This window comes from Panthera onca, chromosome A1 (assembly GCF_046562875.1).
Source record: "Panthera onca isolate mPanOnc1 chromosome A1, mPanOnc1 haplotype 2, whole genome shotgun sequence".
Classification (NCBI taxonomy): Eukaryota; Metazoa; Chordata; class Mammalia; order Carnivora; family Felidae; genus Panthera; species Panthera onca.
This window is the reverse complement of record NC_138339.1, coordinates 115,901,811-116,045,989: the sequence shown is the minus strand read 5'-3', so window position 1 is coordinate 116,045,989 and position 144,179 is coordinate 115,901,811. Positions and strand designations below refer to the sequence as shown.

Genomic DNA, 144,179 nt, shown 5'->3' with positions numbered 1-144,179 from the left:
ATTCACACAGGCCTCTTAGTATACAGACAGCTATTTTCCTTCTCATTTTCCTTTTAGATATAATTTACATACACTGAAATTCGCAAGTCATAAATGTACAGTCTGTTGCATGTTTATATATGCATAGACCTATAGAATCACCTTTCATATTAAAGTATAGAAATTGCCTTAAAGGTTTCTTTGTGCCTCTTTATGGTCGATGCCTCCCCCACCCCTGGCCACAGAAGTTACCATTATTTGAACTTCTATCCCCACAGATTTGCTTTATTTGTCTGGAACTGTATATAAAAGGAATTGTATGCCGTGTGTCTTTTTTTTTTTTTTTTAAACAGGTAATTCACTCTAGTTTTCTTGTATAAAAACATTACATGGTGGTCATTTAGTCTTTTGTATGTGGCTTCTTTCACTCCGCAGAGTGTCTTCGAGATTCATCCAGTTGCTGTCTCGTGTTTTAATGTCAATAGGGCTTCAGTCTCTTAATCTAGACAATGAAAGAGGTTGGGCTAGATGAACTCTAAGAGCTTCTTGAGTTCTGACAGTAAGACACTCTTTCCTTTTCACTATTAGGCAAGAATTAAAATGCAGGAATTCTGACCTGAATCAGTTGCTATGATACCATAACAATATTGGGAATGACAGCTTTAAATGTGTAATCCAATGAGAACTTTGATGTTGCATGTCTGGGCTGGGAACATTTTATGCACCTGTGTTATGTAAGGACAGAAACCATGTTCTATCTCAGGATGCCCTCACTGACTCCTGAGCCCTCCCCTATTCAGCATTTTTCTTGTGTGACTTACTAAGTTGAATTGCCCATATTACAAGAGAGAGAGCGCACAAGTGTGGGAGAGAGGCAGAGGGAGAGAGAGGGAGAATCTTAAGCAGACTCCACACTCAGCACGGAGCCCCACTCAGGGCTCGATCCCACAACCATAGTATCATGACCTGAGTGAAATCAAGAGGCAGACGCTCAAACTGAGAGTCAGATGCTCAACCGACTAAGCCACCCAGGCACCCCGCCCATGTTAGAATTTTAAAAGTTTTTGACAAACAGGATTAGAATAGAACTCTAGTGAAAAGCTCCCTCCTAATTTTATTTAGAAATCTATATGTGTAGTGTTTAAGAGTTTAAGAGTAGCCCACAGTGTTAGGAAAACTCATACTCAAATCTCGGTGCTTCACTTCTACCTGTGTGACCTTGGATGAGTCTTAAACTCTGAGTCTGTGTTTCCTCACCTGGAAATGGAGATAATGATAGCTCCCTCATAGGGTTGTTGTGAAGAACCAAATGAGATAACGCATGTAAAGTGTTCATTGTGCCTGGAATATGGGTAATCCTTCCTCAAGGATGACTATTAACTCTGACAGACTGCAAAGTCTCCTGCATTTACAATGTTTCAGGTTTTTTGTGCCAGTTCTATTTGTTCACATTTGCTGGGACAAGGGTGGGTGTAAGCAGTGGGTAGTGATCAGCCACAGAATTTCTTACCAATCCTATGAAGAGGAAAACTGTCAATAAAGAATGGTGTGGAACAGCTAAACAAGAAGAACAAGCAATGGTCTAGGGAGTGAGAAAAGGGTTCTAACAACTTGGCTAATCATAAAACACTTCATACTCTTGACTGAGGTACTAAATATCACTGGGATAGCAAAATAGTTTAATAGTTTAGAGTATGTGATTTTTCATTCAAACCCCATTCTGCTACGTATTCTCCATTTCCTCAAACTCTCCCAAAGGAAACTTCTTTTTCATATGTGAAAGCTAGATAATATAGAAGTTGAAAAAAATGAGGCCAGAGTCAGGTGAATTAGGTTTGAGTCCTGACATTGTCATTAATAATGTCTGTAAATGTCAGACCAGTTAATTAATTTCTCTTCTCCTTGGCTTCCTGATCTGTAAAATGTTAGTTGTCATGAAGATTGGTTAATTTGAGAACATGTTCAACAGTGCCTGGTAGAGAATAATCAGTCAACAAATGTTAGCTGTTATTCATGAAATAGGCATGATGATATCACCTCTTCAGGTTGTTGAGGGCATTTAAATGAGGTATAGTAGGTTAGATGACTGACAGAGATATAGTTGATACTTCAAGTCCTATTGCTATAGAAAAATTATAATGTATAAAAAGAGGTCTGGGAATGTGATAGGATGAGAAGATTTAAGAAAATTAAATATCATCGGCACCAAATTAATGGATTTACTATTTTTTTAATGAGAGCATAAGAAAAAATGATTGGAAGAAGTTATATTTGTAGTATATGAGATTTATACAAAGGAATGCTCTTATTTTTGCTCTGAAATAGGGGAAACCAAGTGAAAATTCTCAAGTCACATAAATAATAATAATAATGATAATAATAATATGATAATGATGGGGTTTTGGGGTGAATGGTGGGGTTCAGAGCTGATGTCCAAGAAATAATTCTTGAAGATGTATTTGGTGCAAAAAGGTGATTTTATTAAAGCACAGGACAGGACCCGGGGGCACAAAGAGCTGCCCTGGGGTTGTAAAGAGTGACTGGTTATATACTATGGGGCCAGGGGAAGTAAAGTCAAGAGGAATTTTCATAAAGGGATTTTCCACATGCTAAAGACTCACAAATTACTGAAGGCCTAGCTATTTGTCAAGCTAAGGTTGTTTTCCCCTCTAGCAAAGCATTAACAATAAGACAGTAGGGGGCTCCTAGAGAAATGTTTTAGTCTGCCTGCCTCACGTATTTGTCAATGGGCTGCAGGTTATAAAGAAATTCAATTTTATCTGCCATTTCCTTCTGCCTTTCTTTCCCATATCACTGTGGAGGGGAGGGTGATGTTGGGGCTCCAGGAAGCTGAGTCTATAGGTTTCTGGAGATTAGGCTATTGATAAGATTCCTTTTTCTTATAATTTACTAAGATATTTGTAAACTGATGGAGACTTTATCAGCTTACCCATTTGTTTTCAGTCCTTTCCTTTGTCCTTGGGCAGCCAGGAGTGCCTGAGGAACGTCACACATATCCCACCTGGGTAGGGGGGCAGGTAATTCTAGGTTGTGCTTGGCCCTCAGTGTGCCTTATGGTCCCGCATCAATAATACCAATAACAATAATCATGAAATACAGCTTCATGGAGTAAAATCTGAGAAAGAGTCTTTCTTTATGGAGCCTATATTCTAGTGGTAAAGGCACATAGTAAAGAAGTAAACAGATTAATAACAAAAGGATGCCAGTGAGTGATTATTTTACAGTGAAAATAAAATAAACTGGGTCATAAAAACAACCAGGATTGGGAATGCAGTAGCTGGAAGGTCTGCTTTAGATTTGGTTACAAAGAAAGGTCTGTCTGAAAAAAAAAAAAAAAATTAAGTTGAGGCCTGTCTGGGAGTCAACTCCTCAAAAACTAGGGGAGGAGCTTTCCAGACAGAAGGTTAAGCTCATATAAGATTCTAACATAGGAAGGAGCTTGCATGGTGGAGAAACAGGAAAAAGGCTAATGGTGAAAGAATATGATAAGTGAGAAAAAACAATAGTGCAAACTGACATTGGAAAGATTCATTAGCATCTTGTAGGCCAGAGCTGAAAGTCTGGATGTAATTCCAATGTGAAGTTAGATGGAAAACAATCAGAAGTTCTAAGTAGTTAGTCTAATTCATGTGATTTGTATTTTTAAAACATATCTCAAACTACTGTGTGGAAAATTGATCAGCATGGGGGTCAAAATGGAAGCAAGGAAGCTGATGAGGAGGCTAGAGCAGCGGTCCATAGGAGAGATGGTTTGGGTCAGTAGGTAACAGCGTAGAGGCAGATATGTTGTAGAGGAAGAATTGACTGGACTTACTGGAAGATTAGGTAGAAAGGAGTCAGATAAGAATCCTAGGTTTTTGACTTGAGAAATACATTTACTGAGATAGGCTCAGGATAGGTGGGACAGGTGATAAAGAGTACAGCTAGGGTGCAAGAGTTGATAGACTCAAGTCTAGATAGCTGCACTGTGAATAATCCGTGATTTATTTATTTTTTAATGTTTATTTATTTTTGAGAGAGAGACAGAGACAGAGCATGAGTTGGGGGGGGGGGGGCAGACAGAGGGAGACACAGAATCCAAAACAGGCTCCAGGCTCTGAGCTGTCACCATAGAGCCCTTTGCGGGGCTTGAACTTGTGAACCACAAGATCATGACCTGAGCCAAAGTTGGAGTCTTAACCGGCTGAACCACCCAGGTGCTCCACTATGGTTTCTTTTACCATTTTCTTTTTGGTGTATGTTTAAGTTGTTATTTTGTTTTATATAGAGCTATACAATTATTAAACATCTATGTTTAGGTTAGTGCATTTGATCTGTTATTTCATTGGCACTAAGTTAAATTATGGACTAAGATATGCATTTAAAATAGTTATGGACTATCTATATTGCTCTTCAGAAAGGCTGTACCAGTTTCCACAAACTCTTCCAGCATTACCAGTGTCTTTCTTTTCAAGCCTTGTAAATCCAAATTGCATTCTATCTCAAGTCATTAAATACTCAGGACCCTCCCAGCTAATGCTAAATATTTGGAGAGGGAGCTGGGGAGAGGGTTAGAGAGAACAAAGAATCAAATAATAATAATAGCAAATACTTACTGAGAGCTTATGATTGCCAGGAACCATTCTAAGCACTTTATGCATGTGTTAACTTATTTAATTTTAGTTATTGAATTAAGAGATAGCTACTATTTTCCAGCTACTATTATCCAGCTATTATTATCCATAATGTACATATGAATAAACGGAAGCAAGGAGAGATAAAGAAACTTGTCCAACCTTACACAGTTAGTGGCAGGTGCAAATCCAGGCAATTTATTTCCAGAATCCATACATTAATCATTAAATTCCGTTGGCAATCTGTAAGACACTGGATTGGTGAATGTTTTATTTATATAAAGACAACAACATGAGATAGAATATGGGGTACAGATGTCACTCTGTCTAGTAGAAAAACACATGTGAGCTGAATAAGTCAATAATGATTTAGTTAAAACTTGGTTAAAGTATTGAAAGAAAATTTTTTTCTACTTCCTGCATCTCTGCTCAGTGGCCAGAAAATCATCATCCTCATTATTACCATCAATGCCAACTATTGAGGGCCTACTATGTGCCAGGTCCTGAGTTCTAAATAATATAGATATTAGCAGCAATCCTTATATTACCACCACCTTTCACAGATGGAGCAGGTTAAGTGAAATCTGTAAGATCCTATAGGTATGACGTTTTTCTGTCAATCTGTTTTTCTGTCTGTGACTAGCTTTAAAATCCTATTCTTTCTATAGTGACAAATGGAGGGACAAGAAGAGGTATTCAAAAGCTAGATTGTTAAGGTCAAAGGACTCATATAGATTCCCTTATATTCCAATAGGTAAGCCACAGACAAATTACATGGTCTTTGAAAAGCAGAAATGAAAATGAACATCTTGATTCTGAGGCTGAGAGGAGTCACTGGAAGATTTTTTGTGAATGAAATCACAAGGTAAGATTTAAAAATCAAGTCTATTTTTTACAGCAGTTTTAGGATCACAGCAAAATTAAGGGAAAGGTAAAGAGATTTTCCATATACCCCTGCCAGCCTCCACATGCATAGCCTACCCCACCCAGGTGGAGTATTTGTTACAGTTGATGAGCATAAAAAATATCATTAACTAAAGTCCATAGTTCACATTATGGTTCACTCTTTACACTGTGCATCCTATGAGTTTTTAGAAATGTGTAATGATATGTATCCATCATTATGGTATCACACAAAGTATTTTCACTGCCCTAAAAATCTTCTGTGCTATAATTATTCATCCCTAACCCCTGGCAACCACTGATCTTTTTGACTGTACCCATACTTTTACCTTTTCCAGAATTTCATACAGTTGGAACCTGACAGTACCTAGCCTTTTCAGACTGCCTTCTTTCATTTAGTAATATGCATTTAAAGTTCCTCCATATCTATTCATAGCTTAATAGCTAATTTCTTTTTAGATTGAATAATATTCCATTTTCTGGATACACCAGTTTATTTATCCATTTACCTACTGAAGGACATCTTGGTAGCTTACAAATTTTGGTAATTATGAATAAATATCCATGTACATGTTTTTGTGTGAACATAAGTTTTCAATCCTTTTAAGTAAATACTAAGGAGCTATGTTGCTGCATTGTATGGTAAAAGTTTTTGCAAAAAACTGCTAAACTGTCTTCCAAAGTGGCTGTGCCATTTCACACTCCCACCAGAAATGAATGAGAGTTTCCATTGCTTATATCCTCACCAGTATTTGGTGTTGTCAGTGTTCTGGATTTTGGCCATTCTAATCACTATGTTGTGGTATCTTTGTTGTTTTAATTTACATTTTACCAATGAAGTATTACATGGAGCATCTTTTCATATGCTTGTTTGTTATCTATCTATATTTTTTGGTGGGGTGTCTGTTAAGGTCTTGGGCCCAATCTATTTAAAAATCAGATTGTTTCTTATTGTTGAATTTTAAGAGTTCTTCGTATATTTTGGGTAACAGTTCTTTATCAGACATCTTTTGCAACTATCTCTCCTAGTCTGTGGCTTGTCTTCTCACTCGCTTGTTTTTGCAGAACAGAAGTTTTTAATTTAATGAACTCCAGCTTATCAATTCTTTCTTTCATGGATTATGCCATTGGTGCTGTATCTAAAGAGTGATCTCCATACCCAAAGTCATTGTGGTTTTCTCCTGTGTTATCTTCTAGGAGTTTTATATGAAGTTTTATGTCATTTTACATGTAGATCTGTGATCCACTATGAGGTAATCTTTGTGAAGAATGTAAAAGCTGAATTAAGATTTTTTTTTTTGCTTGTGGATATTCAGTTGTTCCAGCATCATTGTCTTGATTACTGTAGCTTTACAGTAAACTTTAAGTCAGGCAGCATTACTTCCAGCTTGCTTATTTTTTGTTTGTTTTTTGTTTTTGTTTTTGTTTTGTTTTGTTTTACTTTGTTTTGCTCCTTCAACATTGTATTGGCTATTTGGAGTCTTCTGCCTCTTCATATAAACTTTTGAATCAGTTTGTTAATACCCACAAATAACTTACAAGGATTTTGATTGGGATTGCATTGAATCTATACATCAGGTTGAGAAGAACTAACATCTTGATAGTATTGAGTCTTCCTATTCATGAACGTGAAATATTTCTTAATTTATTTAGTTCTTTGATTTCATTCACCATAGTTTTGTAGCCTTCCTCATATAGGTTTTGTACATATTTTTTTATATGTAGAACCAAATATTTCATTTCTCTGGGTGCTAATGTAAATGGTGTTGTGGTTTTCATTTTAAATTCCACTTGTTCATTGCTGGAATATAGAAAAGTGATTGGCTTTTGCATTTTAACCTTGTATCTTGCAACCCTGCCATAGTCACTTATTGGTTCCGGGATTTGTTTTGTGTATTTGTTTGGATTTTCTAGAGAAACAGGCATATCATCTGTGAACAAAGACAATTTTATGTTTTTCTTCCTATATATGCCTTAATATTTTGTGGAATGAATAATAGTTACCATTTATTGACTACCTACTAAAGCCTAGAAATTTTCAAATATTAGCTAATTAATCCTCCTGATAACTATAGAATTGTTTAATCTCAGCCAAGACCCAGAAATTCCAATAATTTGCTGTTGTTTTCATTGCTGATAATGGTGGATTCATAACCAAGAACCTGATCCAATTTTAAAGCACATGTTCTTCACTTGTCTTGCTTCCCTGCTTGTAAAATGTTACAGGAATGTAGATCAGTAGTAGGATGTAGATCACTGTGCAAGATTTGAGGCTGGTGGAGGCATCAAACATAATAATTAAGGTGAAAAGACTTTACAATGTCTGGGACCAACATTAATGACAGAACTCTTTTGTGTGAACCAGAGAACACATTATTGTAAACACATTTAAGGTGCTTAAATTTTTAAACCCGAGAGAACAACAACAACAAAAGTTTCCCTTATCATCAAGTATTCACTCTCTTTAGATACTCTATCAGGTATTGGAGTTATGAACATGGATAAGGCTCTGTTAATTATGTGTCTTCTCTGTTAACTACACACCTATGAAAACAAAAAGCACATCATAATTTAATCTTAAAATAATGCGTCAAATGGGTGATGAAGACAATATGTGTATGATAGAAGAGGTTAGTGGAGGGAAGGGTCACAAGTGGACAGGAAGTCCACTCCACTTCAGTTTTAAGGTAGTGGCCAGGTTCTCTGTTGGCGTTCTACACCCATAATAACATAGCATCATAAACATTGGAATAAAAATGAAGAATAAACTAATCCTACTCCTTCATTTCACACAAGTGGAAACTGAGGCTCAGAGAGGGCAATTTTCCTAAATCTAGCTTTTTTGATGATGAAATTAGTACTTAATTCTAAATGTATCTGGCTTTCAGATCAGCACTTCTTTTCTTTTCTACAAGCAGGCTTTTTTTTTTTCTTTTTTCAGTACGCTTCATGCCCAGTGCAGAGCCCAATGCAGAGCCCATTGCAGGGCTTAAACTCATTACCCTGGGATCAAGACCTGAGCTGAGGTCAAGAGTGAGATGCTTAACTGACTAAGCCACACAGGCACCCCTCTACAGGCAGTTCCTAAGTTGAAAGACCACTGAAAGAATGAGCTCTCTCAAGTTTATGTCACTGTTTATATCCTGGCAATTTGATTTGAGTTGAGTTGTCTGCCTTAAATTCTTTTTAGAACAAGGCGGGGTGGAAATAAATTAGCAAGTGAGCAGAAATAGACATGAGTAGTCTGGGATAAAATGACACTCTAAATCTAAGGAAATCCTATATGATGAATCATCCTTCATATATTTCACATTATAATTTGACCTTGGAGAGTACAGTGTGATTTAGTTCTTAAAAAGAGGGTGGGTGGGATCTGGAATGAAAATAACAAGAGAACAATCATCTTATTGAATATCTTTTACTTGCCATTTATTGAGCTAGATTTCATTTAATATGAATCCTAACATTGTTCTATGAGATCAATATCATTATTGACATAGGAACTCCCTATTAGTGAAGCACAGAAGTTCATACACCTGGTAAGTGGAGGAGGCAGGCAGGCATGTGTTCTTTCCTCTGCAATGGTTTACTTTATACAGTCTCCAGATTGAGTGGCATGCTAGGTTTCTATATCTGAAAATGGAAATGATATTACCTTTCTCATTTAACTTCCACACTGGAGCAAAGGTATGAAGATACGGGCTAAAGACATAGAAGTATTTTGAAAAATATCGCACTATCATTTTCCTTAGAGGTGTGGGATAACAGCCTGTTGGTAATTTACATTTGGAAGGCATCACAATAGCATAGTCTTTGTGGCCACACATTTCTAGGTTTGAAGGCAGTCTGTGCCACTGTCTAGTTTTGTAATTTGGGGTAAGATTCTGAACCTCAGAATTATACATGGAAATAATAATTTTAAAATGGAGATAATAATGCCTCATAGGTTTTGAGGAAACATTAAATCAGATGACAGGTGGAAAAAATTATAGTCATTAGTTCTCTAAGTTCCAGGGAGAAAAGGTTTTACCCAAACTACTTATTTCTAGTAACAGGAATGTATTATAAGGATAACATGTCATAGTAAGAAAAAAGGATCCCAGAGGGAAAATGTGGCATATACATACAATGGAATATTATTTCATCAAAAAGGAAATCCTGCCACATGTTACAACATAGATGAAACTTGAGGACAGTATGCTAAGTGAAACAAGACAGTCACAGAAGGGTACATACTGCATGATTCCCCTGACATGAGGTATCTGAGGTAGTCAAATTCACAGAAACAGAAACTAGAATGATCAAGGCCAGGGGCTAGGGGGTGAGGGGGAAACAAGGAGTTGTTCAGTTCAGTTGTTTTAGTCACACAAGATGAAATAGTCCTAGAGATTGGTACATTGTGCTTGTAGTTAAAAATACTGTACTGTATGCTTAAAAATGTTTTAAGAGGGTAAATCTTATGTTATATAGTTTCTATCAGAAAGAAAGAAAGAAAGAAAGAGAAAGAAAGAAAGAAAGAAAGAAAGAAAGAAAGAAAGAAAGAAAGAAAAGAAGGATCACAGTTCAAATAAGTGATCCAGTAGGAAAGACTGAGAATGTGCTTCAGGTACCTAAGACTTGTTCAAAGACAAGGTACTGGATTTTTTTTTTTTTTAAGATTTTGATATTTCATTACAGTCAGTTCATAGTCATAAGGGGAAAATTCAAGTGTGTTGGACTGCTGTGCCCATGCTTTGGTGTTTAGTAATCTTACAATTTTGAATTCCATATTTTGTAGAGAGCTGTGCCAATATATTTGTAATGCTTAGAACACCTGCCTTCATCACTACGAGCAATGGATTTTCTTGCCATCCCTTTCACTGGTTCTTCTGACTCTACTATCCGGCCCTCACCTACTTTTCTGTATCTTATTTCTTTTTCCATTTATCAGTATGTTGATTCTTTCCATATTACACTACTCAAATTCCAGCAGGGGGGGCATTATTTAGCTAAAATAATATCCATCACCCCTATTACACAGAAGTCCTCGTGCAAAGTATCCTCAGCCTATGTATTGACTGCCCTCGGACAACATGTCACCCTTTGTCTGATTAGTAGTCATGCCTCCCCACGCTGAAAGAAGGGCCCTGAGTTCTCTTTCCTCAAAGAAATTGGGTGGGACAATTTTTCATAGAGGTCAGGCATCATGGAAGACAAAATTACTATTAATGTCATTATTTGAAATTAGAAGTTATTTGGTCTATTCTCAATATGGCATAAATGAGTAATCTCTGTTTTAACAGTACGATGCAGTTTGCCCCAGGCCAGATGAGTTGTAATTAGTAGCCAAGTTATAGTTTGTGTCTCTAGATTTCTACCTCTAATGTTTCTCCTGTACCAGGTACTACCATTGTGATAATCAGCATTAGTAAAGAAAACTAGCATGTGGCAACTTTTTCTTAGCAGTACCAATCTGTTACTGCATTTGTCATGGTAAATGTTATCACCACTGAATGTTTGGATAGATAGCAACAGGTATCAATAGATGCAGACATATAAATATACAGGTACATTTAAAAACCACAAGCTTGCAGTATTCTTTTTAAATAACTTTGATAATTTTTCATTTTACTTTTTTTCAGAATATTATTCATAAAGCTTGGCTCATTTCCAGTAAAATTGCTTATTCAATTCCATTTTTAAATGTCTTTTTTGTTAATTTTGGCCGAGTTTTAAGTACTTTTCCTTATTGACCATATGTAAGTGATAACCATTTCCACTGATTACATTATCTGACTTACAAAGATGTATCAGATTACTGTTAAATTTGCATGTCAAAATTTTTGCATACTCAGCAAATATTTAAGGCAGAATAGTTAATTAAGATGTTTATTTTAATAGAACATTAACCCAGTACAAAGACTTTCAATAAAGAAAATATTTGCTATCTTAAAATATCGGTAGAAAAAGCCATGAGAAATAAAACAGAATGAGACTCAAGATTTAGGTATTGTGCCCTTTACATTTTGGTCTCATTATCCTATTCTAATTGTATCTACCACTATTTTAATTTACCTTTTATTACAGTCTAGTTAAACTCCACAATATCCCTTTTCCTCAAAATATACTTCTCCTGAACCTCACCTGAGTGTCTTTATGTTTCAGATCACTCTTTTCTCAAGGCTTTTATCAAATTTCATGTCTCTTATAAATCTTTTCTTAATGTTTCAGCTGATTGTAAACTTTCCCATTACAAACTCCCATGGCACTTCATCTTTTGGTGGTTATCACTGTTTATTTCAAAGTAGAGCTATGTTGGGGATTAGCCTTAACTACCCTATTAAATTAGAAGATCCTTGAAGGCAAGGTTTATACCTGATTCATCTTTAGTAACTTCCACAGACTTTGAAATTGATGATCAGTAATGACTCAGCAAATCAATGAATGAATAATTTTAGTTTATGTACTGCTGAAGTGAGCACAAAGAAGGCATCATCTTGATAGAGATAATGGAAAATGAGAAGTGGACTTTAAAAATGAAGAAAGAGGGTAGCAAATCAGTAATGTGTTCAGTGGTGAAAGATACACTTCTTCATACCATGAAGAATATTCAACTGATACAAGATTCAACATACTCAGAGCAATTGAGATGCAGGGGAAAATGTAGCATGGAGAAAAGGCCACACTTGGCATCACTAATTTTCAAACGGTTTATATCTTTTCCCTCTTTCATTTTGATCAACGAATATGTATATAATGTCTTTGCATGTACTCCCTGTACTAGATACTAGATACACACTGGTAATTTAATCTCTATGCACTTTTTTTTAGTTTATTTATTTATTTTGAGAGAGAGAAGGAGAGAGGGAAGAGCAGAGAGAGAGAGAGAGAGAGAGAAAGAGGGAGAGAGAGAATCACAAGCAGACTCCACACTGTCAGTGCAGAGCCCAATGCAGGGCTCGAACTCACAAACCATGAGATCATAACCTGAGCTGAAACCAAGGGTTGGCTGCTTAACTGACTGAGCCACACAGGCACCCCCTCTCTGTGCACTTTTTTTGATGATCACTGGGTGATGTGTGGAAGTACTGAATCACCATATTATACAACTGAAACTAATATTATGCTGTACGTTAACTAACTGGGATTTAAATAAAAACTTAAAAAAAGTAGAAAGTAATGAAGGTGGAAGCTGGGTGAGGCACACTGGTCCTCCCCTTTCTACATGAAAACAAAATACTTTTATTTGTTACATATGTTATGGTTACATTCACAATCTTATTTGAACAAATTTTATTGTTTAAGCATTAAATTCAATATAGCAAAGACAGAAACATTGTAAGCCCCAGAAAAAGAACAGAAGACACTTAGGAGAGTTCTAAAGGAACAGGAAGAGAGGAAGTTAGGAAAGCTGTCTTTGGAGTGGAAATTTGAGATAGGCCATTGTTACAACAGTGAAGAGAGTCAGCAATACAAATAAACCTTTAGAATGTGGCCAATTGTGAATACCTAGGTAGCTTGGTGAAGTTCCACCAAAGGTAAGAAGCCACTCAAAGAAGGTCCTTGGAAGTTAGATCTCAGAGGAGTTCAGCCATGGAGATGCTAATGACAAAATAATGATTGCAAAACAAGGAGGAAAAGGATAGAAAGAAGGCTAAAGTAAAATCTCCAGGGTTCTACATCTTCTCTTAAAAGTGTATCTCTGGCCAAGATGGATTCTGGATTTGTGTATACATTCTGCAGGCAGGTAATGATACAATTTTTAAAATCAGAGATGAGAAACTGGCCGATCTAATAAATCATTAAAAAATAAATACTTGGCTTTTCTAACAGTACCCTTATACCCTCTGTGGGTCACAGCAGAATCCCTTATTCCAGAAATAACTGTCTCATCACCAAGATAATTAATAAAACTTTGAAGCTAATTCTGGCTAGGAAGCATAAGGCAGGGTTTCTGAACATCTCTATTGGCATTTCGGACTGGGTAACTCTTTTCTGGGGGCCAGAAGTGCTTTCCTGTGTATTACAGCATGTTTAACAGCATCCTTGGCCACTATCCACCAGTGCCATAGAAGATCCCTAATTGTAACAACTAAAACTATCTCCAGATATTGCTAAATGTCCCCGGGGTTGTGTGGAGAAGGGGGACAAAATTGCCTACAGTTAAGATAGAGTAAAGCTAATAAAATGTAACCTAGAGTCCAAACCATTACATAAAATTCTATGTATAGATGAGTCTGAGTTTATTCCCCAAAATACAGGGTGTGAAAGAAGAGTCAATCCCCAAATCAGGCATGAGTAGGTGATTGAAAAAGTGTGGGAGAAAGCACATGGAGTTGGAAGTCAGGAGACGTGGAATGAGTTTCAGCTTTGCTGTTCTCAGCTGTTTGTCCTTGAATTTATGGCTTCCCCTCATCGGCCTTACAGATAAAATGAAGATATTTGAAAATACTAGAATATACCAAGACCCATTCCAGTTCAAAGACTATGATAAGTTTGTGACTATTCATAAATGTTCACCTAGTTCTTTGGCTATTGAATTCTCACAAAGACTAGACACTCAAGAGAGCTGAGTGTATTTTCTTGTTGAAAACAAGAAAACCTGACAGGTTTCCCCTCTTTCTTTTTTTTTTTTTTTTTCTTTTCTAACAGGGCTCCATGCTATATCTACCCTCACTGTTCAATTCTATGAGCAATGGAAGGAAAAAGTGTGCTCTGGCAAAGGCATCTATTTTGCAATATTCATTTTTTTTTCTTTCTGGCAGTTTTGCTTATGCAAGCACTTTTTGCTGGGCTCAGAAATGTAATTCAAGTGGGCAAGGAGTCAAGGGTGAACTTCCATGGGAATTGTTCTCTCCATTTGACTCTCTTCCCAGAAAACAAACGTCAGAGGATATTCTGCATTTCCGCCATAAGTAGGCTGCCATTTTCCATTGCATCACAACTTTGAGAGATTACTGTGACTCCCAAGAGTTGTTTTCAGAGCACACCAGTTAATTAGGTGACAGACAACTGGGTGGAGTGATACTTTATTATTCTAGATGTCTCCACACCCACCATGGATTTGGCCTGGTGCCACCACCAGCCACCCTCACAGCAGTGGCATCTTACTATTGCAGCCACACCCAGATGACGACAAATCATATTTTTTAAGAACTTTAATTAAAATTGCATATATTAATTAATCTAAGGGCAAAAAAAAAAAAAAGAGTCTCAGCTCTTTCTTTCCCACTCTCCTTTTTTTTTTTAAAGATTTTGAGATGTAACGAGCTAGCCTCGTAAGTGAATGTGGCTGATAAATATATGAGTTGAGGCACATAATACCAGTATGGACCAAGAACAGCAATGAGCTTAGGCTTAGCACCTTATAGCTCATGGAATACTTCTACTCTTACTGTTTAATTTTATCTTCACGACAAAACTGATTTGTAGATGGCAGTATTAGGTGTATGTTTTAAATGAGAAAATGGGCTAAGAGATGTAAATAAATAGGTTTAAAATTGCACAGATAACTTATGGGACCCATTTTTTTTTATTCCAAATCGTACACTTTTTTTCACAGCTGTTCCTTATGTGACTTAATGATAGGGTATTTTAGTCAAAAGGGTCATCATGTAATTTGCTATCTACTGAATGCTGTTCTAGGCGTTGTTGCCTTTGAAGACTGTATTTTTTAAAACTTTTTTTTAGTAGGCCTTGTTTTTTAGAGATGTTTTAGATTCACAGCAAAACTGTGTGAAAGGTACAGAGATTTCCCATATACGTCCTGTACCATACATGCATGGCTTCCCCCATTATCAACATCCTCACCAGAGAGGTACATTTATTACAATTGATGGACTCATCTTGACACATCATTATCACCCAAAGTCCCTAGTTTACTTTAGGGTTCATTCTTGGTGTTGTAGATTCTATGGGTTGGAACAAATGCATAATAATATATGTGTATCCTTATAGTATTGTACAGAGTAGTTTTACTATCTTAAAAATCCTGTCTGAAGGCAATGTTTTTATTACATTGGTTGATATACTTGATTAGTAAAATTTAATTAGTCTACCTTCATTTTGTTCCTTTTGTCAATTTTCTGATGTGCCTTGCCTCATGAGTAATTTAGAAATTTAATCCATGTTCACAGTCTCACTTCAGCTAAAAGTGAGGACTGGAATTAAAATGCAGACTCCCAAATTCCACATTAAGTACTATTTGGCTGTATTCATGAACCTGCTAATGAGTTAAAGGCCTAAGATGGACTCATAACGGTAGGAAAAGGCATTCCCCCACCCCCATCCCCAGAGAGCTGATAAAATATTTCCTCTCTTTTAAAAGAGGAAATATTTGAAAATGTAAGAGCTTAAAATGAGCTGTTTCATTTTCTGACCTATTTGAAAAAGTGTCACTTTTTCATGTTTCAAATGACCTATCAGTCCATCCAGCCACGTGTGGCTATTGTTCATTGTGGGTGACCCAATTCCTTGCCAAAGCCTCACCACCTGGAGTGCAATAAGCTGTCCAAAGGAAGGGGCAATGATGAGGAAATGACTCCTCTACCCTGGAGGCTTAGTTTGTACCCATAAAATTAGGCCCCGGGTTTTGGCACTTTCCATAAAATATTCAATACTTTCAAAGCCCAAGAATTGGATTTCCCCACCGTGATCTCTAATTCAATATTGTCAACAGGGTAACAAGAAGACCTTTCTAATAACATCTAACACTTGTATTCTCCATACACCAGGAATCATCTGAAGTCTTTACAGGAATTACCTCATGTAATCTTCATGGCATCACTGTTACAATTTTGAGTTTAGCAGTGAAGAAATTGAGACAGGGAGTTTCAGTCAATTGTCCCTGGCCACATATCACAAAAGCCAGTTTCTGAATCCAAGTAGCATTGGTACAAAGCCAAACACTTAACTTCGAAGTTTAAAGTACTTTTGGCTCTCAAGTAGTCTTCACTATGTAATTCACACTTACCAATATAATAGTGGCTTTGGCTTTTTCACAGAATCATCTCAATCTGCTTAACAATGCTGTCAAATGGATGATACTCTTATCATGGTTTGCAGGACGTCAAAATGCCAGCAAGTCACACATTTCCAAAAAATCACTGGTCTTCTATGGTGCACTTTGGAGAATTGATCTTCCCTACCCAGACATTGTCAGGCTCCACCTGTAGGAGATGGTTCAGGAAAATCCTAAAACATTTTACTTCATTTTGACTGGACTCTTGAGTCCAGTCCATTTCTTTCTTTTTTTTTTTTTAATTTTTTTTTTTTTTTTTGAGAGGCGGAGAGAGACAGAGCGCGTGTGGGGGAGGGGCAGAGAGAGAGGGAGACACAGAATCTGAAGCAGGCTCCAGGCTCCGCTGTCAGCGCAGAGCCTGCTGCGGGGCTGAACTCCCGGAACGCGAGATCATGAGCTGAGCCGAAGTCAACCGACTGAGCTACCCAGGCGCCCCAGCAGTCCATTTCTTTCTATTGATGTTTCTTCTCATTACAGGTTCTATTTCCTATTACTTTGTTAAGTTTTTATTGTAGACTAGTCATTGTCTTTACTCTGTTGGGTGATAAATATTTTTGTATTCCTCTGTTCTTGAGCTTTGTTCTGAGACACAGTTAAGTTACTTGGAAATAGTTTGATACTTTGAAGTCTTGATTTTAAGTTTTTTTGGATGGAACCAAAGCAGGCTTTGGGGTTAATTTTGCCCCACTGCTAGAGCAATACCGTTCTCAGATCACTAACTGAATGACAAGGTTTTTCCCTTTTACTGATGAAATACAAGGTATCTCCTCTCCTGTTTAAGTTCTGTATATTGTTCCCTGTAGGGTGATTTTCTTCCCCTCGACTTGAGTAGCCTTCTCAATTACATTTACTTCTTAGTTCTCAGTTGAAGACTATTATTTGCTGCAGCTCTCTGAAGACCTTTCTTTGAAGTTCTCTTCTCTTAGTCCATGCCGTGTGATTTTTTTCTTTTCTTTTCTTTCCTTTTTCTTGAGAGAGAGAAAGAGAGAAAGAGTGTGTGCACACACATAAGCAGGGGAGGGGCAGAAGGAGAAAGGGAGAATCTTAAGTTCCATTCTCAGTGCAGAGCACTAAGCAGGGCTGAATCCCATTACCCGGGAATCATGACCTGAGCTGAAATGAAGAGTCAGACTCCAATGACTGAGCCACCTAGGCACCCATGCCATGTGAATTTTAACTCCCTTGGTCTCCCCAACTCTCAGCTGTGTATCTGCATTTAGGGAAACTGCTAGGCTCTGCCTGGGTTTTCTCTCTCTGTGTAGCAGCCTGAAAATGGTCTATAGACAGTGAGCAATGTAGGTATTGCTTACTCTGTACTTGTTCCCTCTCCCAGAGATCACCGACCTGTACTATCTGATGTCTGATGTCAGAAAACTGTGTAGTTTTTCTGGGTTTTTTTTTTTTTTCAGGTAGGAAGAAATATCCTTTCCCTGTTACTACTCCATTGTAGCCAGAACATAAATCTTACTTATCATTTAAAAACAAACCAGTGAACTCCTTAGCATACATACTAATTTGTGTTTCTCTTTTCAGGATATAAAGCAGGTATTTTTCTTTTCCCACCTGTCTTCTCAAAGCCTTCTCATAATTTTCCTCCTAATGAAATTTTGAAAAGTATATCTTTAAGCATCTTTTACATTGTTAGGAGACCCAAAGGTCATTGGAAAAAGACAATAGAATCTTGATTCATTAAATTCCTGTCTGATTCCAACTTTAACCATTTACTGCCTTTGAGAAATTTCCTGTATCTCTCTAAATTTCTGTAAAATGGGGATACTAACAATATTATATGTCTAACCTACTCACCAGGTTAGTAATGAGGCCCAAATGAGAATATGTATTTTAAAACACCCTTTCGTACTCTTTCAACATTTTCTCCTCTTTTTCTTTTTCTTTTTTTAGTTTTCTTTTTCTCTTTAAGTAATCTATGTGCCCAACGTGGGGCTCAAATTCATGACCCCGAGATCAAGAGTTGCATGCTTTACCGACCCAGCCAGCCAGGCACCCCTCTCCTTCTTTTCTTTCCTAATATCACTGAATTAGTGTTTAGATCTATCAAATATGAGAGTGAAAAAAAAAAAAACCATATCAGAATAAAAGTCAAGAGACATGAATTCCTTTGCCAACTCTTTGGCTAATAGATTTGAGGAAAAATCATTCAATCGTGCTGATTTTCAGTTTTACCAACCATGAAATGGAAATAACAAATTATCTACTTACTTTAAAGGGTTAATATAGGATCAAATATATAAAATATAAACAGTGTACACATATTTATACTGTGTACAAATTGGTATTGTACTATACAGTATTCTATGAGTATTATTATTCTGGAATAAAATTTACATATAAGTACAGTATAATAATAAGGTGAATACCTTTATTAATGCTAGTAACTGCATAGAGTTCTTAAATAATTTCCTGTACACTTTAAAAGCACTTCTCCCGGGGGAACCTAGGTGGCTCAGTTAGTTAAGCATCTGACTTTGGCTCAGGTCATGATCTCATGGTTCGTGGGTTCGAGCCCCGCATTGGGCTCCATGCTGACAGCTCAGAGCCTGGAGCCTGCTTCTGCTTCTGTGTCTCCCTTTCTCTGCTCCTCCTCTGCTTTGGGTTCTGTGTCTCCCTCTCTCTCCCATTCCCCTGCTCATGCTGTCTCTTACTCTTTCAAAGATAAACATTAAAAAAAAATTAAAAACAAAACGAAACACATCTCCCAGAAGCATAAGTAGTATATTCTAAGAGTGAGAGAAAAAATAACTGCTATCTTATACTATAGACTAAAGCTAGTTATTGCATTTTCCAAGAGTGTTCTTGTGGTTGGCAAATAAATGTCCACCACTTACAGCTCCTCACTCAGAAATATTAAAATTACTTTTAAGGAAAAATATTTTCTTAACTAGATTAGTTTTTTAGTGAGGCTTTGAAACGCATTAATATCACCTGGGAGTTATCACTCAAAATAAACCAAAAACCCACTAGATTCAAAATCACTTTCACATTCAATTTTAATTTCAACTCCTGCCTAGCTGTTAGATAACTAACTAGTGATACAGTAAAAACTGAAAATATCAGATAAAAGAAATTACCAGAGCAAAACTTAGGCTCTCATAATTATTTAAGGAATGATGCATTCTGATTGTGTGAATTTTTCAGATAGGTGAGTTGGACTACCTATAATCCCAGATCATTTTTTTTAAATTGAGCCTGATTTCATCAGGGAATCCCCCTTCAGAGGCTAAATACCTGTGCTAATATACTGGCTTTACTCCATGGACATTTTTTTAAAAAACACTTTCACAGATTTGACTGAACAATGATTTGTATGATTGTTTTCCACCACTTCCACTAGACCATAACCTCTTAAAGATAGAGGTAATGACTTTTTATTCACAAATCTAACACTAGCCTCTCACACAGTGCCAGGCAAATGTAGGCATTTAGTCAATATTTGTTGCATTCATGTGGGAGTACTATGCAATCTGCTGGAATACCATAGCACCTCACTTTGGACTCACATTTTTAACTTTTTAAATCATTTGGTCCTATACCCTAGAACTCTCTGATTTCAAGCTTACTATTCATCCCTTTATTGCTTTTTTCTGTCTAATGAATAAAGATTGTCACATGACACAATCAATGTGTTACTTGATTGAATGAAATTTTTCAAGTCTTAAGACCTAGATACAACTCTCAGCTTAACCACCTACAAGCCAGGTGCTTGGTGTAAGTCACTGTGCGCATGCTTCACTGGTGTGTCCCTGCGTGTCCAAATCTCTTCTTATAAGGACAATGGTCAGTTTGGGTCAGGGCCCAACCCTAATGGCCTTATTTTAACTTAATCACCTCTTTAAAGGACCTATCTCCAAATGCAGTCACATTCTGAGGTATTGGGTGTTAAGGCTTCATATATGAATTTTGGAGGGACACAAGTGAGACTATAACAGTGAGTATCTGAGATAAGTTAATTACAGGTGTAGGTAACATGGTCTCTACAGTGCGATATTTAAGAGCATGGGCTTTGGAGTTTGCCTTTACTTGCAATGTAAAAACTACTTCTTATAGGCTGTACGACCTTGAGAAAGTTACAGAATTTTACCAAACCTCGATTTCTTTACCTGTAAAAAAAGAACAAAATAGTTTCCTTTTAGGTTTTCTGTTATACCTGTCAGTTAGTATACAGTAAACGCTAGCAAATTAGGGGCGCCTGGGTGGCTCAGTCGGTTAAGCGGTTGAGCGGCTGGCTTCGGCTCAGTTCATGATCTCGTGGTTGACGAGTTAACACCCCTCATCTGGCTCTGTGCTGACAGCTCAGAGCCTGGAGCCTGCCTCAGATTCTGTGTCTCCCTCTCTTTCCACCCCTCCCCCGCTCATGCTCTGTCTCTCTCTGCCTCAAAAATAAACATTAAAAAAATTTTTAATTAAAAAAAGCTAGCAAATTTTATATTTCTTTGCAAATAATTTTATACAGATATATAAATCAAAAACACAGATTATCTTTTCAGAATTTTACTTATAAATATAGCAATTTTGTTCTTGCTTACTGTATACATAGACACATAAATATTTCACATATAAAATACACAATATTCTTTCAACAAAATTCATTATACTAGCTAGTTCAAAGTAATTTACTGTGATTTTTTTCCCAAGGACCATAGCTGCACAGACTTCTGTTTTGTAGAGTCAGAATGACTCCTAGGAGACTCCAGAATGTACTGAATTTCCAGGTGATGGACAGTGTGGAGTCATGGAGCAGTGGTTCTAGTAGCATCAACCGTAGGGATATTGTATTTTAGAACAAATATAACCCAGTATGTAAAAGTTAATCCAGTTAAAAATTAGGTATTGAAACTTTCCTGTTTTCTTAATCCTAATCTAATAAAAGCAACAATATCTATAAATAGTAGGGTCTGTGATCAAACAGTGCCCATCCCATCTTGTTCTTAGATAAAATGAGATGCTTATCTCTATAGTTTCTAAGGCTTTGTGGACAAACAGAGGGGAATTTCCAGAGAGGGAGTGAAGTTAGCTGTTAATGGAACAGTGCAAGATAAGAAGGTGGGTGAAGGCTGTTTTCCAGTTAGCATCTTTCAAAAAAGAGAATACAGACAGACCTGTTAAATTAATGGGGAAAAATATGAGAATTATAGGAAAGGAAATTACGGATAAGAAAATAAGAAGTAAATTACTTCATCTTCTAAGATCTATTAGGGTATATACTTTACAGTCATGATCGCAACACATTTATTTTGCCCAAGCCGTTATGGGTGAATGGTTTTGTGTGTGTATGTGTGCAATTGTATGAGTGTGTGAGAGCAGGCATGAGAAGAACTAAATGATCAGTAGCACGCTCTCCCTAGTTTACAGCATTATAATGTCTAGATTCTCTTTGAACTCCCTAAAAGGCTCTGGGAGAGCTTTATCGGGTGTATAAGGTGAGCAAGAGGCAAGGCTGGGATTACTTTCCAAGCTAGTTCCTGATCTGGGGTTCATTCATGCTACCATCTGGGGCAGGTAAGAAAAGAATAACACGTACTTTGCTACCTCACGTGATTGCATAAACAAATCAAGACAGCTAATAACGGCAGATTGTTTTGAAAATGCAGTAAGTGATTTTATCTTAAGAGACTATAGTTATTTATTAAACTATGGTCATCATCAAGGATATCTCTACATAGAAAAAGAAGATTTGAACCACAGTCTGATAACTTCGGATTTAGGAAATAAATTTGGCCTTTAGCAACACTACTGGTCTACAAAATCTCGTTTGCTTTTATAGTTTTCTCATCTCTTTCCTGTGTGTCAATATCCTTGACGTGAATTCAGATTCTGGACCACTTGATACCTGTTTTGAACTGTAAAGTTTATACTTCTTGTACTCTAGCTTCGTTCCTTCTTCATGAGAAGAAAAAAGGTTCTACATGTTTCATGAATAATTGAAAGAGTGAAGAAAAAAAAAAAAGATGGAATTTGGAATTTAAGGAAAACTACGCACGCTCCCTGCCTGCCTTGCTGGCGCGTCCCTGCACCTGCGCAGAACCTGCTCCTTGAACGCTGGCGGGGGAGGGGAGGAGGGCGCGCTTCCGGAGGCAGAGGACGTGGGGGGCCTGCCGGCCTGCTCCTCCGCGTCAGTCCCCAGCACTCTGCAAGACTAGAAGGGACAGAGGAACCTGTCCAGGTTCCCTGCAGGGCAGGAAAAAAGGGGAAATGTCAACATGGAAAAAACTCTATGATGAAAAGAAAGGAAAGCTGGAAGCGAGGCTAAAGCCGGAAGATGAAGGGAAATCCGATGAGGAAGAGAAGCTGGAAGTGGAGGGGGAAGCCAGGGCATGAGGGAAGGTTCCAGAATGGGAGACAGCCAGATGATGAGGGACAACCAGAAGATGGGGGAAAGCAAGAAAAGCCGGGCAAGTCCGAGAATGAGGGAAGGCCGCAGTGTGAGAGCAAGCCAGAATCCCAGGCAAATCCTGAGAGCGAGCTGTGGGATGCGGAAAAACGCCTGGCTGAAGATGACATGCCCAGGAAAGCAAAAAGAAAAACGGACAGGGGAACAGACGATTCCCCCAAGGATTATCAGGAGGACTTACAGAAAGGGCACTCGAGGAGATGATGAGAGAACGTGGAGATATGTCAAGGGCTCAGGAAGAGCTAAGGAAAAAACAGAAAATGGGTGGTTTACATTGGATGCAAAGAGATGTACGGGATCCTTTCTCGCCAAGGGGACCATGGGTGTCAGGAAAGTCACGGGTGGAGGTAGGGGCCAAGTGGGCTTACATGATATCCCATATCTCTAATGCCTTTGGTCTTAAATTCTGATTTCTTTGATGAAAATATTGCCGACTCTGCTTTCCCTGGCAGGCATTTGCCATGCTATGTGCTTTAACCTTAAGCTGATACTTTGCTTTAGCATTAGCTAAACTTTGGCTTTAACCTTTAGCTGATACCTTGCTTTAGCTGGCACTCTTGTTGCCAGCAGCCTTTTGATCCAACTGCAGTGTTCTCTGTCAGTAGGACATTTTCACTCATGTGCATGGAAGAGGTTTTCATGGTACATTGTAAAATAACAATAAAGAAAAACAGTTTTCAGAACCACACTCACACACAAAAGTACTCTCATAACCCAAACCCCATTTTTCTAAAACTTCAATCCCATTCATTTGAATTTAAATGTTGTGGTTGTCAGAAACATGGAGTAACTAACAGAGTATGTGATGAATCACCTCTGGATTTAGAACATTCCTGAAATGAAATGGAGAAAAAGCCCTGATGTCAAGAGGCAACTGGTTTTCCTTCCAATATTGGGAGTGCTCATTGAATCTTCTTTTGGCTCCCTTTCCTCATAGAAGAGGCTATCCATTCCAAACTTCTTATTCATCATTTCAGACGTACTGGGTGTCATTGAGGAGCACTTTTCCAGTAAGAAGGAAACCAACTCCTCAACCTTTCCTCATAGCAGAGATTCTTTAGAGATGCAATGATTTTTTGGTTCTTTTGTTCTGCCTTCACACCACTTCCACTCCTGGGAATACTATCCATTTGGGCTAGGTTTGGGGTTCATCGGAGCATATTACACAGTCACCAATTCTACTTTAAGGCATTAAACTTCCTTATCACCAGTAATAGAGTGTATTGTTGGGTCCCATTTCATATGATCTGACAGAGCAGATAAAAAATAAAAAATCGGTACTGGTGTGTCAATATTTAGAAGACACTTGTACAGAAAAAGCTAAGGAATCAATGGTGACTGAAATCTTGCAATGACTTTGACAAGTTTTAAACAGCAAATAGTCTGATTTGTTTTAGATATTGTGGTTTAGAGCATAATAAAATGGGGATGCCTGGGTGGCTCGGTTGGTTGAAGGTCCAACTCTTGATTTCAGCTCAGGTCATGATCCCAGGGTTGTGGAATCGAGCCCCATGTCAGGTTGGCACACCAAGTGTGGAGCCTACTTAAGGTTCTCTCTCTCTTTCCTCTGTCCTTCCCCTGCTGGAACTTGCGCATGTGTGCACGCTTCCTCTGTCTAAAATAAAACTTAAAAAAAAGAAAGAGAGAATATAATAAAATGAAAAGGAGAACTTATATCTTGACTTTTTAATCTTAGTTCAGAACGTGTTGGGGGTGTGATTCCATGATGAGTAAACTTAAATCTGTTGTTGAGGTCCATGTCCAAGTGATATTGACTTTTCTTGGGATCTTTGACATTAACTAATACACCTACACCATTATAATAACATAAAAATGCAAAACCAACTATAATTAACTATAAGACTTATCACTATACTCAAAATTATTCTAAGCCTTACACATACACACACACACACACACACACACACACACAAGAATTTCCTCTAACTCTTACAACAATTGTATACTGCAATTTTATTACCCCTGTTTTGCATATTGGGAAACTGAGGCCAAGAGAATATAAGTGATTTGCCCAAGGCAACATAGCTAGTAACCGATGAGTCAAGATTTGGACCCACGTCTACCATACGTCAAAGCCAAGTTCATTTCCATTACGCTGTAAGGTTGCAAAGACAGGAATAGAAACAAATTTCCTGACTCTCTGTTCCATTCTCTTTCGATTACACCATGATGGATATCAATTTTCTAATCTATAACAGTAATGCAGTTTGAATTTGCTTTTCGTAGACATTCATTTTACGAAACTATTGGAAGAAACAAACCACAGACCTTGAAACCAATGATTATACTTTTATAGGAAATAAGTTATTTCATTAAAAAAAAAAAAAGAAAAGGAAATACTCTGGCTTTGATGGTATCCAGAATATTGACATCATTCTCAAATTGGCTAGCCTTAGATCAGTTTTCTGGAAGAACCTTTAAAAGGGTTTTGATCCCATAAAGTTTAAAACTTTCCCTCTATGAATGTAGAGACCCTTTGGAGTACTGGAATCAAACCGTTGGGCTCTGGCTTCAACCATTTTTACATAATTTTTCAGGTGCTTTCTTGAGCTACTGGAGTAGAGTAAGCAGGTAGACAAAAGGCATTACTTGTAAAATGGAAGAAGGAACTAAGGAGAAGATACTATCTCTAGAAAAATGTTACATTGATATATTCGTATTTTTAAATACTTTATTCTTTCTTTCCTCCTTGGGAGACTAAATAATGAGTCAACATAGGAGTAAACTAAATTTAGGAGAAAATTGGTTGAGACAAGTTTTTCAAACAGTCATTTGGGGAGTGATGGGTTGTGGAAACTTAAAGCTGGAGACTCTAATGTTTATGATTACGATGTTTGGTTAAACCAAAAAGTGAGACCTTAGAATGTAAAATGTCCTTCAGGTTGAGAATTTTTAAAAGTAGTTATGTGCAAGCTTTGATTTCACACAGTTTCTGCCTTTACTAATGCGTGATGGAAGCCATGAAAAAAGTTGAAAAAAGTGTTGAACTTGTGGTCTTCTTCAAGTACCACCCTTGAGTCTTCCTTCTAAACTGTGTGTTCTGGGGAAAGTCAGTGTTCCTTTTCTGAATTTCAGCTTGCCCATGTACTCAGTGTTAGAATCTTGCTGGGTTAGCTCTGTGGGTTGTTAAATTCTAACTTGTACATGAGTCCATGGCACTGAATTGAGACACTTCAAAACATCTGCGGATGGAAGCAACAGCTTCTCTCACTACAGGCAACTTTCTCCAGATGTGGGAATCTGTAAGTCTCTGACTAGTAGGGTAATCCATCTGTCTTTTTCCCTCCCCTCCCACTTATGAAGGGAGCCCAGTTAGAAACATGTTTGTCTGAAAAGTAATGTGTCTGGTCTTGGTGAAGAATTTAGTTCTTAGATACTAATAACCGTGGAGTATTAAACTTTAATGACATTCTTGGATTCAATCTATCGCTTTTTGGGGGAGGTATCATGAAAACATATTAGAACTGTAGAAATAAACATTATCGGTTCAAATCTGCTCCCTTGACAGGATGCTAAAGGATGGAAACTAAATTGATGTGGTGTATTAAGTCTAGCACGACCTTGAACAACTGGTTTTATAATATTGGTTGTTGTTGTGGGTGTCACCAGTATTTGCCAGTATATATAAAAAGTAGGCTGCATCTCCACGGGTTCAGTCTTAGAGCACCAGCTGGTGAGCAATGCACGGAGCAGACTTGTAACCAACTTACATCATCTTCAACATGAAGATAGCCACAGTGCCAATGCTTCTGACCCTGGCTGTTTGCCTTATACAAGGTGAGCAATTTGCATGTAATCTAAGCCTCTTGCCACACATGGTAAAGCCCTAGGCAGGGACTTGTCTCCCTCCCCCTACTCCTGAAATGTGTGTTTGTATGTATATATGTATAATCTTGAAATATCTTGCCGGACAGAGTTTTGAAGGATTACATATGTGGCATAATAAACATGTTGTTATCTTTAGAAATGGCAAGTAGTTTGACATAATCTGAATTTTTACCAATGAGAAATCCTTCTATTAATTCTTTATTAGTTCTGAAAAGCTAATAGATTCTTCTTCATCTTCCCATAACCAACTACATCAATTCATACTGATAGGAATTATGTATGTAGTAGATATTTAAAATGTAGATGTATATTTCATATATATATAGTACTATATATAAACAATTAAAAATAAAATTCAATCATCTATTCCTATTTTAAAGTAGCAGTGCCTTCTAGTATATTTTATTTTTGTATTACCAAATCCTAAATGAACTGAGAGCATCTCTCCTAAAGGGTAAGAGATTTTATAAGAAGTGAAAGGTAAGTTTTTGCACTTGCTATTTGAATTTGAAGGAAACATGAATTGCCTAGGCTCAATCTTCTCTGAAGCATTTGCATTTTTTAAAAGAAAATCACAGAGATGAAGAGTCTGGAGATTATTATACATAAATGATGTCACTTTCCTAAAATAAGTGTGTAGGTACAAAAGGGAGTCTGTTGGGGCGCCTGGGTGTCTCAGTTGGGTAAGCAACCTACTTTGGCTCAGGTCATGATCTTGCTGTCTGTGGATTCAAGCCTCGCACCGGCTCTGTGCTGACAGCTCAGAGCCTGGAGCCTGCTTCAGATTCTGTGTTTCCCTCTCTCTCTGCCCCTCCCCCGCTCGCCCTCTCTCTTTCAAAAAATAAACATTAAAAAAGGGGGGCTCTGGAGTCTGTTAATAAGAGAGTATAATAGCTTGGGATTTTAATCATTCTTAATTTTTGTCAAATCTCTAATTCTTGTAGCTGTAATAAGGAGGCAGAGTTGCCAGAATTGAGAAAATTTAATTTTATGTGTATATATGATATAAACTTTACGCTACACTATACTTTTAAATTATAATTGCTGTGATATACTTGGTATTTGTTACATTATAATTTTAAGAGAGGTCTCTCATACTTTTCTGTGAAAGGATCTTTTTGAAATCAGATATTTTGAGGGGGTAAGAAAGTATATGAGTATTATTTTCCAAAGTAATTTAGACTTTTATGAGTGACTGGACCTCTGTGAGTGTACGTGCTGATTTCTTGGTGCAGTGCCTTCATTTTATTTGCCATCGTAAGTTTTAATGTGTTCAAAAACAATTTGTGGTTTTATAACATATTGCCATTAAAATAAGCAAGACACTGCACTGAGTGAATTGTTTGTTTATTGAATAGTTTACATTCCCTTAACTTTGGTTTCTATATTTTTGTCCCAGATGCTGCCAGTGAGGGTGAAAATCAGGTTAGTCCTGCTTTTTCTGTTCATTGAATCCATTCCAAGATCTCTAAAGAAAAATGATCTGTGGCCAACACCTTCACGTTAATAATACAGACATATTATACTGATAGGTACTAATAGCTTTCGTTAAAAACAGAAACAAGTCTTTATGAAGGAAGACATGAATCATACAGACGCACACACACACACAGACACGCATATCAATGTACAAATGATGATGGATGTCTGTAAGAGGCAATCTACCATGCTAAAGGAGTGCTTCAAAATTCCATAAACAGGGGCACCTGGGTGGCTCAGTTGGTAAGCTTCTGACTGCTGGTTTCGGCTCAGGTCATGATCTCACAGTTTGTGAGTTCGAGCCCCAGGTTGAGGTCTGTGCTCACAGCACAGAGCCTGCTTGCGATGGTCTCTCTGCACGCCACCCCCTCCCCCCGCCCCACCCCCCATGTCTTCTCTCTGTCTCTCTCCAAATAAATAAACTTAAAAAAAAATTCCATAAACATACCAGTGAATTAGTATTGTTCAGTTTAACACCTGAAAAAGTAACAACATACATAGAAAGCTGAAGTGAGTGCTCTTGTGATTATTGTGTATAAAGGGGTTGTCTCTACCTAGTATATATTCGTATATGTATGTCAGTGTATGTATTTCATTCAATAAATATTTACTCAGCATCTACCATTTGTCAGACCCTGTTTGAGATGTTGGAGATATTGGAAAGTAAGGAAACAGACAGGAACCCGGTCCTTGTGGAACTTGCATCTTAGTGGAGAAAAACAGACAAGTGAATGAGTCAATTAATAAAATGTATAGCACATTAAATAATGATTAGTGTCACAAGAAAAATGAAGTAGGATGGAAGGTAGGAATTTCTGGGGATGGAGGTAGTATCAGTTCTTCTTAGGATAGTCAAGAAGTTTTCTCTAAAAAGACGGCATTAAAACAAAGATCTGAAGTCCAAAGCCTGACTCAGGGCTCTGTCTCACCAACCGTGACGTCATAACCTGAGCCAAAATCAAGAATGAGACACTTAACTGACTAAGCCACCCAGGCACCCCCTGTAGAAAATTTCACCGTAGTCTCTATTATTTCATCTAAGTTTGCTGTCTGAGGAGAGGCTCAGAAACCTCTATGGAATAAGTAGGGTAGTAGGGTAGAGTAGAAAAAACTTGGATTTGAAGGAGTCAGAGAGCATGCTCACTTGCATGTTTTATACTGGCAAAAAGAAGAGTATTGTATAAATATCACTGTGCATGAAGCCATAATTTGCTTTATCAGACTCTATGATAATGAGTGGTGATTTCTGATAGATATTTCTATTTTTTTTTAAATTTTTAAATGTTTTTATTTTTGAAGGAGAGAGAGAGAGAGAGACAGAGCATGAGCAGGGGAAGGGCAGAGAGAGAGGTAGACACAGAATCTGAAGCAGGCTCCAGGCTCTGAGCTGTCAGCACAGAGCTGGATGCGGGGCTCAAACCCACTAACTGCGAGATCATGACCTGAGCTGAAGTCGGACGCTTAACTGACTGAGCCATCCAGGCAATTTTGCAACTGGGACTTTGTACAAACTCTATTTCTTTTAAAAATAAATTTAGCCACCCTTTATGTTGGCATAGGCAAGAAGAACACAAAGAAATAATTATGTCTCTGGAAATATTTCTGATAGCAATCTTTGTATATTTTGTCAGAAATGAGAAGTATTGATTTAATGTTTCTTATGGTCCTGGAATTTTTATTTTCCAAATTCAGAGTAGCTTGAGTTCTTGACAGCTCCAGAAAAGCATGTTGAATGTTATAAACATGACCCGGAACAGCACAGAAAATGACTGTAGTCATCTGCAAGGATCTTTACCATACATTTAAATTTGTTATCACAGAAGGGTTATTATAGTCAAAAGCACCTTGTTAGTGCCCTAACACAGAATGGAGGTGATGCCAGCTCCTGGGGGATTGTATTATGATATTGGAGGAGAGACAGTAGAAGACAATGAGCTATGTCAGAGCCAGTAAAGGAAAGAGCTTGGCCCTGGAGGGCTTTAGTTTTTCTGAGACATGTGGAGAAGACATGAACAACAACAACAATAGCAAAACAAAACAAAATGAAAACAAGCCAAAGGTTTTTCCAGGGAAAAACCCACCTCCTGCTTTTAATTTTTATGGCCTTTATTCTGTTTGCCAAGAGAATCCATTGGATTATTTCACAACTCAGAAAAATAGCATTGAGTTTTATCTTAACTCACAAGGGATATGTTTCCATCACAAAAAATACCAGGCTCTTCTCTCTATGACAAAGTTGCATCTAGACTTTTTAGAATCAGTTATGTCTGGCAAGCTAAGCAGTAACTTTCCATGTTGGCATAAGATACTGTAGAATCAGGGGCTCCTGGGTGGCTTAGTTGGTTAAGCGTCAGACTCTTGGTTTCGGCTCAGGTCATGATCTCACAGTTTGTGAGGCTCACAGAGCCTGCTTGGGGTTCTGTCTCCCTCTCCCTCTGCCCCTCCCCTGCTCATGCACTCTCTCTCTCTCTCAAAATAAATAAATAAATAAACTTAAAAAAAAAAGATACTATAGAATCAGAGACTACACAGAGCTCAAGCGGCCTAGTCATCAGTCAGTTGCCAGAAATTATTACTGTGCTACTCAGATAACATCACTGGGTGGTGATAATCATTTTCTGAGGTATTTTAGTAGGTCACCATTAGCAAAATTTCCCAGGGCTTGTCACTGATATTATTTATTTATTCCTCTTCTCCATTAATTATTCTGCTAGTGCTACCAACTGCCTCCCATGTTAAAGAAGCTAGGTGAAGTACATCATTATCCATTAGTATCCATTAGATGGTAAGCACAATTCAGGCAAGGATGCTCCTGCCTCATGCTCTATCCATGCATCTAGCTATATACATGGCACTTAGCAAAGTATATTAATATTGTAATGACTTTTTGTTAACTTATTGAATGATTATTATAAAGATATAGGAGGCTGGACAGAATTCTATGATCAATTCTTTTGAAGAGGTTGTATTTGTCAGAGTTGGACACAAAAGCATCGTTTAATTTTTTTTTCTTATGTAAACATCTTGAGGCAGTATTTTTTTTTGGCAAAATCAAAACAAAATAAAAACCCCACAGAACTTACATTCTAAAGGCTTGCTCTAAATACCTAGTGGATTTTCTAAACTGATAGCAAGTATGACATATTAAATTAGTACTTTATGAGATAGTGCAAATGCACCATTGATTTTAAGTTCCTAGAAAATAGTGACATACAGAAAGCCTTCCATGAAATATATTGAATTTACCTTTTCAGTAGTCTTTTCATGTTCCTTTTGACAGCAATTATTATTGACCTACTGTGTGCTGGGTATCTTATATGCATCATATTCCAATAATAATAATAATAATAGCAACAATAATAATAAAGGAGGAAGAAGAGGGGAGAGGAATGTAATTATTGATTATTTACTATGTATCAAGCACCTTTGAATGTTTCACATACTTATAATATTTAATGTTCACAAGACATACGAAACATATGAAATTATATCCTGTTTTTACAGATAGGGTAAGTTAGCCATTGAGAACTTAATTTGAGAAGGCTATTGGGCTTGGGAATGACAGCCCTGGAATATGAGGTCAGGTCTTTCCATTTTACTCGTTGTTTTAGATGAATGCTTATTAAGTGGATTTTCAATCCCCAAGGGACAATCCAGTCATTATTTGAATTCGTGTTATTTGTGTCAATTGAGTGATTGGCTTCGATAGAAATCAGGTAGTGGTCATTAAATAATGCTCAAGGAAGTTCTTCTTAGAAGGTAAAGCCTTGGTTTTATGAGCTTCAGTAAACACAGTTCTTTAAATCTTTTCCTTAGGAAACATGCAATGAATATCGGGCATTGATGAAAAATGGAAAATTATTTTGTTCCCAAGATAAAAAACTTTTTCAAAGCCCGGATGGAATAGCATTCATCAGCAGGTGTGCCACATGCAAAATGATACTGTGAGTAAAAGTTCTTGTTCTTTTGAGTGTTTGAGTTACCAGCTATTCTCTGAAATAGTAAATGTATTCTTTTTATATCCCATCAAATGTACTTTTCTAAATCTAAATGGTTAAATAAAAATGCTTAGCAGAAGTTGGATAAGTACCTCCTACCTGGAAAGATTTTTTTTTAACTTTTATTTATTTATTTATTTATTTATTGAGAGAGAGAGAGAGAGAGAGAGAGAGAGAGAGAGAGAGAGACCACGCTAGGGAGCGGAAGAGGGGCAGAGAAAGAGGGAGAGAGAGTCCAAATCAGGCTCCATACTGTTAGCGCAGAGCCCTGCGTGGAGCTTGATCTCACTAACCTCGAGATCATGACCTGAGCTGAAATCAAGAGGTGGACCCTTAACTGACTCAGCCGCCCAGGTGCCTCCTGGAAAGATTTTTAAATCACTCAAATGGTATTCTAAAACATTCCAGAGGGTAGAGGGTTAATACCTTATGTAGCACTTAATAGTCTTTTAAGGATATAGTTCCAATTTGAGTTTCCTGACTCTGGGAAAAAAGAATTCTTAGATGTGTTAAGCCCTGACTCTGTGGTACCCTCAGGAGTGAGAAAAGCCACTCCCCCCCCCCCACCCTGGGAATGATGCCAGGCTCTCCTTATGGCAGCCAAACAGCAGAAGGCTTTAAGCAGGACACATCTTGCACTCTGACCCTGTGAGCTGCCAGTGTCTGTAGACACCTAGGATTACAGTAGGATGAAAAGGTCTAAAGAATTAATTTTATTTTCTACATCCCGGCAGCTCAGAAAGGCTGAGTGTCCTGAAAGTTTACCAACATCCATGTAATGCTTCTTAACTTGACTTCCTTCCCTTTGATGACACCCAAAGGTGGAAGAAGGCTTGTTATCAATAGAAAATCCTCAAATCAAAGTGTTCTATTTTGTTTTTGAATAGGGAGGTCATCTTTAATTTCTGACCACAATCAAAACTTCAACACTGATACTAAGCCAACACTAAGCTGATCCATTTAAGATAATTATGTTATAATTAGCTTTTTAAATGCTAATTAAATCTCAGGGGATTTAATTTGACATAGTCAATAATATTGGGATAATGAAGCCATGATCGCACATGCTGCTGCTAGTGAAGAAACTGGGGGAAGATGAAGGAAAAAGATCAAGATTTAGGTGGGGATGGGGGGAGACCTATGGCAAATTATTCTCTTGAACCCTGAATGTAAACTAGCCGTTGTATTAGTTACTACAAAGCTTCCTCCTTGTTACATAGGATTGTCTTGACAGGAGACTGAAACTATGAACCTAGTACATTTATTGAAAAATAATTTAAAACAAAAGTAGAATGCCTTGAGACATACAAGGCAGTTTATCTCTTTGAAGTCATTCACTCAATTATTATTTTTATCACTTACTTAAATTATGTCGGAATAAACTCGGTTTCTTAATCTGGAAAGGAAACTGTGCAAGGCATAAAAGCTATCCTCAAATTTCTGAATTTTCTCTGTGGGACCTTAGAGTGTAGAACCAAAAACAAACAGACAGATAGATTTTGGTTCAGTGTGAACATGGTCTTTCAAAGAGACTATTCCAACAATGGCAGAGATGGCTTTTAGAGTTGGTGACCACCTAGATGTTGAAAGCACTGAAAGGGGTGGGGGAGTAGTCATTATGCAGTTAAAGGTAAAGATTCTTGCCTTCTGTGGAACCATATCTGAGATATTTTTCAGTACTGAGGAGACATTTATGGTACCTTGGCTCATTTCTGCATGTACCTCACTTCTGATATACCTGATTGAGCTCAGGGTAAGAGTCAAAATTAAGTTTGACATGTATGCTATTATCCCCCAAATTGGGAAAACATATCTAAGCAAGCTATGCTCTTCCTTGCTCTCTTCCAGGGAAAAACAAGCAAAATCCCAGAAGAGGGCTAGGCATTTAACAAGAGCCACTCAGGCCGATGCCCCAGAAACGGTGAGATTATTTGAAGTCAACTTGTCATATTTACTTTCAAGATTATGTTTGACTATTTAAAACTATTTGTTTATTTCCTAATTACTAGGTCATACCTGTTGTGAAGCCAACTACTTAGGAAGGGAGGGAACATGGCTTAGTCCAGGGGTGGGCTAACTATCTGGTACAGCTTGTCCCTATGCCCAACCCATGACCTAACTCTCAGAAAACATTTTGGGCACTGACAGATGCTAAGAGGTGGAGTAAGTGAGTGTGATGTCTGCCTTCCATAGCCATTTCTCATTCCTCCTGTCCTGTCTCGGCTTCACCAAGAGCCTTCATGGAACTATTAGAACTAAGTTCAAATCTCAGAATTCTTATTTATTGTCTATGTCACTTGGACAATTTATGTGTCTCTGCGTCTCAGTTTTTTCATCTGTGAAATGGAATGTGGACCAAATGAGAAACTAGGTTTAAAAAGCCAAGTACAAGGTTTAACACGTATTAGCAGGCATCTAATTCCTTTTCTTTGTTTTTTCTTTCCTTCTTTTATTTCCTACTCATGTCCTTTCTAATACCTGTAGTTTCCCTAACTCAACTAGAGTTGCTTATTTGTATCTATTTCATAGATTGGAATACAGGCTAATATTTGTTTGAGAAAAGTGCTCTGTGGTAAAAAAAAAAAAATTTTTTTTTGATAAAAAATCAAATAAAATGAAACCATACAGCTGCCAGCCACCACACAATGATTTCACTTTTTATTTTTTATGTATACACAATTTTTGTATTTCTACAAAAAAATAAGAATTCTAGACCCAGATTAAGGGAAATTTCTAGGGTACACCGTGTCACAGTAAGTTATTGACAAAGCTGGGGTTACCACTAGGAATCCTGAGAACTCATATCACTATAGATCTCCTCTGTAGCTTCTTTTCCAACATCTTCTTTCTCCTCCACTCCTGTCCCTGACACATAATTAAAATAATCAGTCAGGGGAGGCACACCCAAATTGCTGTAACATCCCTGGGCTAACCGAGCTAAAATTTTCCCTGTCAATGTTACTCAGGTCTGTCTGAGAATCTTAGCCTCCACAGTAAATCTAGTCATCCAAATTCTTTGCTTGAACTCAACCAATCTCACTTCCAAAACAATAACACAGTCACCACTCAATTGGTCAATCCCTGAAAATCCTTTATCTGAGCAAAAGCGAGCTGCTTCTGTGCTCTGTAAAGTCTGTGGAGATCAGAAAGGTTTACTGGTAAATTCCAATTCTGCCCTTACTGGTCACATTTAGAGAGAGCCTCCTTCAGTAAGATCTATTCTCCTCCACCTTCTCTTCCCCATCTTTCTCCTTCATGAGAAACTAATCAGTGATGTTTTAAAATATAAAATACAAGGAAATACAAACCAAAAAATGAATTACACAAACATACCAATTTTAACAAAACTATTTCTAAATATTGCTAGTCAGATGTTTTCACATGTAGGCATATATTTGCTGAATTTTAATCAAGTAGGATTTTTAAGAAATAAAATTTTGGAATTTGAAGACATTATACCTTTCTGTTATCATTTTATGCCTGAGTTATAATTTTTACCTCTTAAGTTCTTATGGTTACTTTTTTCCCACCTAGGAAAGTACTTGTAAATTAAGGTAGTTCATATTTGTCTCTGGGCCTTTCAGATAATTTCTGTTTAGATTTTTACTTATTTGTGTTTGAATCGTTCATGTAATTACACTGTTTTTGTTCTTACTTTCTGTCTACTATAAGAGAGAAAAATCTATCCACTTTTTGTGCTTAGATTCCTCCCATCAAAAATCAACCCTGATACTCACTTTCAGAATAAGGTGCTCTTCCAGTTCAAGAATTTTCCTCCTGGCACCTTTTGGGATGAGCACTGGGTGTTGTATGGAAACCAATTTGACAGTAAATTTCATATATTAAAAAAAAAAAAAAAAAAAGAATTTTCCTCCTACAGAAATCCTTTCTCTCTTGCATCATCAATTTCTACTTCACTAGTATGTCATTTTTTCACTTTCCAACTCTAATATCCAGTCCATCTACAACTGTCATTGGTGTTGCCTCCAAAGTATATCCCAAGTATGACTCCTTTTTACCATTTTCATTTCTACCACCCTCATCTAATTCCTCATAATCTTTAATGTATTTGGTCTGTGTAGAGACTTTATTTTTTACTTGATTGATTCATTTATTTATGATTTAGGTTGCGAACTGTGTAGGATATTAAGTTCATATGTGTGTATGTATGTGTTCCTGAGTTATCTATTCTGTTTAGACGAGTTCATTGCTTTAATAACTAATAAGGCAGGTCCCCTTTCTTAATTAATCTTTTTCAAAGTTGACTTACCTATGTATAGACCTATATTTCCCCCCTACATTACAAATAAACAGTTTATTCAGTTTATGAAAAAATCTAACTTGAGTTTGGGAACCCAAAGTGATTAGGGATACGAAGAATTTATAAATTAATTTGAGTAAATTGACTTTTTAAAAATGTTTATTTTTAAGAGAGAGACAGAGTGTGAGTGGGGGATGGGCAGAGAGAGGGAGACACAGAATCTGAAACAGGCTCCAGGCTCTGAGCTGTCAGCACAGAGCCAGGTGTGGGGCTTGCACTCACAAACCACAAGATCATGACCTGAGCAGAAGCTGGACGCTTAACCGACTGAGCCACCCAGATGCCCCTAAAATTGACTTTTTATAGTAGTAACTTGACCAACTCAAGAGCACAGAATACCTTATCATTACTTCATAATAATTTCTGTGTACTTCATGAAATCTATATTCTCCACAGAGATTTTTATGATTTTTGCTAATACCTACAAAATTTGTAATTTTATTGCTATTTTGATTGGTATTTTATTTATGGTATTTCTTTCTGGTTATTGCTGGTATAGAAAAATTCTTTTGATTTCTACAGGTTAATCTTACACTGAATAGCTTTATGGCATCTTCTGTTAATTCTGATAGTTTATCTATTAATTTTATCATTTTTTCTTGGTAGTTCATCACATTATCTGCATAATAAGAGATAGTAGGTGTTTCATAACTTCCTTTTGCATTTCATCACTCCTTTATTTCTTTTTCTTTTCTTGTATCATTGGGCAGGATCTAGAATTCACAAGTTAAATAGTAGTGATGATAATGAACATCAGATTGCCCTCTCTTCATATATTAAAAGGAATATATCTAAAGTTTCTCCACTAAGTATGTTTACTGTAGGTGTTTTTTAAATAAACTATAGCAGGTTTAGAAAAATTTCTTTCTGTTCTTAATATTCTAAATCTGTTTTGATCACTGTCAAATGCCTTTTCTGCAACTATTGAAATAATTTTCTAACTTTCCTCTTTCAGTCTATTAATGTAATAAATTTCTTGATAAATTTGCTAATGTTAAACTATTCATGTTTTCTTAGGGTAAATCATACTAACCTTAATATATTTTTAATATTTTTGATACACTGTTGAATTATAGTTAGTATTTTATTTAGAAAATTTGAAACTATTTTCCTAAGTAAAATGAGTGTATACTTTTCTCTTTTTAATTATTCTTATCTGGTTTTGAAATCAACATCAAATTACCCTGAGAAGTGGCACTTAAGGCTATAGCTGAATAACAAGGTTAGCAAATCCTTTCCCCAAAAACCAACTATAAATCTAGACAAAATTGACCAAAACAACCTTATAGCATCTGGAAATTGACCAGTAGCCTATGTCAATCTGATAAGCATTTATGCTTGAAAAACTGCTGAACTTTGATTTAGAACAATGGGAGTCTGTGATGTTCTTCTTAAGGAAACTCCCATCTCACTCTTGTTGTTGGGTTGGTATAGAATGTCCACCAGTTGGGCAGACTATGAGGGTCAGTAACTGCACTGTCTTATTGAAGTAATTTAGAGCAGTGGGCAACAATTGTATCCAGAGGTGTTTCCAGTAAATGTCATGATCTTCACCCAGAGTAAAGACAATGGCCTGAAGTGGTAACATGGTTGAGGCAAGCATATTTCTGGCTGGGTCTTCATACATAGGCAGCAGAGTGTAAAGAAAGACCGAGCAATTCACAAAGTCTTCATTGGCCATAATATTGTGCACAAGCACTTAGAAAACACACATGAAAAAATCCCAGTGGAAAGCAAATGCCGAGGTAGATGTAAATGTATTCTGAATTTTGAATGTCCTCCTCAATATACACAGGCCTATCTGTAGGGGATGGAAGCCTTACTAGCTTGAGATGTTTGAGCACAAACTGTGTCTAATCATTGGCCATCTGCTAAGCTATAGAGATATGGAAAGAAAAACCTAAAGACCCAATCTTAAAAAAATAAAAACTATAAACATTGTTTTAGCAGATGTATCAACAACTGTACATTGTGGGACAGCAAGAAATCAGAGAGTTAGCCCAGCCGAAGATGCAAATAGGCAACACAACAGCAAAAATATTCTTTATAGTGAAATCATTATCCAAAATGTCTAGCCATCAACAAAAATTATGAAATATGAAAATAGTAAGTGGAATGTATGACCCCTACCCAGGGGGAAAAAAAGCCAATGGAAACTATCTGAATGCCTCTGGGGGTTAGATTTTGCAGAAAAAGGCTTGAAGCAGCTATTTTAAAAGTGTTTAAATAGTTCAAACACTACTGAAATAATTAAAGGAAAGTATAATAACAAAGAATAAATAAATGCACATTTTCAGTAAATAGAGATAGAGACGGAGATAGACAAAGATAAATATCTCAAATAGAAATTCTGGAGTTGATAGCATAACTCACACAAAAAACTCAGTAGAGAGGCTCAAAAGAAGCTCTGAGGCTGCATAAAAAAGAATGAGTAAACTTGTAGAAAGATAAATAAAATGGAAGTAGAAAAAATATTGGTTAAAAATGGACACAAAGAATCCCGGAGGTAGTAAGCATGTCAATACATGTGCAATAGAAATACCAAAAATAAAAAAGATCAAATAAACAGAACAATTATATGAAGGAATAATGGCCTAAAATGTATCAAGTTTGATTTTTAAAAACTTACTCTTCACATTCAGTAATTGCAACAAGTCCCAAATAGTATGAATACAAAGAGATCAACACCTAGGCCTATCATGATTAAAATGCTGAAATCAAGAGAAAAAATTTTAAGTGGAAAAAGAAAAATGACACATTGTATATAATGGTTTGAATTAATGACTGGCTTCTCATCTAGAATAATGAAGGCCAGAACACAATGGTATGACATGCTCAAAGTACTGAAAGAAAAAAAATGTTTATCCATATTCTATATTCACCAAAATTAACCAATAAAAATTAAGTCAAATAAAGACATTTCCAAATAAGTGAAATTGGAGAAAATTTATTGCCTTCAGACCTGTTTTACAAGTAATAATAGGGTAGTCTTTTAGATGAAAGGAAATCACTTCCAGATAGTAACTTGGATTTATAGAAAGAAGTGAAAAGAACCAGAAATGGTAAACACATGGGTTAAAATGAACTACTTTATAAATATATTCCCCTTATTTTTACCTAGTTTCTTTTAACAATATAATATTTTATAAAGCATTAACTATAATGCTGTTTTATTGGGTGTATAGATAAAATATTTAAGATAACCATAGTACAAAGGGGAATAAAGGAAATGGAGTTATATAGGGGCAAAATGTCTATATTTTACCAGAATTAAATATTAATCTGTAATAGATTGGGATAAACTGGGATGAATATGATAATCACTAGAATAAGCAGCAATAAAATGATATATATAATAAATATGTAAAATCAACAGAAGTATTAAAAAGACATACTAGAAATATTTAACCCAAAAGAAGGCAGTAGTGGAAGAACAGAGAAGTAAAAAGGGTAAGAGTATATTGAAAACAAGCAGAAACATAGCAAATATAAATACAACTATATCAATAATTATACTAAATGTAAATGATTTAAACATTCTGATCAAAAGTCAGAGATTGTTGTTTAGTTAAAAAAAAGCTACTATAAACTATCTCCAATAGATACTCCTTAGATCTACAGTCACAGGAGTCTGAAATGAAGAGTGATACCATGACAAGTATAACACTAGAGAGCAGGATTTGCTATACTACTATCTAACAAAATAGACATTAAGTCAAATATTATTGGAGACAAATAGGGACCTTTTATAATTTTTTTTAATGTTTTTATTTTTATTTTTGAGAGAGAGAGCGTGGGCAGGCAGAGAGAGAAAGGATGACAGAGGATCCAAAGTGGGTTCTGCAGGCTCTGTGCTGAAAACAGCGAGCCCGATGCAAGGCTCACATTCACGAACTGTGAGATCATGACCTGAGCTGAAGTCAGACACTCAACCAACTGAGCCACCTAGGTACCCCAGGACATTTTATAATTTTAAAAGTATTAATACATCAGGAGATATAACAATTATAACTGCTCTTACTCACAGAAGCTCGAAATGTGTGAAACTAAATATGCTATAATTAAAGAAAGAGACAATTCAACAATAATAGTCAGAAATTTTAATACTCTACTTTTAAAAGTTGAAAGAGCCAACTAGAGAAAATACCATCAAAGATATAGAATACTTGAACAACACTATGAACTAACTGAAATATAGGGAGTATTTCCCCAATGATTGCAGAAGGTACATTCTTTTTAAGAAACAATGGAACATTCTATTAAATATCTATCTCAATAAATCTATTATTTTTTTGAGAGAGAGTGAGAGAGAGTGTAAGTAGGGGAGTAGGAGGAGAGGGAGAGAGAGAGAATCTTAAGCAAGCTTCATGCTCAGTGCAGAGCCCAATGCAGGGCTGATCCCACAACCCTGGGATCATGACCTGAGCAGAGATCAAGAGTTGGGTGTTCTACCAACTGAGCCACCTAGGAGCCCGTATCTCAATAAATTTAAAAGAATTAAAATCATACAAAGTATGTTTTCTGAAAAATAGAATTGAATACAAAACCAGCAAGAGAAAGAAATTCCAGAAATTCCCAAATATTTGCATGTTAAGCAGCATACTCCTAAAAAATTCATGGATAAAAGAAACACTCCTGACAGATATTAGAACACAATTTGAATTGAATAAAATTTTTAAAAACATAGCAATTTGAAACTTGGGCATTTAGCTAAAGCATTCTATAGAGCTCTAAATGCATAAATCAGAGAAGAAAGTTCACAAGTTAATAATCTTAACTTTCGCATTAAGAAGCTTAGAAAAAGAAGAGCAAGCTAAATCTCAACCAAGCAGAAGGAAGGATATAATAAAGACTAGAGCAGAAATCTATAAAATACAAAACTTTATTAAAACAATAGGAAAATTTAATAAACCAAATATTGGTTCCTTGCGACAAATCTTTAAATAAATTGACCTAAAGAGAGAGAGAAAGAGAGAGAGAGAGAGAGAGAGAGAGAGAGAAGACAATACTTACCAAAATCAGGAATGCGATTTGGGATATCAATATATGCCCTGGAGAAATTATAAGGATTATAGTAGAGTATTATGAATAAATTTGTGCCACAAAAAAGTAGACAACTGACATGAAATGGAAAAAATCCTAGAAATAAATGAATTATTAAAAACTGACCCCAAAATTAGAACATCAAAATACATGTATAACAAGCAAAAAAATTGAATCCATGATTAAATCAAAGAAAAGTTCAGACTTTAGTGGTGATCCCCAGCAAATAATGAAAGAAGAAACAGTATCAATATTTTATAGACTCATTCAGGAAGTAGAAGAAGTAACACCAGCCAGTATTATTTTGATACAAAATCCAAAAGAAGTGGAGCATGTGGGTGGCTCAGTCGGTTAAGCATCCAACTTGAGCTCAGGTCATATCTCAGTTTGTAGGGTTCGAGCCCTGTATCAGATTCTGTGCTGACTGCTCAGATCCTGGATCCTGCTTCAGAGTCCGTGTCTTCCTCTCTCTCTGCCGCTCCTCCGGTCTATCAAAAATAAATAATAAACATTATTAAAAAGTTTTAAAAAAACAAATGAAGATAACACAACTACAGAAAAAATACTGGCAAATATTACTTATAAACGTACATGGAAAAATGTTTAACAAAACATTAGCAAACAGAATCCACAACATAAAAAAGATAAAACCATGACCAAGTAGGAATTACTCTAGGAATGCAAGATTGGTTTAACAACAGAAAATCTATTACACCACATTGATAAAGGCAAAACTACACGATTATTTTAATAGATGCAGAAAGGCATTTAACAAAATTCCACACTCGTTCAAGATAAACACACTCTTTCACACACACACACACACACACACACACACACAACTACCAATAGACAAAAACTTTCTCAGCTGATAAAGGACATCTATGATAAACCTATAACTAAAATCATACTTAATGATTAGAGGCCAAAGAGATTGAGAAGAAAGCAAAGATGGTTGTTCTTACCGCTCTTATTCAACACACCACTTCTATTCAACATTGAACTGGAGGGTATAGCCAATATAATAAAGCAAAATGTTTTAGTTAATTAAAGACATTCTGCTTGGGAAAAAAAAACAATTTTTTTCATTGTAGGGACATGATACTATATATAGAAAATCCAAAAAGAAAATAAACTAGAACTAATAAGTGAGTTTAGCAAGATTTCAGCATGCAAATAAATAATGCAAATTCAACTTTATTTCTGTATACTAATGATGAACAATCGAGAAATTATTATCAAGATGACAATTCTCCCAAAAGTAATCTATAAATTCAACATCTTCCCTACCAAAATCCTGTGGCAGTCTTTTTCTTTGGTAGAAATTGACATTCATGAACATTCATGATTCATGGAAAGAGGTCAAAATACAGTATCAATATTAACAGGAGTTGAGAACCCCCATGGACAACTTTCAAGGGTTTAAGACTTCAGCAGAGGAAGCAACTATAGATGGGATGGAAAGAGCAAGAGAACTAGAATTAAAAGTGGAGCTTGAGATCTGACTAAATTTCTACAATCTTGTGATTGAACTTGAACGGATGAGGAGTCACTTCTCATGGATGAGCAAAGAAAGTAATCTGAGCTGGAATCTACCCCTGGTGAAGACGCTGTGAGGATTGTTGAAATGACAACAAAGGACTTAGAATATTCCATAAATTTAGTTGATAAAGCAGTGGCAGGGTTTGAGAGGACTGCCTCCAATTTTGAAAGAAGTCCAAATGGCATTGCATGCCACAGAGAAATCATTCATGACAGGAAGAGCTCATCGATATGGCACACTTCCTCGTTGTCTTATTTTAAGAAATTGCAACAGCCACACCAGCTTTCAGCAACCACCACCTTGATTATCAGCAGCCATTGATACTGAGACAAGACTCTCAACTAGCAAAAAGATGAAGACTCACTGAAAATTGAGACGATGATTAGCATTTTTTAGCCAAAAAAACCTATCTTTTAATTAAGGTATGTACATGGTGTTTTTTAGACATAATGCTATTGCACTATTAAAACACTAGCATAGTGTAAGCATAACTTTTGCAGGTACTGGGAAACCAAAAAATTCATTTGACTTGCCTTATTGCAGTATTTGCTTTATGGTGGTGGTCTGGAACCAAACCTGCCATGTCTCCAAAGTATGCCTATACAAACATTTGGGCTTCAAATGAAATCCTTGAAACAACAGAAAAGCAACTATGGACTGGGAGAAAATTTCTGATTTTCATATATTCATATACTGGGTAAAAGACTTCTATCTGCAATATATAAGGACCGCTTACAGCTCAGACATAAGAAGACAATTCAATTAAAAACAGCTGTTACACTAAAAATATCTTAATGGCTAGTGCACACTTAAAAAGATGTTTTACATTGCTATTATGTAGGGAAATGCACACTAAAGCCACAATGAGGTGCCATTACACACCCACTACAATGGCTATAATCATAAAGACAAAAAAAAAAAAAAAAAAAAAAAAAAAACAACAAAAAAAAACAAAACCCAAAATGTTTTTAAGGTTGTGGAGAAACTGGAACACTTGCAGATTTCTGGTAAGAGTACTCGAGAGTGTAGCTACACTGGGGGCACCTGGGTGGCTCAGTGGGTTCAGCGTCTGCCTCTTGATTTCGACTCAGGTCATAATCTCAGGATCGTGGGATCGAGCCCCAAGTGGGGCTGCACGCTGAGTGTGGAGCCTATTTAAAATTCTCTCTCTCATATGCCATGCATGTGAATGTTCATAACAGCATTCTTTTTAATAATCCAAAACTAGAAATGATCTAAGTGTCTGAAAGTCCACTGATAATGGAACAAAATGAGCTACATTTATAGAATGAAATATTATTCTGAAATAAAAAGAAAGTACTACTGTTACTGTTATGATATGGATGAACCTCAAAAACATTAGGCAAAGTGAAAGCCAGAGTCAAACAATTGCATATTTATGATTCCATTTATAAGAAATATAGAGGAAAGGTAAATTTATAGTCAGAAAATTCTGTGGTTGCCTAAGGTTAGAGCTGGGAACTGGGATTAACTGTACATGGTCATAGTGGAAACCCCTTGGGGTGACAGACATATTCTAAAACTGAGTTATGGTGATGGTTGTAAAACTCCATAAATTAACCCAAAATCACTGAATTGTACACTTAAAATTCATGAATTTTATGTTAAGTAAAACCTCAGTAAAACTGTAATTGTTTCTCAGTTTACACGCTTTCTCAATTTTTGGAATAACAAATTATTGTTATTCAATATAAGTTTTCCTCTTAATTTAAAACTTTAGAAAAATGGATTTTAAGGCTATTAGGACTGTGGCATTTTGGGGAGGGATTATCTCAGGCCAGTATATCAGTTGGATTAATGCTTTTGGTCTGTTCAACTTTTCTTATTAAACAATGGAGAGTGTTTTACACTTTTTTTTAAGCCATATCTCCATTTTGGTTTTCAGATGTTTTAGCATATGGATACTCCTAATATGCTTTTATTGTACGTATATCTCAACATTTACACAGTTATTTTCAATGGTCATTGCTTGTATTTTTTATTTCCATCTTCTCTTTCTCATATCAATTGTACTAGAAATCTATCTTACCAGCTGTTTTTGTTTATCTTCTCTATTGTTTATGTTATCTGTGTCACTCATTCTTGTTTCTTTAATCTTGTTCTCCTGCACATCTTATAATGGATTGCACAATACCTAGTTTAAAATTTTTAACTTTTAAAATTCTGTGACCGGGGTACTTAAAGATATTAATGATTATCTAAAGATTGGTACTTCAAGTGTTTCCATTTGTCATTCTTTGCCAAACATTCTTTAATTTTCCTCCCTTGCAAAGTTATTCAGTAATACATTCTTTATATTATTGATTTGATTATTTGATTTTTGCCTATTTTATATTAACTTTGATTTTATTGAATTTTGGTCAGAGAACATAGATCATATGACATTGATCCTTTGGAATTTCCTAACACTTTTTTAGTGACCTAATAAGTATTCAACTTTTATAAATGTTTCTTATGTCTTGGAAAAAGTTTATTTTCTGTGTCATGGATGTAGTTTTCTATCAAAATCTGATGGCTTAAGCATCTTAACTTTTTACTCTTGATCTATCAATTTCTGAGAAGTGCATGCTGAAGTCTGTAACTCCAGCTACTGATTTATCTAATTCTTTTTTTTTAATTTTTTAAAATATTTATTTATTTTTAAGAGAGAGAGACTGATGGGGGGGGGGGCGGGCAGAGAGAGAGGGAGACACAGAAACCCAAGCAAGCTCCAGGTTCCAAGCTGTCAGCACAGAGGCCAATGTGGGGCTTGAACCTATGAACAGTGAGATCATGACCTGAGCTGAAGTCACTTGACTGAGCCACCCAGGCACCCCTATCTAATTCTTTTTTTTTTTTTTTTTTTTTTTTTTGTTAGTTTATTTTTGAGAGAGAGAGAAAGAGAGACAAAGAGAGACAGAGAGAGGGAGGAAGAAAATCCCAAGCAGGCTCCATGCTTTCAGCCCAGAGCCCGACGCAGGGCATGATCTCATGAACTGTGACATCATGACCTGAGCCAAAATCAAGGGTTGAATGTTCAACCGACTGAGCCACCCAGGCGCCCCCTGGTTATCTAATTCTATCACATTCTGATGGTTGTAGTTTGACATAGTTAAAGCCTGTTTAATTAACTGAATGAATACTCAGTGATTACTATGTCTTCATGTTCTGCTTTTTCTTTTACTTTATATAGAGTCCTTCTTTGTCACTTATGATGCATTTTGAACTGAATTCTATACTTTTAGTATTAATATTACTGCATCTGCTCTCTTCTTATTCATTTTTACCTTGTATCCTTTCTTATCCTGTTGTTTTAGTATCTGTGTGTTTTTTAATGTTAACTTTTCTCTTATCATCCATACCTGATTTGATCCTAATTTTTAAAATCCAATAACAAATTATATTTTAACTTGTGTGTTTAGCCCATTTACAGTTTGTTATTTCTGTTTTTCTAGGACTTGGTTCTCCTAATGTTTCATAGTTTCAGTTACCAGACTTTAATAAAAACATATTTTAAAAGTAGTCTCTTCTTTCCAGCTTTTGTGTGATGATGAGTTAAAGGTCACATACCTATTTTTGTTCTTATTATGACTACCCTTAACCAAATATCCATATTTATAATTATTTATCACTATTGCTAACATCTTTGTTTATTGTCAATATCTGTATTTTCTCCCCTAACATATGTTAGGCTAGTCTGGTTTGCTTAAAATTCCCTAAACCTCCCCCAATTTGTTATTGACCAGATGCTATTTTTGATTTTCTATGTCTATTTCTCTTTCTCTTGTTTTTTCAATTTTCATTAGTTCTAGAAATGTTCCCTATTTCTTCAAATATTATTGTCTATATATGTTTGCCTCCTTTGGGGGACTTCTAATTCTATTCACCATGTTCTTTAAATTTTTTATGTTAAATTTTGTTTTCCTTTATCATTGCCTTTTATAAGAGTTTCTTGATCTGATTGTCTGGTTCACAAATTCATTAGGTATGTGCACCTATCCTTCTTTTATTCTTTATATTGTTTTATTTATTGCCGTTTAAATATTTCCATATCTAAAACTTCCAGTTTTTTCCCATTATAACTTTTTTTCCTGTTTCACGTTGAAGATGTTTTATCTCTCTAAAGCATAGTTACACTTTTGATAAATTATTTTTTTATGCATTCCAATAATTCTGCTTCAACTGATACTGAATATTGCTCACATTACCATATTTCTTTTACCTTGTTTTGCTCCTCATGTATACAAATATTTTTACTCTTAAGATTCCATGATAGCTTTAGTTACTTTTTCTGCTACAGTGAGTGAGATGGTGTTTAAGGCCACACTTCAGGCTCTGCCTCTCCTGTTGAGTGTAAGGATAGGAAAAGGGATGAAGCCCAGATCAGAATGTTCTGGAACCAGTGTTGCTCCTCCAGTTTGTTCCCTACTCCACAGGTTAGAAATCCATCTGTCCGCTCTCAGAATCTGTTAGCAATAGGAAGAGGTGTTCTCTGTAGGTTGTGATCTACCAGCCCTTGGAGTTTGGAGGGGGAGGAGGAAGTGGAGTAGTAACTACCTGCACCTGTTCTCATCACCTCACAGCTGGGCTCTTGATCTGCCCTGTCATCACCCTGCCAACACCTGTGACCTAGTATGCTGCCTTTGCTTTTGCTGGTGAAGGGGAATCACAGTGATTGTTCCAAGTTAATAAAATCAATCCCTATCACCCATGCTTCTGTCGTTTCTCCAGAAATGACCTTAGAGAGAAAGCCAGCAGCTCTCCTGCTTTTTCCTTCTACTTCAGCCACACTTCTCGGTGCCTCTTAAACAGGACAGTCTGGTTCCTATCACAAATCCTTTGCAATTGTAGTTTCTCTATGCCTGAAATAGTCTTCCCTCAGATCTTCAGTGGCTGGCTACTTCTTATTAATCCCATCTCACCTCAAATATTACCTTTACAGAGAGACCATTCTCGACACTGTATTTAAAATTGCCACTATTGTGGGTATTGTTCAGTTTATTTTTCATAGCATTTATTATAATTTAAAATGATCATATTTATGGTCTTTGTCTTCTCATCAGAATGCAAGTGAACAAATGAACAACCAAACAAGTGAAATAACACATAGAGCCATTACTTACCGTTTTGCCTCTATTTTAACTTCTTCCTAAACATATGACATGAATAGTTGGGCATGTCCCATAGCTTTTCTTTACTATTCTACATTCTTTTTCCTTTTTTATTGTCTTTCCGAAGTCCTCAATGTGACCTTTGGTTCACAAATTCATTATATATTTGTATCCATTTACTTTTATTCTTTGTATTGTGTGACATACTAGGTCACAGATCTATACATTGTAAGTTTTCCACATTTTCATTTAAAATATTTTTGTTATGACAATAACATCAAAAATTTATGTTGCCCTCTGATAACTGAAAAAATACCTAGTGTTATTATTTGCTTTTAGATAGAAATTAAATGCAAGTTAACTTGAGGTCTTCTTTAGTTAACTCATGTCACAATAGTGTTGCCAAATAAGGTTTCTCAAGTGTTCACTTGATCCCCAGCATAAATCTGTAATATGGACAGGGTGTGAATTTCCATTTGTCAGGCAAGGAGGAAAGCGAGGTTCAAAGAGGTGAAGTGAGTGGGTGGCAGGTCTGAGATTCAAACGCTGGTCTCCAGGTATCACCTCAAGCAGTTGCTCTCTCCCTGCACAGCTGTGTCCCTAAGTACATGTCGTATCACTAGAGCTGAGATTTGGGCATTTGTTCCGTCATCCAAAAAAGGTTGTTTAGTCTTATTGGCCTGATTGTCTGTGGGGAAAATGTTTAAAATAACAACAAAACAACAACAGTCGATGGTTACGAAATGCCATGCACTATTCTAAGTGCTGGGCATGTATTCATACATTGAAACCTCTTTGTAATCCTAAGAAGTTAGTAATATTGTACACGTTTTGCAAGTAAGAACACTACAGCCCAGGGGGGTTAAGTAACTCCCAAATCACAAAGCCAGTATGTGGGAGAGTTAGAATTATGAACCCAGCAATCTGGCTTCTGATCACTATCCTCATCTGTAATAATAAAAACTTTGTTACAGCCTATAGTTACAGAGAGTTTTCATATCCATTATCTACTGGGCCTCATTACTACTCTGTAGAGAAGACAGGCAGGATTTGACAGACAAACAGGAAACTAAATTTCACAGAGGTGCCTGACTTGCCCTACTGAAATCACATAGAAATTCTTTCTCCTGAAATCTAATTGTATCTCTGTTCTTGGACCATGTTTTATTATCCATGACTTTTTTAGTGTACTATAGTCTCCTAAACCTGTTTTGTTCTCCAGTGTAGTTATATTGCTGTGGGTTTAAAATATTAACTCATTTATGTACCTAAGGAATATTTTGTCTCTTGTATTTTGATGTTCCTTGATAATGTCTCTTGCAGTTGAATTGCGATGATTTCAGAAAAGGAGAAAGAAATGGGGGTTTTATCTGTACTCTGGATTATGCAGCTGTTTGTGGCACTGATGGGAAAACATACAGCAACAAATGTATGCTGTGTGCTGAGAACGCGTGAGTATCGGCAGCAGACTTTCTCCCTAATGCATGCTCTCCGAATAATTACAGGACATATTTTTTTCTTATAGTCTTTAAAATGGCAGTTCATTTTGTGGGAGTTAGCCATCCATAAATTATGAGGACCACTCCTTTTACTATATTCTTTTTTAATTTTTTAATTTTTTTAATGTTTATTAATTTTTGAGAGACAGAGAGAGGCAGAGTATGAGTGGGGTGGGGACAGAGAGAGACACACACACAGAATCCAAAACAGGCTCTAGGCTCTGAACTGTCAGCACAGAGCCCGACGTGGGGCTCGAACCCACAAACTGTGAGATCATGACCTGAGCCATAGTTGGACACTTAACTGACTGAGCCACCCAGGTGTCCCTCCTTTTACTATATTCTTAGGGAAAAAAATATGTTGTGTCACAATTTATATTTTACAAAGCACTTTTGTGTGTAATTTATCAAATAGTTATCAGTGTCTCTGTGAAGTAGACATCTGATATATCTAGGTACATGCACAGATAAGTACACATGTATGTATATGCACATACATACCCATACATATACATACAGACACCTATCTATTTCTATGTGTCTAGGAGTGTATCTTTTCTCACAGAGAATTATTTAATCATCAAAGTATTTTTTTATTAAATACTCTGTAACTTATAATATTAGAGTAGATTAATTGGAACTTTTAATATTGAACTTCTTTCCATTTATTCGACCTTTGTCACATAGCTAAAGCATCTCACTGTCCAATATTTTGTCCCTCTTTGATTCTTTCTCCACCCTCAGTGCTAGTTTGGTTATCAATTGTCTTCAGTCAACAAGATGGCATACCTGCTTTTCAGGTTCTGGTTTGTGCCCTCGGTCTTGAATTGTCTACTCTTCAGTTTTTGCAAAAATGATAAGAACCAGTGCTTGAGGCTAGTAAAGGATATAATAAATATTCGGTCTTCAAGCTTCTGCAAGCTTTATCTTTCCTTGTAATTAGTATCTTTACCAAAACACAACTGAATTAAATCACTCTAGTCCCTCACATTACTCCATTTTCAGAGATGTACTCTGAAATTATGCCTTCAACTCTCACCAGTGGCCAACATAAATGAAAACACAAATAGACATTAGGGAGAACAGACAGGCTTTGTTAGATATGCATTTTGTAATACTATTATGAGCACACTGAACAGTTAATGACTACTGTGCTTTATGTGGGGATCCTGTGGTAGATTCTTTAACTCTCTGTTTTAGGTGTAAATTTCTCTCTCCTGATTTCTGGTATACTTCTTTTATAATACAGTGATAGCCATACTGCTCATTGTGTTTCTGTCTTAGCTCTGTCTGCTAGAAGACTCTGCAATAACATTAGGATTCAATTTTTTTCTTTCCCTCAGATGATATCTTTTGATATAACTTTTTTATTATCGCTTTTAATGACTTCATTTTTCTCCTTATATTGGTCTTTTATTGTTACACAAATGCTGTGGTTTTTATCTTTTTATAAAGTAGAAAGTGTTTTTTACATTTATGGTTCTGTTTTCAGATATGGTTTAAAGGTCTATTAGACCGAATAAAATTCTTAGGACTTTAGGTACTTTCCATGACAACTAAAATATTAGCATCAACCAAACAAAGAATAGTATAGTAGCAAGTTACATCCAATAAACTTGAATTTGTATATTTAAAAAAAACCATCAATGACAGCAGCATAGTTTTTTGGGGGCATATCTAGTTACAAGATGTAGTTTTTCCCTCTCTCCTGTTATGGATCCCCTCTAGACACAGGAAGGAAAATTCTGGAAATCATATTTTCAGGTCTGAATCTATTAGCCCTCCAACGTGATTCTATTTCTTTGACTCCAAGGTATAAACACAGGCTGTCATTATAAAGAGTAAGTCAGGAAAAGAATGCAGTGTGACATCTGTTTTTAAGGGTAAAAGAGAATCGTAATACAATGAAAATAAGTTATTTTTTGAATGGTAAGATGTTCTGTGATGCTAAACTTCTGTGTCTACTAACTTTCAATTCCAGCAAAACCAGGTCCCAAGTTGGCATAAAAAGTGAAGGGGAATGTGAGACCAGTAATCCAGAGCAGGTGAGGACAAGTGTCAAAATGGTGGAAACGCTTGGGAGGCTGACCAGAGAGAGAAAAGATGCTCTCCTCTTCCTTCTTGGGTGGGTGTGAGGAAGGAGGCAACCTCTGCTCATTTAAACACGGCTCATTTAGATGAAAAGCAATTGATAGTTCCTGAAACTATTATTTTGGTAGTGAGACCTTTCAGCTCTCTTTCTGCTTTCTATGAAAAAGAGAAATCAATCAATCAATCAATCAATCAATCAAAACAAAACTACATTTGTAGTTGAAAGGGCATTATGCATCAGGTACTTAACCTGAATTGAAACCCTAGCACTGTCACTTGCTGTCAGGAGATCTTGGGCAAATTACTTACCCACACTGTACCAGTGTTTCCATATCTAAAAGTGAGATTTGTATTAAATGGCTTTTCTCTAGGCTAAAATTCTATGCACTTGTGATGATAGGAGAAAGAAATAAGTATCTCAGACATGTCACGTTTGACTTTTTCTAGCTGAATGTTTTGCCTAAGTCAAGGTTTGGTGCCCTTTCTATGCTCGTAGAGCACCTACCAAGACATTTAGCACATCATGTATATTTTTTTAAGTTTATTTATTTATATTTAGAGAGAGAGAGAAAGCATGAGTAGGGGAGGGGCAGAGAGAGGGAGAGAGAATCCCAAGCAGGCTCTGCACTGGCAGCCCAGAGCCCAATCAGGTGCTCAAACTCATGAATTGGTGAGATATGACCTGAGCTGAAGTCAGACGCTTAACCAACTGAGCCATGCAGGTGCCCCACACATCATATTTTAAGTGTCTCTTTGTGTCCCCCAGTAGATCATGAGCAAGTTGAGTGCAAGGACCATGTTCTACCTTGGTTCTAGCACATACTAGGGTATCTGTGTTTAATAGTAAATGAATAGGTAAATGGGCACCATACTAAACCACATGTTTAATGCAGTACTTACTAAGCTACTTCTAGGCATCTGGCACTGCTCCAGGTGGCTACTGTGCATTGGGCAGAGAAGCACTGAGAATTATAAAAATTCTGAAAACAGTGTGGAAGGCATTACAATCAGTATGGTGAATGTCAAGTTCCTTTCCCTGTTCTTCAGGATGTATGTAGTGCTTTTCGGCCTTATGTGAAAGATGGAAGACTTGGATGCACAAGGGAAAATGATCCCGTCCTTGGACCTGATGGAAAAACACATGGCAATAAATGCGCGATGTGTGCTGAGCTTTTGTAAGTAGTGTCATCCCCAAGCAGGGCACGTAGGTAGACTTGGTGCGGATGCATTTGGTTGCTGTGTTGAGAACCACTCCACAGAGAGATACAGTCCTTTTCATGAAGCATATAATTCTTTGTCTTCATAAGGTGAAATAGTCCTTGCTCTCAGAGTGGCTTTTCTTTTTGATTAATGTCATCTGCTAGTGTTTCTTAAAAGAAGTGGATGAGATGATCACATTATTAAATTCAGTACTCTTAATTTGCTTAATTATAACGACAGGACAATGCACCATGTTTATAAGGCACAATATTTTAAAATTTAGAAAGCAGTTTCATATGGAATAATCTACGTCAGTCATTTGACATGCATTGTTTCATTTGAATATGTATAGAGACTCTTACTAAAAGTAAGTCTAATTTAAGATGATAATAATAACAATAATGTCATGTGGCTGAATTCATTATTAAAATAAAAGGTGGAACTTTATGAAAGGGAAGAATTGGGTTATCTTTTCCTGAGTGTCTGACATTGTTGTGAGTACTGAGGCTGAGATATGAAGACCATCCAGTGAGTCTTTTGAATATTCTGGCTATTAAACAAGGTATGGACTCTCTATATGTCAGCAAGCTTTAAAATGTTCCATTTACCTCATTAGATTTAAGAGATTAATAAACTTCACACCTGCCTTTGAAAATTACAGTGTGCTCTTATGGAATTCAGGGGCACATCCTATCAGGTTTGCAAAACAGTGATTATAACTGGTTTCCAGACAGGAAATAAGCCTAATTTCCACTTTCTTATCTAGGAGGCATGTGATTTTAGTGTTCCAGCCTGCCTCAGTTCTGTGACTTTCTGTTTCTTTTCATGCACTAGCTAAAAAAGAGAATTTGACCTCTCTAACTCTTGGTTTTCTCCTCTGTAGAACTAATAATGCCCATCTCCAGGGTGAGACTGCAAGTAGGTAATAGGTATGAGAGGACTTAGAAGCTCAGTTCAATGTAGCTTTTTTTTTTTTTAACAGAGGTGCTTTTACATGAAGGCAAACAAATACTTTACAAGGTATAGAAAAGGTTTACATAAGGGCGTGGATGGCAATACTTTAAATGCTTAGTTTGGTTTCACTGTAGTCACAGCATTGTATTAAAGCTCTTAGTTCTGCCTGTTAAAGGGGATTTTCCTAACAATCTTCTGTTTGTCAATCAAGGAGTCACACCCATCTACTTTTACAGAACAGAGCTTCTAATTGACTGTCAGTGAGTCAGTTTCACACCCTTCCTTATCTTTGGCAATTTTCTGGCTCAATCAAGACAGGGAAAAGCTTGTCTCATGTAAATGGATCGGTTTAACAAGTTATGGCCAAGGATGTGAAAGTACCTAGCACAGGGATGCTGAAAATATGATTGAGCCATAAACTGACCAACTGTTTTCTTTCATAACAGCTTAAAAGAAGCTCAAGAAAATGCCAAGAAAGAAGGTGAAACCAGAATTCAACGAAGTGCTGAAAAGGTAAATTACTCACCAACATAATTTGGTTCTTATGGCCAAAATATTAACAGACTTAGGTGTGACACTTTGAGGTAATTCAATAATGTCATTGTCCTTAATTTTTACAATAAATTGTTTCCCTTAATTTCAAACTTTACCACATTCACTATTCCTAGTATATTAATCATTAGATTCAATCTTAAAATAGCATTTCCACACCTAAAGTTCAAGCAATTTCCCTCCTTGCTTAAGAAAAAAAGAGAGAAAGAATGTAAGTCAGAAAATATGCAAATTTGGGGTGCCTGGGTGGCTCAGTCAGCTAAGTGTCCAACTTCAGCTCAGGTCACGATCTCGCGGTCCATGAGTTCGAGCCCCGCGTCGGGCTCTGGGCTGATGGCTCAGAGCCTGGAGCCTGCTTCCGATTCTGTGTCTCCCTCTCTCTCTGTCCCTCCCCCATTCATGCTCTGTCTCTCTCTGTCTCAAAAATAAATAAACGTTAAAAAAAACTTAAAAAAAAAAAAAGAAAGAAAAAAAAAAGAAAACATGCAAATTAAGTTCTACTTAATTTCCCCCAGACTTCTCTCTGGTTTAGTGTAGATTAATTTTGCTTTGAATAAATTTTTTTAATGCAACATAAATATAGACAGAATAACTTCTAAATAAGTCTAGAGTTTTTTATTTTTATTTTATTTATTTTTTATTTTTTATTTTTTTTCAATATATGAAGTTTATTGTCAAATTGGTTTCCATACAACACCCAGTTAGAGTTTTTTAAACAGTATATCACTGGTGTATTTTATATATGATCCCACTGATACAAATTGGAGTTATTTTTCCATTATGGTTATTACATTCAATGAGGCCTATGTTTATAAAAGTATTGCTTCTGTTTAAACAAAAAAAAAACCCACACAAATATTGAGATTGTAGGTTTTATTTTTATTTTATTTTTTTAAGTTTATTTATTTATTTTGAGAGAGAGTGTTAGCAGAGGAGGAACAGAGTGGAAAAGAGACAGAGAATCCCAAGCAGGCTCCATGCTGTCAGAACAGAGCCCAATGTGGGGCTCAGTCTCACAAACTGTGAGATCATGAACTAAGCTGAAATCGAGAGTCAGATACTTAACTGACCCATTCAAGCACTCGGAGACTGTGGTTTTTAAAGTACCCTTTAAGTTTTTTCAAATTATTGTATGATTTTATTGTTTAACCTAGTATACAAAAATTATTCCTTTCGTAATTGAATAAGCATTGTAGATCATACAACTTGGGTTTCCTAAATCACCACAGTTATTAAACCGTACTTTCAATGACAGTGACAGTAATTATGTTTCTAAATGACTTTTTGTTGAGAAGTCAGAACACCTAAATTTTAGCTATAGTTCTGTTATGCTCTGGCTCTGTGAAACTGACCAAGTCATCTCTTCTCTCTGAACCTCAATTTCTTTGTTCCAAATTAAAGAGGTTGGATAAATGTCAATTTTTACTTTCTTGTTGGAATGTGATTACACACTCTGTACCTTTTCATGCTAATACAAGTTTAGAAGCTGCTTTTAGACAATAGCCTTGAGCAATGGAAATTTGATCAAGGCTGAAGGACCCACATTAACCCCTGGCTGAATACAGACAGGCCCCTGGGGCAACCCACCTCAAAATATTCACAAGTCCTAACTAACAAATCAGCTACTTACAACCAGGCACTCTTACCAAAAAAGGAAAATTCCAAACATTCCCATACCTCCTCACTTTCCCTCTTTAAATACAGTCCCCACTGCCTCCTGGCAGGTAGCCTCTCCTTTGCTCTCCTGTCCCCCACCCTTGTGATGTATTCAATAAACTTTTATCTCTTTTGTTCTGCCTTGGGTGAATTCTTTCACCCCACATTTGGGGTTCCCCATCAGATCGGGAGAGGCATCACAAGATACTATTTTTGTGGATGATGGGCAAATGTTTTCCTACGATAGTCATAGGTCCAGTTTTTGGTGGACCTGGGCTAAGCTTCCACCTCATACTACTATTCAATGAAGCATATTTTCCACCCTAAATAGAGTGTTGAGAGTTTAAATGAAGAAAAGTGGAGCATTCAGAGTTGCCAGTAATTTGTTGAATACTCACTAAGATTTGAAAAGCACTTCTTTTGGTGGTTAAATTTCAGTCAAAAATGTTGGGTCATCTTGTAATATCGAGCATTTTATTACTTCAGAAACACAGATCTTTTCCATTGTCTTTTATCATGTCTTGGCTATTTTTCCCTCTTTTTCTCTGTAGCTGGGGTCATTGTTTTGGTGGGGTCACAGGACATGATTGTATTGAATGGGGATGCTTTATAGTGATGGCTCAATAACTGCCCCATAATTAACCTGTCAGTGGTTTGCTCACAAAAGTATTTCTTCAGAATCTCCTTAGATGAATCACAACTTATAAACTGAAATTATCATTGTTTCTCTTATGGGAACCATTGAACAGTAATTTTGTTACTATGCTGTGATTATCAGGTGATTGTCTTCTATGTCTTTATTCCTACATCATTATAACCAGGAAGTTTGGAGCACACCCACTGCTCCTCCAAAAACAAGTATCTTCTTATTAAGAGTCAATTAGAGTCCTTTTTTAAAGTGTCCTCATGAAATAGGAGTTCTTTTTTAAAAATTGAGAATGCTAGATCTAGAAAAAGTCCTAAAGAGCATCTATTCCAAAAGCCTCAATGTGTAGGTAGGTGAGATTGAGGTCTCTAAGGTGATGGGGCTTTGCTGTGATCTCCCAGGGAGTTAAAGGCAATCTAGCTGCTCAGGTCTTCAGACTCCAAACCACATTCTTTGTGCTCATGTTTTCTTGGCTGAAATGGGAAAATGAGGGTCACACAGTTGAAAAAGGCTTTGAAAAGCATTTTTTGTAGGTTATATAGTAATATACACCATCACAAAACATGTTTGTTGACATGAGAGATCCCTAAGTCTAGAGCAATTTAGGGGAGGTATAGATAGAAATATAGACATAGATATAAAGTTTAGCCTTCATCTAATAGTAGGATTTCCAAACAGAGAGAAAAACCTGAAACCACTGAACTAAAGTATTGGGAAATCTGAATACAAACCTTTCTTGGAACATTTGGGGAAGTCACAGCCTTTTAAGGTTTCTTAAATAAATATTAGTCTTGATGTTTTTCCTCTCTCTACAGTGGGAAGTGAATGAAAATTAGATTCATTTTCTGTGCTTTCTATCTACCGTATTAGAAATAGATATCAATAAAGGAAGCAGAGCCCATAAAAATGAACATCAGTAAAGGAGGCCCCAGATTCACAGAGAGAACAAATGAAAGAAAGTGTAATGTCATTGGATGCCACCTTATTTCCTTGCAAGCCATATTGGATTGTTCTTGATTCAGTCCATATTAAATAGTGTTTAAGCATCACATCTCACAGATTCTCTGTTCTGCTTGTTGACAAATTTTTGCTTTTGTCTTGGCAGCTGCGTTTTGTTATGTCTTTGTTGGGACTAGTTGAAAGAACTTTTTTTTTTATAATCCTTTTTTCATTGACTTGGAAGTTAACAAGAGCTATCTCGTTTTACGAAATAAATGCTCAGCCTTATTCTTTATAATGCTCTTTACCTTTTAATAAACCAAATAGTAGATACAGGTACCAAGTAATGTCATGACATAATTACTATTTCTATTTCTTACTAATCTTCATTAATATGTTACATGTTTACCAACATCTTCTACACCTGACATTCTGTGACTATAAATCCATGGTATACATTTTCTGTGTTCAAGAGTAGAAAAGTGCTAAGTGTAATTAGTTATCTTTTTGAAGGATTTTTGTAAGGAATTTGAAACCCAAGTGAAGAACGGAAGACTTTATTGTACACGGGAGAGTGACCCAGTTCGTGGCCCTGATGGCAGGATGCATGGCAACAAATGTGCCCTGTGTGCTGAAATGTTGTGAGTATAGATGCAGTTTCTTTGGAGTGAATGGGCGCGTGAAGTGGAGATTGATTGGCACAGTGAATAAGCACGATGTTGAGGTACAGCTTTGTTGTTTAGAATTTTTTGAGCAGTTTTCTGCCCTCTACAAAACATGATATCACCTAGTAAATAGATCCTCATGATGTATGTCTGTTTCTGAGTACAGATGGATTCAATTTTCCAGTTAGAAGACTGGATTACAAAATACTTCTTAATATTTCCTCCCACCACTTTTGTAAGCCTTTTTATGAGCTACTCATAATACAGAATGAGGGTAAAAGCAGGTACCAAGACTTTGTTTTCCTTCAGTAATTATCCCATTGTGATAGACAGATGTTGACACCCACAAAAACATGAGGTTCGTATGTGAATGAGATTAATGTTATCTTTTCATCTCGGGCATCTGACCTTGGGGAAGGGCAAATCCCACAACATAGAAATCATGGCATTTATGAAGATGTCTCAGACAAGGTCTTGTCACTCATTCATATCCTTGATCTTTCCAAGCTCTTTTTTTTATGCTGTCTCCAGCAAGTCTGTCTCAGTCTTGGCCAGCTAGTGTCTCCCCCTCTGTGGATTGCATTTCAAGATTATCCTTCTTTGGATAAGACTCCTGAAATTCCTAATTGAAATCAATCCTTGTAACTCTTAATTTTATTTCCTAACAATCATCACAGCTGGTAATTGTGTGATTATTCCTATGACTATTTGTTGACTGTTAGTCTTTTCTACTGGGTTCTAAATTCCAAGAACACAGGGTATGTGTCTGTTTTGTATGCTGCTGTAGTATATGCCCAAGTGCCCTGCACTTGACAAAAAATTGTTACTGGCCAAATGTTGAACGAATGTACAAGTGAAGATCCCTGCTCTCAAGAAGCTTAAAGTTAAAGAGTACAAATAAGTGCCTCCGCAAACACACACATTTCAAGACAGAGTGAGAACTATCCCATAAGAGAATATTCAGGTATGAAAATACAGTGACAGTTATACAACCCATTTCCACTTTGAGATCTGGGATGTCTTCTCAATGAAGGTAGAATTTAAGCTAAGGGGATTTTAAAAAAAGGAAGATGACAAAAACGATCACTGCAGTGGATACATGAAAGCAAAATGAAAGGGATTGGGGGGGTAAAGAGTGAAGATTTCAATCTAATTAGGATCTTTAAGATGATTGGAAAATGTTTGTATTAGAACTCATGAACATGTGGCTGTTTTTCCACCTTCACCTAAATGACTATTTTGTAACATAAAGATTTGAAGCATCTGTATGCATTTATTTTGTCTTGTTTTTCTCCAGGAAACGGCGTTTTTCAGACGAAAAAAATAAAGCAGATGAAAACCTAAGGAAGGCTAAAGAAAAAGTTAAAGTTAAAAGAGAAATTGAGGTGATGATTTGTTTGATCACCTTGTTTTGACTTTTGCGGGGTGTGTGTGTGTGTGTGTGCTTACATTTTACTCTAGAAAGCCTTTTCGATGTTGGTTCATTTTTCCTCCATTACTGATGGATCTTCTGGAAAGTGATTTATAGTTATTAATTCATAAGATTTATAAGAATAATTATGGCATTACAATTTTTAGCTCTATTTGGAGAAATTAATCAAGTCATATTAGTAAAATAGTTCCTAAATGAAGGTAATATATCAAAGCACTATCTGAATTCAAAGTTTGATATGTGTGGTAGTTGTTTGGAGGTCTTCAGGGTAACATTTTAATATGCTTCCTTTAAAATCATACCACATTCTTTCTCCCACTCTAACCTCTTTTTTTTTTTTTTTTTTTTTCCTTCCCCTCCCCCATGGGTTTCTGTTATGTTTCTCAGGATCCACATAAGAGACTGTTAAAAACTGAGAACAAACTGAGGGTTGATGGGGGGTGGGAGGGAGGGCAGGGTGGGTGATGGGTATTGAGGAGGGCACCTTTTGGGATGAGCACTGGGTGTTGTATGGAAACCAATTTGACAGTAAATTTCATATATTAAAAAATAAAAAAAAAAATAAAAAAAAAATAAAATAAAATCATACCACATTCTACTTTCTAAACATATCTTAACCAGGCATCTGTTGTTGTTGTTTTTTTTCTCCTGCTACTGACTTAGCTCATATCTCTAATAGATTTCCTTTGTGTCAGGGTATTAGCATTCTGCCTAGTCTCTATGTCTGTAGCCAACATCTCCCTCAGTCCTCAAGATTCAGTTCATCTTCCACATTGTGTTCATAGAGTCAGAAATATTGGCACAATCCAGTGGTAGTATGACAAGCCAACATTTGAAGGTATCCTGGAGGATATTTGGACCATTTCACTCCATGAAGAAACTCTATTTAAGTTGTTTCTAACAGTGAGTTAGCCCACCTTCTCTAGTGTGCAGTTTCACAGTTTCATAAAACAGCCTACCTCATTAGTCCCCTTCTGACTTCATGTAACTCCATCTTTTTGTCAAGCCCTCATCTTCAACTGGTTTCTTTCCCACAATCCTTTAATTTTAGTTCTCAAATCAAAACTATCCTTTTATCTTTCATTTCCAGTTTCTTCCTTCTCTTCCTTCTTTACCCTCCTTCCTTCACTCTCTCCTTCCTCCCTCCCTCCCTTCCTCCCTCCCTTCCTTTCTTCCTCAATTCTTCCCTCCCTTTCTTTCCTTATTTTTTTCTATATTTTCTCTAACTTCAGTCTCCTGTCACTCAAATCCTCCACAGTATCTAAAATGTATAAACAGAATAGAGAACTATATCTAAAGTGTCTCATTTTCATTATTTAGAAACTCTGCAGTGAATATCAGCATCATGCAAAGGATGGAATACTTTTCTGTACCAGAGAAAATGACCCTATTCGTGGTCCAGATGGGAAAATGCATGGAAACCTGTGTTCCATGTGTCAAGCCTTCTAGTGAGTATAGAATGTCAAAGTGTCTAAAAGAACACCAAAGAGAGAAGGGAACTTACAGATGGTCTAATAGAACTAGCTACTTTCATAGATGGGGAAGCTGTGGCTCAAAATAGGGAAAGGAGTTGAATAAGTTGAATACTTACATAGAATGTTAGCAATAAAGCCAATAAAGCTGGGAACTATTTATTCCAATATGTCTGTTTCCCCGACATTCATTCTCTTACCACTGGAACATCCTGACAACCATGAGCTTGTGCAAATATCACATTCTTCCCACTGCTGAAGCATCATATGTGAACCTGTTGTACAAGTTTGTGGCATCTCATCCTCTGGAGACGTTAGGGCCCAAAGTGAACACCTAAAGCAGAAAGTGATTATTAGAGTTAGTGTTGCCCATGAAACGACCATGAACCCTTATAAAATTAAATATTACTATATATAATGTGACATTTCTCAATAAGTTAGAATTGACAGTTTGCTTTCAAAATTTGGAATTGCTCCCAGTTTATTTGATTGAGCTCAGATTAAGTAGTTGATTTACATTTCAAATCTATGGTCTTTTGTTTTGATTGACAGCCTTGTGTAATTGAAATGCCATCAGTTAGCTGTACATACTATGCAATTCCATTGTGCCAAGCAAATGTAAGCTCATTTGGTTTATCAGTGTATGAAAATTATTGGTCTTTTCCCACCACCCTATATTTTGTTTTTAGATAACACAGCCATGAGTAAGCAATACACGTAAGGTGAATTAATAAAGCTAGGGTGTGCATGATGTGATAGATAGACTATAGACTTAAGAGGAGAGAACTTGTTTAGTTGTGGTCCTGTCCTAAGAGTATAGCCAAAACTGTCTCTGCCTCACTGTGAAACAAGGGAACCAGTCAATGTGCTTGTAAAGGCCACTTTCAGCCTCCAGGTATACTGTCACTATGGTACCAGTTTTGATACCTCCTCTGTGGACATTGATGACATTTCTGTTCTGACCTCAGGCAAGAAAGGCAATTTACAGAAAGCAAGTTTTCCAAATCCACAATCACCATATTTCTTTCAATGTTAAGCAAAAACTATGAAGAAGTTATGGTATCTTACCATACTGGAGGCTATTTTGTTGTTTCTCATTGGTTTAGCGATAAAAGGCCAAAATTGCTCTTCCTAAAGAGGGAGGAGAAATTATCAATGCAGGAATGTGGACAAATAATTGCTTGTATTTGGTCCTATGGATTCTTCTCGTTTTCTCTCATTCAGCCAAGCAGAAGCTAAAGAAAAGGAAAAGGCTGAAGATGAAGCACGAAGTAAAAGAGAATCTGGAAAAGCACCTTCATACGCAGTGAGTGGAACCCACCCAATGAGTCTTACTGGGCACTATAATTTGAACATATTTCAGAGTCTATAGGGTAGAATATTGTCCTGCAAAAATTCCCAGGAAATCTTAACCCTTTCCTCTGGAGATGACATTGAGATGACTGCTATGGGTGCTTGATCCATTCTCGCTGCTTCAGAGACTAATCCTGTACAATAAGAATAACTTCTTTGAAGTCTGAAAAAACTGACTTCTAGTACTGGTTTCACCAGTACAGACTGTGCTAGACTTTGGCAAACCAGTTTCCAGAGACTCTACGTGTATATTTTCTACCTGCGAGTTTTGGAAATTTCACATCTGAGTTGGGATAAAAATACCTTCATTCTGCACACAGAAAGCCTGATTTTTATCCCTGAAATGTTATAATATTTGTTTCCATAGCCTTTTATTAAGTTATTATCACATATTGTTTTGGGTTTTTTTTCCCTTGGGGTGTGTGTGTGTGTGTGTGTGTGTGTGTGTGTGTGTGTGTTTGAGAGAGAGCATACAAGTGGTGGAGGGGCAGGGAGAAGGGGAGAGAGGGAATCCCAAGTAAGCACAGAGCCTGATGCAGGGCTTGATCCCACAGCCCTGGGATCATGACCTGAGCCAAAATCAAGAGTTGTATGCTCAGCTGACTGAGCCACCCAGGCCCCCCATCACCTATTGTTTAGATGATGAAAGTCTCCTACTTCTCCCTCTAGGTTTTAGTCTTTCCCTTATCCAACTATCCTCCCTAACACAACTGAAGTTTCAAAATATTAATCTGCTTAAAGCCCACAAATGGCTCATCATTAACTGCAACATACACCTCAACCTCCTTATCTCTATTTTATTTGGCTTCTTACCTTCATTTAGAAATTCATGTTCTGCTATATGCCCGTGTAGTTTACAACTTTGTTTCTTAGTTTGTTTTAACAATCTAGTATGCGTATTCCCCAATCGTCTTCTTACCCACAAAATCCTGTTTGCTCTTCAGTCTCATACAAATTATTCCTGTCCCATGACATCTTCTCTGCTTTTCACAATCAGATCTCATGGCCTCAACCTCTGCATTCTCAAATTTTCTTGTACCTACATGTTTGCACTTATTTTATTCCATTTAGATTAAAATGGAGTTTACTTGCCCACCTCATTTATTATATTTTGACATCCTATTGTGTTCAACTTGTCCCCATCTCTTAGCAAATGATGAGTTTTGTTTGTTGAACTGAATTTTACATGTGAGAGAAACAGCTGAAATCCTGGAATCAAAGAAACATAACACTAGTTTCTGCCACTGTAGATGTTCCAGGATTCTGCTTGGAATAGGCATAAAAGCAAGTATCCCCAACTTGCTTTCTTTGTTTCGGCAGGAGCTGTGCAGTGAATACCGTAAGCTTGTGAGGAATGGAAGACTCCCCTGCACCAGAGAGAACGACCCCATCCAGGGCCCGGATGGGAAAATGCATGGCAACACCTGCTCTATGTGTGAGGTGTTCTTGTGAGTAGCGCTGTAGCTGGAAAAATGAGGGAGACTTTTGTCCTTTCTGCTTCATTTTTTAAATTTTTTAATGTTAGCTTTGTTGTATTTACTTCTTAAAAATTAAGTTGTGTTTTATTTCTTGTCAGTGACAGTTTTGCACAATGTCATAATTATCAGAGAATAATTCCTGTTCTGTCCTGAGAGAGAGGCAGAGAGGTCCACGTGTAGCTCCTTCTCTTACCCTTTTAATGCAGTCTGTCTTGGTCTCAGGTCCAGTGTGTGCTTCAGCCTCACCCCTGTGTTGTAGGATTCTCTCAGTCATGTCGTGTTCTTGAATAGAAGTCGGTTGTTCTCGTGAGGGGGAGGGAAGTTAGGAACCACCTATGTTGCCATCATGGTGATGTCACTCCTAACCAACTCCAAAGAATAATTCCTGCATATCAATCACTGGTTGAGTTCCTCTGGAAGTGTACAGGATATAAAACAAGGATCTCACCCCTACAGAGCAGGTTGTGAAGTCATCTGAAATCACACAACAAATCACAAAGCAAACATATCAGTATGCAAAATGGTACATTAGTCCATACACAGGACCTGGGGGAACGACTTGGAATAGGAAAGATGAGTATCTGGCACAGTAAACCCCTCCATGTGTTGACTTGTCAGCTGAAACAATCATGGTGAAGCCTACTCCATGCCCCTAACCCCTCAATTGTTCCATCTTGGTGACGAGGACTTTCCTTTATAGCACTAACCACAATTAGTATAGCTGTAAATTGATATGTGTGGCTATATGTTCAACATCTCTCTCTTCAATAGACAATTGTTGTTGTTATGGAAGGGATTCTAGAAAATGTAAGCACTGAGTCCAGATTAACTTTGTGTTCCTTTGTGAGAGCTCCACTTCAGCAGAAAAGCAAAAACATATTTAGAGGAAATGAATACAAACCATCTCCCCTGAGGACTGTTAAGACATGGCATACTTAGCAAGGGGAGAGTTATGGCCTTGAAATACCCAAGTATCTTTTGTTTTTAAATGTGGAATCAACACTGTAGGCTGTCTGTATGGATGAAAGTGGGAACAATGAGTTGAAACTCTGGAAGGGGTCCAGCTCAATGCCAAGAGAAACTTCCTAACAGTTTGAGGACTTCAGGGGTAGAATGACCTGTGTGGGGTTTCACGGATGATGTAAGTAGAGAATTTACTGGCAGATTAAAGCAAAGCTAGATAGTAATGAGACATACTGAGTATTGAAAATTGTGAGTACTGGAAGATTGGAAAACTGCAAGTGTCCTTGGGGAAGTGATCCATTCTGTCTGTCAGTTTTCTTACCTGTGGGGTCGTAATAGAAGTTTTACAACATGCAGTTGAGAAGATTTCATGGTATGAGCATGAGGTTAGGTACATAGTAAGAATTTACTAAATGTTAACTACAATAATTAACTGATATTTGAGATCACTTGCAATTTGGGCATTCTATGATCCTTACAGATCTCTTTCTATATTCTCTTTTAGTCAAGCAGAAGAAGAAAAGAAAAAGAAGGAAAGTGAGTCAAGAAATAAGAGACAATCTAAGAACACAACTTCCTTTGAGGTAAGGGAAACTTTTCCAAAAGTCAGAGGCATGTGGACCTGGGCTCCATAGATGGCATTCAGGGAACTCATAAATCCCCTGAAGTTGTAGGAAACGTTTGTACAGTTTGTGTTTGTTTACATGTGAGCATATACACATGTGCATATGTGACTATTTCTAGGTTAAGTGTTTATAACTCATCCTTTAAAAATAGTCATGTCTTCTAAGACCTATTCTAAAATAAGCCACTTGCTGATCCCCATTTGAGAAAAAATGCAGCTGTTTTGCCAGTCTGATCTAACCTATGTTCAAGACCTCGAACTTCCTTCCTCAATTTCACAGGAATTGTGCAGCGAATACCACAAATTAAGGAAGAACGGACAGCTTCTCTGCACCAGAGAGAACGACCCCATCAAGGGCCCAGATGGGAAAGTGCATGGCAACACCTGTTCCATGTGTGAGGCCTTCTTGTGAGTAAAGCTCAGGACTGCTGATGGTGGGGGAGAAGGAACCAAGCGAAGTTTTCAAACATTTGTGAATAATCAGTTGTGAATAATGCATTTTTCTCTTCAGTACAGCAGTCTATTTGGGGTGTCACATTTCAATGAACTAAACACACACACAGACACACACACACACACACACATTAAAATACAAAACCTAAAAGCAAGTGGAGAGCTTTCAGATGATGATGATTGCGATATAAAGAGGTTTTAGAGAGAACTCAAGATCTTTGATTCAGAGAAGAGAATACTCTGTGGTAACCACACTAATTGCTTTTTAGTTACTTGAAGGATTATCAGCTAAAATAGGAAATGGATGAGATTACATATAAAATATCATTATGGTGCATGGCAGGTTTTAGGAGAGTGTTTGTTTTAGTTTACTACCTTTCTTCTTACTCATTCTGTGTGATCTTAAGAAGTAGAGTTAAAATGGATGAGAGCTATAGGGACACAGATTTGAGCACAACACAAAGATGAACTTTGTAATATTTGAAGTAGGTGAAGCCTGTTTTAGGAACAGTGGAAGTTGGATCCTTGTTTACAGGGGACTAAAGGGTAACTGTAGAATAAATGGCATGATGTATTCTCACAAAAAAAGAGTCTATGATATTCCTTAAGGCTTTGATCTTTGTCCCAAGAAACACTCCAATTGATTTGCTATAAACTCAGAATCTCTGAAACGATTCATTCAGTCTTTCCCGGTAGAGAACAATATTTGTCCCATAGTGGTTGGGCACGGAAACGTTAAAAACCTCTTAGATGGAAGTCAAGATGATGAACATATAATCATTATAACCAACATTTATTGAATGCATATCATTGACAAATATTTGCAAAAAGCTTTGCTGCCTAATCTCATTTGATCTTCAAGACAAACATGAAATAGATCTTTCTTACATTATCACAAGTTATAGATGACAAAATAAAGGCCCAGAGAGTTGGGAAAGTTAGAAACATTAGTGCAGGAAAAAAAAAAATGAAGAAAATGATGTTTCTCACCCTATGGTATAGATAGAAGATAATCATTTAGCAATGCCATTATCAACTTCTAGTAATTATATTTGCCTGAATGTAGGCTTGTTTCAGTCTGTTTTTCTGTGTCTCCACATCAGTCTTTCAGTGATGAGGAAGGAATTCTGCCACCTAGTGGTCAGCTCTGCTGCTTCCTCTGATGATTTCCCAGGATGGAAAGAAAATGCTTCTTAAATATTTTAGTCAACTTAGACTCACGGCAAAGTTTAGGTCAGTTTCCATATAAAAAAGTATGAGAAATCTCATAATTTTGGAACTATTTTAGTACTTTTCTCCCATCCCTATAAAAATTCCTTATCAAGGGGCGCCTGGGTGGCTCAGTCGGTTGGGCGTCCGACTTCAGCTCAGGTCATGATCTCAGGTCATAATCTCAGGTGTGTGGGTTTGAGCCCTGCTGACAGCTCAGAGCCTGGAGCCTGCTTCGGATTCTGTGTCTCCCTCTCTCTCTGCCCCTCCCCTGCTCATGCTCTGTCTCTCTCTGTCTCAAAAATAAACAAAAACATTAAAAAAAAATTTTTAATTCCTTATCAAAAAGAAATAAAGTTTTATTTATTACCTCATATTTTATGGGTATGTTAGCAAAGGCTGTTGCCTTTTTTGAGAATCCTTCTTCCCTCCATGGTCTCGTCTTGCACACATTCATACCATATGCAAACTGTCTTTTCACCTTTTAAGGAAGTTTAATTTGATCAATGGGAGCAAGCCTTATGTTGACTGAAACATAACCTAATTTTTACATATTATCTAAAACATTTTTGCATTTTAAAATTAAAACTTCTTACATGTTGTTTAATTTTTTTTTTCCGTCTGTACACCAGGATTAAATTGTGCTGTAGGTTCAATTATGCTGAACTCAGTTTGCAGCCCTGTTAGTTATCCAAAATGGTTAAGATCCATCACCCCCACTTTATTTCCATCATATGCCTGTTTTGGGAGGATTGACTCGTAATAATAATTACAGTGATGATGACACCGATTGCTTTTGACAATCACTTTATCATGTACCGAATACTTATTCTACTTGTTTTACATGTATTAACCCATTTACACTCACAACAATCCTATAAAACTAATTTCATTGCTACTTCTCTTATCCCTCCCTTCCCCTTCCCCATTTAAAGATGAGGAAGGCACAGAGAGGGTCAGACATTTCTTGTGATCCTTCTGCAGTTTGACTCCAGAGTCTGTCCCCTTAACCATGCTTGACTGCCCCACAGAAGCCAAATATTACCAAAGTAGAAGGAGTTATCGCAGATGCAAAAGAATCCGTAAACAGGAAGTATTATTGCAGCCTTTGCTCATGAAGGGACTTTTTCTTACAGACTATTATCTTGAGGTAAAGTGAATCATTTCAGTTTATTATCCACTAAAATGACAAACTGCTATGAGTGGATCTTTGTGGGTGTTTGAGACCTGTTAAAGCAACGGATGATCAACCTGTACACGTTAAGAATCTACTCTGTTAAGACCTATTTCTTCTTTTTCTCTCTTTTTCTTCCCCTGCTCCTTATAGTCAGCAAGAAGAAAGAACAAGAACAAAGACTAAAAGGGAAGCTACAAAGGTAATTTTCTCAGGACTACTAATGCTATGCCTTGACATTTTTTTCTCCTTAAAGCATTCTAGATCTCATTAGCAGAAATGTTTTCCTTTTCAATTGTCGTGCCTGAAATGAACAACAACAACAAAAACCCTGAAAAAAAGGTCTTGATTAGAAGTTTCCAGAGTATCAATTATATTGCATGATAATTCAAATTTTGAGTTTCATTTTATAAAAAGTAGAGGGTTAACTTACTTGGTAAGGTATATTCTCCATATTTGGCTTTTCTTAGATTTCTGTTGTCAGGCACAGATTATTAATATCAATTTTTACAATTTACTAATTTCAGTTTACATCATTCCAACCTCTATTATTTCAAATACACAGTACAATGTCCCTATTGCTTTCATTAGTCCAATTTATAAAACAAAGTACACATATATTATCATATTTTATCTTTCTCACCCTCTAAACATGGAGAAAGTACTAATATTCTCATCCTAGTTAATAATTATTAAATCCTTTGACTTTCTAATTATTCTTAATCTACTGTACATGATTAATTTTATAATTTTATAGGCAACACAATAAAATCTGTCCATATATGATATTGAAATACTCTCATATAATGGCCATAAACAGGATTTACCTTTATGTGTTTTATTTCCTAACAGCTGCAAGGTGTAAGCCTACTATTTATTTGGGGAAAGTTGACACAGTTTAAAAGTTGACCTTTAAACTGACTCACTTGCTCATTAACTTTCTTTCTGTTAGTTGGAGCCATCTTTTTATTTTAAACTGAACACTTGTTTTATCCATAATATCTGATCAGCTGCTAAGTCATCTTAGATTTTCCAAATGGTCCTAAACCATTTTTCCTTCTCTCTGCTTCTCTTGTACCTCTCCTGTATGAAATCTGCATCCCTCTGCTTTATCAAGTGACTCCCAGAAAGGTGTCAGTTTCTCCAAGGGATCATACTTGTTCTCTCCTCCATATCTTTTTTTGAAATATGTCTTTATTTCTTAGTTTGGGCATCATTTTCTTTTCTTTCTCGGCCTTCTAAAGACAAATTGAGGTTTACCAATAATTTTTGGAGACTATATTCTTATTTTAATTTTTTCCAGCTTTATTAAGATTTAATTGACATATCACATTGTATAAGTTTAAGGTGTCTATCGTGTTGATTTGGCACGCTTATATATTATAAAATAATACTCCCATAGCATTACCTAACACTTCCATCACATCACATAATTACACAAATACATTTCTTTTTTTGTGGTGAGAACATTTAGGATCTAGTCTCTTAACAACTTTCAAGTATACTGTATTGCATACTATTGTATTGTTAACTGTAATTACCACACTCTACATTAGATCTCCAGATCTTAATTCATCTTTAAATGGAAGTTTATAACCTTTAACCAACATCTCCCTATTTCCCCCACCCCACCCAGCCCCCGGAAAGTACCGTTCTACTTTCTGTTTCTATGAGTTCAGCTTTTTTAGATTACACATATGAGTGAGATCATACAGTATTTTTTGTCTACCTCACTTATTTCACTTAGCAGAGTTCCCTCTAGTTTCATCCAAGTAGTTGTAAAAGGCAGGATTTCCTTCTTTTTTGTGAAGGCTGACCAGTATTCTCAGTTCCTCCAAGAAGCCTCTTCTTCTAGGTCCATTGAACCCCCCTCACCTTTGATCATTCAGTTATAATTTATAGACTTTGATATGGAACACAGCACAAACATACATTTTATATTGTTCTCTACCAATTTTGTCAGCCTTCTTCTGCACCTAGATTGTAAGCAGTCTCAGGGGAATGATGATGTTAAATATTTCCAGACCTGCTCTGGTGCCAGGACAATGCTGAGTCCGTGATGGAAGTTTTGTAAATACTTACTGATTTACTGCTACACATAATCACTTTTCCTTTTCCTTCTTACTCTGCATCACTTATTCCTCAGAATAGGCAAAGGAATAGTCAGGGTAAGAAATCATTCTGAGAAAATATTTTCCAGGAGCTCTGCAGTGAATTTCAGAACCAGGTGAGGAACGGGACGCTTATATGCACCAAGGAGAATGACCCTGTCCGTGGCCCAGATGGCAAAATGCATGGAAACAAGTGCTCCATGTGTGCAAGTCTATTGTGAGTACCTGTGCTCATCTGTTCTACTGCATCTCTTTATTATCCATCACGTCTGAGTCTCAGTTTCTTTAGAAATGTGTAGAATATATGCCATGGGTTGTGTGCTAGGTAAGCTGAAAAGCACATGGACAAGGCAGGAAGTAATATTGAATCACACAGTGACAATGTGATTCTCTATTCAGTTTTCTTTCTGTCCTCTAGGTAAGTCATGGGAAAGTTTTAATTTAGTGCTGGTATGTTTGTAACACTTGATAATCATCATTCATAACAAAGAGGGAGCAGAAGTTTGATGATCTGGATGCACTGATATCATTGGTCTCTCTCCCACCTCTGACATTTTATGATTATGTGAATATATTCAAATATTGGCTAAGGAAGAACCAGTTGAACAGAGATCTATGAGGCCAGTGTGCAAGAACTGTTAGAATAACCTGAATGAGAAATGGAATAGAGAGAATTACATTTATCCTTTTAGGAACATTACCATGCCCAGGTGAGATAAATACTTTGATAAGTGGTTTAGTGTAGAGAGTAAAACCTCTAATAGGCAGGGCCATGTAATAGGTGTTTATTGAAATGTCTTCTTGTGAAGCCAGGTCCAGGGACTTTTTTTGCTGCTGTTTTGGTGAGTCGGACCTGAGCTCCATTGTGTGAAACAGTATAGGAGAAATTGATTATTACCTCCTCTGGTTCTCCTCCTCCTTAGATTCTTAGTCCTCTACAGAGTCTCACGCTAAAGTAAATGTTGAGGAAAATGTTTAAATTTTTTTTATTATTTTGTTTAATGTTTATTTATTTTTGAGACAGAGAGAGACAGAGCATGAACGGGGGAGAGTCAGAGAGAGAGGGAGATACAGAATTCGAAGCAGGCTCCAGGCTCGGAGCTTTCAGCACAGAGCCCGACACGGGGCTCCAACTCACAGACCGTGAGATCATGACCTGAGCCAAAGTCGGAAGCTCAACCGACTGAGCCACCCAGGAGCCCTGAGGAAAATGTTTAAATAGTATCTGTTGAAAGAGGTGCAAAGTTGATTTCTGTCTTGTAACTTTTTGCATGTCCTCGCCCAATCTCAGGTATATGCACATAGCTCCTTAAAGGAAAGGTTGACACACTAGGCCAGTAGGGCAGGCGATGGGCTCAGATTCAGGAAATCAAGGGTCTTCTCTTACTTGCTCCATTTGTTCATTCTTTGGAGATGACCGGATATAATGTGATCCATGCTATAGATGTTCAAGCTTTGATAAGCTGTGTATCAGTAGAACATGGCAAGAATGCCAGAAGCTTAGGCTCTTGATCAACCTCAAAATGTTAGTTGTTGAATTTTCTTGGGCTTGGATCATTATTATACTTTAAAACGTGAATTCAACTTGAATATTAATGCCCTTAAAATAATATCTAAAGTTTTAATTTTATAGTGAAACGTGGTTTATTTTGACTAGGGCCCATCATCTGACTTGGTATCACCTCTGCTTTGATCATTGATATGGTTGTTATTTACACAGGAAAAGTTGCACAGTTTAGAAAAATCAAGGCAATGTGGCTTGCCTAAAGTCAGATCACTAAAGTCACTGACTGATAGAAAAAGACTACATGAGGGTCACATACTGATAAAAAAAAAAAAAAATGCTAGTTTTATTTTTTTAAGGAGAATTGTAAACTACTGAATTATTTATTTTTTATTATTATTGTCTGCAAAGTAATAGCACCTCTTAGTCTGGATAAATTTGTACCGAAGAGTGAATCTGACCTTGTCTCGAAGATCCTCATTCCTTTTTAAAATACATTACCAAAGAGAATCGAAAACTGTACTTAGCTTGTATCTTCTTTATTTTTGATTGCAGCAAACTTGAAGAAGAAGAGAAGAAAAATAATAGCAAGGAAGGAAAGGAGAAAGTAGGGGCTGAGAAAGTGAAGAGAGAAGCAGTCCAGGTAGTTGTTTCAGGCCATCAGAGCCACATAACTGTTCCATTCTCTCCAGGCAAGCCTCCTGCTCCCACCTCCTTATCCCATGTCCTTAGTAACTTCTCAGACTGAGGACATGTATTGGATTCTCGTGTATAAGAAGATCCCTTCTTCCTATTCAGTTTATTCACTCCAAGTATGATTTAGTTGCTTGTGCATTTGAGAAGAAGTCAATCACCATTCTCCACTTACCATGTGAATTGTAGTATCCCAAAAAAGAAGCATATACAGATTGCTATCTTGTATGAATGCAAATCAATAGAGGCAGATTTCAAAGTTTTCTCCATATCTTTTTATATAAGGATGTTTAGTTCAAAACAAATAAAACAAAAAACAAAACAAAACAAATAAAACCTGAATTTTAATCCCAATTAATTATCTGTGAGATTTTGGGAAAATTACTTAACAGCATTTTTGAGCCTTGGGTTTACATTCTCACGTGATGATGATGATGATGGTGATGACTATTAATTATTTAGTTTCTGGCATATGTCATGTGATATAACAGTTTTATGTCTGATCTTTGTAGTAACCATTCAAAGTATGTGATTGTTATCTGTATTTTATAGAAGAGGACTCAGAGGCTCAGATTAGAAGTTAGGAAATGTATATAGTTAAAAATTTGAGAGCTAGCAATTGGACCACAAGTTCTGGCTTGAATGCCCATGATGCGCCTTAGATTTTGCACTTTATCACCATTTGTATCATTTTTACAGGATGTGTCTCAGATCTTCATTGTTCCTCTCCTGTGTCCTTTTCTAATTTGGAAGACCTCACTCCTTAGTGTTCTCTCTGCTCTCATCTTTATTTCCTACAATCTACCCTTAACTCCAAAACCAAAGCAGTTTTGCAAAACATAAGGCAATCTGTGCCACCCATGGCTTCTAACTTACTCAGAGTAAGAACCAAGGCCCTTTTAGTGGCTTATAATTCCACCCATGATCTGACCTCCGCCACCTCTCAGGCCTCATTTCCTATTTTCTACCCATTGCTGCCCTTGTGCCAGCCCTACTGGCCACCTTGTTGTTTCTCGGACATCCCAAGCATTAATTCAAGGTATCCCATCTCATGGACTCAGTCACATTGTGGTTAAAGACCTGGGCTGAGACTGTCAGGGCTCAAATACTGGCTCTGTCTCCCCACCAATAAGGCAGACAGTTAACATTTTTGCATCTTAGTTTCTTCACTTATAAAATAATAAACTATCTTTATGTATATTATTTTTATGAAGTCCCAAGAAACTTACCCATATATAACAGCACATGTCTTAAGTCTTCAATATTATACACACAATGAACTTTACTTTCTATATGGTTTTCCTCATACTCAGACATGATTGTCCTTGTCTTCTATTTGTCAAAATTCTGGCCACTTTCCATGGCTCGGAATAAGTATTAGCTGCTCTCCAAAGATTTTCCCCATTTATACAATATACTTAATAGCTCTATCATCTATTATGCCAGAAATTTTCCTTTATTTCTCAATTATCTCATTCTTTTTATTCCAAGTTATAGATGGTTCTATGCATTTTCTTCAAAGACTCTAAACACTCTGTATTTACTTTTTTTGATTGCTCTAATAGATTATCACAAACCTGGTGGCCTAAAGCAAAACAAACTTACTGTCTTTGGTTCTTTACATTAGAAGTCTGACCTGGGTCTCAGTGAACTAAATCAAAGGGCTGGTAGGGCTCTGTTCCTTTCTGGAATCTCTAGGGGAGAATTTGTCTCTTTGCCTTTTCTTACTTCTAGAAGCCGTCCATGTCCCTTCCATTATCTTCAAAGCCAACAACATCACATCTCTGACTGTTGTTCTACAGTTGTATTTCCCTCTCCATCTCTTCTGTCTCACTGTTCCTATTGTTAAGGACTGACCCTTACAGTTACATTGGACATACCAGGATAATCCAGGAGAATCTCCCCATCTCAAGGTTCTTAACTTAATTACACCTGCAAAGTTCCTTTTGCCCTGTAAGGTAATATGATCACAGGCTCTGGGTGTTAGGACTTGGACAAATAGGAGGGATGGGAGCTGTTGTTCTGCCAACCACAAATTTTTTACAGAAAGAACAATAGATAATTCTTTCTTTCTTTACTTCTTTTTCTTTCTTTCTTTCTTTCTTTCTTTCTTTCTCTCTCTCTCTCTCTCTCTCTTTCTTTCTTTCTCTCTCTTTCTTTCTTTCTTTCTTTCTTTCTTTCTTTCTTTCTTATTTGTATTTTTTTAGAGAGAGAGAGTGCAAGTGGAGAAGAGGGGCAGAGAGAGAGAGAAAGAGAATCTTAAGCGGGTTCCATGCTCAACATGGAGCATGATGTGGGGCTTGATCCCATGACCGTGGGATCATGACCTGAGCAGAAATTAAGAGTCTCAACTGACTGAGCCACTGAGGCACCCCTGCTCAATTCTTCTTTATGTATCTCACAGTATCTAGCCCAGAATAATATTTGAGTTGAATTGAAGGTTTTCTAATGAACTAAGTAATAGTAATCTTATACTCCAGATAATGCGTGACCTTAAAAAGTCCCTAAAAAGCATCTTGGCTAATGTTGACCTTCTATATCACCGTTTTGATGTATCTGCTATGTTTGGGGGCGTTGTATCATAGGTTTTATAGGGGTAATGTAGAGGAAGTTTTCCAGTATTTAGTTACCTGATTCTTAAATCCACCGTCATTTGGCAGGAGCTGTGCAGTGAATACCGTAACTATGTGAGAAATGGACGACTTCCCTGCACCAGAGAGAACGACCCCATCGAGGGCCCAGATGGAAAAATGCATGGCAATACGTGCTCCATGTGTGAGGCCTTTTTGTGAGTAGAACCACAGCCACTGCTGCTGAGTGTGAGAGAAGATAGGCCTGGGACAGGCAAGGGAGGTGATTTTGAAGGTTTTCTCTAGGAGGTAGATATGGAAGCTATCTTTGCATTATTTTCAAGGATTTACAGTTAAAAAGCCATATCCTTAGCACATTTCTTTGAGGTGTTCTCAGTGTTCTAAACTGTACTTGAATTGTTCCAGGGAGTACTATGTGCTAAGGGCAAAGTCCCCCAGAGTTAATGGCATACAAGGACTGAGAAATCTGTTCTCTGCTTACATACTACCATGAATAATCCAAAGATGTGATCGTGAGGTGGTAACAAATGGAACATTTGCTAACATCTAGTAAATATTTTCAAGCATCCTTAGTGCTTTCTGGGGAGAAAAACCATATCTTTATTTTCCAGACAACTGTAGTGGTAAATTTGCTTACTGGTATGCTATGACATGTGTGTCTTATTCTTTAAGCAACATTAAATACAGAAAACAATATGGACAGGTGTGCGTTTACTCTCCTACTCCCAACTGAGTTGGTAGAGGTATGGAGGTAATGGGATATTTCTATCTAGAGAGAGTTCCCATTTAGGATAACATGTACTGGGTACTAGGAAAGATTCTTCTCCCTCCCCCTCCTGCAGCCAGCAAGAAGCAAAAGAAAAAGAAGAAGCTGAATCCAAAGCAAAAGCTAAGAGAGAAGCTGAAAAGGTAGTTGTCCTGGAAGTTTAATACCACACTAAAAGATGAGGTTTTGCAGTTTCTCTGTAAAAATAACATGCAATTACTGAAAGCCTGTGTCAGAGAACTCAAGGTTCATCGAGTCTAGGAATTGATACAATTTTCTTAAAGGATCAAATAGTAGATATTTTAGGTTGTGGCCATCCAGTCTCTGTCACAACTCTGCTGTTGTAGCTGTAAAGCAGCCGTAGATGATATGCAGACAAATGGGCATGGCTATGTTCCAATAAAACTTTATTTATTTAAGGAGGTGGTGGGCCAGATTTTGCTTACAGGCCATAGTTGGCAAACATATGATTTACTTCATTCCCGAGTTTTAAATGAAGGTTTAAAATCCAGAGAGAAGGAAGAACTTGCTTACAAAGGCAGTGGGACTATTGGTATCTGAATCCACATCTTTATATTTCAAAGTACTCACAGTTAAAAAATGGAAACAAAAGAATTGAAACCTAGACCTCTGGACACCAAATCTAGCATTACTCCTAACCCACCATGTAGTTTTCGATGACCACATTTGGTGAAATCAGTTGTTTTCCTTGCCTTACCTTTATTTCTGGTGACAGCATTTGGGGGAAAATAAAAATAATACATTGGGTACACTAGGATAATCTAGGATAACATTTTCTTGGCTTAAAAAAAAGACTGATTCCAAGTATATTTTTTCAAATTTGTGGTCATTTCCTTGCCCCCATCAAAAACGAGTCTTATGTGTGATTGCAGATTCAGTCTGGATTTGGGGGTTACACCTCAAGGAAAAAGGAAGAGAAACCTCTTTTTAAATCGTGTGTGTTTAGGGGAGGGTGGGTGATGGGTATTGAGGAGGGCACCTTTTGGGATGAGCACTGGGTGTTGTATGGAAACCAATTTGACAATAAACTTCATATATTGAAAAAAAAAAGAAAAATAAATAAATAAATCGTGTGTGTTTAGTAGGAATTGATTGAAAAATTCAATCGCCAGGAAAAAATATATCTATAGGTCATTTTTTATTGTTTCTAGGAAGCACTTAGTAGGAACCCAACAAAGTAATTTATAAGAAAATACCCCTACTCTTGCCCTTTCTCCTCCTTTAGGATACATGCAGTGAATTTCGGAGCCTTTTGCAAAATGGAAATCTTTTCTGCACACGAGAAAATGATCCCGTGCGTGGCCCAGATGGCAAGACCCACGGCAACAAGTGTGCCATGTGTAAAGCTGTCTTGTGAGTACACAAATGAAGCCCCTGCTGTGAGCTGGAAGATATGGTGGAAGGCAAAGAGCCAGGATAATAATATACATTGTGTTTGTCCTTTCTTTACATATAAAAGGAGCAAATTATTATCTGTAGAGCATTTTTAGGCAAATCTTCCTCTATAAAGGCCAAGATTTACACTTCTAGAAATAGACAATATATCTAGGTTGTTACATTCTCTCTTAGTTCTGGGGTAGAGCTTACCTATTAATAGATCACAACATCTTTCTTGGTAAAATTTTAGGTCCTTTGCTGTCAAATGGATCCCTTCTCTAGATTATAATTACCACTGGGAATATAATACACATATTTTGCTATCAGTCTAACTCTTCTACCTACATTTTTTAAAATATCACATTTTTCACAGAATGAAAATAAATTCTTTATACAAAGCTCAGAAGTACACATAAAATATTTAACTCATTTAATAGCCATTTACTGACTATCTACAATGTACAACATGAATAATGATTGTTCATAGATGGATTAAATAATCTTCTCAGAAATCATATAGTTGACTAAAGTTTAGACATGGGTACAAGTTAATAAAATATGAGGGAGGAACTGCTAAATGAAAAATGATGTGTACAGTGTATTCTGGTACTTCAAGGAAGAGAGAGTTAATAGGAAGTTTTATAGGGGGAATAGAACTGGTCTTTATAATTTGGATAAGGTATGAACTGTACAGGAAGGAATGAGAGGGGCAGAGGGCAACAGCATGTGTAAAGCTCTGAAATTAAGAAAACAGTAATCTGAACAACAAAGAGCAAGTCATGTAGTTTAGTTAGAACTTAGCCACTTTGCTGGCTTTGAATGCCAGATCAAGGATTTTGAAGTCAATGCTATACATAGTGGGAAGCTGCTAACATTTTTCAGGTAAGAGAGTAAGTGGCATAAATATGGTTCCTTTGGGAAGATCCATACATAAACAATAAAAAGGGGGGGAAAGAGAAGGAAAAGACTAAGATTCAGAATGCTACTGGTGATGGTAGGGGTTTGCAGGAATCCAGGAGCCACTAGATCTCATCAGAGCCAGAGGAATAAGAGGGAAGGTGAATGGATCAACATGGGAGATGTGAAAACAGTGTCACAGTGTCAACAGCCATGGGGGCTGCGGGGAAGGGGACAGAGATGGCTCTAGTGTTTTCTTCTTCATGAATGGTAGAGAATCCAGGAGCAAGGACACATTTGGTGGAGGAGGTAGTTCTTGTTGGACCTCTTGAATATGAGGTGTTTGAGAAGAATCCAGCTGGAGAATCACAGTGAGCATTTAGGAAGTGGTAGTAAACCGCTCACGTGGCCTTGCTTGTGTTTGTGTACATGTTGGTTTTCCTCTACAGTAGTGAGAGCTCTTCTAGGCAGAAGGACTCCATGTAATTCGTCTTTCTATTTTCAAAGGAGGGCCTGCAACATAGTGGATGTTCAGTAAATGCTGGTGGATTCTGTACAAATCTATTTGGGTCACACGATGAGCAACTCACAGAAATGGGCTCTGCTCTCTGTAATCTGTTATTCCATACTTCCCCCTTTCTAATTTCCAGCCAGAAAGAAGATGAAGAAAGAAAGAGAAAAGAAGAGGAAGATCAGAGAAACGCTGCGGGGCATAGTTCCCATGGTGGTGGTGGCGGAGGAGGGAAAGAGCAGGTGAGAGGACCTCTAATTTCCACGACCAGGGTGGACGCAAGTGTCTGACAAGAGCACCATGGCAGAGCCTGGCATAAAGGGGAATGAATGTCAGGCTGAGTTTGAAAGCGTTCTCTGAAGGACAGGGGAGTTTCCCCTTGAAACTGCAGGGTAATATCTCAGCAAATTTTAGTCTCTGTATGGCTCGTTTTGATTTCTTTAACCCTGGAAATAATTAACATAATGACCTCATCCCAGACTCCTGACCCCTTTTTATATAGTGTAGCTCTCAGGCCATTAATTGATCATAAGAGTGTTAGGTGGTATAAACATGGAGATAGTCCTCAGCAGCATCACATGCTCTTTATTTTCTTCTATTATTCTCTTTCCTTCGATAGGGTCACTTTTTCAGGGCATTTTTTCTGTTGAACCAAGGCAGCATAATATGGTGAAAGAGCATGGTTTTCAGAACCACATAGTTTGGGGGTAGACCCTGCAACCCATTATGCAGCATTGAATAAATTACTTCATGTCACTGAACTCTAGCTTCCCTTATCTAGCAGTACTCTTACAGGGACAAAATAAAATAATTTAGGCAAGTTTTTAGCACATTTGCTGAGACATTTTTAAGAGTCAGAATGACAGTGTTGCCTATAAACCCAGTCCTTGGGCCTGTGAACACTACTGCATAAGATTACAGCTGCTTGATTTCACTTCTTACGACCTTCGGATATCAAGATCCTCTCTTTGCTTCCAGATCTGACACAGGCCTGACATATGTCTTTGATAAGTTCTGGCTATTCTGTTTTTCTATCTTTTCTCCTTAAGGAGGCTACATCCTCACTCTCAGGAATGAGGACTCAAAAGTCCCCTGTTTGTCTTCTCCACAGTTGTCTTGAGCCTGTCTTCCTTAGCATTTTGTATAACTTTGTACTTTCTTCCAGCAATTCTTTCTCCCTTCTGTCTACACCAGAGGTCAGCTTTTTTTTTTCTTCTGTAAAAGGCCAGATAGCAAATATTTTAGGCATTGTGAGTCATATGGACTCTGTTTCTCTTATTCCATTCTGACATTATTGTGGGAAAGCAGCCATAAATATATCTAAATGAATGAGTTGAGGGTGTGTTTCAAGTTTTGATTTGTAAAACCCCCATATATAAGAACAGCTGGATAGATTAGTCTTATAGGCTATAGTTTGCCGACCCTTCATCTGTGCTATTAAATCCCAGCCAGCTTTATAATTTCCTTGTGTAGAACCTTAGAAGCAACATCATTAACTATGACAACTGACCTCTTAGAATATGGCTGATTCCAGTCCCTCTTTCTCTGTAGATAGCAGTGCTGGACATTGTAATAACAGAAACTCAAATTGTTTAATGAACTTAACAATGCAACAAACCAAGTAATCCAAGAGACCTACTCTCCTCTCCTTTTTCAGGACCAATGTGCAGAGTTTCGGGGAAAGATGCAAAATGGAAAACTCACCTGTACTCGGGAGCGTGATCCTGTACGTGATGCTGATGGCAAGGCATACAACAATAAATGTACCATGTGTAAGGAGATACTGTAAGTACTTCTTTCAGCTGGCAGTCTCAAAGCTAAATGACTAGCTATTTCTCATTTACTTATAGCTCCCTCCTGAAAAATTGTTTTTGTTAATTCCCAAGTATTATCTCTTTCCCTTGTATCCCGTAAGAAACAATGAGCCTTAGCAATGGCAGCTAATCATTGTCTGATTCCTAGTCTGTTTTCTCTCATAATTCTGTGACCTGCAATTGCCATCATGATAGAGCATTTCACTTTAGAACATATAATGCCTAAGTCCTGTGGAGAGTTCACGAAGGTCATTTGGAATAGTTGACCAGCATAGTTTAAGAAGGTTGTTTCTTGCCATGTGTGTGGAACACATTTATTGCATAATCCAGAGTGTTTCTTCTGTGTGTTTTCCCATGGTGAGTGTACTGAATTGGAGTGCTTTCTGATCCAACTCAGCCACTCTTGATTTGTGTTACTGGGTCAAGGAGCATAACCACCCTTGTACACGGAGATAGTTTTCTGGGTGACCTTGATAGGTACTCATAGTTTTAAAATTTGATGCATATATCATAATGCTATTAATTATGACACTTAATCGATATGAATTTAATAAGCATTTAATGCTTCTCCACACATACATCTTTTTCACCTTTCTCCTTGAAAAGAAATTACAGTCTTGTGATAGTGTAGGCCATGTGAGAAAATCTGATTAGTTCAAATGTTGCATTTTACGGATGAGAAAAACTGAAATTTTTCTTTTTTTAACTTTTTTATTTTGAGAAAGACAGAGACAGTGTGAGTAGGGGACAGACAGAGCGGGGCTGGGAGAGAAAGAGGGAGAGAGAGAGAGAGAGAGAGAGAGAGAGAGACACTCCCAAGCAGGCTCTGCACCATCACCACAGAGCCTAATGCTGGGAGAGAAAGAGGGAGAGAGAGAGAAAGAGAGAGAGAGAGAGAGAGAGAGAGAGAAAGAGAAAGAGGGAGAGAGAGAGAAAGAGAGAGAGAGAGAGAGAGAGAGAGAGAGAGAGAGAGAGAGAAAGAGAGAGAGAGAGAGAGAGAGAGAGAGAGACACTCCCAAGCAGGCTCTGCACCATCACCACAGAGCCTAATGCGGGGCTTGAACTCACGAAACCGTGAGATCATCACCTGAGCCGAAGAGTCAGACACTTAACCGACTGAGCCACCTAGGCGCCCCTGAAATTTTTTTAACTTCAGGGTCTCATGGGGAAGTGAACTTCAGAGCCAAAATCAGAATCCAGTTCCTCTGAATACTAGCCTAATATTTATTCACATTACGAAAATTTGTCAATAGAAGCAGGGCAGTAGAGTAGAGCAGTGCTAGGGTTTTAGCATCAGATAATTTCAGCTTCATGTTCTGGACAGGTTATTCCACTTTCCTAGGCTTCCATCTGCTCATATTTATAATGGTGGTAGAGGCAACAATAATCATCATAGCCACTAGTGTCTGTTTTGAAAGGTAAATGAAAAGAACCAGGTAAAACTCTCTACACAGTGCCTTGCACAAAGAAGGCATTCAATAAATGTGAATTGTCACTATTAATACCATCAGTAGTGTCCAGTAAATAATAGGCATCAGCATGAATAGTAATAAATAATAACTAATGTTATGATTTCCTGCACTACACTGTGTTGTCCTTTTGCACAACTTGTACTTTGCAGATATGACTAACATAACTGAGAGAGCATTTCACTTAGGACTTTGCTTCTTTTTGCCACATATATTAATAGATAATTTTGTTAAGGAACAAATGACGATTCTCCAATGCAAAAAATGTATAAGATAAAATTTTGCCAATGTAATAATTGTCATCTATACTATAAGATACTCATCTGGAGTATTTAACAAAACACAACATACATGGAATATTTCTTACAATCTTTAGAAATCACTCATCTGACAATGAATGGTTTTTGACTGTCTGCATTGTAATAAGCACTGGTCATGGACAAGCATTCTTCATGTGAACAAGACAAAGTTCCTGCCATGTAATTATAACGTAATATAGAACAGACAAGTTATAAATAAATAAACAAATAACTACATAGCACAGGGCTAGATGGTAATAAGGAAAATAAAGCAGAGTAAGGCAACATAAAGGGATTGCAGTTGCTGCTTTATTTATGGTGTTCAGGGAAAGCCTGGCATGTGAGGGACACCCGTAAAGAGTAAGTGAAGTGAACCATGTGGACATCTAGAGGAAGAAAGTTTCAGGCAGAGCAAGAACCAGTGAAAACTTTTGAAGATGTAAAATTACCAAGCTGAAAAACAGAAAGGAGGTCATCATGTCTCAAAATTATTGCATAGAAGATTGCAGAAAATGAGTATGGGGACATTAAATAAGGCTTTTTTAGGCCAAGAGAAGGATATTGGATTTTATTCCATGTGTGATCAGAGGTCACTGGAGGCTTTTGATCAGAGCCATGATTATCCCTCGAGTGGCATTAAACTGAATCATTACAGTACCCTCTTCATCCAATAGTACTTGATTAAAATTTCATGACTTTATATTTGTTTGAATCTTCAGGATCTATTTTACTGCCACTTCCCTATTTCTTATACATGCAAAGGGAACTCCCTAAAAAGAATATATATATGTATATATGTTATATACATACATACACATGTTGTTCTGTGTACAACACCAAATGAAACTTGGAAAGAAAAGTAAATGTACTAGATCTTGAGCCAACTGCATCCGAATGACCTGGCTTGTTGAAAATCAGGCTACAGAGTCCCAGTCTAGATCTTGTCAGTAAACCTGTTGGGATAGTCAGTGGATCTGAATTTTTAAAAGTTTCACAGGTGTTTCTTAATGTGCATGAAAACTTAGAGACCACTGGCATAAATATTTTATCAGAAAAGAGTTTAAAAAAAAAAACAAAACATGATCCTAAGGTATTTTCTAGATTACTTATCTTCTTTCTATCTTGGGTTCCATACTTTAAAAACTAATACCCTAATGGGTTGATCTACAAGTCAAGGCACTAGACTGGTGAATTGGTGAGGTATTAAAAACCAAGACATAGCATGAAAAGATGAGGACACTGGGCCTGAGACTTGAAACTTGCCTCTAAATATCTGATGAGTTAATATCGAGAAGAGCTAATGGGTTCAGCAAACTTGTTCTGTGTTGTCCTGGGATTGTGAAGTCCAAAGGACGAAAGTTAAAGGTAAATTTGGACACAAATAAAGGAGACTTTGAAATTACTTGAGTTTGTCTACCTAGAATACCTATCTACCCTATAGACCCTGTGATGAGGAAGCTTCTTAATAACCAAGCTGACTCTCAGCTTTGAGGATGCACAGAGATTCTCTGTGAAGGAAATGTAGGATATGAACTCAAAGGCTCCTTCCAAACCTGAGTTTCTGCTAACAGGATGACTATTGACTCTTGTCTCTTCCAGAGAAAGAGAAGCAGAGGAAAATAAGCACTCTGACTATAGATCAAATGAGACTCAATCAGCATCAGAAAAGGTGAGTCACTAACTAGATTTTGATAAAAACGGTCTTTCTGTAAGTCAACACTTGGCTATCAAAAATACAGAAAGAGAATGTCAATGTTGCCAGCTAAGATCTTTGCCCTAAGAAGGTCAGAAGCCATCATAAACGTCAGTATTGCTGATAACTTGTTCAGTGTGGAAATTTCATGCCAAACGGAAATCTTTCAGTCTAACACATTACAAAGCACTTTTATAAATCGTAGTTTATTTAATTCTCTCAGCAACCTGGTCAAATACATTTTTTTAACCTTATTTTATAGATGGGGAGAATGAGGCTCAGCTGCTGTAACAAATTGCTATCGACAGTGGCTTGAAACAGCACAGATGCATTATCTTATATTTCTGGAGTTCAGAAGTCCTAACTGGATCTCACACTGTGTTAAAACTAAGGTGTCAGTAGGGCTGCGTTTCTTTGTGGACGCTGTAGAGAAGATCTGTTTCGTTGCCTTTTCTAACTTCTGGAGGCTTCCTGCATTGGCTCATGGCCACCTTTAAACTTAGCGGTGTCCACTTGAATCATTTTCATGTGGCATCACTCTGATATTGACTTCCCTGCCTCCCTCTTTCACTCCTGAGAACCTTTGTGATCACTCTGAGCCACACAGATAATTTAGGATAATCTGTCACCATTTTAAGGTCTGCTGATTAGCAATCTTAATTCTATCTTCCACCTTAATTTTTCCTTGCCATGTAAGGTAGCATATTTATAGGTTCCAGGAATTAGAATCTGGTCATGTTTGTACGTCATTTATATTGCCTCCCAGCAAGGTTAAGTGGCTTCCTGACTCTTGAGTCAAAATCTTCAGACTTTCAAGCCCAATCAAATACTATGTGAAAATAGTCATTTCCAATATCATCTTTCCTTATTTTTAGGATACGTGTGATGAGTTTAGAAGCCAAATGAAAAATGGGCAACTTATCTGTACCCGAGAAAGTGACCCTGTTCGGGGTCCAGATGGCAAAACACACGGCAATAAATGTGCCATGTGTAAGGACAAACTGTGAGTATTTTTCAAAAATGGGGCTTTAATTGTGAATATTACAGTATAATAACTGTTTCTCCTTTCTCATCAGTTTGAGAAAATGACTTTTTTTTTAAAACAGATCAGGGCGCCTGGGTGGCTTAGTCAGTTAAGCATCTGACTTTGACTCAGGTAATGATTTTGTGGTTCGTAAGTTCGAGGCCTGCATCAGGCTCTGTGCTAACAGCTCAAGGCCTGAAGCCTGCTTCGGGTTCCATGAGTCTCTCTTTCTGCTCCTTCTCTACTCATGCTCTGTTTATCTCTCTCTCTCAAAAATAAATAAACATTAAAAAAATGTTTTTTAATGAAAAAAATAAAACAGATCTAATTATTAATGAGGTGTTTGTTCACTCTGGCTGAAATGTTTTTGTTTTTTTTTTCCCCCATTTTTTTCTTCAAGGGAAAGGGAAGCAGCTGAAAAAAAAAAGAAAGAGGAGGACAACATGAGAAACGCAGGGGAAAAGAGCAATGAAAACCAGGTAGTGCGTGTTAGACATACTAACACTTAAAGCTGGATGCTTGATTGTAAGGTTAATTCTTTCAACAAATATTGATGGAATGCCAACTGAACCCACTCATTGTGGGCATAATGATAAACAGGAAACCCTGGCCAGATGTGGCAAAGAAATAGCATGTGAACCAGTGCCCTAAAAGCAACTCTGATGCACTTAACCACCTGTTTACAGGACCAGTGACAAGTGTCAAGTTTTGGTTGTTATCAAGGGGATTTCTTCTCTGAGGTTTTAAAACAAACAAATAAACAAATAATTAAGCAAACAGACACCAAAATTACGAACAAGAAAGCAAATATCAAAAACTTGGAGCTCTGATGATAAGTTCTTGACTTGGTGGTCCAGTGTCATCTTGTATTCAATTTGGGCTTTACATTTTTTTTTAATTTTTTTAATGTTTACTCATTTTTGAGAGAGAGAGAGAGAGAGACAGAGTGCTAGTGGGGGAGGGGCAAGGAAAGAGGGAGACCCAGGCTCACTGAAGTCTGAAGCAGACTCCAGGCTCTGAGCTGTCAGCACAGAGCCCACTGCAGGGCTCAAACCCACAAACCGTGAGATCATGACCTGAGCCAAAGTCAGATCCTTAACCAACTGAGCCACACATGTGCCCCCAATTTGGGCTTTAAAAATAATGTTCAAGGTACAATGGGGTGTCTCAGTCGTTTAAGCATCAGACTCTTTATTTCAACTCAGGTCATGATCTCCTGTTTTGTGAGTTTGAGTCCCATGTCTCTGTCTCTGTCTCTGTCTCTGTCTCTCTCTCTCTCAAAAATAAACATTAAAAAAATAATAGAAAAAACAATGTTCAGTGCTTTATAATACTAACACATAGACTGTGACACAGCACAATCTCCTCCAATCCATCTATGGACTCCAATTAGAAAAGAGAAATTGTGAAGTTTCCCCAGGGAAGTTTTCCCATTAATGAGGGAACTTTTCATTAGGTCTATACTGACTTACAAAATGAACCATGAATAGTAATTTTCATTTTTTTTTTAATTTTTTTTTTTAACGTTTATTTATTTTTGAGACAGAGAGAGACAGAGCATGAATGGGGGAGGGGCAGAGAGAGGGAGACACAGAATCCGAAACAGGCTCCAGGCTCTGAGCCGTCAGCCCAGAGCCCGACGCGGGGCTCGAACTCGCGGACCGCGAGATCGTGACCTGAGCTGAAGTCAGACGCTTAACCGACTGAGCCACCCAGGTGCCCCAGTAATTTTCATTTTTTAAAAATATGTTGGGCATATGCATTTTGGTAAATGAATGGGCTTGAGAAAAGATTTTGTTATCCAACTTTAAATGATCTCTTCGGGCCATCTATTCTATTTGTAATCCTGGTCAATGTTTTTCTTTTTTTAATTATCTATTTTAGAAATTTCAAACAAAAAATACTCTCTACATTCATATATGAAAAATATCCAGACATTGTCTGTGTGTGTTTTGTGGCAAAAAGAGAACTATGGTCTTACCTACAAATGCAAAGTAAAATTTTTCACAGAACACATGCATCATCATATAAACCAGCCCAGTAGAAACTTTTGGTTCTAGAATAAATGTCATGGGGATATACAGTACACATGGGGAGTATAGTCAGTAACAATGTATTAACTTTATATGGTAACAGATGGTAACTAGATTTATTGTGATGACCATTTTGCAAAGTATGCAAGTGCCAAATCACTATGTTGTATACCTGAAACTAGTATAATATTGTACGTCAGTTATACCTCCTTAAAAAAACTAATAAACAGGCCTTCCCAAAATCAATGCAGTAGGTGGTACTGTTGCAATTTTTCAGTTGAGAAAAACTCAAGGGAAGTTAACTACACAGAGGTAATAAATAGAAAAGCTGGAGATTGCACCCATAAAGCAAAGATTGCAATATGGTGCTATCATAAACATATAAGTGTGTGGCATTTGGAGTGTATGGAAAAGGAAATACAGCAACTCCCAAAAATGATGGCTGTGAGATATTTAGTATTTGGATCAAGTATTCAATTCCAGAGGACTTTTTTACTGCTGCAGTTAAAAGTAGTTCTGGAGTTGTTCATGGGTATCACACTTTAAAGAAAGAAGGTTAACTATCATCTAGGTTACTAGCGGTGTCTTTCAAGGACATCTTCCCATATCTCTACTTTGGCTCTTTGAACTTACAAATTTCTGTAGATGTCCAAAAATTTCCAGATCCTGTGGACTCCGTTCCATTGCCTTTTTTTTTAAGGTTCTTATTTTTCAATGAATGTACGAAGCCACATTACCTTCTTACAAGTGCTTAGGAGTTTTATTCTCTGCCAGGTGAAAGCCCAGAAGACGGGAAAGCTTGTTGACAGATTTCTGAACACGATTCCAATGTTGACTTTAATTACTTCATCACTTTGAGCCTTATTTTCTCATCTGTAAAATGAGGATAATGAATGTTTATCTTCTAGGTTTTTTTTATGACAACCCAAGGAAATCCACTAGAGCACACAACAAAATGCCTGGCATATGATAATACAGACTTGATTTTTGCCAAGAGAGCATCTTTCAGTTCATTCCAGGGCTTTTGTATGTGTGGAGTATTACGTAGAGGTGCAGGGAGACAGGTGTAGCTCCCAGCCTGCTGAAAATTGTGTTAACACACTACAGGCTGCCTGACACAGTAAAATTCCACTGGGATGCTATGGAGAGGATTCTAACTTCATAAGCAGATATTGAATAAAGTTCCTTTGAAACACATTCCATCTCCAACATTTTGTTTTCTCTAGATTTTTATTTCCCCCCTTAAGTATTATAAGTTTATATCTCGCAAGTTACATTTAAAGTTTTAGAGATCAGGGGCGCCTGGGTGGCTTAGTCGGTTGAGCGTTCGACTTTGGCTCAGGTCATGATTTCACGGTTTGTGAGTTCGAGCCCTGCATCTGGCTCTGTGTTGACAGCTCAGAGCCTGGAACCTGCTTTGGATTCTGTGTCTCCCTCTCTCTCTGCCCCTACCTTGATTGTGCTCTGTCTCTCTCCATCTCTCAAAAATGAATAAACATTAGAAAAAAATTTTTTTAAGTTTTAGAGATCAGACTATCATGGTAACATCTCTTTTTTCCTCAGGATCGATGCCATGAATTCCGGAACATGGTGAGAGAGGGAAAGCTTATCTGCACAAGAGAAAATAACCCTGTTCGAGGCCCCGATGGCAAGATGCACGTCAACAAGTGTGCTATGTGTCAGAGCATCTTGTACGTGAAGAGGTTTATCAATCACTTTGGCACGTTGTGCTCATTTGTGAGGAGATAGTTATTTTTTTGTAATGTTTTTTTTGTCTCTTTTTTAATATTTATTTTTGAGAGAGAGAGAGTGAGTCAGGGAAGTGCAGAAAGAGAGGGGGTCAGAAGATCTGAAGCGGGCTCTGCTCTGACACTGGAGAGCCCAATGTGGGGCTCGAACCCACAAATCGTGAGGTCATGACCTGACCCTAAGTCTGACACTCAACCAGTGACTGAGCCACCCAGGTGCCCTAGAGATAATTCTTTTTAATTTAAAAGTTAAGACCCTGGGCATCACACATTAAAAATATAGTAGACCTTCACTTTAGAAGAGGACAGTAAGCTTCTAGAACACTCTCATAAGAAATTTTCATTTTGATAATGAGAAGCATAATTGTACCTGGAGCATCTGGGACAGGGAGACAGCTGTTGTAAAGTGTGCCAAAATCACGGACTTTCAGGAGCTGAGGAACACGGGACACGCCAGTTCACTCTGCAGTGTTTCACTTCCTCTTATATATAAAGGAAGAAATTACTACAAAATAGACTTTCTGTGGGGATTCAAGGAGATAATATTTTTTAAACATTTATAAACTTTAAAGCAATATAACTATATAATGAAAATGAATATTGGAGAGTTCAGTTCTAATTTAATATGAAAAAGAAAAAAGAGAAATGAAACATCACACCACATGAGGGCCATACAAATATTTTACTAAGGAAAACATGCAATGGCCTTCTAGGAGCATATATCATTCGGGTGACATCATAGTAGCTGAATTTATGAAAGTTGATAACATTGCCAAAAATGAATTATGACAATTCCAACAATTAGGACTCATTAGTAAATATATATATAGATAGATATTAGATATTTTTTAGATACAAGAAAATGATGTTAGATTTGCTAAGGTTTACAATTAGAGAAATACTTAGTTTAAAAAACTCACTAATAACCCTATAAAAAAATGATCTAGCCTTTTTTATTCTGCAGTGAGCGAGAAGCTAATGAAAGAAAAAAGAACGATGAAGAAAAATCAAACACCAAGCCCTCAAATGACGCAAAGGTTATTTTTTCTTAATGTTTATTTATTTCTGAAAGATAGAGCACGAGCAGGGGAGGGACAGAACAGAGAGAGGAGGACAGAGGATCCAAAGCAGGCTCCACACTGACAACAGAGAGCCCGATGCTGGGCTGGGAACTCACAAACCGTGAGCCCACATTGGACACTCAACCCACGGAGCCACGTAGGCACCCCACAAAGATTATTTCTTAAAAGATATGAAGATGACTATTTTGCCATTTATCCTCAGCATCTTACATTCTCCAGTTTTTGGATAATAAAAATGCTAATGTTCTGCTTCAAAGAAAAGAGACTCTGCTAATATTTGCATTTTGGTTATAACAACATTTTTTTCTGTCCTTAAGGTTTAACATTTTTCTCAATTTTGTAGAGAATTCTCCTGCAGTGTGTGTCCACTATTGCTTTATTCTCTCCTTTTTGGGAGAAATAGGGATTGAAAAATAGAGTGTAAAAATCTTTACAACCTCAACTGCATGCTTATCTCTGACACTAAATGTGAAATGAGGTTTCAGGTAGTTTGTTGACATTGATTTTTACAATTCAGGTAATATAAACTAATTTCAAAGCTTCCTCTTCAGCTTCTCTCCTTGATGTCTTTTTTCTGTTTCCTCCAGATGGCTTTCTGAGCATCAATGACTCAATAGTGTGTATGTGTGATGCTGCCTTTTCTATTTACTTTTCAATGCAAAGAAGACATGTTCAGTCCTTTGCAATAATAATCACATTTGTAGCATTAGATTCCTGTGATATTGTCCTTGGGTCAAGAGTACACCTCATGTGGAAAATGAGAGAAAGGAAGAAAGGAAGCAAGGAAGGAAAGGGTATGGGAGACAAGGAGATCTGTCAAGAGTTACCCCCCTGCATTTTTGGGACCAGTGCAGAGAGATTCAGAATGAAGTGGGGGATGGAAAGTTTAAAGTCTGGGTGCTCCTTGGCCTACATTGCCAGGGGAAGTGCACTGAGTCTGAACTCAGAGCTAAGAAAAGACTTTCTGAAATCAAGCTTGAGAAAGCCACCAAGCCAAGAAGGGGGAAAATCCTGTTCACTTGCCCTTTCTCATTTTCTAGGATGAGTGCAGTAACTTTCGGGAGTACGTGAGGAATGATGAGCTCATGTGCACACGAGAGAATGACCCCGTGCGAGGTGCTGATGGAAAGTTATACAAAAACAAGTGCTACATGTGCAGAACTATCATGTGAGTAAGAGGATCCTGTTACCCTCTTCAGTGGGGCAATTGCATTTTTATTTTTATTTTTATATTTTTCAATGCAAAAAGGAGTTTTTATTAAAGCATGGAGATAGGATATGTGGAAATTGCATTTTTAGGAGCTGCTGGTTAAATAAATGTGTGCACACAAACCAATGGAATCCTTAAAATAAGTCTTTAGATTCAAGGCCCTTAAAAGTTGAGAACACCTGGTATAGGAGAAAGAACACTTGGACTTGGAGACAGGAAATCCAGGTGTAAATTCTAACTATGATATTTACTAACTGTGTCACTCAAAAGAAAAATTTTTTTCAACTCTCAGGATCATAGCTACAAGAAATTGTTACAAATCTTTGTTCTGTGACTAGATCAGACTCATCAGAGAAGTCTCTTTTTAAGAAATATAGATTTTTACACCCCAAAATATATTGTCAGAAAATTCAGAGCTAAGGAACTTGTTTTTTAGAAAGGGTTTCTAGGTTATTTTGACAAACAACCATATTTGGGGACAATGGACATGGTAGAGATTAATGAGCATGGCTATGAAAAACACTGTGTGAACATGATAATAATAATCAGTATTTTTTTTTTTAGCTCTTTGTAGTATGTTCCTGGAGATAAGAATCATCAATACTACCCTCTTTTTATGTTCTAGGAAAGCTAATCTCAAGGAATTGAAGCAACTTGTCCAAGGTTATATGTCGATTAAGTGATGAGCACTCTAAACCAGTTCGCCTTTGTGTACCTTTCTTTACATCATCCTCTGGTTGAATGTTCTATATCACATTTTATTCAGGGTTACTTAACATCCCCCTGGAAGTTATAGGAGGTAGTCTTTGTGGCTATACCTTTAAACTACTTTCTGTCTTCTTCTATAGTCAAAAAGAAGCTTTGGAAAGGGCAAGAATTCGAGAAAAGTCATCCCACTTTAGATCTTCTGCAGAGAAAAACAGCCCAGCTTCCTCCAGTTCTTCTCTGGTAAGAATGGCTGCTTCAGAAAAGCTACTCATTAACTTAAAGCACCTATGCTTGGGGCGTGTTGCCACTCGCTCTCCATGAACTTCATTTCTATGGAAAGGCCATGGAAAGGCCTTGGAAAGGCTAATCCAGTGTAACTCCAAATCCTTTGTCTGTAGTTCATGCTCAGTGAGAGTTCTGGGATGACTGGGCATATTATTCTGTGCTCTTTTAGATTATTAGTCCTGCTCCAAGCCAATTTAGTATGTTTTCAACATTTTAAAACATGAATGTGACTTATTGCTCATGTGGTCCAATAAATAATTTTAGCAGACCAGAAAGACTCCTCATCCAGCTTCCTTTTGCTCCTCATCCCCAAACCAGCCCTCCTCCCAATAGCCCAGAGAGGTATGCTGAGCATGTTCAAACTTGTGAAATTCCACCGATCAGCAATTCACAGTGGTTAAAACTTGCTTCTTCAAAATACAAGTTGAAGGCCATCAGTAATGTATACCTTAGTGTAAATTAGCCTGAGAGAGTGAGAGTGGGAGAGGGGCTGAGAGAGAGGGAGACAGAGGACCTGAAGTGGGCTCTGCTCTGGCAGCAGAGAGCTCAATGTCAGGCTCAAATTCATGAACCGTGTGATCATGACCTGAGTCGAAGCTGGACGCTTAATGAACTGAGCCAACCAAGCGCCCCACTGTTTGCTTTTTTAGAGCTTTGCCAAGGTGGGGACTAGAAAGAAGGAAAGGGGGGTAAGAGAACATGAAGTATACTCATGAAGTAGAATATCAAATTGGCCCCGAAAAGTAAGACTTTAGCACCTAGTCCGATGACCAAGAAAAAAAGAAAGAAAAGTATCAAACATGAATTTTATCTTATTATTTGCCCAATTTAAGTAGGATAATAGATGAGTTGCACTAGTGAAATACATAGTAATGACATATTTCTAGTAAATTAGACACTTCACTAGGAATCCCATAAGCATGAAAATAAACTATTCACAAATCTGTTCTTTTTTTCCCCAGCTTTATTGAGATACAATTGACATATAACATTGTGTGAATTTAAGATGTACAGTGTGTGGATTTAGCACACTTCTTTGTTGCAAAATGATACCACCATAGTGTTAGCAAACATTGCCATCACCTCATATAATTACCATTTTTGTGTGTGTTGAGAACATTTAAGATTTATTCACTGTTCTTTTTTTTTTAAACATTTTACTGAAGTATAATAGTCATATAGAAGGAGTATGCTTTTCATGAGTGTACAGCTACATGAAATATCACAAAGGGACCACACCTGTGATAATAGCACCTAAGTCAAGAAATGAGGTATTGCCAGCAGACCAGAAGCCTCATCAAGGTTCTTCCTAATGTGCAATCTCATTTTGAGCTGAGCTTTTCCTTGGAGATGAGAACCATATCCATTATTCATTTCATCATCCATCCATTCATTTGACAAATGTTTATTGAACACCCACATTTTCCAAGCATTATTTATGTGTATGAGAATGATAGCCATAAACACAGCAGACGAAACTGTCTACACTCATGGAGTTTATATTTGAAGAACATAGGTAATCGATAACATAAATGAATAAAGCGTAAATCCAAGGGGATAATAAAATAAAATAACGATGTAGTTTGCTACATTGTGCTGGGATCGGAGTAAGGAGGGGGATACAATTTTAAGTAGCCTGCACAGGTACATTTACACCAAGGCCTAATGGGATTGATTCCATACATGTAAGTGAGAAGACAGCATTCCAAGAAAAGAATAGCAAAGCTCCAAGGAAGGGGTTAAAGACAGCAAAGAATCCAGTGTAGCTGAAATAGAGTAACCTCAAAGAGAGCCATAGAAGAGGAGGTCATTAAAGTAACAGAAAGCCATATTATATAGGATTTTGTAGACCAGACTAAAGATACTGAGGGGCCCCTGGGTGGCTCAGTTGGTTGGGCATCAGACTTGGGCTCAGGTCATGATCTCATGGTCCATGAGTTCGAGCCCCATGTCGGGCTCTGTGCTGACAGCTTGGAGCCTAAAGCCTGCTTCAGATTCTGTGTCTCCCTCTCTCTCTGCCCCTTCCCACTCATGCTGTGTCTGTGTCTCAAAAATAAATAAAACATTAAAAAATATTAAAAAAATAAAGACACTGACTATCATTCTGAACCAAGGTTTTATAAAGAGGAGTGATGTGATCTGATTTATTTTTTAAAAGAATAACTTTGCATACTATATTGAAAATAAACTACAGGGCGGCAAGAGCAAAATCTGGACAGCTGGCTAGTCATAGCAGTCATCAATGGAAGAGATGGAGGTAGTTTATACCACAGCAGTGGTGGTAGAAGTCATGAGAGGTGGTTGGATCCTGGGTCTGCTCTGAAGGTAGAATCAACCATACTTGGTTCAGAGTTGTTGTACTGCATAAGAAAAAAGAGAAGCAGGGATGCCTGGGTTGCTCAGTCAGTTAAGCATCCGACTTTGGCTCAGGTCACGATCTCGCGGTTTGTGAGTTCAAGCCCCATATCCAGCTCTGTGCTGACAGCTCAGAGCTTGGAGCCTCCTTCAGATTCTGTGTCTCCCTCTCTCTCTGCCCCTCGCCCGCTCGCATTCTGTTTCTCTCTCTCAAAAATAAATCAACATTAAAATTTTTTTTTAATATATATAAAAAAGAAAAGCAGCCTGTCTTTGTTGCTTCTGTATAATGCTTTATCCTAGTAGTTTTGAACCTTGTAGCAGCAGATACGTGAAAAAATACTAAGGATATATGTGGTTCAGTCCTACCTTTGTCAGTGATTCATAGACAGTGCTTATCTAAATTCTCCCTGATTATCTATTAATATGGAACTCACCATAATCTAAAGCAGTCCATTTGGATGTTTTAATTATTTATCTAAACAACTACACTAGCAAACAAGTATTTCTGTATGAATGGCTACAGATATGATACTATTAAATTTTCTATCTTTTCAGTCTATTCAAAGAGTGGTTTTCAAGGAATTTATTAATTTCATCTAAGTTGTCATGTTTATTGGCATATAGCTATAACATATCCACATCATTCTTTAATATCTATATCTAGTGAAACCCCTTTTTATTTTTAATATTGGTAATGTATATTTCTTGACTTTTTATCAGTTTTGCAAATGGTTTATCAATTTATTAATCTTTTTAAACAACTAGTGTTTGGCTTTGTTCTGTTTTCTATTTCATTAATTTCTCTTCTGTATTATTGTTTTCTTCTATTTTCTTTGAATTTAGTTTGTTTATTATTTGCTAGCTTCTCGACATGAAAGTTTGGGTCACTGATCTTAAAACTTTCTTCTTTGCCAATTATAAAATTGTTACAACTGTCCCCATATCACTGCTTTAGCTGCTGTGATTTGATATCTGGTAGTTTTGTCATCATTCAGTTCAAAACACTTCTACATTCCATTATGATTACTTTGAATCATGAGTTATTTAGAAGTGGGTTGGTTGATTTTTAAATAGTGAGTGCCTATGACCTATGTTACAGTTCCTTTACTAATCTTTTATTCAGATGTGACTGAGGAAATCAAAAGGTTTTTCCAAGCCCATCCCTCTTGAGTGCCATTGACAAAATCTGATTTATGTTTTGCTTGCTCAGGATTCTGAGATGTGCAAACACTACCGAGTATTACCCAAGATGGGTTACCTTTGCCCGAAGAATTTACATCCTGTCTGTGGTGATGATGGCCAGACATACAACAATCCCTGCATGCTCTGTCATGAAAACCTGTAAGTCTACAAGTTGCACTATTATATCTTCAAGGGTAGAGGTTCTTGACTGTGGTGTTGACCCACAGTACTGCACTGATAGCAATTTGAGGTGTGTTGTACCAATTTACTAACCATAACAGTTAAAAATTCAAAATTTGTGGATGATCTTATTCATATATAAAATAGAGAACATTGAAGATTATCCTTTTGGCTAAATTGCTTATATACTTTACTGAGTAGAAGAAAAAGGAAAAGTGGTGGGGTTATAACAATTAGAGAAAGTTTCTATTAGCCCCTGTGTACTCAGGAGAATGTGAACATCGTCCACCCACTATATAAAAAGGAAAAAGTTGAGAATTATTGCTATGTTGAGTCAGCCCAGCCTATAACCTCTACTGGGCCTATTGACTACCTGATAGCCAGGTATTTCAGATCCTCTCCAAGTCTTCTTGGTGAAGAAGTGGTGTCATGCAAGAGAAAGCAACTGGGAACAAATGGCAGACTTGCTGTGGGCTCTCAGATTTGTGCATCTTGGGCATATTATCATACGGAGATTCAGTTTTTCCACTGGAGAAATGCACACTGTTCTCTGAGCCAGCTGACTTCACTAGGTTGTTAAGAAGAATTGCCATTTTTATTTGAAATTAAATATAAGGGATTTGTTTTAATACTGTCATCATTGGTTTTAGCTCTGTTGCTTTTCTGCTCAAATACTGTCTTACCCTCCCCTCCATTCCCAGCCTCCATGGGACCAGCTCGGGGTGAAAGCATGGTGACAAATCTTGACTTTTCCATCCTGCCTCACCCCACCTAGATTTACACTGTAGTCCATGTATGTTCTAGTCTTCTGAGGACACTATAAGCAAAGGTCAGAATGTGAGGATGGTACCCTCTGCAGTTCATATACTTAGAATAACATCTGAAGAGTGTTTTATGTGTTCTCATGTCTGTAGGTAAAGCACTTGCACTTTAATCCTTTCACTGAATCCTCACTATATTGTACAGAGGATGAATCTGAGGCTCAGAGAGTCTAGGTAATTTGTTTAAAGTCGCAAAGCTAAGAAGTAGATCAGACAGGATTTTAAGCTTGTTGGTTTAGATCTAAATACAGTTTTCTTTTCTCTCCACTACACTACTGTTATATCCAAGGTGGTAGTTCTTTAAACATTTGGGGATCAAAAATTTCTTTGTCGATATGGAGAAAGTTACCTCTTTCCAGAAAAGAAAAAAAATGAAGCAACATTAATAATTTGTATGTTTATTATCTATGGGCTCATAAATCTCTTGAAATCCATCCATGGATCTTACAGAGTTTTAAGAATTAAGAAATCTCCATTCAAGAAATGAATGCAACCATTCAGGAATTTGTTTTATATATGCCTTCTCTTCAGCCCAGAAAATTTTCAACTTCCCATTACTGTAAAGGTCAGAGCCTAAATTATCCACTCAGTGTTCTTTAGTCATTCCATTAACTGTATAAACCCATAACAAGTGATACTCTAGTCAAGGGAACATTGAGTCACACACTTCAATGGTAAAAATATTAATAAAGCATGCCTCAGGATGGATTTTTTACCTAAAGGAACTGGGAATATATATTACGGAGAGAAGATCCAGGCTATCCAAGCAAGAGAGAATAGTACTGGTTTCTGTGTTCTCAGAGGAAGTTAGAGGGAAGCCATTTTGACTTGAGCAATGTCCAAAGACAAGGCAAACTATCTTGATAGATAGTGAGTTTCTCATCACAGAGGCAAACAAGTAGATGTTTAATATATGATATTTCTTAAGAGAGGCATTAAAATTTCATACCTTTTAAGATTTTTCCAGCAATAAAATTCAAACTGATTATGTATTGTTATATTTTATAAAATCTATATTCTATATTTAGTATATTTTACGTATTTTATTATGTATATGTATTATATTTTGTAATCCCACATTATCTAGTTTTCCCATCTGTAAAATAATGGCTTTGGACTAGATAGTTTCCAGGTTTATTTCCAATGTTGAACAATTTCATAAGTAGATAGGTGGATTGAAATGCGATGGAATGGATCTAGGACTGGGGAATGAATTTGGAGCTGAATCTGAAGAGAGGACTGAACCTGGGTGATCCCTACTGGAAAATAGTTGAATTCAGATCCCAGGTCCTACCTTTAATTTCAGTTCTGGTGTGATGCCCAGATGTCACCCACATTGATCCTTGTTGTTGTTTTCTCATTATAACTGTGAGTTTTTCCAGCCTTTAAATTTCCTCTGTTCTGTTTTAGAATACGCCAGACTAGCACACACATACGCAGTGAAGGGAGGTGTGAAGAGAACAGCACCCCAGGAACAACACCTCTCGATGTGCCAGCATCTGTAAGTACACCACATTCGTGATTACAGTGTCAGAGCCACACTGGTTCTGGTCAGAGCAGTGGTTCTGCTTCTGTGTCTTCCACTGGCTGATGGACGTTTCTCGGCTAGGGAAGTGATACTGGGTCACGTGACCCCAGAACTGGTCACGTCTTCCTTGTGAAGATAATTAATTACTGAAATATGCAGGGATAATAATATAATAGTTAATATTTTAAAATATTTACTGTTTACTGGGATCATTAATAGATTGTTTATAAGCAATGTCCCTGACATACGACTTTTGCAAAGTAGGTTTTATTTTCTGTGATCTACCATAAAAAGACAGGACAAAGATTGAGAGTGGTCACACAGTGACAGAACCAAATTTCAACCATTTCTGTGTAAGCCACATGTTCTTGCACTTCATAGTGCATTAAGCTGTTTCCCGGCATGAACAGCTGGTCTTTCTTAAATCCCTGCAAAGACGTTTTGACACACATTATTGGGTTTGCCATTCTCCCTGATGATTGCATTTGAGGATGCTCTTCCTCAGGCAAGATGATATGTAACTTGGGGGAAAATGTAGGAATTTTCAAATAAGAGAAACTATTCAGGTAACTAGGGGTTTAAATTTCAGTTTTTTATATTCCTCATATATGAGACCTTTGGCAAATCAAAGATCTAAACCAAAGATCTCACCAAGTTATTGAAAATATTCAATAAATACTGACTTTTAAGTATTTGGCACAGTGTCTACAAACTAATGGCATTTATTATTATTATGTTGAAGAGACCAAAGTATGAAGTTAGACAAAGAGTCCATAGTATAAACTTAGAGTAACAGACCCTGATAGAGTGCTTATGTATTTTTAATAATATTAACAAATTATAGCTTAATAAATTTACATTCGATGTTAAAATATATATTTGTATTCAATAAAACAAAATATTTTAATCAATTACATTTACTAAAAAAATATTTCTTATTATTCACAACTGGTTTCATGCCACTCCACTGCCGTAAAAAGCTTTGGCAATAATGGAATTGGAAACCTCTCTGCCAGATTTGGGGCTCCGAAGCAACACTAGATGAGACCATGTTCAAAAGAACTACTCAGTGAGCCTTGACATGGCAAACTGGAAAAATAAGAGACGTAAGCTAGGTGTTTTGGGTTTTACGTTAGCAGCTAGAAGGCCAGGTAGAGTAGGCAGAGTATAGGGGTGAAATCAGGAGACCTTCCTTTTTCCTCTTGTGTGCTTGACAGTCACCTCTTTTCTCTGGATTATACACATCCATAAAGAAAAGGTATAAACTTTTGCTCTACTCCTATTATTGTGTTTGCTGTCTTATTAAATATAAATTCTTTTTTAACTATTACATTTAAATTCTTAGTGGTTTGTTCCTTATTGACAGAATATATTATCCCTCCCATCTCACAAACATACCCTGTTACATATAACTCAGGGCAGGGATGTAAAAATACTCTTTATGTGAATCCTAAAGACCACACCTCAGACCATATCATGCTGTTATCTCATGTAGACAACTTGACAAAAAGTACTTTATGAGGAATTTGCCATAGGAAATACTGATAAGATGTATTTATTCAAATAAGGAAGTTGCCAGGGCTAAGCATTTTAAAAGGTTTTGTAAGAGAGTGCCTTCCTTTCATTTTTGGGTGTGTTCTTTCCACTAGAATTATGTAACAGACATTATTAACAACAGGACTTATTTATGGTATTAGATGATGGAATAAATCATTAGAACAAAAGATGTCCAGAACATGGGTTCATTTCCCTCTGTAGGATTCGTGGTGTGATCTTGGATACACCAAGGTGGTACAGGTGGGTGGTGGCCCAGCATTGCTCTGATGACTATGATGATGCGTGTCCTGGAGGTCGAAACCTATTGCCTGAACTTTGTTCCTGTATAGAAAGATTCTATAAGACAGTCTGGAGTCTGAAGAATGAATTAAACGCCAGATCACAACTTTCCTGGAATAACAGACCGAGGATCCTAGAACACATACTTACACTTAATATCTAAGAAGTATTTTCTATTGTACGATAACTACTATGATTTATGTAACTCGGAATTTTATGTGCTCTTTCCTTGTGCGCATCTTCACAGTAGGCCTGTGATTAGGACAGGGGTTATTATCTTTCCCATTTTATAGAAAATCAGCCCGGGGAAGATCCTGCAATTATCAGAATTATTCAATATTACATTTTGGGTCTGGTGTAGGTCTTCTGACTTCAGAGCTTATGCTCTGCTACTATCCCTTGGTTATCAGGAGATTCTGAAAACCAGGAGCTCTAGAAAAGGGATTACATATCTCAATTAAATAAAAATTAGCTACCTTGAAAGGAAATTTCCTGACAAAGATTTTCAAAGATGTAACAAGACCATAGATTTCCACTTTCAAACCAAAGTAAATCTCCTGGGGTGGATGTGAGGACTAAACTGGAGGTTTAGGTTTGGAACAACAGTGCTGCTGGTGCTCCAGGTGGTACTAGCTGATAACGCACAGTAATATGGAAGAAAACTTCCTGAGGCCCTTGCCTTCTTCTAAAAATCAGAGAGATGATTAAATTCTTACAACCCAAAGAAGCTGTAATAGTAAAGCATTAGTGTTGGAGGAATTGGATTTAAGTTCTGACCAAATGTAAGACCTTGGCAAGTCACTAGCCTTCTCTGGAGCTCAGTTCCCTGCTCTGTCAAACGATGTTAATGACACCTACCTCTTTTCATTACCATGAGGACCACATGTAATCAAGCACAGAGTTCGTATTTGTATCTGTCTCAACAGGTAGTATGTACTAGGTGTTCAGTACTCATTGAATCAATTGCATAAATGTGGAAGTGATTTTAAATGGTGAGTTCTTGGCAGAATGCAGGGATCTGTGGATTTCTCTGACTACAACATAACTATAAATGTATAGCCCACATCTCTATTATATCTCTGAGTTTCTAGCACCTAAACTATCCATCTTCTCTTCCAGGACAAATGATGGAAGAATTGGAGAAAGCCATGAGGGAAAATATATGCCCTAATTCTGAATTGCCTCTCACCATCTGTATATACAAAGAATTCTTCAGAGCTTATTATTTACTATAGAAAATGATACAGTGCTGTTGGGGGAATGGACTCACGGACTTTCAGTCTTTCCCATCTCTTTCCTCCTAGAATCTGTGATCCAAGGGCACAGAGATATCTCCATCTGTCTGTGCTTGAAAATCTCCTGATCACAATGCTGTCTGTTCAACTACTTGTTCAATAAAAGTAAACCCAGAAGAACACCATTTCTGGGATTTCTTCATCACTGCCTGGATTTACAGGCTTTACAGAAGCTGAAAACTACCCTTTTGTCTTGCTAAGCTATTGGTAGACACAAAATGCTCACTTTTTTTTCAGTTTCAAGTTGCTGTCCTAGTTAGGAAGAAATGTCTAGAAGAGAGGTAGGGAGGTATGGGCTCCAGGCATTCAAGAGCTGTATAAACCCAAACCAGCTATGAATCACCTTCCATATCTGTCACTTTACCAGCTCTCCTATGTAACTTCCATATTTCCATGCAGAGCGTAACTACCTCTGTGACACAGATACCATCCAAAGACACAAACCAGTAGTTTCTCATATTCGGTCATGTTGCCTATTGACCATTTCCTATATCACAGTCTGGGAGAAGACTAAGCAGATGAAAATTACCAATGTGTTGCAAGTCTCTAGAGCAGCACAATCCAATAGAAAAAGAATTCAAGTCACATGTAATCTCAAATTTTCTAGTAGGTAAAGAAATGGGTAAAATCAACTTTAATAATGTATTTTATTTAGAACCCAGTATGTCAAAACTCTTATCATTTCAAAATATAGTCAATATACACTTTCATTTTAGCAGGTCATTGATATTTTATATTCACAGCATACCTTTTTGGACCAACCACATTTCAAGTGCTACATGTAGCTAGAGGCCACCAAATGAGACAGTGAGCTAATGCACTTGAGAAATTAACCAGGGAATACAAGTGCTAGGTAGGGGTGGGATGGAACAGCTTGTAAGCTCCTGCCTCAGCGCTGAAACTCTGTCACGTTCAGCATCTTGATACTGACATCCTGTGACAGCACCTAGATGGGATAAACACATCCTAGAGGGAAAAACCTATGGAGAATCCATCATGGTTGAAGTTGTTCTCAGCTGAAGAACTGTACCCAGAATGGTAGGTCTACTTGGATTTGGGGAGTTAACTTTGTTTTTTCCCTCTGCCCTTTTCTCTTAGATAAGTTGTTGCTAGGGCAATTACAGTTAGGATTTTGTAATCATTGTCCTTTGTAACTGCGTGAAAAATCAATTCTATGCTGTTTTTCCCCTTATGTTATCATTAAGGTAACAGAAAAAAAAAAAAGAAGGTTATAAATCCTTTTTTTTTTTTTCAAGCATGAAAATACTGTCATTTCTGGAAAGAAAAAAAAAAGTGAGAAAACAATGTTGCTATTTTCTTTCGCAATTCCAGGATATAAGGGATGGGTTAGAGATTCTTTAACATGAGATTTTATCTCCTAAGTGGGTAGTTCTCGGAAATCCAGAAACTCTATCTTCATGGCCAAGACATATTGTTTTTTGAGAAGTAGTTGCTTTTTTATGTCACTTTGAACATTTGAAATATAAACAATAAACCGTTTACAAATATTCTTTCATTATTTTTTCTGTTATGATTATCATTATTAGCTAACATGCACAAAAACTTTGTTACCCATGTTTAAGACTTAACCAATCCTTGATAATCATTCTGAGCACCAGGGAAAGTGTGGCTTAGGAATAGGATGGAGTGGAGGATAAGATGGTCTGGAGTGGGATTAAACAGGGAGATGGAAAAAGGCTCAGGGACCCAGGGAAGGTCAAGAGTAAAGTGGGGGGTGCAGATGTCAGGAATGGGATGGGTACCAAGAAAAATAGAGAGTGGACTGAGATGCAGGGATTGGGGTTGAGTGTGAATGTGTTGAACATGTTACTTGGAATTTAAAACAAAGCTGAAAGTTGATTTTTTTTTGGGGGGGGGGACACAAACTAGAGGTGAATATAAAATGTCATCTGTGTCACAACGGTCACAACAAAATAGCTGCATTAATAATCAAGTAAACTAATTTTTGAGTTGCTTCTTGAGTTATGTCTTAATGGATGGTCGGCAGATGAAAACTGGACCCATATCATTGAGGTTACACAAACCAGCTCTAAAATTCTAGACCAGGACGTGACAAATGATCCTGTGTTGGAACTAAAAAAAACAAAACTATTTATATCACCTCTTCTTGGTCACTCTCACAGACTTATGCCATTTCTCTATAACTGATGCTGTTTCAGATTCCACTTTCAGAATATGGGTTTTCATAGATCTACCACTGTCAACTCCTTTATTTTCTCATGTAAGGGACTCACCTGAGATCTTCCTCTTTCTCTCAAGGCTACACAAACACCCAAGGAGAGTACTTATCTACACTATGGGTAGGAAAAATTTTTCTGTAAACAGCCAGATAGTAAGTATTTTAGGCTTTGTAGGATATATAGTTTCTGTCACAACCACTCTATGCTGTTGTAGTGTGAATAAATGAATTTACATTATGTAAATAAATATACGTGGCTGTGTTCCATGTATATTTATAAAAATAGGTGGTGAACCAGGTTTGACCTGTGGGCTGGAACTCACTAATGGGTAGGAATCTGTTAGTTGTCCCTCTTCTTTGTAACATGTTTGTCTTCTCTTTGTCCCCTTCTGTACTTTTAAACGCCAACCACACTTCTCACTCCATGATAATAGAAAATAAAATAGAAATATAACAATAGAATAAAATAAGGGAAATAATAAATGTTGACATTTCTAAACATTTAATATGTGCTTGGAACTGAAAAAAGCACATGGCAAGACTCACATTTGTACCCCAATCCAATATTCTTTGTGGTCTTCTTGGTTGACTTTGACCAAAGCCAATATCATATTTTACACAGAGATAATGGTAAATGAAGTCAATATGTCCTGTGGTCTTTATAATGATGAGGGTATCTGGTTACTTCCTGGAAAAAAAAACATAGCAAGACATTCCTGTTCTTTCTTTGATGCCATTGTGGCACATAAGTCCCTTTTTCTTTCCAGTATTGACATGAAAGTTCTATCTAAATAACATGTGACTATAAATCATTCTTTGAGCATGAGGAGAGAACAGAGGCAAGGACTTTGTCATATGAGGATTAGTCCCAGGAAAGAAATCAAACAAAATATTTGTCATCCTTAATGGAAATTTCATATGACCATAGAGCTCCTTCCAGATTATTTTGAGGGATAATGTGCTGTCTTCCTCCAAGTCATTCTATGCTATTAACTACTTTTCATTATATCTTTGCTTCTCCTGTATCACAAAGCTATCAGAAAACGATGTACTTTTGCCATTCTAATCTGTTACAGTACTTGTAATATTTTTTTAATGAATTTTAGACCCTCTTTTTCTCTCCAACAGAATTTTCCAATGGCCTTTCAACAGACTTGTTTGTTTCCCTCCTTTACAGCTCTCTCTTAAAACAAACAAACAAACAAACAAACAAACAAACAAACAAAGAAAAAACTCCAAGGGCACCTGGGTGGCTCAGTCTGTTAATCATCCGACCCTTGGTTTCTGCTCAGGTCATGATCTCATGGTTCATGGGATGGAGCCCCATGGGATCACTGTTAGCACAGAGACTGCTTGGGATTCTCTCTCTCTCTTCTCTTTCTGCCCCTCCCGACTTGCGTGTGCACTCTTTCTCTCTCAAAATAAATAAATAAGCTTTAAAAAAAAAAATGAAAAACTCCAAATGACCTATTCCAAACACAGATCTGTTTAATTCCCCAGTTTAAATTTTTGAAGACTCCTATGAAGCAGCCACACTGTACCAGAACAAAGCAAAACAAGACAAACCTGAACTCTAGGCATTGTCTTCTATATTCTCCTCTCCTTTTCATCCTCCATAGAGTCAATCACCGCATCCGATAAACTCCAGTTCAATCCATAGTCAATCCCTTCATGACAGGCCATATCATCCTTATAAATGATCTCCCTCTACAGCCTTCTCCCTTCCATTGAATTCTTTACTGTAGGCAGAGTAATGCTCTGAAATCCAAATCTGATGGTATTATTCTTAAAACCTATAAGTGGCTTCTCTAGCCCCCAGGATTAACTCGAAACTCTTCCTGGTACAAATAAAAAATTGCTGACACTAATAGCTGAAAACAAACTAGTTACTTGAAAATATGAACTTATAAGATGTATCTCCCTCCCCACTACCCCTGTAGGCTAGATAGATTCATGAGGCGTTTCTCAGAAATATTAGCAAAAGCTGCAGCTGAAGAGGAATGCAAAGAGTAGCCTGAACCCAGAAAATATGTTGTAATTGACATTGTACTTTCAACCAACTAATTTTGTTATCAGCTAAATATGTAATATGTACTGATAAGGTCTCAATCAGCAAAAGATTATTGTATTTAAGGTTGATAAAATCTCAGATTGACAGACTTAGAGAAAAATTAGAGATGACTTATCCAACATGTTTCAGATATGGGAATCCTGAAGCCCAGAGGGGGGGAAGTGATTTTCTGAGCTTACCCAAAATCAGAAATACAAATTCAGCTAAATGGTTTTTAATCTCATGTTCCTTACACCATTCCCTCTGGCTTCATGAACCCTAGTTCCATGCTCTTCATACAAATAACATTATCTGATTATGTTTTCAGATAAAAAGGAATGGATTTTTCATCTAGTGATCCAGAATATTGCTCATGTCCTATAGAAATGGTCACCTCTGTTTATGTGTGGAATAATTCAATTCCAAATCTAGGGAGTGTGTGTCAGGACAGAGAGTACATGTGCTGATTTTTTTTAGCACATAGTAATGAGATTAGTGATGAAAAGTGAATTCCAGTGGCTTGACTTACATGAAAGAAATCTTGGAAGCAGTAATAAAGTAAGAAGTTTTGAACTATCATATTCTCACCTCTGGATCCATTTTGTGCCTGGAATTTTAAGTGTGAAAGTTGCCAGAACTTCTGTTCTGAGAACAGAACTTGCCACGGTCTCTACAAGTGAGTTATGGACAAGGTGTGTTCACAGGGGATATTTGCGTAAGTCACAGCCTTTGATCACAGGACAGACATTAATAAATCAAGCAGGAAACACCACATCCTTCTCCACCCAGAAGTTGTTCCTATGCCTTCAAAAGAGGAGTAGACAGCTGAGTGATTTCCAGTTATAAGTGCCCACTGAAGATTTGCTGGTGGAGCTATATAGCCCAATTAGCACTTAGCCAGAAGCACAAGATATTCCAGAGAAAAACCAACATTGATAGTCATTTTAATGTCAGCATGTCAAGTCGAAGAAGAAATAATAACACAACATCCACAATAAGAGCAATAGTCAAAAGCTGTTAACTAGGTTTTTTTTGTATCTTTCCTTCCCCTCTATCACAAAGCTCTAAGAAAACAGTGTGTAGTTTATTTCAGCTACACTGGACAAAGGCATAAATAATAGGCAAGAAATTATCCTTCGTGGCTTGAGTGCTTTGGGAAGTAACCCAAATAGTAAAATTTTCAAGAGAAATGAAAGCGACCAAGTTCTGACACTGCCTAACACTGCTGCCTGGCAGCATCCTCAAACGGCAAAAGACTGCTGATGCTTGACTGTAAAAGGTGTCTGCTGAACCCTGGAGTCAACAGTTCTCAATCTCAATGAAAAATCACTCTGTCCCATGAGTGGCACAGAATCAGGGAACAACTTCTGGGAAGGGAACCATTTATGTCTGGATTAGACCATCAAGATGCAGGCAGCCGCCATGACTGTCTAGAGATCAGAGGGCCTCTTCTGATTTTCTAGGCACCTGCTTAAACAGCTCAGATCCTCATAAACCCCAATAATGAGTGAGACCAAATGTCCCCAAAACCCAGCAGAACAGAGGACTTGGAATCAGTTTATTTAGAGAAATTTTATAATTTTATTTAGAGAAACAGAAGGAATAGATAATTTTGTACATCTACATTATTGATCAAAGCTCACACCTACTATGTGTGGGATCTTATTGAGGGTTGCCAGGAATTCATGTGAGATACATATCCACATCAAGGGCTTGCTTCCCTTGAATCACAGCCAATCAATTATTTCTGAAACAAGATCTTGAACCTGTAAAGGAACTGGTAACAGAAGTTGGTATGGATTTGAAGTCGCTTTGAGACAACTTTTGATTTGGGCAATGTATTGTGATGATGCTGAATTTTACACAATCCTACACACTCATTTTAAATCTTTAGACAGTTACTGAGTAGATGGCAAAAGGAAGAAAAATGTAATGTTGGTAGAATTTGTTGACAGGGTTAATTTCTCTGTCATTCCTGTGGGAATTTCCAGAAAGGAAGGAATATGGGAAGTAGATTTATAAGGTATTATTCTTGAACTCTGAATTAAAAAAAAAAAATCAAACAAACAAAAACCCTTATATTCTTTCTGGAGAGAAACACACACACAAATTAAAGCCTAGTTGGTGAGAGATTGGCTGTGAGTATGAAAATCAGAAGAAACGAAGACTCCTCTAAGTTTTCCTGGATTGGGTTGCTACTGGCAGATATTAGCAGAGTGAAACTGGAGAGAAGCCACTAAAAATGAGATTTAGCAACAAGGTTTGCTAGGAACATATTGAACTAGAAGATCCTATGGGATGCCAGGATGGTGATGTCCAGATAGCAGTAGAGAAATGAATGCAGGACCCAGGCAGCAAACTTCCTCACCTTCTCTGGGATACCAAGTTGGGACAGAAACCCCATGCTGACCCAGGGCTGTGTGATGGTTTGAGAAGTTACGGCATTAGCCGAATAAATCCTGTGCTAGAATCTAGGGATCTATTTCACTGCATGGTCTTGAACAAGATATTCTCCCTCCCAGGGCTTCACTTCCTTTTGTGTGTGTTTTCTAGGTCAGTTTTCAAATGGATTTGCATGGAGCCTTATAGTATGTGGTGGAAAAGCAGGGCTCTTGAATCCTGTCTTGCTTCTATTTAAGTGACTGCCTTTTTAAAACTGTTTCATTTGTTGCTTACCTCATAAAATTACATTTAGAAAGAAATGTAAAGTTCCATTTCTTAATTAAATAACAGTAATGAAGAGTTTGAAGGTCACAGGCCTAAATGCTTGCCCCTGGCCTTGCCAGATCCAGCATCACTGAGCCATGGTTCTCATTTCTGTTATCTACTTAGAACTTGTGACTCTAATCAGATGTTCCACTATAACTTGGGAAGAAGATCATTTACCCCATTAAGAAGAGTTTCTGGAGCACATTTCATTATAATATACATATTTCAAATGCTGAAGAAGGATTGAAATATGGGTGAGGTGTAAGTACTCAAATTTCACAATAGGAGAAACCAAAATTATAAAATTATTTCTGAGAAAAAGAAGTGATATTGGAGATGAAAAGTGGGAGATCGTAAGTTCTGAAATTGGAGGAACTAGTTTTGGATCAAGATTCTATTACTCATTAGCTGTCTACTTTGGTCAAGTTTCTTAATTCTTCCAATCTTTGAGTTTGTCCTTTCGGAATTAACTCTGTCTTAACTCCATAGTAAATTTATCTTCTGGACAGCTGATGTTGATGACCACATCTAAGTACTTGGAAATCATTAGGCCTATATTATTGGAAAAAAAAAAAAAAGGTTGGTTATCAGACATATATAGATAGGGGCACCAGAGAATGTGTTAAGCAGAATATCATATTTGTAATCTTAAGAAGCATGACACTCTATGCTAAAATCTGGATTTTCATTATAAACAATCATTGTTGCTATTGACATAGCATATATGAATAAAAAAATACAGAATAGAAGCATAGGTCTAGGATTCTGGAGAACTGGCTCTTAAAACTATTAACTCTATGACTAAATAGAAAGCACTTAATCTTTCTGTATTTATTGTCCCATCTGCTAAGTAGCAATAATACTGCATATTTCACAAGTTTGTTATAATCACTTAACAAGCCTTCATAGAATATTGAAATTGTCTTCCTACTCTAGAAAAGCAAGGTATTACAGCGCTAAGTATTCACGTCTGTACTACAAGAAATGTCCTCATTGCTTCTGTTTTCTGTTTCAACTTTCCTACATTTGATATCACCTTAAAACCCTTTACGCATACCATCTTAATGTTTTTTTCTCTTTACTACACCTGTGATTTTTATTTGTTCTTAAATATAGCCATGCTGTTGTATTTGCTAAGAGACCAGAAGATTTTTATGCAAGAGAGCTTCTGGTAGGTGAGTTTCAGGGTATAACTATTTCCACTGGCTACAATTCAAGATAATAAGGAAGTTTGTGAAGTTAATACCCTAGTTTGGGTTAGCAACCAATCACCACTGAAAAGGTCAATTTTTAACGAAGGTGGGACCCTGCCTTATGCATGTGTGTATATATATACGTGTACGTATGTATTTGGCAGACTGCTTTCTCTCTCTTTCTCTGGACTTCCTGTCTCAGAGCAGCATATCTCTGCCACCCTCACTCATCATCATGATGAAGAGCATCACCGCTTTTGCCATCATCACTCTGGCAGCCACCACGTGGGCTGCCTCTCCTCCTGGTGAGTTGGGACTCCTTTTAGTATCCATACCCATGTGTTAGCTGCAATTTGTTCAACCTCCAGTAATTATAGGATGTTAAAGTCAGAAGAAAATTTAGAAGTTAACTATCTGGATTGTTCTGATTAACAAAGAGGGGGTGGGGGTCAGACCTTCCAGAAGAGGAAGAGAGACTGAGAAGAAGAATAAAAAGATTGCCATGGGAATAAAAGGTACAGCATAGGGAATATAGGCAGTGGCACTCTAATAGGGTTGTAAGGTGACAGATGGTAGCTACATTTGTGGTGAGCCCAGCATAGTGTATAGACTTGTCAAATCACTGTGTTGTACACCTGAAATTAATGTAACATTGTGTGTCAATCATACTTCACTTAAAAAAAAAAAAGAATAAAAGGACTATGGGCAGCCTGCTCAGTTGCTGATCAAGATGTCAGGCTTCTGAATTGCCCTTTCAGAAACAACTTACGCAACTTTGAGATCGTAACCAACCCCTACCCTTGACATGCTCACAGGAATTCCTAGATACCTATGACAGCCTTTTCTCCAATGACCAGAAATTTCCCCCATGTTTATTTATTTATTTTTTAAGTCTGAATTGCATACATTTCTGGCTTCATCCTGAACTGGCCATAAGTAAAGAAGTGACCTCTTAGGTCTGATGGGGGCAAGGGATGTTAGAAATGGGTTTTAGTTACTGTAGACAGTGAATTCAACCTTGCATTTCTAACTATGGAATTTGCTCTTTCTCCACTTCCTTCTGTTCAAATGCGTCCCATGCCACACTCTTCTGGGGATCATAGAGGTGAGTATAGCCCCTTTCTGTGGGGTCTTTGTAAAAATAAAATCAGAGCTAATTCGTAAATGGAGCTGTGAAAGTAGATAACCTGGATCACTGTGGATGGAACTAATTCCTAGGGAGGTAAAACCAGTCCTAACTCCACTTCTCCTGGTGGTGTTTTTTTCTTTAAAGGCTGCAAAAGGAATCTCTTTGCAAATGGGGAACAGCAGATTAAGGAAACTTTTACCTTAGGTAGCTTTAAAAAAATTTTTTTTAATATTTATTTATTTTTTTGAGAGAGAGAGAGAGAGACAGCATGAGTGAGGGAGGGGCAGAGAGAGGGAGACACAGAACCTGAAGGAGGCTTCAGGCTCTGAGCTGTCAGCAGAGCTGTCTCTCTCTAAAAGGAGAGATTAACATTTCCTTCTTAACATGTTAATTATCATTTTATTTACAGATTATTTCAGGTCTGGCCTAGTTGTGTAGCACAGCACCTGGACCATACAAGGTCTTCTAGACATATTTGCTAAAAAGTTGAACAGGCTATGGTACTCTTTTCACTCTCTTCTCTTTCTTCCCAGCTTGATAGAAGAATGGTTATAGAATTGAAGGAAAACAATGTAGGCCATTATTTTTTATTCTAATTATAGGTGAACTGCTCACAATACAACAGAAAAGGCTCTGGGATTGCATGCTCAAAGGAACTGAAACCAATATGTGGCATAGATCATAAAACTTACAGTAATGAATGCATGTTTTGCCTACTGAACCAGTAAGTATAATACCCAGTTTGGAGCCCCTCTTTTTTTAAAGATTACAAAGTCCACATTGGCTAAAATCTGCTTGGTTTCTAACAACATGGTTTAATAAATCCTACCTTTTGTCACACTCCTCCAATACACTTTGGACATTGCTTTGTTAAAATAAAAATAAATAAGTAAATAAATAAATATCTCTAAGGATATATATATTTCTTTGCTATCCAGCCAAATTCTTATTCACATTATATACTGTCCTTCAGGCATTAGCTGTTACATAGAGACATTTTTATTTTCACATTACATTTGAGGAAACTGAGTCTCAGGCAGAAAATGTATCTTGGTTAAAGTTCCATAATCTTCTGTTGATATCTTTCTTATTGTATAATGAGAGCTCAGAAGACAACTCTCTCTATTTAGGCTGTTTGTCATGGGTACTATTATAAGAATTTGATCTATCTTTTATAACCCAGAGAAAATCCATGTTCCTTCTTAGAATTATCTGGAAAAGTCTAAGGAAGAGATTAAAAATACAAATGGATAGTTGGAATCCCCACCAGCAGACCCACAAATTAGACAAGAAGTCCTCACTATAAACAACATCTCAGCCTCTAGGCAAATGAAAGAAACATTATTACTAACCATTCCATGAATTTGAATTCACCACTTTATGACTACTGGTTAAATCATGGGCTTTGGTGTCACACATCTGGATTAGAATCCAGATTGCACTTAGTAAATATGTGACATCAGACAAATACCCAACCCACTACGTACTTCACTATCCTCATTTGTAAGATATAAATTATTTTTTAAAGCTTATTTATTTATTTATTTATTTATTTAAAGCATCAGTGGGGGAGGGGCATTGGGAGAGGGAGAGAGAGAATCCCAAGAAGGCTTTGCCCTGTCAGAGCAGAGCCCGATCCAGGGCTCCATCCCACAAACCATGAGTTCATGACCTGAGCCAAAATCAAGAGTCAGACACTTAACCAACTGAGCCACCCAAGAGTCTCTGTAAGATAGAAATTATAATGGTGTTTAGGGTTCACTGTGATAAAACATATCAAACATTAGCTCTGCAGCTAATACAGAAATGAGCTCTTCTTCCTTCTTATCATCTTCCCCTTCTTTTCTAACCCTTCTTAAAATTTATAGTCAAGTATAATAACAAGTGTTATTCAGAATAAAGTCTCTCAGGATATGCAAACTCATGTGCTGAAAAAAAAAACAACACAAGAGATTAAAGACTGATAAGATCTTATTGATTATAGCATCACCTAGCCTCCTTTTAGGAAACAGGAATCTAATACAAAGAGGAAGTGACTATAACAAAATTACACAGACTGTGAGTGCCAGAGATGGATTTGAACATATTTTCTTTTTCTTAACTGCAAAAAAATGTTTTCACACTATATTACACCTTTGATTTTCATGTGAATATTCATGGACTATTTTTTAAATGCCCAGTCTCCTCTTAGTGCTGATTGTATTTTCTCATACTTTTATTTGTTTACAAAACGATCACCCATAAAAGACGTTAATGGTCAGTATTAGCCGACTAGAGTAGAATTTAACCAGAACTCCTCATTCTCAGTACAGGTTAGACAACACAGAATAACATATGACTGTATTTTACTCTATAGATTGTGAAATGTCAAGTAATGCATTACCCATTCAATAAAATCTTTTCTTTCAGAAATAAACAATTTCAACTCAGAAAACTTTATGATGATAAATGTGTAAGTATACACAGAAATTTCATTTATGTTCAATATAAAATGTTATAATAATTCTCACTTTATGAAAGTTTTAAAATAGGTATTCTAAAAACTGTCTATGACTATGTATAGACAAAAAAAATCAAGAACACATGTAAAGACAATTCAGGGGTAAAGAGCTATGTGAGTGGGTTAAAATATTAAAATAATTTTAATAGAGTTTGAAACGTGACAAGAGAATTATACACATGGGATTGTGGTAGTAAAGATTTTAAGGAGAGGCATCTACGCCAATTTGATGGGTGAGGGAGAGAAATATCATCATGAAACTGTTACAAAAGTAGTTAAACTGACTTTTAAGGAGGACTAAGGAGTCCTAAGGTCTTAGGAGTCAACCTGATGGAGAAAGGGGGTAAGGTGATGCAAGATAGGAAAAACACCTTAAGCAAGGGCACAGGGATGTATAGGAGCAGGAAACACTCCGGGAATTTGGTTGTTAAGTTTAGCTAGAGTAAGAGGCAGAGGATAAGAGAGATAAGCCAGGCTCACGAGGGGACTTTTTGTTGACGGGGAATCAGTTAAGTAATCAAAAAACAAAAAATGATTTTTTTTTTGAAAGATCACTCTGGCGTCAGTGTGGAGGGTGATTGAAATGTCAGATGAAGGTAGATTTAGGGCAACAAACAGGCAGGCAACTGTGACTATGCAGGCAAGACCATGAGGACCTGGATAAAATGGATGACAGCATGGCAAGGAGAAGACTGGTTCAAAAATTAAGTACAAGATAGAAGATGTATTCTATTCATCAGTTCCCTGAGGAGAATGAGGGAGAGGGAAGCCGTAAACTCAGGCTAAGCCATCTCTTTCTGTGATGAGAGTGCCACCATTTTGGGTCAGATGTTGTAAAGTGAAGAGGGTTTGTCTTTTTACGAGTGAGATTTGGAACTAAATGACCTCTCAAGACCTTTAAAAAGCTCATTTTCTGTGATTTAACAATTCGAAATTGTTCTTTCTTTTTTTTCTTTTTTTGGACTGGAGCAAATTGAGTGCACCAATTATTCTGCGATCTGTACCATGGAATATTTCCCTCTCTGCGGATCTGATGGAAAAGTATATTCTAACAAATGCTCATTTTGCAATGAAGTTGTGTAAGTGCTGAATTTAACATATTATTTGCAGTAATGGCGTCTCCTGCAGAGCCTGAAGCCATCTTAGCTACCTGATAAGCTTGCTGCTCCTATGAAGTGTATGAGTGAGATAGCTTGCTGATGATTATAATATTTTACAAAAAGAAGCAAAAAGAAAGAGAAAGAGGCAAGAGGAAGAACGATAGTGGATAGTGGGAGGAAAATGAAGCTCGAAAAGGAGACTTTATCAACATCATAGTATTACTGAATGGCAAATAGCAAGAGATATTTAAAGATTTTTTTGGCTCCTAACACTGGCTTCACTAGCACACTGAATTCCTTTTTCCACCTTGCTGGAGCTCAGTTACTAATTGCTCACCTTTCATGCTCTGTGCTCATTTGGCTGGCTTGATTTTAGAATATAAAATTTCAATTTAAGATCTCCAAAGCCTTCCCTTAAAAAAAAATGATTTCTCTTGTAGGAAGAGACGTGGTACACTTTTTTTGGCAAAGTATGGACAGTGCAAGTCTCCCTGATGCTCAAGGGCACCAAGTTCCCTTTGGCAGATTCCACATAGAGAACCAATCCCTCTCAGATGGCTGTGGGGCAAATATATAGATTTGATTCTTCAATAAAAGATTTTTAGCAGAAAGCTTTCAGGCATGTCTTTGGATGCAACTGTAGTCTCTTAAGGAAAATGTCTGTGGTCATTTCTCTCAATAAGTGACAAGGAAAGATTTCTTCTATTTCTACTCACGTTGGGAGCTGGAGAGATTATATACACACTAATGGGAGAGGAATCTGTTCATAGCATCCCATTTTACAAAAACTCACAATTTTTAAGTAAACATGGGTCAAGGGGCAGATCTGACCATTAGTCTTAACACTAGTACCTTTAGCAACACTAATGAAAAGTGGAAGGTTCAGCTTTGGAGGAAGATAGAGTAAGAATCCATAATACTATCAACTAATCAGACCAGGAATAACATTAGATGTTAGATACCATTATTTAAAGAGGACTCAGTCACAGGTGGGAATCCACAAAGGAAGACATTTTGTTGGTCATGTTGGGAAGAGACTAAAAATAATAGAATTTGATTAAACTGTTGTTGAAGTCTTTAAAAGACCCAAGGAAAGTTCAAGGTAGCTAGGAAAGATGAGGACATATGCAGGACTATCACAAGAGAGATTAGAACGTTCTCATTTCTGGGGCTCCATAGAAAGGAGTCATGTCATTAACATAATATGCAAAGACAGATATTTTGCTTACATAAAGAGAAGAATTTTCTAACAGTACATCTGCAAATAGGAACAAAGTTATGCCCTATAAGTTCATCAGTCCAATACAATTTGCTTTTGTAGTAAAGTCTGGTTGAATGCTTGCCAGCTATTTTGTGGGGATTTGTGTGTGTTTTTTAACAACACATATAGAAAGATCACTACGGGTCAAGCAGTGTGTTGTGTAGGGAGAGGCAATACAAATGGGCAAAGATTTCATGTCAGTAAGGAGTCTGTAGACTAGTCAGACACAATCTTTTGAAGAGTTGATTACTATGCAATGAAAAAAGACTATAATCAAGAACCATTAAAGGTTCAGTAAAAACTGAAAGGAAGACCTGACCCTTATGACCTCATTTAACATTAATTACCTCCTAAAACCCTATCTCCAAATACAGTCACACTGATGGTTAATGTTTTCACATTTGAATTTGGAGGGGACACAATTTCATCCATAGCAGCTGGGTTGCCAGAACTTTATTTTCATTTTTCATATGTGAATATAAAATGCATGACAGCATAAACACAGAGAGAAGAAATGAAAGTATTCTATTATAAGATTCTGTGTTAAGTTAAATGATATAATACCACTTAAAGGTACACTGTGAAAAGTTAAGAATGTATATTATAAATCCTAAAGCAACACTAAATATGCCAACAATGAAGATAAAATGGAATAATGAAAAAAAAATACTGTATTTGTGCAAGAGAGACAAAGAAAAGAGGTAAAGAGGAAAAACATATTGGACTAATAGAAAATGAGTAGCAAGATGGCAGACTCAAGGTAATTGTGTTAGTTAAGGATTCTTGAGAAAAACAAAACCAACTCTGTGTGTGTGTGTGTGTGTGTGGAGAGAGAGAGAGAGACAGACAGGGAGACAGAGACAGAGAAAGAGACAGAGACAAGAGAGAAAGAAAAAGATTTATTTTAAGTAATTGGTTCATGTGATTATAGAAAGTGCGAAATTTGCAGAGTAGGTCAGCATGCTGGCGACCCAGGGGAAGTATTGATGTTGCAGCTCAATTCTAAAGGAAGTCGAGAGGCAGAATGCTCCTTCCCTAAGAGATCTCAGGCTTTTTCTCTTAAGGCCTTCAAGTGATCACAGGAGGCCCACCCACATTACAGAAAATACTATGCTTCACTCAGAGTCTACAGGTTTAGACACCTCACCAAAGAGGAAATCCCAAAGGTTAAAATATCTCTCTTTGGGGAGGCATATATAGGTAGTAAAACTATTAAAAATGCAAGTGAGTGATTAACACAGAAGTCAGAATAGAGTCTGTGAGAGGGGGCTGTAGTTAGGCAGTGCCTCAGTCTGTTTGGGCTCCTATAGCAAAAATACCATAAACTGGGAGGCTTAAACAGCAAACGTTTATTTCTCACAGTTCTGGAGTCTGGCAAGTCTAAGACCAAGGTGCAAGGGAGCTCTCTGGGCTCTGCCTTCATGACCTAATCACCTCCTAAAAGTCCTACCTCTTAATACCATCACATTGGGGATTAGGCTTCAACATATAAATTTACTGGGGACACAAATATTCGGTGTATGGCTGGCAATAACATGTGGGAGGCTTTTAGGATGATAGCTGTTCTAGCTCGTCACTAGAATGATGGGTACATAGATGCTGACCTTATAATAATAAATAATTTAACTACAGACAACAATAATAACAAAGAGATCTACTGATTTAAATATTGATCATAGCAGAAAAAATACCTTCACAGTGATATCTCAACTGGTGTCTGACCAAATATCTGGGCACTGTGGCCTAGCCAAGTTGACATATAAAATTAACTGTTACAGTAAGTATATCAATTATCATATTAAATATGAATGGTCTAAACACTAATTAAAGGAAGAGATTGCAGACTGGATTTTTAAAAAAGTAAGTGTGTTTATAAGAAACACACTTTAAAAATAAAAGCACAAATAGGAGAAAAATAAAAGGATTACCATGTTAACATTAGTCAAAAGAAAGCTGGAGTAGCATTATTGATATAAACAAAATAGATTTTAGAGGAAAGGCTTATTCAAAGGATGAGAGTTATATTTTATAATGATAAAATTCTCAATTAATTAAGAAGATACAAAAATCTTACATGTTTATGAAACTCAAGATTTTCAAATCAAAAATGAATATAAGTGCACGGAAAAAAAAAAAACAAATCCATGATTATGATCAGAGATTTCAATATCCATCTCTCAAAAATTAATAAAACAAGTAAGTAGAATATCAACAATTGTGCAGCAGAATTGAGTAATACAATCAACCATGTGGCCTGATTGACAACCACGTGACCCGAGAACACTGCCCCCAACAAGAGCAGTGTGAACCTTCTTTTCAAGTAAACAAGAAATACGTACCAAGAAAGACCACTTTCTTGTCTGTAAAACAAATTTCAATATATTTAAAAGGATTCAAGTCACAATGGTATTTGTCCTCTGACCACATCTGAATTGAATAAGAAAACAAAAAAATAAAAAAAGTCTCTGGAAAATCCCCAATATTTGGAAAATAAACATCACACCAATAAATAAGCCCTGAGTCAAAGAAGAAATCAAATGAGAAACTAAGAGCATTTTGAAGTAAATGAAAAGAAAAGAAAATAATATTATTTGTGAAAATCTCCCTAAGGCAGTAGTTAGGGTAAAATTTATATTACTAAATATGTATATTAAGGAAAAAATTACCAAGATAGAACATATCCTGTGCCTTAAAACAAGTATAAGTATATTTATCTAGCATTACTAGCGCTAGTAACACTTGATTTGAAAACATATTTTCATGACACATTTTGAATTACGATTGCCCATCTGCTGTTTTCATCTTATGCCAACTGCGTTAGACTTTACACTTAGACTTTTCATAACATCAGTGTGTCATTTGAAACACTCACCACAACACTTTGGTTTTTTCAAATGTTGGTATAAGTTAGATTGATTCTTGGGGGTAGTACGGTATGTTGCAACTAGCCCAAGTTTTCATTCAGTTCTTCAATAAACATAAGCTTAGGTGCCTCTGATTTTCCAGTTAACTATGAAGAGGAAGAGAGAAGGGTTCAAAGTAGGAACATAAGAAATGCTTGTTGAATTACTATTCCAATAAGAACAAAGCACTCTATTAGGCTTTTGGCAGAAAACATGAAAAAAAAAACCAAAAAACTTGTTTTCTCCTTGCAAGAGGTACACAGCTTGCAAATAGCAAATTTTTGTTTCCTTACTTGTAGGCGTATTGTAGAGGCTTTGAAACTTTATTGAATGTGACCCACAGTGAACAAAATATGTTATCTCACCACCTAGAAACACACACACACACTATTGAAGTTGCATTGTCATTTTTATTTTATTCTATTCTATTTACTCTGTTTTACTATATTTTATTGAAAAAATAGTGATGGTAACAAAATAAGTTTCACAGCCCACGAAAGGGTCACAATACGTAATTTGAAAACTTCTGTACTGTACCATCTGAGAATTAACACTTAATTTTGTCGAACATAAATCTGCGTCTGTGTATGTGTGTCTGTGTATGTGTTAGGTGCAACAATGAAAAGGAAGAGGGATATCTTCAACTCACACTGATCAGAACATTGCAAAGGAGAGTTGACCCTAAGGGCCCACGCTTAACCTGGGCCTTCACAATTTCAATTGTCAGAGCCTCTCTTCCAAATATTCCATAAGATATTGTGGGCAGGATTTGCTGCCTCAAAGAGAAATGGAGAAAAGCAAATCAGTCTTTGAAAAGCCTGAGGGAAGAGGAATCAGATGACACACTGGGGGAGCTCACCATCAGGGCCGTGCCTTCAGGACTTCTTAGTTATTTTCCTTCTTGTCTCTGAGGAATCTCATCTCTATGTTATAGCATTTTAGCTTTCCCCCTTCTCAGTAATTCCCTTTAAAGATTTTCCTTTCTCCAACCTGTTAGTAAAGAAATTCACGTACATCTGTACAGCCAGGGGAGGGATTTTAGGGACAACAAAGGATTAGGGCAAATAAAAGGGAAGCGTGGCCTGACTCAATTCCACCTGTTGGTTAGTCCTAGAGGACAGGCAGTAGCTGCTAGAAGCTGCCAACAGGCACCAGCAGGCCAGTGAGTGGGTAGCTCAGGGCAGACTTCTGAATGCCAGAGAAGAGTAAATAAATGGGCAATTAAGGAAAGAAGTAAGGTTAACAAGAAGTGAGTGCTTCCGTTTTACACTAGAGTATTTGCATGTCTTCAAGGTAGGGAGATTGACACTGGAACTATACAAGGTCGAGGATTGGTCTTAATAGAAATAGCCACAAAACAGTAATTGTGCCCAAATGAAATAGACAAGAAAACTCATCTTACTGGGCATGTGGGATGGTCCTGTCAAAACGAAAACTACATCAGACAAAGTTAAATAGGCAAGGAAGGTTTTATTCAATGCAGTTGCAATAGGTAAGAGAGGCCAGAGCTCAGAATGAACTCAGCGTGGTTGAAATACAAGAAGGAGGATTTTTAAGGTCTGGGTGAGTTAGTGAAAAAGTACTAGAGGAGGGTAGGGGGAAATTACAGGCCATCTGTGTTAGCTCATTGGCTTTATCTAAGGGAAAAATAAACCCATATCTTTATGACAGGAGGTAGTTTTGCAACTTGGATCAAAGTGCTCACAAAAAGTTAGGCTCCTGCCCTTCCACAGAGATTAGGAGATAGCCTGCCTGGTGTTTCCTGGTGGCTGCATTTCAAAGGGATGGCTCCTGGGTCCTCCAGAACCCTTCCTGGGTTCTGGGTTGTAAAACTGGCAAGGGGTTTCTAAAAACAATTACATCTCAAGGCAACAGAGAAAGAACTTATGATTATAAGATTTCTAAAGTAAATGCTCTAAGATAAGGGAGGTCAGGAGCTCAGAGTCAGGTAGAAGTTTATCTAAATTTTAGTCAAGCTGAGGGGAACTTGAAGGCCATTAAGGTCATCTTAGTCCAAAGAACAGATGAGGAATTCTGTTACCCAGATCAGTGTTCAGACCAGAACATGGGTTTGTTCTTGGAGTTGCCATACAGCACCTTTCCATTTATTTAACCCCCACCTGATCAGCATAAACGGAGTATTCCGCTGGTGTCTTTTTTTTTTTAAGTTTATTTATTTTTGACAGAGAGAGAGAGAGAGAGAGAGAGAGAGAGAGAGAGAGAATGAGTGGGGGAGGGGCAGAGAGTGAAGGGACATAGAATCTGAAGCAGGCTCCAGGCTCTGAGCTGTCAGCAGAGACCCTGACTCGGGGCTCGAACTCACAGACTGCGAGATCATGACCTGAGCCGAAGTTGGACTCTCAACCAACTGAGCCACCCAGGCGCCCCTGGTGTCTTTTACTGTAAACAACAAGGAGCCTTCGGTCTTCATTTAAACCAAAATCGTATTTTACACTCGAGGGTTTTTACCGGTTCCTTTTTACACTCCTTCAAACAGTTTAAGTCGTTTGGAACAAGAGATTTTTTTTCCCTTTCCTGGCAGCTTTTAACATTATAGCAAACCTGTGTCTGAGCAACTGCAGGTCACTGTCTCTCACAGTGGCAGATCAAGACATTTGCAAACAAGAACAAAAAAATGTGTTTTGTATTTGAAACTGGACTGGATAAACGGTATTTGATGGCTGCTGTATATAGTTTTAAATGGTTTATCCACCTTCTTGAGTTGTACTTATGGCGGGGGGGTGGGGTTGATAGAAGTTTTTAATTCCAAAGTCACAGGACTTTTTTTGTTTGTTTGTTTTGGTAACTGAGCTAAAAAAGGACTCCTTTTTGGTGGGGGCAGATGAAGGCTCCCAGGAGCCCTTTCTCTCAGAGGGAACAAATACCCTTTCCTTATTTCTTTCAGTTGAAAAATGTATGAAGAAACAGTTGCAGTCACTGAAATACTACTGAAGTTGAAAACTTGACTTTTTCTTTCTTCTTTAATAAAAAAAACCACGAAAAAAACCTACTTGCCCCTCTTTGGGAGGCTGTGTGTCAGAGAACCAGGGTCACATACACCCCCCTCTTCCTGCTGAGCTGACATTGTTAGTCATTGTAGCCTATGCAGGCAAGACTGCACTCTCCTACAGACATTTCTGCTCTGATCTTCATTATTTCTCTTCTTCTGCTGGGTTGGGGTGTCTTTGCTCTTCTGCTTCTAGTTCGTGTGCAATTAGCCGTGGTGTCGTTTTTTTGGCACATAATAAACACGTTGCAGCAGGGGGAAAAATGGTAATGCTGTCCTATGGCTTCCATGAAATCCTTGAGAAGGGAAAGACTTTGTCCTCTAGCCCAGGATTGGACTGACATTTGTGTGGTGGCTGTTCTATGGGGGGGGGGGGGGGGGGCGGACACAAATGTCGAGGCCTAAAGACAGGCAGCTCCATGCTCTGGTGGGATTGTGACTGGTTAACAGAATGGGCTAGACTATGAAAGTTCTGTAATTAATGGGCTGTGGAGCTAAGTTTCCTTTCTGTGGGAGAACAGTAGAACTGTAGGTTAAATCCTGTAGAGGATTTTGGTATCCCTGAAAGGTGATAACCATCTGCTTTGGACTACATTGCAAGGAGCTGGTTTTTGAAAATGTTGTTTTGAAGTAACTTGAAACAAAAGTAGGAACAGAAGCCTGACATCCAGAGGAAAAGCCCCAAACTATAGCTTTTAGAATTAAGCCAGGGGGTGAGGCGCCTGGGTGGCTTAGCCGTTAAGCATCCGACTTCCTCCTCAAGCTCTGTGCTGAAGACTCAGACCCTGGAGCCTGTTTTGGATTCTGTGTCTGCCCCTCCCCTGCTTGTGCTCTGTCTCTCTCTCTTTTTCTCTCTCAAAAATAAAATAAAAACACTAAAAAATAATTTAGAATTAAGCCAGGGATATGATAGATGATGAGGAAGTCATAGACTAAGGAATTTCTGACGGGGATGTGATCCCTTAATCTTATTTATTCTCCTCACCCAATACTATTAGTTCAACTGGAATTTGGGGGAGTTTGGAAAAGCTAAAGCTCTTTTAGGCTTATTTCTTTCCTATGATGTTTTATTTCCTCTGGAATCCTTTCTATGCAATGGAGTCCCTCTACCTCTCTGAACTGGGGGACAAATGATTCACTTAGTAAGGTGGCCTTGTATTTTCAAAATGCTCCATGTTGGATTACAAGCATGGAGCCCACTAATTCGGTGAAAACCACCGCTTTCATATTCTAGGTGACTCAGGTCCTTCTGGAAGTTTCCAGTAGGTTGTTTTTGGCACTTACTAAAATTATTTAATAAAAAGTACATTAAGTGAGGTAAATAAAAATTTGTTCTTTCTAGCATTGTAATAATATTGAAAATTGGAATCAACCTAACTGAGCAACAAGGGAGAAAAGAATTTCTTTTTGAGAAATTCTCAAAATTCTTTTTGAGAAAAGAAAAAGAATTTCTTTTTGAGAGAGAGGCAGGGAGCAAGTGAGCGAGGGGCAGAGAGAGAGGGGGAGAAAGAGAGTCCCATGAGGGGCAGAGAGAGAGGGAGAAAGAGAGAGAGAGAGAGAAACAGGGCTCACTCAAAGTAGCGCTCAAGCTCACCCGATTTTGCGGGGCTCAACCTCAATAACTGTGAGATCATGTCCTGAGCCAAACTCAGATGCTTAGCCAACTAAGCCACCCAGGTGCCCAGAAAAATATTAATATAATAAAAATCCAAATATGTGACAAAATATGGCACCAGGCCTCTAAATTCATATTCTATATGATTATATTTGAAGATCAAGAAAATGTCACAGTACATTTCTAAGTGAAAAGGACAGAAAACAATATACAGTTCTACAAAAATTTGATTTTTAACAACTGGAACAATATAATTCAATATATGTTTAACAGTTATGTCTGGGTTTTGAGATTTCATGTCTTCTTATTTCTTTTTTTAAATTTCTATTTTTCCAATTTTCTTTCTTTTTTTTTTTTTTTTAACGTTTATTTATTTTTGAGACAGAGAGAGACAGAGCATGAACAGGGGAGGGGCAGAGAGAGAGGGAGACACAGAATCTGAAACAGGCTCCAGGCTCTGAGCTGTCAGCACAGAGCCCGACGCGGGGCTTGAACTCACGGACCGCGAGATCGTGACCTGAGCCGAAGTCGGCCGCTTAACCGACTGAGCCACCCAGGCGCCCCTATTTTTCCAATTTTCTAAAGTTGACATATCTTTCCTTGTTATAAGAACAATTGTTCTTCACGCACCTGGGTGTCCCAGTTGGTTAAGTTTCCGACTTCAGTTCAGGTCAAGAGATCACGGTCCGTGGGTTCAAGCCCCTCTTCAGGCTCTGTGCTGACAGCTCAGAGCCTGGAGCCTGCTTCAGATTCTGTCTCCCTCTCTCTCTGCCCCTCCCTCACTTGTGCTCTGTGTCCCTCTCTCTCTCTCAAAAATAAATAATAAAACATTAAAAATTTTTAAAAAAGAAAAAGAACAATTGTTCTTTACAGAAAGGAAGATGAACATAGGGCATTCAGACAACAGGAGGAAACTCGGTTATGACAACATATCTTCCATGTTACAAAGCTGCAAAGGCTGTGGATTACTTTAAGAACCAGGCAGGACTCACTGAAAATGGCGTCTAGAGACCTCATTCATCACCAACGTCTAGAGACCTCATTCATCACCAATGTCCTTCCTTACTCAGCTCTTTCCATGATTTGCATGCTGGCCAAAGGTACTAATTCTTGTGGAACATACTGTGCTTTTTCTGCTGTGCTCTCCCCTACCGTGATGTGTTTCTTCATGCCATTGCCCCTTTAGATTGCCTGCCACAGGCTTCCCTGTCCAGTGATCTGTTCCCACCCCCAAGTCCTCTAGGCAGCTCGGTGCTTCCTTACCCAATGCCTCCTGCTGAGGTTTGACTTTGATTTACCCTGAATATTGGGCCTCCAGGGGCTGCTCCTCCCAGCACACAATGCCTCAGTGACCTCTCTCTCTTACATAGCTATTCCACCCCCTCCTGAGGCCCTGATACCTGCTTCTTAAAAGAGGCAAGAACCACAGAGAACATGCCACGTCTCTCTTCCTTTCTCTTCTTTCCAAGGTGGGTCGAAGAAGGGGACGTGTGTGTGGTAGGGGGATTGGGCATCTGGCATCCTGCTTTACTGCAGCTGGATCTTCCATTGTTGCAGCTCCATTCCCAAAGGAATCCAGGGAAGATGTCAGGAAGAGATGGGGTGTGCTTAGCAAAAAGCGCAGGAGCTCCGATTGTCTCAGGAGCAGGCAGGGTAGGAAGCCCTGGACATTGTGCCAAGCACCTCCAACCATCTTGGGAAGTAGAGTACCCTAGGGACATTACCATGTCTCACCTATCACACCACAGCATATCGCAATTGGTTTATGTCAGTTGCCTATTCACATATGCTACAAAGCAGAGAAAAAGGCCTGATGGCATAGGGAGGATCAGGTCACTTCCCTAGGATTAGGAAGATAGGGGAGTTCAATGTGGTCCTTGCGCAGGCCTGGAAACTGCATACCATTCTCTAGCCTCAGAAAGGGATCCTCCCACAGGAGGATTTGCTCACTGATTTCTCCCTTTCTGGATGTCTAAATGAAAATAACTTCGGGGCCCCCATTAGATAGTGTGGAATGGTATTTCTCCCTGTGCACTCTCTCAGAGTGCTCCAGGAGAGCTGAGCATTCCACACCAGAAGATTCTAGCACAGCCAAGTAAGTCTGGAATATTACAATCTTTGCCTTACTCCCAAGAGACAGTCTCAGCTTCATGAGCAAGTACGGACCTGCTTCCCCTGTTGAGAAGCTCTTATTTTCTGGAAGCTTCTAGTGGCCTCATTTTCTTTGTATCCCCTCAAAGAACAAATTTGGGTTAATCTTAAGGTAAGGGGTTGCCTTTTAAAGACACTTAAAATACCTCCATACTAAAATAATATAATTATGCCCAAAGAGTAACCTCTGATTGACTTCTGTCTTCTAAGTAGTCACAGGTCGGTCACTGAGTTCTAGACTTTTATTTATGACCAGCCAATTTTGGCATTTTCCTGAGCATTTGTTCTTGGGGAAGAGTGAAATAATAGGCTTTCCAAGTGTGGTATACAGAGGTTACAGTGGGCAGGCTGGAGATGGATATTCACCCTAAAGATGGTCTTAATATCTTGAATACCTCTGCTTTAGTGATTGTACTAGAGGGGAACATCCCAAGGCAATATCTCAGAGCATCACTCTAAGGACATACGCACCAGGAGGAAAAATGACCAAATGTCATCCAGTATTCTGCTCGCTTTTGTTCTTCATCCTGATACATGGGGCATTACCCTCTGGTGAGTAATTTGGCTGGTTCTGGCATTTATGTAAAGTTGATTTGTGAGCTTTGACACTGTAATCTGAAAGAATGCTTTAGAATTATTTTGTATTTATTTGTGTAAGAGTATCATTTTACTATATCTGTATATCTGTATCTATAGAGAGAGACTATGCAGTTGGTCCACAAATAAAAGACTCCGAGCCAATGTGCAAGGGCCTTTGTTTCCCCATCTATTAGTGCAGATCATGAAACCTAATTTATGGGGACCAGGGGGCTTGGGCAATTCAAGGTAGAATGTGAAAGTGATTGGCAATATGCCCACATCTCAAAAATGCAAAACTTTTGAAAATGCTTTGCCATGAATTTCAGTAGGTCATTACCTTTTTTGTCCTCCTTTATAAAAGAGTCCTGTGGGGAGTTTTAGAGAGACCTAGCCTTAAGGACTGAAGAACTTGATTTTTTACCCATCTACCATGAAATCCTGGGCAGTAGCAACTGTCTTTCCTCTCTCGGTAAAATATGGGGATTAGGCTAAAGGCCTCTTTAAAGTTCTAACATTTCTTAATGTCTTTTCTTTTTGGCTGCCTGTTATGAATCCTCTCAAGCCCAGGCTAACCACAGGTTAATCAAAACTTTACTTGTTATACTAGACTGGCAACATATATGAGACCAGTGATTGCTTGCTACTTATCCATCAGGAGTAGAAGAGTTATTCCACATTTTTTAGGGAAAAAAATGAATGCATGTGTAAATAAAACAGTTTTGGGGTGCCTGGGTGGCTCAGTCAGTTGAGTGTCCCACCCTTGATTTTGGCTCATGATCTCACAGTCTGTAAGTTCAAGAGCTGTGTCAGGCTCTGTGCTGACAGTGTGGAGCCTGCTTGGGATTCTCTCTCTCTCTCCCTCTCTCTCTCTCTCTCTCTCAAAATAAATAAATCTAAAAAAATTATAAATAAAATAAAATTTTAAAAAGGTTTTCTGTTATTGCAAGCTTTCTTGGTAATAAATTAGAATTCTTTAATTCTGCCAACAGATTAAGCTATGGTTTACCAGGTATTACATTCTGCAACTATTTTCATTTATGTCTTGGTTTTAGAACCTCGACACTGGTGGCCACCACATGGAGCTGTTAAGGTAATCTTTCACTATATTCCTCAGGATTGAGATTCTAATTTGAGTTTTCTTTGGGTTTGCTGTTTTAGAATCTTACTTCAGGAAGGTCATCTGTGATGTTCTCCAAAGTCCACTCACATGAACATGGCAGGTACACTGTAGATACATGAGCCCCAAGTAGAGTGATCCAAACTGGGAACCAAGATGAGATTTGGTCATTTGGACACCAGATAGCCCTCCATAGTGCCTAGAAAATGAGTACCAACAATTGCCAGGGGATAGAGGAAGTGGAGGGATTAGTTGGGTGACAGACATACAGGAGGCAGATGATGGTGGCCTGGCCATGGTGGTGGTGTTGGATAAGGAAGAAGGAAAAGAGTTTCTAAGCTCAAATATGATCCCTCTTTCTCTACTCAGCCGAAACTCTCTCCCACCTTGTATCAGAGGCACATTACCAATCTTTCTATGACACTCATAGAGCCCCTGAGACCATCTCCTCAAGTTCCAGCAAACAGAGTCACATCTTCAAGCTGCCACTGACACCGGCATTGTGACTGGATGTGGGTTTTCATCCCTGATGAGACATGTCCCTTCTTTTGTTTTTAGTTTTCCCTAAAAAATCAGGGCATTATGCTAAATGCTTTCACATTTCACAACTTCAAGAAGAGAGTTGGCTTGGGGATTTTGAGAGTGGATGAAATATGATAAATATTTTAAATTGAAGCCTATGAATGTCAGTGGAGCATTTCTTTCCAATTATGAGCTTTCAGGGTTTTTTGCCCACTTGGCCCAGAAATCTCTAAGACTTTTCCCATGTCTAATACTCTGGGAATGAAGGAGATTGAGAGAGAAGCTAAATTTCACAAATACATCCACTCTTCTTTTTCCCACCATAGTGTAGCAGGCCTCTGTACCCCGTTACCATCAGGAGGTCCTCACAATGAGGGTGTTGTGGTTGTCAGACAGGATAAATTTAGGTTTGGCCTCCACTGCTTTGTGAAGGGACAGCTGTAAGAGCTTTGTGTGACTGTGATAGGATGCTAACTATGTTTAGATTTTCCTAATCAAGTCCAGATGTGACCTACCTGTTTGTGTGATTCTAATGTCATTCTTTTCAAATCAATTTCAGGTGAAATGTCCATATAAGAAAGTAAACTTGAGTTGGTTCACTGGAACAGTGAACCCCTGCCCTGGTTTATATCAACCCATCTGTGGCACTAATTTTGTAACCTATGAAAACCCCTGTATCTTGTGTGTCGAGAGCATGTGAGTACTATTTGTGGGGAAAGAAGAGAAGGAAGAGAAACTTAGTCCACCACAGTTACCATGTACCTCTTCTACCAAGCGTATCAGCCTTGAAGCCAGGAATTTGCTCCAGTTTGCAGAGATAATAATCAGTCCCCAGTCATAAGAGCATGTGGTAATATAAAGCCCACTGGGGTAGAAAGCAGACTCAGTGTACTCTGTGGTGTTTCAGGGCCTTCTGTCTGAACCCTCACATTCCCATATGCCAAGTGATGGATCAAATCCCCTATGCTACATGAAGCTTTGGTTATTCCTTTGAGTCCTGAAATTCTTTGGTTTGAAATTGTGGTTTGCCGTCTCTAAGATACCTTCAATCTTTTATGTGTCTGAAACTCTGAGCTATGATGAGGTGACTGCAAGGTTTGGGTCCTTTTGCTAAGAGCCCCTGTTTAGGTTTTTGGATTTATGGGACATGATTATCAGTGATTAGACACTGAGATCTCACAAAACCACCCCTTCAGGTTTGACCTCTGTTTAAGCCAGTGCAGTTCACAGGGACTAAAATGCTCCTTATGGCATCACAATGCCAACAATCATTTTGTAATTTTATACAAGGATCAGTGTCAGGAATGTGTAAATTCCACATCATCCTGACTAATGAGGAATTGGACCAAAGTGTGAGGGTGTTAACAGAAAAAGATGAGGACTGATACGCCTTATAGATCACAAGCTCAGGCCTGACTAACTTACTTTCTCTTTCTTTCTTTCTTTCTTTCTTTCTTTCTTTCTTTCTTTCTTTTGAGAGAGAGAGGGAGCAAGCAGGGGAGAGGGGCAGAGGGAGAGAGAGACAGAGAGACAGAGAGAGAGAGAGAGAGAGAGAGAGAGAGAGAGAGAGAGAATATTAAGTAGGCTTCATGCTCAGCACAGAGCCCGAAGCAGGACTTGATCCCACGATCCTGGTATCATGACCTGAACCAAAATCAGTAGTTGGATTCTCAACCAACTGAGCCTCCCAGGAACCCCAAATAACTTATTTTCAAAAAGTTTGCATCATAGGCCATAACATCTTCCATGGCATCTTAGAATCACGGAAGGATAACTGGATAGGAAAATCCAATAACCTAGTTTTTGTATGTAGTCAATTCCCTTTATGCTCTGGCTCTTAGTTTCCTTAAATATAAAATAAGGATGGTAGATAAAATAATTTTAAAAAGTTTTTGTAGGTCTGACATTTTATTAATGCAATGTTGATTCTGATTCTTGCCTTTAGGAAATCTCATGGGAAGATTAGGTTTCAAAATGATGGAAAATGCTAGCTGAGTGAACTTGGATGTCAAAGAAGATATCTTTTTTTCTCTATCATGACAACCCTTCCTTGCATTTGATAGTGACAGAGACCTGCCCCTGCCGTGCTTGTATCAGATAACTAAAGGTTCCTTCCTTAGACTTCTTTCCTCATTGATGCACTGCCTTCCATATTCTAATAAATAAACTTTTCTGAAAGTCTGATTTAACTTGGTCCTCAGATCTGTGTCTCAATTCTCAGAAATAGAACAAAATGAACATTTGAGCCAAAGGTCAAAACCAAACAGTGGGATTCATCAGCTTCTTGATACTGTGAATGGCGAAGGAATCTATATAAAGGCTCCAAGTTGTCTTCCAAGGAACACAACAGAAGTTTCTTCCATATTCCTATAGCATTTCTTAAAAAAACAACTACTAGGAACTATGGAGCATCGTGCTCTTCCTGGCCATTCCTCTTGCCCACTTGCTGCAAACTCCTTGTTAAACAACTTCACTTTTAGACTCAGTTTTGAAACAGAGACATTTACACACATCTGGTTTGACTCTGCAAGACCCAACATTTCCACTGGCCCCACTTTTCTCCATAGAAGGTGGCCTACATCAGTGGCATCCATGAATGTTCCAGTGGTTTTTTAAAATTCTCTTGACACATTTTAACCTCTGAAACCTATTGGGACATGTTCTTCTCTGGGCTATATTTCTTCTGTGTATATATTCATTCCTAATATGGAGAGAAGATTAACATACACTAATATGCTCTCTTCCCCTCAGCCAGTTTGCTCCCTGCTGACTTGGGAAGAGCATCTCTTCTGCCTCTGAATATCCTTGTAAGACTGTGGTCCTTGTTTATCTGTTCTGTTAGCTCTTTGACCTTAACTACTATGCTAATTACAAGGTAGACACAGGGCTCCAGTAAAAAGGAAAAAATCACCTTTGGTCTAGAATATGAAAAGCAAATTGCTCTGGGGGAAATGAAATAGGCTTTATCTTTATGTATGTCCATTTCCACCGCTCTAAGTCCTAGGTCATGCAGGAGCACTGAGAACTCTGAGGAGGATCGTATTCTAATGCTATTGCCTTGATTTCATGTTCACAAATCTTTTCTTCTGTAATGATTGGCCATGAGCACCATGCAGTATATTTTTCATCTCAAACATTTTAATTTTCATCTCTACAAGTTTGATTTACCTTTCATGTTTCTAACATTTTGACATCTGGAATATAATTATAATAACTATTTTTATGAATGCTAATTCTAATATCTGTGTCAATTCTGGGATGGTTGATTTTCTTTTCATTATGGATGATATCTTAGGATATGCACATTTATGAATGAATTTATGAATGCATAATTTTATGAATTTTATCTTGTTTGACTCCAAATATTTTGATATTTCTAGAAATAGTCTTGAGTTTTGTTCTGAGACACAGATCAATTACTTGGAAACAGTCTGATCCCCTGGAATATTATTTTTAAGAGTTGTTAGGTGGGACCAGTACAGTATTCACTAAGTGGCTAATTGTTGGTCATTATTAGCCACTTAGTCTAATTGTTGGTCTAATAAATGTTCCCTGAATTATAAGTTTTCTAGTATGGCTAACAGGAACAGCCACTATTACCCTATATGAGATCTGGGCTTTGTTACCTCTAATCCTCTCTAGTGGTTCTTTCCTGGCTTTATGTATTTTCCTCACGCACAGGCATCGATCAGTGATATGCTGAGCTTTCTGTCCAGCTCTTTCATGCTGTCGTCCTGCAAACTATGGCCACATTGGTCTCTCTCCTCTCAGCTCTGTCTCCTCAATTCAGGGAATCTACTTGCTCCATCTGGGATCCTCTTTCCTTTCCTGGGAATCTCCCACAATGCTGAAATCAAGGCCAATCACAGAGCTCACCATGTTTATTTCCCATCTCTCAGGATTTGGCATCCTTCAGTGCCTGATGTCTAGTGTCATTGTTTCATATATTTTGTCTGATTTTTTGTTGTCTTTCCAAGAAGGAGATATATCTGGTTTCTCTTACTATATATTATCTGAAGGTAGAAGTCAGCTTCATCTTTATCATGTCATGAGACTTAGGTTTTCCTCTGACACCTTCTGAAGTCTAGAGTAGCTTAGTCAATGTACTTAGTTGTCATTATTCTCCTTTTTCTAAGAATTCCAAAGGATTACACTCGTTTTCTGTAATAATACAAAATTTTTCAGTGGATAATAAAACATTTACTTCAATGTTCAATACACAGCAGTACTATGTATATTTTTTCTGTTACTTGATATTTTTTCTGTTACTTGACAGTAGACATCTCCAAAGAAAGAAAGGAGGGCAGCATATTTATCCAAATTCAGGACTCCCCTCCTTTCAGTGCTGTCTCTAAAACCTAGTCGTTGTCGTACACATGCTCTCATTGCCAACATTAAGGGAGCTTCCCGGTAGTATTCCTAGCTCCAGCACCTGTTTTGAATTTTGAACTCCCGCCGTCACGTTCCCTTTACTTTGCATTCTCTAATTATTTATCAGTCCCAGGTTTTTGTCATTGCTATCTTCCCTTTCCCCATCTTGCTCTGCTTGATGATCCCACTCACATCTGCAATTATTCTACTGTCTATACACTCATAACTTGCATATTCACATGATAAGACTGTACCCATATACTTAGTATCAGATATTAGACATCTTAATTTCACTGGCTCCTGGAATTACCTCCATTCTCTTGTCTCAACTATAATCCTGCCTCCATTCTATAATCTTTTAAACCTGACCTGTTAAAAACAATTCTCTCCTGTGAGTTATAATAGAAAAAAACATCTTAGTATGACTTGTAAGATATTTGTTTCATCTGCTACAGACACTGCCTAAAGCCTAACTTTAGCCATAATGAACACTTAGGACTTGCAACAAACCCTATTTACCCAGAAGGTGGCAGTAAAGCACTGCCATTTAGACCAATAAATAACTGATCAGCCCTACAGAGGACTCCTCGCATACCAACCATGTGATTTGGGACAAGTTCTAATGCTCTATGAGCTACAGATTTATCATCATTTAAAATGATCATATTAACAGCACACACCTGATTTTGAGGAGAAGTGACGCTCCAAAATGTTTAAATAGGGATGACCAGGTGAATAACAAATGGGGGCAAGATTTCCTTCACTGCCTGCATGTGAATCCCTGTTTATGAACCTAATGAAGGGGAAGAACTTAAGATGAAAAAGGATTTCAGCAATTTCTGATGTCACTGTCCTATTTTTCCCCCAGGAAGGTGAAATCTCCTATCATAGTGCATGAAGAGCTCTCTCTATGGATGAGAGAATTGGGAAATAGTCTATCTAATGGACTAAATATTACTCTTAGAATTCTGTGGAGTTCTTTTGTTTTTCTGATTAGATTTTTTTTTTATCCAAAGAAAGTTAATCAACTCAAAGGCACAAACTTGAGTAAATTGTTTATCATATATTTTCCAAACAAAATTAGGAATATCTTGGAGTATGGGTATGTGTAGGCAGCCAAAGAGGTTCATTGAAATACCATGCAAACTACAAGACCAATCTACACCCTGGTTCATTTTCTTTAATTGAAATTTTTAATTTGTAATTTAAAATTATTTTGCTTTGTGATAGTAATATGTACTCTTCAGGAAGAATTCAGAAATACAGAAAAATACATTTTAATTTAAAAAAGTAAAAGCAAGCAAAACATTACAATCGAGACTTACTGTCACTGATTTTAGATTAAAATCTTTTCTGAACTCCTCCTCTTTCTCTCTTAATGACTGTGATGGAAATAAAAATAGGATCACACTACACATGCTACTTTTGAAGTGAGAATGTACTGAATAGTAGGTCAATATGCCATTGAAGAAGAAGAAATTATATCTAAATGGGTGCAATAAATACATTAAAGTGAAACTTATTTAAAGATACTACTTCCAAGAATATCAAAATAACAAATGTATAAGGAAAAAAACTCTAACAAAAGGTATGTATAATCTATACCTTGAAATTATAAAATATTAATCAAAGATTGTAAAGAAATCCCAAAGAAATGGAAGTACATACCCATTCATCAATTTAAAAATTCAATATTATAAAGAAATACATTCACTCTAAATTGTTTTATAGATTCAGTATAATCTGACTCAAAAATGTGGCAGGAATTATTTTTTTGTTTTTGTTTTTGTTTTGGTAGCTGGAGTGTTTGTTTTTTGTTTTTTGAGAGAACAACAATTTTATTTTCAAATTTGTATGAAAATGTAACAGGAATAAAGAAGATAATCTTGAGGAAGAACAAAGGTGGAGGATTCACATGACCAGGTAATAAGATTTATTCTCAGCCAATAATAATAAAGAAAATATACTGCTGCAAAGATAGACAAATAGACCAGGGGAATGGAATTGAGAGTCCAGAAGCAGACACACATATGTATGGTCAGTAGATTTATGACAAAAAGATCCTAGTAGTAGTAGAATTTTGAAAGCATGTTCTCTTTATCAAATTATACTGAGTCAACTGGATATGCGCATGCGAGAAAGTGAATCTTGACTCAACAATGTCAGTTTGAATTGATATTCAAAAAAAACAATTCAGAAAATCTTTTAGAAGGAAATAGACTTTCATGAATTTAGAGAATACAGATATTGTTTAAACTAGCAAAAAAAGGCATGAAGTGTAAATAAAAATATGGTAAACTGCAATATTAAAATATTAAAATTAAAATTCATCAAAATTTTAGCAAATTAGTAAATTAAATTAGTAGGATTAGTAAAGTAAAAGGTAAACCACCTACTAGGAGAAAATGTTTCCAATACATGTATCCAACAAGAGGCTCTTAGAAATACATGAAGAACTCCTATAGATGATAAGAAAAACACAACAGCCCAATAGAAAAATGTGCAAAATAAAGGAAGAAGTTATCAAAAGGCTAATAAATTATGCATTACCTCCATTTTTCTTTACATTTCAGCTGTATTTTCCTTATCTAGCTTTTGATCTTACGTTGTAATAAGTCCTGTTCTTTTACTAAGGTGAAGTTCTGAAGAAAAACGTAATTTGTTTCCTTGGATTATATTTATTTTCAGATAGTCGTCATCATGTTTCTTTCATATAACATAGCTCTCCTTAATTTTTCTTTGGCTATGATCAGGGACTGGCATACCTTTCAGCTTTCCCATTTTAATTTCAACCTCAAAATGTACAGCTCTAGCCATACTTCTCTTTGACATAGAGCGAATTAATTTTCCTTAATCATCTGTATACTACTAAATGCAGCTTTATTGCCTTGCCATTTGATCTATCAAATAAGGGCTTATTTTAGTTCTCTCTCCTTTTTTCCTGTGGTGAGAAGTTTGTGATTAAATAGGGAGAGCTCAGCTGGAAAGAATAGGGCCTTTGCTGGAAGAATTAGGCCCTCTCTGCTGTCTCTTCTCTTTTTCAATTGACATGAGTGGCAATTTATCTTATATACATGGAAAGAATAGCTTTGTATTGATTCATTTATTTCCCCTTTTGGATGTGGGAATTTGGAGTGTAAGTTTCCATCAGAGATGAGTGAATCTACTTTTTTAAAATTGGCTTTTTTCATCCTTCATCTCATAGCATCTTTTTTTCATTTTTTTCCTCACCTATCCAATCTATCAAAAGAGGAAAACAATTAAAAAAAAAAACCCTCTTCCTACTCTTCAAATAGTCTTTTCAATAGAAATTGTGGAGAAATCAGTAATCTTATAATTTCTGCTTCTGAGGGTAAGTTTCAACTTAAGACTTAAGCTTTGACATCTCAGGTTGTTCTTTTTCTTTTCTTATTTTCAAATTTTGCAATGTACTTCAAGATCTGGTCCCCAGGCATTCTTTTTTTTTTTTTTTAATTTTTTTTTTAAACGTTTTTATTTATTTTTGAGACAGAGAGAGACAGAGCATGAACGGGGGAGGGTCAGAGAGAGGGAGACACAGAATCTGAAACAGGCCCCAGGCTCTGAGCTGTCAGCACAGAGCCCGACGGGGGGCTCGAACTCACGGACCATGAGATCATGACCTGAGCTGAAGTCAGACGCTTAACCGACCAAGCCACCCAGGCGCCCTGGCATTCTTTTTTTTAACATGCTGACATGAAATTTTGACACACTTCTTGTTTTTGCGGTTCATTTGTTAAAATTCAGAAGAAGGCAATTCTGTGGTCTGGTTTTGCTGTGCCACCCTGCTTTGGTTATCTACTGCTGAATGGCAAATATTCCAAAACTGAGCATTTTAAAGCAATAACAATTTGCTATTTTCACAATTTGGGGAGTTAGCCATTTCATTCATCTGCTTCCCGTGGGGTCAGCTGGAGTGCTGGCATGGCCAGAAGTTACCCCTGCTAAATTCTATTTTGATGAAGTGGCTTCTGGAATATCATATATTTCATAATAGATACAGGATTATATATACAGGAATATTATGCATGTGTCTGTGCACCTGTATAGGTAGAAAACTTAATGAAAAATATGGGACATTGGAAATTGTGTAGAAAAACTTGATCGAAATAATGAAGTGCTAAAAATCATTCCATTTTTAAAAGGCAAAACTGCACGGATGCCTGACTGGCTCAGTAGGTAGAGCATGTGACTCCTGACCTCGGGGTTGTAAGTTTGAGCCCTGTGCTGGATGTAGAGATTACTTTAAAAAAATAAAATCTTAAAAATAAAATAATTTTAAACATAAAAGGCAAAACTGCAGACATTTAGCTCATGGAAGAGAATATTGATAGAGAGCATGAGATATGTTTAGGAAGGAAAGAAATAAACAAAGGATATGGGAGAGAGAAAGGAAAAAAGGGAGAGATTCTATCAAGGGACAGAGAGATACACTGTGATCTGTGTGGCTTCAAGGTAGAAAATTAGGGAAATTGAATCATCAGAAAGACAGGTCTCAATTAAAATTAGGGAGGCTTTGTCTAACTGTGTAATCTAACAAAGGAATGGGCTTCGCTGCAAAGGAGTAAAGTCCCCGCTTAATAGTCAAGTAAAGGTTTAATGACTGCTCTTACAGAGGCTGTGGGAAGATTGCAGCCAGGTGCAAGCTTTGTATATCTAAAATGTTTCTCAGCCGTTAGAAATTATGTTTATCTTCTCTATGCATGCAACTGCACCACATGAGACAAAACTTAGGACAACTGAGTACAGAACAGAGTTTGATCAGTGACCTGAGGAGGACAGATTCTGTTGCTATCCAATTCTTCCTGTCGCAAACTAGCTCCCCAGAGGCAGGCTCTCATGAGAAGCTGGGTGGGAGAAGAATCTCCTTGTGCCTGCTGTTAAGCTAGGGTTGATGTCATACCTTGGGTAGTATTCAGGGGAAGCAGAAACCTGTGAATCACAGTCTGGTTCCCAGAAGAAAAAAGTATAGGATGGAAGCTAAATCTGGGAAATAAAATAGCAGGTTATAATATTTTTGCTTGTAGCTATGGGAAAGAAAAGGAGATAAGAAGCTTTCCTCAGGCTTCCTTTTCTTCATGGATGTTTCTGTTGTCTAACCTGTTTATTGTACCTATCATATCACAAGGATAATTTTTACTAACCTCTTTTTCCATAACTAGACCATGAACTTCAGGAGAGCAGGGACATTTTATATCACTGTTCATTGTAATATTCCCTATACCTACTCTAATGCCTGGCCTAATGTAGGTGTTTATTCAACAAGCGAATGAAGAAATAAATGAAAAGGACTTAACCACCTGAGATCTATCACCCCACTGAAGCTGTAACTAACAATATGACGTCTGGCTCTAAAACATTTTCATAGTATGTTTTAAACTAAGACATGGCAAAATTTTCTCAGATTGCCTCTGTGCTTCATCTCACCTTGTCATGATGGCAGTTGCCTAACAATAGGAGTAGGAAGGAGGAACTTCCTCAGATTATCTGGTCTTTTGGTAGATGGAGAACTTCTACTTTATATTTTGAAGGTTTCAACTTTCCTAAAACTTGCTTGTAAGTAGATCTGGCCCTTACTGGCAGGATTCAGAAAATGATAGAAATAGAAATAATTATCAAGGAATGATTATAAAATTAAGAAAGAAATTAAGTATTTGGAATTGATTTAAAAGCTATGGAATACTTACATATTCAAAAATGTTCTGCATTGTGTGACCTATTCAACATCTATATGATTACTATCAGATCTTTGAAAAAATTAAAAATTAAAAATTAAAAAATATCTTTGAAATCAGACCTTTGCAAACTTAATGATTTATGATTCTTCCTTTCTTAGAGATGATTACTAAGGAAGAATATGCCATCTTAATGACTAGCTAGTGTAGAGGTATAAACCAAATATAAGTCTGAGATGAACACTCATCTATAAAGATACTGCTAATCAAATAAAAAGACATGGAAAAGAGGCAGATTCAGTAGCAATCAAGAGGGGTTTAGGTTTTGATATAATAGAGCTTAGAAGCCCCTGGGACTATCAAGCAGAAGGTATTTATACATTAACATAGCTAAACAATTCTTAACTTTTTGGTGTTGTTGAAATTATCTGTATGACCAAAGGGTGCCTGTGTGGCTTAGGCGGTTAAGTGTCCAACTCTTGATTTCAGCTCAGGTCATGTTCTCACGGTTTGTGAGATAGAGCCCCATATGGGGTTCCATGCTGACAGCACAGAGCCTGCTTGGGATTCTCTCTCTCACCTCTCTCTCTCTCTCTCTCTTTCTGCCCCTCCTCCAACTCACACACATACTCTCTCTCTCAAAATAAATAAACATTTAAGAAATAAAAAATATGTGTGTGACCAAAAGTAAGGCAGGAATAGGTACATTGCTGTGGCGAGGGCTTTCCTTAGTTTGCCAAACACTTTCTGGCATTGAGAGAGGAAACTGCTCTTAAGGAAAGATGTCAAAGCAAGACTTTTGTGTGTATGTAATCATAACTTAGCTCCAATGATTACACATTTACTCAACCTCCTCCTACGTCAGCATGCCAAGGGAAATTATGACTTGTTAGCATCGTGACTAAGTTTTAGGAGAGGAAAGGCCCCATATTTCAGGGTTTCATCCTAATGAGTCAAGCAGAAATTTTGTGTCTTATTTTCAGTGAAGTTGTGCAGAGTTCACTCTTTTAGAATAACTGCCGAGTAAGGGGAAAAGTCAGTGTACCCTTCATGGGGGTATCTACCATACCCTCCTAACACATTTGTTAAGTGACTACATATTTTGTCTTCACATAATTCATATGTCTTCCACATAAGAATTCTACACAAGGTGATACTGTGTCAATGTAGTGCCCTTTGGGCTAATTCTAGGAAATACTGGCTGTTTCATATCTGTTATGAAGCTACTTACAGTCTTGCTAGTCAGGCATTGCACATGGTTACAGCATGTGTAAAACGAGATAGCAGCTCACCTATTGATAAGTACCCCCACAGATTGTGAGACTCAAAGTGAGACAACACAATGAATGTGCATTTTCTAATTTAATTTTTTTTATCATTATAAGTATATTCTTTAATTCCCATTACCTATTTCACCCATCCCCTCACCTACCTCCCCTCTTGTAACCATCAGTTTGTTCTCTTTAGTCAAGAGTCTGTTTCTTGGTTTGTCTCTCTCTTTTTTTTCTCTGCTTGTTTGTTTTGTTTCTTAAATTCCACATATGAGTGAAACATCTGGTATTTGTAGCTCTCTGGCTGACTTATTTTGCTTAGCTTTATGCTCTGTAGCTCCATCCATGTTGTTGCAAATGGCAGGATTTCATTGTTTTTATGACCTAAAAATATGTCATTTTATATATATATGTATATATGTAGTTTGGCTGTTGCAAATAATGCTGCAATAAACATAGGGGTGCATGTATCCCTTTGAATCAGTGTTTTTGTATTTTGGGGGCAAATACCCAGTAGTATGATGACTGGATCATAGAATAATTTTATTTTTAATTTTTTCTTGATATATGAACTTTATTGTCAAATTGGTTTCCATACAACACCCAGTGCTCATCCCAAAAGATGCCCTCTTCAATACCCATCACCCACCCTCCCCTCCCTCCCACCCCCCCATCAGCCCTCAGTTTGTTCTCAGTTTTTTTTTATTTTTTCTTTTTTTAAAAAAAATTTTTTTTTCAACGTTTTTTATTTATTTTTGGGACAGAGAGAGACAGAGCATGAACGGGGGAGGGGCAGAGAGAGAGGGAGACACAGAATCGGAAACAGGCTCCAGGCTCCGAGCCATCGGCCCAGAGCCTGACGCGGGGCTCGAACTCACGGACCGCGAGATCGTGACCTGGCTGAAGTCGGAGGCTTAACCGACTGCGCCACCCAGGCGCCCCTTTATTTTTTCAATATATGAAGTTTATTGTCAAATTGGTTTCCATACAACACCCAGTGCTCATCCCAAAAGGTGCCCTCCTCAATACCCATCACCCACCCTCCCCTCCCTCCCACCCCCCATCAACCCTCAGTTTGTTCTCAGTTTTTAACAGTCTCTTATGCTTTGGCTCTCTCTCCCACTCTAACCTCTCTTTTTTTTTTTTCCTTCCCCTCCCCCATGGGTTCCTGTTTAGTTTCTCAGGATCCACATAAGGGTGAAACCATATGGTATCTGTCTTTCTCTGTATGGCTTATTTCACTTAGCATCACACTCTCCAGTTCCGTCCACGTTGCTACAAAGGGCCATATTTCATTCTTTCTCATTGCCACATAGTACTCCATTGTGTATATAAACCACAATTTCTTTATCCATTCATCAGTTGATGGACATTTAGGCTCTTTCCATAATTTGGCTATTGTTGAGAGTGCTGCTATAAACATTGCGGTACAAGTGCCCCTAAGTATCAGTACTCCTGTATCCCCTGGGTAAATTCCTAGCAGTGCTACTGCTGAGTCATAGGGTAGGTCTATTTTTAATTTTTTGAAGAAACTCCATGCTGTTTTCCACAGTGGCTATACCAGTTTGCATTCCCACCAACAGCGCAAGAGGGTTCCTTTTTCTCTACATCCTAGCCAATACTGTTGTTTCCTGTGTTTTTTATTTTTTGTGCTTTTTTGAATGAATGCATAAAGAAAGGTGAATGCATAGGAATACCTTACTTTATAGAGAAGAAGAGACACAAAAGCAACTGTCCTATTTTTCTCACATTTTCACAAGTATTGTGTTCTGAAATGTGCTCTGAGCTCTCAGCTATCCTGTCTCAGATACTCAAACTCAAATCATTCGTCTGTGACATCCAGAACACCAAATCTGCTTTTTCAAATGCAAATAGTTAAGATGACAGGAATACCTAAAATAGCAATCATTATACTAAATATACTAGTATAATTACAAGAAGATGAAAATGTTACAAAAGTCACGTTACAAAAGCAATGTGAAGCTATACATAAAAATTTGAAAAACACCAAGTATGTCAAAACTATATAAGCTGAAATCAAGTCAGAAAGCACTAGGTGAATCTCATTCAGCATCCTCACTCTCAGATGAGGAAACTTCCTCTTTGAGAAAGTAGAATCAGTTCTGAATGGCCTGCTTAGCCCCTGACCACCATCAACCTGCAGATTTCACTCTGGCCCATTACTGTGGTACAACACTCAACCCGATTCTGAACATTTTCTTCTTTTGTTAAAAGAAAGAAGATCTAAAGTCAGTGACTTCAAACTCCACTTTGAGAAGATAAATATAGTGGAAGTAACAAAACAAAAGTAAGTATAACAGAGGAAGTCAGAAATAGCAAAGAAGATAATGAAGTAAAAAGAAAAACAAAACAGAAAATCAGTACAGAAAGATCAGCAAAACCAAAACCTAGTTCTTGGAGAAGATTAGTAAAACTGATAAAATTCTAGTCTGACTGACTGAAAACAAAAAAAAGAGAAGACATGAATTACCAATATGAAGAATTACAGCTATAACATGTTGAAAATGGCAGGATCTGCTTCATTTTTAAGATTGAATAACATTCCATGATTCAGTTTACATATATCAACAACATTTCATGTAATGAAACACTCCCTCCTCTATAAAGTACTTTTTTCCCCATCACACTTCCAAGATGCTCCAGTTCAGTCTCCATGAGTCCCTTCATCAGGTGGCACCTACAGGGTTTCGGCCTTTGAACCCATACTGGATTTTTCCCCATACTTATTCCCTTAGTGATCTCACCTGCCACTAGATTTGTACCCCCAATCTGTACCTCTTCCCTGAAATCTAGATTGTTGTATACAACAGCCCACTCAGCACTTTTATTTGAGTATCTAGTCAGAATCTCAAACTTATTGTGTCCCAAACTGAGCTCCTGACATTCTTTCCCTCCACCATTGTTTCTTCCTCGTTGCTCACCAGCTCATAAAATGGCAAGTCCAGTTTTTCCAGTCGTTAAGCCAAAAACCTTATAATCATACTTGACTGCACTCTTTTTCTCACACCCAGCATGCAATCTGTCAGCAAAGTCCTTTGGCTCCATCTTCAAAATATATCCTACAGCTAACCACTTTTCATCACCTCACTGTTAATTCCTCAGTGCAACCACTGTCTTCTTTCACTTGAATTATTACAGTAATCTTCTAATCACCATCTTGCTTCCACTCTTTCAGGATGCATTCAACATTCAACATTACACATCAGCACAATATGTTCAGCCAGAATAATTCCATATAAATATAATTTCATCATGCCACTTCCTTCATTATAAATCTCAGTAATTGGGCACAAGTTGCTAGTTTTTCTTTTCCTTTTCCTTTTTTCTTTTTTGAGAGAGTGAGAGGGAGCAAGGAAGGGACAGAGGGGGAGAAAGAGAGAGGGAGAGGGAGAGAATCTCAAGCACGCTCCACACCCAGTGTGTTTTGTTTCTTAAATTCCAACGCGGGGCTTAATCCCACAACCGTCAGCTCATGACCTGAGCCGAAATCATGAGTAAGACACTCAACCAACTGAGCCACCCAGTGCCCCTACAAGTTGCTAGTTTTTGATAAAGGCCCCACACTGCTACCTGGGATTAATTCTCTGCCCTGTCCTCTGGACTCTTGATTATTCTCTCTGAGTTATCTTCTCTGCTCCCCCACGCCTAGCACATACTCCTGTAAAAAATGGCCTGTGTTTACAGCTAAGTAGTTTTCGCAGCCTGCCTCCTGCCCATAGATGTTTTGTATTGCAGGGCACAAAACATGGCCTCTACATTTCTTACTATCTCTTTCATTCTAGGCTTGTTCAATTTCTTCAAAAATGTTTTGGGTTCTTTATGCATCAGTCTGCATAACACTTTATTGAACAAAAGTCACACTTCAAATCTATTCAAAGTGCACACCAAAAAGGAGCATCCTAAGAACAGGTGTTTTGACAGATGCACACTGTGGGGACTTATATGACCTATAACATCTAGTAGCTTACATAGTCTCACTTTGGCATACTCTGGTGACTGACTCCCAAACCTGCCCAGACTGAAGGAGACAGGCTAAGGGCCTTACCCCTCAATGAGTGTGAACACTTTTGAGACTGGCTTTTATGACTGCCACACCATGATGAATCAAAAGCTATCCCATGTGCCTACTGAGCCTGTAATTCTAGGGGGAAAGATCAGAAAGAGTCACAGTGAGAGTATATTCTGAGTTTTATTTTCTTATTTTAACATATAATGAGAAAGACATGAGTTGAGAAAAGTATTTGGAATCTTGCCAGTAGAAATTAAAGGGAACATAGAGAACCCTCAGAAATGTGAGGCTTCCGAGGAGATTGAAAAGCTGTTTGCTTCTAAACACCTGCATGGTAAGAAGCAGACTGAAAAAGCCCCATTAGTAACAAAAGACACATGCATTTCCTCCATTGAATAAAGTCACTCAGGTTTCTTGCCAAGATCATATTAGAAATGTTGCTTCCCGGCCTAAGCTTATTGCTTCAGATGGTCACAAACCATCCACCCTTAAACGTAGAGACAGGGACTGGAGATCAAGAAAGAAAAGACAGGGGCACTGTGTGGCTCAGTCGGTTAAGCATCTGACACTTGGTTTTGGCTCAGGGCATGATCTCACAGTTTCATGAGTTCCAGCTCTGTGCTGACCAAGCGTGGAGCCTGCTTGGGATTCTCCCTTTCCCTCTGTCCCTGCCCCTCCCCTGCTTGCTCTCTTGTCTCTCAAAATAAATAAATAAACTAAACTAAACTAAACAAATAAAATAAAATAAAATAAAATAAAATAAAATAAAATAAAGACATAATGTAGGCCTTAGAATTATGGCTATAGGAAAGAACTTTGAACACAGGCCCCAAAATGGAAGCAAGTAAAAGGAAATAGTTTAGGAAACATCTAAAGTTTGAGGATTTGTATTGCCAGAGAAACCGTAAGTCAAGTTAAAAGAACCACTTACCTTAAATAAAGTTTAAGCCCCTGAACTTGACCATGAAGAAGTAGATTTTAAAGTAATGTAGCTCCAAAGGTAAACATGTTTCCCAAACTCCATCTTAGATTGGTCCTTGATGAAACAAAGGCCAGTAAGATCCTATCAGAAGGCAGAGCCAGGAACTGCCAAGAACTAGGGAAAGGGGCATT

The 144,179-nt window shown here is 37.5% G+C and overlaps 2 protein-coding genes, 1 non-coding gene and 1 pseudogene across 3 annotated transcripts; all 4 read left to right on the top strand.

Annotated features, from left to right (window-relative positions):
• Window positions 1-22,689: 22,689 nt before the first annotated feature.
• On the top strand, window positions 22,690-23,349 carry LOC132680183 (transcription elongation factor A protein-like 3; annotated as a pseudogene).
• Window positions 23,350-26,626: 3,277 nt separating this feature from the next.
• SPINK5 (serine peptidase inhibitor Kazal type 5) lies at window positions 26,627-101,986 on the top strand. The gene is made up of 33 exons (XM_060635790.3): window positions 26,627-26,722; window positions 28,173-28,198; window positions 32,069-32,196; window positions 34,099-34,171; window positions 49,592-49,719; window positions 51,749-51,812; window positions 52,906-53,033; window positions 54,459-54,525; window positions 58,319-58,446; window positions 59,768-59,855; window positions 61,223-61,350; window positions 62,599-62,680; window positions 64,048-64,175; window positions 65,674-65,752; window positions 66,074-66,201; window positions 68,783-68,831; window positions 70,830-70,957; window positions 72,800-72,887; window positions 75,598-75,725; window positions 76,371-76,437; window positions 77,541-77,668; window positions 79,240-79,342; window positions 80,758-80,885; window positions 84,282-84,351; window positions 85,251-85,378; window positions 85,800-85,878; window positions 88,996-89,123; window positions 90,145-90,217; window positions 91,303-91,430; window positions 92,321-92,420; window positions 96,034-96,164; window positions 98,417-98,507; window positions 101,490-101,986. The coding sequence occupies exons 1-33, from the start codon at window positions 26,668-26,670 to the stop codon at window positions 101,496-101,498; spliced, it is 3,186 nt and encodes a 1,061-aa protein (XP_060491773.2). The 5' UTR covers window positions 26,627-26,667; the 3' UTR covers window positions 101,499-101,986.
• Window positions 101,987-111,552: 9,566 nt separating this feature from the next.
• Window positions 111,553-115,154, top strand: LOC132680424 (uncharacterized). The gene is made up of 4 exons (XR_013554132.1): window positions 111,553-111,670; window positions 113,356-113,398; window positions 114,416-114,525; window positions 114,987-115,154. It is a non-coding gene; the product is annotated as an uncharacterized LOC132680424 (transcript).
• Window positions 115,155-125,895: 10,741 nt separating this feature from the next.
• SPINK14 (serine peptidase inhibitor Kazal type 14 (putative)) lies at window positions 125,896-129,828 on the top strand. Its single transcript, XM_060634121.1, has 4 exons — window positions 125,896-126,035; window positions 127,115-127,152; window positions 128,261-128,397; window positions 129,647-129,828. Exons 1-4 carry the CDS (start codon window positions 125,966-125,968, stop codon window positions 129,690-129,692), a joined length of 291 nt encoding a protein of 96 aa, XP_060490104.1. The 5' UTR covers window positions 125,896-125,965; the 3' UTR covers window positions 129,693-129,828.
• The last annotated feature ends 14,351 nt before the right edge of the window (window positions 129,829-144,179 follow it).

Excerpts from the sequence above, each read along its gene's own strand:
- SPINK5 (XM_060635790.3), top strand. The coding sequence starts at position 26,668 with ATGAAGATAGCCACAGTGCCAATGCTTCTGACCCTGGCTGTTTGCCTT. Across the intron at positions 32,197-34,098 it reads GCCACATGCAAAATGATACT|GGAAAAACAAGCAAAATCCC; the intron begins GTGAGTAAAAGT and ends GCTCTCTTCCAG. Across the intron at positions 64,176-65,673 it reads TCTATGTGTGAGGTGTTCTT|TCAAGCAGAAGAAGAAAAGA; the intron begins GTGAGTAGCGCT and ends ATTCTCTTTTAG.
- SPINK14 (XM_060634121.1), top strand. The coding sequence starts at position 125,966 with ATGACCAAATGTCATCCAGTATTCTGCTCGCTTTTGTTCTTCATCCTG. Across the intron at positions 126,036-127,114 it reads ACATGGGGCATTACCCTCTG|AACCTCGACACTGGTGGCCA; the intron begins GTGAGTAATTTG and ends TCTTGGTTTTAG. Across the intron at positions 127,153-128,260 it reads CACCACATGGAGCTGTTAAG|GTGAAATGTCCATATAAGAA; the intron begins GTAATCTTTCAC and ends AATCAATTTCAG.